The sequence below is a fragment of the Miscanthus floridulus genome, chromosome 14, assembly GCF_019320115.1.
Source record: "Miscanthus floridulus cultivar M001 chromosome 14, ASM1932011v1, whole genome shotgun sequence".
NCBI lineage: Eukaryota > Viridiplantae > Streptophyta > Magnoliopsida > Poales > Poaceae > Miscanthus > Miscanthus floridulus.
Genome location: NC_089593.1, coordinates 88770677 through 88913632, shown reverse-complemented (window position 1 = coordinate 88913632; position 142956 = coordinate 88770677). Strand labels below are relative to the sequence as shown.

The 142956-nt window shown below is 46.9% G+C and overlaps 8 protein-coding genes and 3 pseudogenes across 9 annotated transcripts; 9 read left to right on the top strand and 2 right to left on the bottom strand.

Moving 5' to 3' along the window:
• Nucleotides 1–13390: 13390 nt before the first annotated feature.
• LOC136502765 (uncharacterized) lies at nt 13391–14625 on the top strand. The gene is made up of 4 exons (XM_066498021.1): nt 13391–13527; nt 13711–13770; nt 13995–14263; nt 14365–14625. Exons 1-4 carry the CDS (start codon nt 13500–13502, stop codon nt 14470–14472), a joined length of 465 nt encoding a protein of 154 aa, XP_066354118.1. The 5' UTR covers nt 13391–13499; the 3' UTR covers nt 14473–14625.
• A 10712-nt stretch (nt 14626–25337) lies between these two features.
• LOC136503944 (uncharacterized) lies at nt 25338–26713 on the top strand (annotated as a pseudogene).
• A 2931-nt stretch (nt 26714–29644) lies between these two features.
• On the top strand, nt 29645–31336 carry LOC136503943 (protein NUCLEAR FUSION DEFECTIVE 4-like). The gene has a single exon (XM_066498859.1). The coding sequence runs from the start codon at nt 29645–29647 to the stop codon at nt 31334–31336; it is 1692 nt and encodes a 563-aa protein (XP_066354956.1).
• Nucleotides 31337–40205: 8869 nt separating this feature from the next.
• LOC136505739 (protein NUCLEAR FUSION DEFECTIVE 4-like) lies at nt 40206–42091 on the top strand. The gene has a single exon (XM_066500883.1). The coding sequence runs from the start codon at nt 40254–40256 to the stop codon at nt 41958–41960; it is 1707 nt and encodes a 568-aa protein (XP_066356980.1). The 5' UTR covers nt 40206–40253; the 3' UTR covers nt 41961–42091.
• A 5031-nt stretch (nt 42092–47122) lies between these two features.
• Nucleotides 47123–49127, bottom strand: LOC136505525 (protein NUCLEAR FUSION DEFECTIVE 4-like; annotated as a pseudogene).
• Nucleotides 49128–67898: 18771 nt separating this feature from the next.
• LOC136504515 (putative disease resistance protein RGA3) lies at nt 67899–75166 on the top strand. Of its 2 annotated transcripts, none has more exons than XM_066499452.1 (4): nt 67899–68397; nt 69135–70268; nt 70831–73388; nt 74304–75166. In XM_066499452.1, the coding sequence occupies exons 1-4, from the start codon at nt 68116–68118 to the stop codon at nt 74365–74367; spliced, it is 4038 nt and encodes a 1345-aa protein (XP_066355549.1). In that variant the 5' UTR covers nt 67899–68115; the 3' UTR covers nt 74368–75166. The 2 variants fall into 2 exon arrangements, with proteins under 2 accessions (XP_066355549.1, XP_066355548.1); XM_066499451.1 differs by having other exon boundaries at nt 74301–75166.
• A 12668-nt stretch (nt 75167–87834) lies between these two features.
• On the top strand, nt 87835–88981 carry LOC136503942 (ubiquitin-conjugating enzyme 15-like). Its single transcript, XM_066498858.1, has 4 exons — nt 87835–87972; nt 88089–88192; nt 88468–88570; nt 88748–88981. Exons 1-4 carry the CDS (start codon nt 87943–87945, stop codon nt 88979–88981), a joined length of 471 nt encoding a protein of 156 aa, XP_066354955.1. The 5' UTR covers nt 87835–87942.
• A 1067-nt stretch (nt 88982–90048) lies between these two features.
• LOC136502695 (ubiquitin-conjugating enzyme 15) lies at nt 90049–94633 on the top strand. Its single transcript, XM_066497935.1, has 6 exons — nt 90049–90203; nt 90320–90423; nt 90693–90795; nt 90974–91037; nt 94079–94167; nt 94259–94633. Exons 1-6 carry the CDS (start codon nt 90174–90176, stop codon nt 94352–94354), a joined length of 486 nt encoding a protein of 161 aa, XP_066354032.1. The 5' UTR covers nt 90049–90173; the 3' UTR covers nt 94355–94633.
• An 834-nt stretch (nt 94634–95467) lies between these two features.
• Nucleotides 95468–97541, top strand: LOC136502694 (uncharacterized). The gene is made up of 4 exons (XM_066497934.1): nt 95468–95840; nt 95947–96123; nt 96759–96997; nt 97083–97541. Exons 1-4 carry the CDS (start codon nt 95547–95549, stop codon nt 97342–97344), a joined length of 972 nt encoding a protein of 323 aa, XP_066354031.1. The 5' UTR covers nt 95468–95546; the 3' UTR covers nt 97345–97541.
• A 1715-nt stretch (nt 97542–99256) lies between these two features.
• On the top strand, nt 99257–130142 carry LOC136503940 (uncharacterized; annotated as a pseudogene).
• Nucleotides 130143–133272: 3130 nt separating this feature from the next.
• On the bottom strand, nt 133273–133854 carry LOC136503939 (cytochrome P450 78A6-like). Its single transcript, XM_066498857.1, has one exon. It carries the CDS (start codon nt 133852–133854, stop codon nt 133273–133275), a length of 582 nt encoding a protein of 193 aa, XP_066354954.1.
• Nucleotides 133855–142956: the final 9102 nt, after the last annotated feature.

The following is a 142956-nucleotide window of genomic DNA, read 5'->3' as shown; positions in this document are numbered from 1 at the left end:
CAAAGATGAAATCAGAGGGTAGTGCTGCTTTCATTTCTGAAGGCTTTCTAATCTTTGTAGAAACTTTTTTAAGTAGTAGCGGCCGAAGGCTTTAGGATTTCGGCTAAAAATTCTTCTTCTTTTCTTTGTTTTCTTCTTTTTTTTGTTTTTTAAGATCTCAGATAGTCTTTACGGAGGTGTAAGTATGGCGTACACTCATACCTTCGCCCAAAGGTTCTTACCGTCCCTTGAGGTTCACTGCCAGTCTGCTAATGAAGTCGTTGCAACAAAGGCTAAGCCAAAGAAGGTGCGTCGACGAAGGCAGGTCGGAGAAGGTCCTCTGATGAAGGTCTAGCCAGAGAATGTCGACGATGAAGGCCAGTGGCGACTGGCGAAGGACGGGCCGGAGAAGGCGTGCCGACGAGGTCTCCAACTTCTAGCTCTGCAAAAAAATTTGTGCCAAGCACGGTGGGCGCCACTGTTGAAACATCGGTTTCTAACAAGAGTGAGAAGTGGGCGGAGGCCTTCGTCTTAGGATGGGGTCTCCGCCTAAGATAGGCGGAGGCCGGCCTCCGCCTAAGACGAGCGGAGGTCCCTGAACGTGGCGCACTCCTGTCGGACAAGATCATCCGTCAGAGGCTCCGGGTAGAAGGTCGCTAAACGAGGGATTCAGTAGGCTTTGGCAAAGTGGGAGTAAGAAAGGGGCGGAGGCCTTCGACTTTGGCCGAGGCTCCGGACTCTAGCTTCGGCAGAGGCACTGCCTGAAAGAGAGAATGAGGATCAAATACAGACTCACAAGACTTAGGGTTTCATTAATTCATTCACCAAAGTGTTCCCTATTTATAGGGCTCAACTACCACTTTACAGAGTTTACAACAGTGCCCCTCAACTGCTACGGTACATTCCAGGAATATTCCAGCCCTAGTGTCTAACCTCAGGGGTGTTCTCATCACACCGTCTCGCGATGTCTTCACCTTGGGCCTAAACCGATGCCCACTGGAGGCCCACCAACTGTCATCACGTATGCCTTGCTGACTTGATCGTCCCGCACCTTGGTGGGCCTCCGAAGCCTCGGGGAACACCTTCGCCATGATCACTACACTAGGCATCCGCTGTCCCGGGGAGAGCCTCCGCCGTCCCAGGGAGAAACTCACCGTCATCCTTGTACTAGTCCTCCGCCATCTTGGGGAGAGCCTCTGCCATCTCGGGGAGAACCTCCGCCATTATCCTTGCGCTAGGCCTCCGCCGTCTTGGGGAGAGCCTCCGCCGTTTTGGATAGAGTCTCCGCCGTTTTAGGGACAGCCTCCACCATTATTCCTTCATCAGGCCTCTTCGAGGGGGAGTTGGCCCATACTCCGTATGGGCTCCCCCCAACAACATATTACTAAAAAAACACAATATATATCATTTTTCTAGTAATGAAAGAAGGTGGTTAGATGTAAATCGAAAAAGTTACATAGATTATCTATCATAATAGGAGGTGGGTACAAATTAAGGTTTACCTTGGATCATGTCTACTGAATGGCATCATGTTTACTTTAGTGGTAGTTGTGTATATGTGTAGCGATTAATAGTTACTGCACCAATGAAGCTTCTGACTCCAATACTGATACGAACTAATGGAAGGATCGAATTACCTCAATGTGGGTCTGGCAGAGAGCCAGAGATGCAGCTAGCTGAACCTGATCAACGACGGTGATCAACTGCGTCACTTGGCTTTGAATTACCTTAATGTGGGTCTCTGGAAGATCAAGCGCAATATATATAGAGCTTGTGCCAGATCCTGTTATCCTGGCCTTGTGTATGATTGGCATGCAGCTCCTTTACTTTGGACCCAAAAAAAAAAAAAAGGGACACGTGCCTAAAGTAAAAGCTGTATCCCTGCAAGTTGCTAACTGCAAGTTAGCACGTCTCCTGCAAATACTTTGCTTCTCATATGCTTCTTCATGCTAACCTTTATCTTTTAGAAAAGAAAAAGAGATGAAATCAGCATGCAGATGCAGGTGGAGCAGGATCTCAAATTTAAAGCGAGAGCTGCATCACATTCGTTCAACCACTGAATACAATATATATCGTATCTCCGTTAACAACAGATTCTTGCATTTTCTCCATACTGGCCATTATCAGTATCAGCATCCATTCAATCATGTCTCAGTTACCTGTGTTTTGAAAACGGCTTGGCAGTGGGCAGTGGCCCTGCGAAGTTGAACTGGCAGGAACAATGCTAGCTAGGTTCTGATATATAACAAAATAATAAAAGACGACGAGTGCTTTGAAGATTGCCGGTCGATGCATCCGTCGCACACGCCCGGCCGTGCTCAGGGGACTCACGCCGAAGGCCCCGACGCTGGGCGTCGATGTCTCCGAAGGTTATCACTCGTCATGCCAGCCGTGCTGATGCCGCAGCTGCCACCCCTACGCCCAATTCAACGCTAGCTGCCTGACATGCGCACTCGGAGGTTTGCCGAGGCCGTAAATGCCCGATGCAAGCTGTGTAGAAATGTAGTTTCTCTTTCTAACTATTCCTCCTAAATTTAAGCAACAAATTCAATTGTTGGATGCATGCGTACGAACACATCTGTGGCAAATCCATATATAGTGTGTGTCCATGTTGTTACTCCATGGGGGTGTCCTCACCAAATTTTTTCCGCCTTGGCACCTTACGGTGTGCCCTCGATGTTGCCTGCTACGATGGCAGCCGGGTGCGCACCCGCCGCCACTCGTGACCCCTGACGCAGATTCAAGTAGTTCTGGTTCATGCTCCAACTGGCCGTCATCATGTCCCTCGCCAGCGACCAGCAGCCAGCATGAAGAACCGCCCTCGCCCACCTGGTGCTAAATCAAGTTCCAACGGTCTCCGCTAGCTCCTGTGGTCAGATGCACCACCAATGGCAGCAGCCTTTACCTCTTCATTGGCCACCCCAACAAGCTTTGTGCAGCAGGGTAGCACCGCCGCCGTCCCCATCTTCTGAAACTCATGGGCGGAAAGCTCTGGATGAGGGTAGTGGTGAAGCCAGAGAGGGCTATGCTTGTCTTAATGTGCAGGTGTTTATATAGGGAGGGAGGAAAGGCGCGGCCTAGCTAACCTCACACTATGCATGCTATCCTCAAGGTATATCCGTACCTTATCATGTCACACTCCAATGAATAATCTTTACATATCCCCAATCATATATGTTTATTTTAAATTCTAGCTAATCAATGAAAATCTTCCACCTCCACCACAAACATATACCAACACCAGAGAGTATAAAAGCATGAGAGTTGGTGCAAAGTACAATTTCTACACATTCCACTTTCATGTAGGAGCACCACCACCTTTTTTTGTACCTTTACGAGATGAGAGGTCGCGTTGATAGAGAGGTTGTGTATTCATAGAGGTGAGTATGGGCATCTACGTTGTATAGTGTAATTCTCAAAAATAAAGTTTGAACTTTGAACTAGACATGATAATTTACTTTTCCCATTTAGACATACAAAGTTTCTGTTAGTCGCAAAATTTTAGAAAAAAACAAAGTTTCCGTAAACTTAGGGCCCATAATAGGCTTGGCCCAACATAGCCCATGTGGTCGATCGAGTTTGTTGGCGTACCTGCTGCTGATGGGCTTCAGAATCCCTCAAAACTCCAAAGAGTCTCGTCAACAATGGTAAAGACTGACCCATTCAGTTGCTGCTAAAGTCAACCAAAATGTTATTATTATTACTTTTTTTTTTTGCTTTTAGAGACAGTGAATAAGCCTTTTTTGTGACGAGGGATTCATTCACTATAAAGTGCCTTGATTACAATCAGAGATTAAGAGCAAAGAAACACATGCTGGGGTCTGCTGCCACCACCCGACTCGTGTCTCACTCGTAACCTGTTTTGCAAGAATATGAACTACCCTAGTAGTAAAAGACAAACTAAACTCCTGATAGCTGATTGTCTCCTGCTCATGTCCCGGATCTCCCTCAGAAGAGACAGAACGCTTGATAGTTGATTGTCTCCTGCTCACCATAGCTTGAGAAGTTCGTGGCAGTCGGATTCGAGCCAAACACGCCGTGCTCCCATCTGCCTTGCCATTACAAAGCCATCACGACAGGCCAGGGCCTCCATGCTCAGGGCACCAAGATAATGATCATACCATTTAGCACCGCCTCTAACAAAGCCACCTGAGTCATCACATAGCACCGACCCGGTAGCTCCTTGCCACTGTCGTTGGTAGAAGGCACCCGGTAGCTGCTACCACATCCGGTGACACTAACATATGCCAGAGATCAGAGGCCAAATCCATCGCCCACTGGACTGCATCTATGATCGGTAAGGTCATAGATGATTCGACTGGCCAACAGTACTCCGGCCCTCTAGTAAAAAAAAACAGTGTGGTTTAGAACATGCATGACTTAGTCAACCCTTAAATAGCGAGTGTAGCATGGAAAGTGTGTGAAGGTTGGAAGACCGGTTGGAGTGAGGTGTGTGTGTATATGGAGAGGCCGAATTAAGCAGTAAACTTGAAAAGACGCAAGCAAATTAAGCAGGCATGCACTTGTTGAATTCGTTGGATGCTGGGTCCGCAGGGCAGCTCACAGAAGCTGCTGCATGCGTGCAGAATAGTGAGTGTAGCATGGAGGACATCTAGCCAGTACACTCACTACTTCACTAGTTCAAAATCAAAGAGTTGAATAAATGAATAGTAGCATATCCAGTTGAATAAATAATTTGGCGTGTTGGCTCCCTGATCCGTACGTATAGTCTCGGTCATCTCTCTGTCGTGGCGTGGGTGGCTTAGAGTACCGAGGGATCAAATAAAGTGCATCACTATTACTGTATGAGTGTAGGTCCCACCCACTCTCGGTATCGTGTTGGCGTTGCCATGCATGCTTCATTCGATCGGTTCCTACGGAACGGAGGGTTCGAATTTGTGTAATTTGTATAACCATTGTTGAGCTGTAATGATTCCTAGGCTAAATCCACACTAACCAAATAAGGTCAACTAGAGCGCATGCATTTGCTCTACGTGCCGTGTTTCATTTGGTTGCTCTACGACTACGTGCCGTACGTGTTACCGGCAGTACGTTCTACGATCCGTCCCGTTTGGTACGGCGTTCTTACGTTGCTGCACACCGCAACACAACGAAGAACAGTAGGAGTAACGCGTCGCTGGTCAGGTTGGTGGTGGGTGAGATTATTCTTCCGCTTCCACTTTGCTGAACATCGGTTACTTTCTTCTCTGGCCGCATTGAAAAAGAGTTTTTTCCTGTCAAGTCAAATTTCTCTGTCTCTTGTGTGTTTGCGCGGCGGTGCGATGGGGAAAAACGATGCATATGCATAGGGTAGACGTTCCACCAATAAGATGACATCAAGTTGAGGTGGTTTGGATTAGTACCAATTATTGCTTAAACTAAAGTTTAAATACAGAATTATTTTCTTCAACCTCTAAAAAATTCGGTTTACTTTTTTGGTCAAATCGTCATTGCACCATTGACCTAAACCATTAAGTCCCCAAACTAGCGGAAGGGCCATATAAGTAACAAACGTTAGCTTTTTCGGCAAATAGGTAAGTTCAAAAATAAAAAAAAAGGTCAAGAAAGCAAGTCAACCCTCTTCAGGGCCAAGAAAATAGCTCTCAAGTTTAAACATGCATGGGGATAGACTACAAAGTGCAGCTACAAGCACTTATTTTACACTTCACGTTGTGCATGGTTCTGAAATAGAGTACATCTTTTGAGAGAATGATTTTTGCCGTCAGGAAATCATTCCTGTTGGCCAGCCGCCAGGGAAAACAACCCTTTCTTGTCGACCTGTTACTTTGTCATGGACCTCGGGCTAGCTATCAAGCAAGCAGTAGTCATCGCTAAGTGGAACGAGAGCGAGAGAGTACGTAGGTGCATCGAGAGCACCTGTTAGAATATGTGTCGTGTCGAATATTATGTACGAGTTTGGTTACGCTAGGACTCTGAGTTGTATTTGGCAGTATATGATAGAGTTGGTGTTGGACTCTATAACCCGGTCCTCTCATAAATATGAGAAGGGGGCTGCTGCGGTAACCATGACGACATAGCGATAGGTTCGCAGGACGGCGGCGGCACGTTGTCGGGGCCCTGGAGCGGCCGGTGTTGCTGGTATTGTGGAGGAGCGCCTGTAATCGTGCCCCAGGGACTAGGCTTCGGCTGAACCTCGTTAACAAATATCGTGCCTCTGGTGTCGTCTGTGATCTTGCAGGTTTGTCTCGGTGGATCTAATCGACGCTTCCGCGCGTGGAGATTAGCGAGCAGCTCATCACTGTGAGAGGCTAATTTCTAACAATTGGTGTTAGAGCTATAGTTGGATTGGATCTGAGGCTGTGCGGAAGATCACTCAGAGGTTCGATGATATTGTATCTACAAGGCCTCGTGCAAAGTACGGTTGGTGCCGAAGCGGATACGACGCAACGTGGAGCATGCATGGTTGTGGCTGGAGTACATGTGCGTCGTCGTAGGGTCACAACGGGTCGCCAGATGTGTTGTCGTCGAAGGGGACCAAGAAGTCGGCTATGGAGCGGATGCATCCTATGGTATTCGTGATAATTGGTCGCTGGAAGTAGGAGCCGTGCGAGATATACGCGCTCGAGAGGGTATTTGTGCTTGTGGCTGAGCTTGTGGCGCACAGAGTTGCAGATGCAAAGGTGTTGGGCGCAAAGGGCAACGCAAAGCACGGACCTGAGGGATTCATATTCATGACGGCGTGTAAGCGGCGGAAGTACATCTCGATTACCATGCGTAAGGAAGCTGCTCGGGATTTGGGATCTAAGAGTAGACCGGTTGTTGACTCGTGTTTGAGTTGGACACTAATCGGCGACAGGCACATGAACTAGCTAAGATGAGTTGCTGACGTGTTGGAGTTCCAGGGTCACGATGCATTAAACGTATGGCTAGAAATATATGCATGTTTGGTGTGGCACAGGAAGAGTCCGTGGTGCATGTGATGCAAACGGTATTGCAGGTGAACATGGGGACTCCACGCACGTAACCTTTTTTGTGCTTTTATTACGTGCATGATAGTTTGGCCGTGGTTCATTTTCGGTTGACCAGCAAAAGAGAGCAACGGGAATAGCTGGATTTGTGCAGAGATGCTTTTCAATGACAACATGTGGGTTCGGTGATGGACCCAGGACAGACAATCTATGGTGATAGTAGACGGTCTGGTGATCAACGAGTCTTGTTGACCGGATCGGCGTGCAAGACAACAAGATATGTTGCGAGAGTTGTGGCAAGACTGCGTAGGCTACAGGGCGCAGCAAGATGTTGTGGATGCTGATGAAATTTTGCAACAGGCGATGGAGGAGAGGTAGCGCGTCCGGTTGACCAGACCTCGGGGCCGGTGTTGCAGTGCTCGTTGGCGACGACGAGCGGAGACTGTTGACGGTGTTCAGTCGTGGTGCACATGGTGACTGATGGAAGTTCGACAGTGGTATTTTCAGTGGGTGTTCTCGGGAGCGACGGAGTCACGCGCAGGCTAACAAGGTCGAGAGGAAGAGCAGCTCGTTGGTGATTTGTCTGTGATTGATGGATCAGGGCCGAATAGTTCGCGGGGCGCAAGGCGAATAGTTCAGGATGGCTGGCGGACAGTTTGCTTGAAGGGCGAACAACATACCGTGGTGCATGACGGAGATGCTAGCGGCGACAGGCTAGTCATACCGTGGGGCAGAGACAGCGATAGGATCAGCGACAACGACATAGGAGCGTGGAGGCTGATGGGGTTCTTGTTCTCTGTGGCATGGTGACACGTGGCGCGAGCTCAATGCAGGTTTTGCATTGGAGGAGTTTGCGTGCTTCCAAATCAGCAAGGGTGTGGATCGATTCAAATTGCACGTGCAAGTTCTGAAGTGTGGATCGAATGGGCTGAACTGGAAGGAAGTATAGGCGGTGGATGTCTGTACTCTTGCAACTGGAGTAATCTGGTTGGTCGTACTGCAGTAGGCTACGATGTAAGATATAGACACTCGTTTCCATTACATCAGAGAGTGTATCAGCAGTGGGCCGGTTGAAGTTGATCATGTGAGAACTGACAACCAGTTAGCTGATATACTGACAAAAGCACTGGGCAGGATCAGGTTCGTGGAGCTGAGGCAAAAGCTGGGCATCGTCAAGTTACAACAGGATTAAGGGGGTGATTTGTTAGATATTAGCATGTTTACATTTCACTTTCTATTTTCATTCATGTAATCTAGTTGTAAGCACTGCATATTTGGCTTAGTTAGCGTGTAGAACCACGAGCCTGGACGGAGATGTGCCCAGTCCGGGGCGTGGCCGCGCAAGTCGGGTGGCGTGGTCACCGCCACTGCATGGTCGTCGTGCATGTCTCTCGGCGTGGCGCAAAAGCCGGATCGAGCAGCGATCGTGTGGTGGCGGGGGACCGGCTCTGGCCCATGTATTTGCATTGTACATAAGCAATGGAAAAAACGCTCCAAAAGGCTGCGTCGGTTGTGCAGCGAAATACTTGTGCTCAGTTCCAGTTCATCGTGCGAGTTGTGAGTGTGTCTGGTGACCGTGCTCAGGCGATCACCGGCGTTCCAGCAGCAGCAGGAGCTCGACGGCCACCGTCGGTTCCAACAAGAACTACATATATATATATATTATAACATTGTGCTATTGCATGCATGCATTCCGTTGCAGCGGCCAAGGGCGGCGGCGCTCCTGCTCCGGCAACTACTACCGGCGGCGGCTCTGTGTTGGGCAACGCCGCATCCGCCTTTGCTGAGGGATGGGTTTGGTCCACCAGTTGGGCCATGGCAAACAGGGCCATGGATGCTGTCCTTGGCCCCCGTACCTTTCGCATCGAACACGCTGCTGCTACTACCAGTGCCATTGCTAGTGGTGGTGGCGATGATGATGCGTCGTCGCCGTCTAACCCCTGCCAAATCCATGCCATGGCCTTCCAAGACGTATGTGATGCTTCGATCGATCTGGTTTATTATTTGCTAATTTGTGTGTTTTTTTTTTTACTTTTTCACGTACATATACATCTGAATGTTAATTTTGCATGCAGTGCATCAACCAGCATGGGAGCGACATCAGCAGGTGCCAGTTCTACGTCAACATTGTCAGTGATTGCAGCCGCAGAGGTCAAGTGGCCGCCGTAGAAACATCCGGATAGCTAGGAGTAGATAGGAATCCAACAAGTCACTCGAGGAGGATCCATGAATTCAATTGAATCCCATCGATCCTAAATCTGGCTGCATCGATCACTATACTCTATTTATCTGTTCAAGTTGATTTGCATGATTTCTCTTGTTTGTGGACGGTGGATCCTCTAGTTAGGATTATATAAATTAAATAAATCTCAGTTATTCTTAACTTGATTTATTTATTCTTTGGATTTCCGTGGTGCCAGAGTCCCATCATGATACATAATAATAATAATCTTAATCTGCTATTTCGGTCGCAAACATAACCGCCGCACACAAAGTTCTGATGAGACCCAAATATCAAAATTCTTATGCTAGGGACGGATGACACCGGCAACTTGGGGAGACCTGAAAAAAGTTTCCTTTTTAAAAAAAAATCCCGGTACAAAGTTCCTTTTTCAAAAAAGAAATGCCCGGCCGGCACGCACCCACTGCTATGCAATGACCGAGGACGACATTTAGCAAACAGCCTATGCAACAAGCCAAAAGACCAAACTAAAAAAATAAGTCATATTAACCAAACTAGCAATTCTGTCATGCTGTTTAGGTTGATTAGTGGGCAGGTCAGCAAGGTGGTCGTAGTAGCTTCCCAAATGCCATTGAAAAATTAATCACAGGTGGCAGTGTAGTGAGAGGTTGCTTAGGCTAATGCACGATTAAAGGAGTATGTGTAGATATAGTAGTGGACAAGCACGCACGGGTTTAAAAAATCATCTATAAAGAAAGTTACAATGGAAATTTGCATGGTTATGAAAAAATTATCTATAAAGAAGAAATTACAATGGAAATTTCAAGAAAAGGATGTAGTGCAGAATCCAAACCATGGTAAAAAGAAGAGACGCTTACGTGGCGTTAGCATGGTGGATGTCTGCCTCTAGGGCTTTGAGGGGGCCTCTCAGCAAGAGCTGTCGCCCTAGCTCGCTCGGTTGTGCCATGGATCGGCTCTCCAAGAACTCGATTTCTTGACCCTAGATGGAGTGAGGTCACTGCCACAGCATCCCTCGATCGTCACCAGCTGCTGCGCTGTGTCCACTGTCCCAGCTCCACTAACCCCACCAGCCGCCACCTTCTCCTCGTCCATCTTGGACATCTCCATCTTTCTCTAAGACGAAGTTGAGTCTAATAAGCAGGCACACAGGTCCACCTTGACAGGGATCGCTGAAAGGGTGGCGGTGACCAAAGTAGCGCGTCCTGCCAAATTGAGGAGGTTGCCTTTCCAGGTCGGTATTCTGTTGAAATCAAGTTGTTACATGTGATTGCCATCCGGCCAAGCTTTTTTTTTTATTGGAATGATGAAGGGGACGAAGGGTCCCCACCTGATATATATTACCATGGATACCGGATAGAGCCGGTGATGGTTACATAGCTAGTGGCGACGGGTCGCCAAGGTTACAAGGCCAGTGGAAAAAGTTAGCAGAGGGATCGGAGGAGAGAGTCGTTACATTGCACCAAAGGTCGGCTACCCAGCCTATGCAGTGCGGGAGGCGGCATCTCATGTGTGATAGCTAATTGAGTTAGAACTCTGGATAAACGCATTGCTCAGATGTATATGTCAAATCAATCAAACAAAAAACAATCTCCGGATATCTTAACCCGGATGAACTCGTTTGCAGATAGAGTCCGACCGTTATCCAAGATGTGATTGCAGATAGAGTCTGGCCGTTATCCAAGATGTGAAGGTCGACACGCATGGACCGGACATGCTTCCCAGCAACAACACACGAGGACTCCATGTCAACAGCTCGACTCTCCCTTAAAAAAAATATATACAAACACACACGAAATCCACATTATCAGGCTCCATGCTTAAACCCTTTTATGACAAATTGCAGAAACAAGAATGAGGAGACCTGAGGCCGGCCACGATCGATGGTCGGCCAAGCTCAATTGCTGATTCCCCAGGACGCCCACAGGGCTCGAAGGCGTGGTCGGCCATTGGTGAGAACTAGGTGAATATGGCCAGCGTCCCGTCGTTTGGCCTGTCACGTGTTATGGCTGAATCAGCTGCACGGTCACGTAGCCCATCATGTGCATCTCCCCAAGCTGCACCTCCGAGGCTCCGACAAGCCTCCTCTCTGAAATTCACAACAACACCAATAAGGATGCAAACCTACTCGCCAAGTAAATGCCCAAATTGCCACGCGCCATTTTTTTTCTTTTTTTTTTTGGCAAAAAAAATGGTCAGTTGGCGTGCGGTTTTTTTTGGGCAATACCATTGGTGTTTCTCTATGTGTAAATGTCTAGATCCACTCGGCATGTCAGTAGCAATCAACCACAACTATGTGCAAGTAATATGCTGCAACTTAGATCAGCAATAGCATGTTACATTTATTGTCAGAGTCATGGGTCACAAATTACAAGCAGCACTACAACAGGTCTTGAGTTGGAAGCAATGTGTTTCAATTATCTATTTATCCATGGCCTTGGTGTAGGTCTTGTAACTCTAAAATCAAAGTTGTGATGTGAATTTATGATCTGTGTTGAATTTTAAGTCTGAGCGAATTTGTTGAATTTTTCAAGGCTGAGTGATGCTCATCAGGCATTTTATGGGTTTTTTGGTGGCTATTACTCTCAACATTTTGTTTATTTAAGTGACCAATCTGCAGGACATGTACTTTCCATGTTATTTTCTTTTTTACGTGCAATTTTTAATGAACTTATTTACGTGTATTCCTATTTTTTTAGAGTTTGTCTATCCAACAACCATGTGTTTTATGCAGTTTCAACACATGAATTTTTTTGCACCATAGAATTAAGATCCAACAGCCTCCACCTTCTTTCTACCTCCAGTCTCTAACCTTCTTCTATCTCCAGACAATCACAAATCACAAGATCACAGATTCACAGATCCACATATCACCGGAAACAAATATTTTTCTATACAAGGACAAGAGGACAAATCTACGCGCGCGCTTCAAGAGCATGTACAGTAGCGCGGTATATATGCCTGCCCGGCTACGCAGCCTTTTTGCCCTTGTTTGCCCTTTTTGCCGGTGCATGCATCATCGTCCCGTCAAGATAGGGATAGCAGCCTAGCGGGTAACAGCTCACCCCGTCATCGTCAATTCGTCATCGGGCGCAGCACAACGACCACTCCCGCCGACAACCCGCCGTGCGCAACACCTGTGAAAAGAAAATTAACGTGTTTTTTCTACTAAAACACATATGTGTTATATAGCATTTCTGATTTTTTTATTATCACCATGACTGTTTATTTATTTGGTTTGTGGAAAAGCCGCTGCCTTTTCTTGTCCATTGTTTGTAACTGTGTGTGTGTCACGATCGAAAGCCAACAAACTGTGAGTTTGGAAAATGGTATCTAATGGATAGGACCCAAATAAATTGGGTTTGTTTGACTTGACCGGAGATCACGGATTGGAGTAGTTTGGCTCCCGCAATGTTTGGGTTGAGACAAAAGCGGAGACAAAAGCTGCATGCGGAGACCACTAGCAGGCAAGGAAGATGAATTGTTTCGGTGTCTTTTATAATAGTCCACACGGAATTCTCTCGAAAATCTTAGCCGGTCTGTTTTTATTTTTTTAGAGCAAGCTATTGGAAACTATTGTGATGGGGTTATTTTTTTCTTTTCTAATATTTATATTGAAATAGGTTACAAAACTAGATTTTTTGAATTATATTTTTTATAAGTTACTGCATGACTCCAAAAGTTTCCGAAACTCACCACCAATTTTGATTTTTTATATAAGATTGAAAAACCGCTCTCCAACAACTCATCATTAATTATTTAAGTCTCAACTCCCAGCAACACATTATCTCAACTCTCAATCTTTCTGCATTTGGGAAAATTGATCTAATCACACCGGAATATATGTGTATCAATGAGCCAATCCAGAGGTGGAAAGACGTGGGGAAGAATAAGAAATAAGGACATTGTTCAGAAAGAAAAATATATAAAAACTCTTAGGATAATTCAAAAAATAGTCCGAGATTAAGGATGCAAAATTGCCGTGTATCTTTTATAAGGTAGGTTTTCAAAATGGTTAGAAAAAAACCCAACAAATTTTTTAGCCACTTTGGAAACTCCAGTAAAATCGGGAGGGGCCATGTTTCATCCATATCCCTAGATTGATACGTACTACTTAGATTGTAATATCTTGCGGAAGAAGAAAAATGTATGGATGTATATATATATATATATATATATATATATATATATATATATATATATATATATATATATATATATATATATATATATATATAAATTAAAGGACAGCCATTAGCCATATATACATAGGCCACCAGCGCCCACCTCGATCGATCCAGAAACCCATCATCTATCTCCTTCCTCTAGCCGAGATCTAGTCGCCGGCGGCCTGCCAATCCCACCCACCACCGACGCGAGCCCCAGCCGCCATGCCTCGCGGCGGCCGCAGCTCTGGGGGTACGTGGACGTCGTCGTTCATGATCACTTATATATAATGCTGACGATCCTCGATCATGTCATTGTATCTTATACCATCATCATCTGCGTGAATATACATATAACGGATCGCGGATCATTTTATTTTTAACTTTATTGAGTGAAGGATATGATCGATTGATTGAATTTGGTTTGGTTTGCCAGGAGGACGTAGAAGATCTTATTCCAGTGCCAAAATAGCCAAAGCCCCTCCGCCTGCACCGGGTATGAATTAATCAATGCGTCCGATACAGCAGCATCTACCACCAATTCAATCTATTTATTAATCCAATTCAGTTTGATTCCTTGTCTATTTAACTAGCTAGTATACAGTATATATGATCAAATGAGTTGTTGACAATATGCATGCATGCATAACATTTTTTACAAGGAAGAACTATATATATATATATAACATTGTGCTATTGCATGCATGCATTCCGTTGCAGCGGCCAAGGGCGGCGGCGCTCCTGCTCCGGCAACTACTACCGGCGGCGGCTCTGTGTTGGGCAACATCGCATCCGCCTTTGCTGAGGGATGGGTTTGGTCCACCAGTTGGGCCATGGCAAACAGGGCCATGGATGCTGTCCTTGGCCCCCGTACCTTCCGCATCGAACACACTGCTGCTACTACCAGTGCCACTGCTAGTGGTGGTGGCGATGATGGTGCGTCGTCGCCGTCTAACCCCTGCCAAATCCATGCCATGGCCTTCCAAGACGTATGTGATGCTTCGATCGATCTGGTTTATTATTTGCTAATTTGTGTTTTTTTTTTACTTTTTCACGTACATATACATCTGAATGTTAATTTTGCATGCAGTGCATCAACCAGCATGGGAGCGACATCAGCAGGTGCCAGTTGTACGTCAACATTCTCAATGATTGCCGCCGCAGAGGTCAAGTGGCCGCCGTAGAAACATCCGGATAGCTAGGAGGATCCATGAATTCAATTGAATCCCATCGATCCTAAATCTGGCTGCATCGATCACTATACTATATTTATCTGTTCAAGTTGATTTGCATGATTTCTCTTGTTTGTGGACGGTGGATCCTCTAGTTAGGATTATATAAATTAAATAAATCTCAGTTATTCTTAACTTGATTTATTTATTCTTTGGATTTCCGTGGTGCCAGAGTCCCATCATGATACATAATAATCTTAATCTGCTATTTCGGTCGCAAACATATGGAAGTACTAGTCACACCGCCGCACACAAAGTACGTTCTGATGAGACCCAAATATCAAAATTCTTATGCTAGGGACGGACGGATAACACCGGCAACTTGGGGAGACCTGAAAAAAGTTTTCTTTTTTTTTTAAAAAAAATCCCGGTACAAAGTTCCTTTTTCAAAAAAGAAATGCCCGGCCGGCACGCACCCACTGCATATATGCCGGAATCAAGCTGCACGCAATGACCGAGGACGACACTTAGGAAACAGCCTGTGCAACAAGCCAAAAGACCAAACTAAAAAAAATAAGTCCTATTAACCAAACTAGCAATTCTGTCATGCTGTTTAGGTTGATTAGTGGGCAGGTCAGCAAGGTGGATGGTCGTAGTAGCTTCCCAAATGCCATTGAAAAATTAATCACAGGTGGCAGTGTAAGTGACAGGTTGCTTAGGCTAATGCACGATTAAAGGAGTATGTGTAGATATAGTAGTGGACAAGCACGCACGGGTTTAAAAAATCATCTATAAAGAACAAGTTACAATGGAAATTTGCATGGTTATGAAAAAATTATCTATAAAGAAGAAATTACAATGGAAATTTCAAGAAAAGGATGTAGTGCAGAATCCAAACCATGGTAAAAAGTAGAGACGCTTACGTGGCGTTAGCATGGTGGATGTCTGCCTCTAGGGCTTTGAGGGGGCCTCTCAGCAAGAGCTGTCGCCCTAGCTCGCTCGGTTGTGCCATGGATCGGCTCTCCAAGAACTCGATTTCTTGACCCTAGATGGAGTGAGGTCACTGCCACAGCATCCCTCGATCGTCACCAGCTGCTGCGCTGTGTCCACTGTCCCAGCTCCACTAACCCCACCAGCCGCCACCTTCTCCTCGTCCATCTTGGACATCTCCATCTTTATCTAAGACGAAGTTGAGTCTAATAAGCAGGCACACAGGTCCATCTTGACAGGGATCGCTGAAAGGGTGGCGGTGACCAAAGTAGCGCGTCCTGCCAAATTGAGGAGGTTGCCTTTCCAGGTCGGTATTCTGTTGGAAATCAAGTTGTTACATGTGATTACCATGGATGCCGGATAGAGCCGGTGATGGTTACATAGCTGATAGCTAGTGGCGACGGGTCGCCAAGGTTACAAGGCCAGTGCGTGGAAAAAGTTAGCAGAGGGATCGGAGGAGAGAGTTGTTACATTGCACCAAAGGTCGGCTACCCAGCCTATGCAGCGCGGGAGGCGGCATCTCATGTGTGATAGCTAATTGAGTTAGAACTCTGGATAAACGCATTGCTCAGATGTATATGTCAAATCAATCAAACAAAAAACAATCTCCGGATATCTTAACCTGGATGAACTCGTTTGCAGATAGAGTCCGACCGTTATCCAAGATGTGATTGCAGATAGAGTCTGGCCGTTATCCAAGATGTGAAGGTCGACACGCATGGACCGGACATGCTTCCCAGCAACAACACACAAGGACTCCATGTCAACAGCTCGACTCTCCCTGAAAAAAAATATACAAACACACACGAAATCCACATTATCAGGCTCCATGCTTAAACGACCCTTTTATGACAAATTGCAGAAACAAGAATGAGGAGACCTGAGGCCACGATCGATGGTCGGCCAAGCTCAATTGCTGATTATCCCCAGGACGCCCACAGGCTCGAAGGCGTGGTCGGCCATTGGTGAGAACTAGGTGAATATGGCCAGCGTCCCGTCGTTTGGCCTGTCACGTGTTATGGCTGAATCAGCTGCACGGTCACGTAGCCCATCATGTGCATCTCCCCAAGCTGCACCTCCGAGACTCCGACAAGCCTCCTCTCTGAAATTCACAACAACACCAATAAGGATGCAAACCTACTCGCCATGTAAATGCCCAAATTGCCACTCGGCAAAAAAAAAGGTGGGTTGGCGTGCGGTTTTTTTTGGGCAATACCATTGGTGTTTCTCTATGTGTAAATGTCTAGATCCACTCGACATGTCAGTAGCAATCAATCAAATGGTGTAAAATCCAAGGAAAAAAATTAGGTGGGTAGAAGAATTCAAGGTAAGCCATATTTTTCAATTCCTTCACGTTCTTATAGTTAAGATAAACAAGCAAAACAAAAGGCAAAATAACCATTTTCGTACCTAAACTATTGTGTGAGGCTCAGATTGGTCCCTCAACTTTTAAATTGTCCACTTTAGTCTTCAAACAATGGATTTGCAGGTCAATCTCATCCATCCCCCTTCATGGCTCGCCACGTGGCTAGTAGTAAATGTGAAATGACATTCCTGCCCCTAGCTCCCTCCTTTACCTGCCGACCAAGCTCATGGCGTTTCCCTCTCTCCCGTTTCCTCCTCTTAGTCCCCGTTTCCTCTCCTTGTCTTGTTCATCATCACCGTCGGGGAGGAAGAGCCGTGAGATTGGTCGGTGGGTCTCCCCAGTTTCCTCTCCCCCATCTACTTCCTCTGGTTCCTCACCCCCATCTCCACCATCTCGCCTATCCGTCTGGTTTGGACGTTCGGTCGCTCCTTTATAGAGGCCGCCACCGCCGTTCCTGTGTCCCCCATGGCGCATGGATCTAGTGAAGGGAGAGGGAGAGGGAGAAGGAGAAGGTCGACGCCAAGAAAAGGAAAAGGTGAAAGGAAAAGGAAAAGGTGAAGAAAAATTCCTTTTCAGTCCCCTAATTGTACTGTACTGTTACTACCTTTTTTCGTTTAATGCATTTTTATTAATGCTGTAGGGGCACCTTGCCCCTCCAGTTAACCTAAAAAAGGCGAAGAAAATTGGCTATATTTACCACGACAACAAGACATTTCATTTATTCTATTTCCTCAGTCCAAACAAATAATACAAATCAACCTCATTTTTTGATAAATCAATCAATTTCGAATTTAATCAAACATATACAAAAGAAATTAAATTTATTATGTGTAATAAGTATCTTTAGATTAATTCCGAAATATTTTCATAATAAACTTATTTGAATATAAAAATATTAATATTATTTTTCTATAGAACTAGTCAAAATTTAAAATGATGGGCTCCTTGAACAAAGAGATTTACATTGTTTTTAGGACAAAGGTAATAGTAGAAAAATGCTAACTCCCTTTGATCCAAGAAGGAGGAAACCAATTCTAGATTTTTGATCAGATTTAAATTGTTTTAGTAGTAGAAAACTGTATAAATTCACTAAAATCACTGTAACTAAATATGACGTCACTTGAATTTCCTTGGTTAGCAGACATAGCTGTGTGTATGTAGTATCCATAAGATTTTACCGATTTTTGTCAACTGCTCCTATATAAGAGGAGAATCCAGCACTTGTGACAATGCTCAATTCAGTAGCAATGTAACCGGATAAGCGACAACTCCGGCCTCTCCCCCCCCCCCCCCCTCGCGTCGTCCGTACAGGCGACCCAGGGGGCGACCCAGCCACCACCGCCGGGACCCTGCTCCGCGCCGACTCCTTGGCCGTCGCCGCCGCCGCTGCTCCCTAGCTAGCGATGGTGGCGGCCCGCTGTGGTGCTCAAAAAGCCCCCCCCCCGAAGCAGCTCCCTCCTTTCCCCTTCCTCTCCTCACATTCTCTTCCTCCTCCAAACTTTGAAGTCTTCGGCACAAGGACGATCGCCGGCAGGTGAGGAGCGTCGTATCCGGGTTGCCTAGGCACGGATCCGGTAACCCCCGCCTCGGATCTGGCAAGCGGGGCAGGTGGCCGGCGGGTGCGATGCGGAGCCAGCAATGGTCGGTAGGCCAGCAGGCGACCGGTGGGCGCGCTGTGGGCCAGCAGGCAGCCGGCGGGCGTGTTGGTGTCCAACAGGACCGCGGCCGGCTACTCGACCTCCCTGACGCTCGCGAAGACGTCATCCCGGCCGCAGATCTAGCGGCTGTCGTCCCAGATCTGGCGCCGGCGGGCGCGAGCCGCGCGAAGGCGGAGGCGGTGCCCCTAGACTCCATCCTGCTCATGCCCCGGACAACTGCGTTATGCCAGCACGAGCTCCGTCAGCGTACCTAGCACATGCGTGCCCTGGGTGCGCCAGTTGTGGGCCCATATGTCAGGGCATCATCAACCTCCACCTCTTGCTCTTCGGCCACACAGCGGGCTCCCAGGCATCGGCATGCTCAGCCTATGTAGCAGACGCAGCAGCTGCAGCAACCCTATGGGGCTAGCGAGCACGAGCAGGGCCACTGTCGGTGCCGGTGTGGGCGCTAGTGGCGGCGGTGACAAGGCTCTGGCTTCGCTGCTCCCCTCTAGATATTGCTCATCGTCGACAACATTGACTTTTGCCATGTTGTGCTCTGGGTCTACCTTCGCATGCTTATGGAATCTAGGTGAAAACCATGTCTGGCTGTTGCTCCAGGCCAGCGACGATGGCGCAATTGGTATCATTTTCCTTCCTGGTGGCGTCGCTGTAGATTTTAGTTCTGGCTATCGCGAAGGCAATTTCCGAGCTTCGTGCATCCGCTAGGCAGGTCTCGGGACGAAAGCCCTTACAACCCTAGTGCTCCGATCGTCGATGGTGGCGTCCGAGGACGTCATTTCCCTTCTTGAAGGCATCGACACAAGCACACCGGCTCCCGTCCGCGCCCTTCATGTCCTTGTGCTCTCCGTGGTTGCCCCACGCTGCTCCTGTTTGTGCTCGGCATGTCCTTGTGTAGCACCCGGATTTAAGGACAAAATCAGATACACACCATATGTGAGCCCAGGAAGTCAAATCTCACATATAGCTACAAATAAAGGCAATATCAATAGACAATGCTTAAATACATACCATATTAGTATAAAGAATATAACCTCAGAGTATAGACAGCGGAAAGATAACTCCGATCTTTAGGCAAAGACTCCAAATCCACAGGGACAACTGACTGGTTGATCACAAGCCTAATTTTTCCAAACTCTAGCAATCTGGTACCCATCCGGGATTTTTCTAAAGATTTAAAAAGTAAAGCAAGCGTAAGTACATGTCGTACTCAACAAATATAACATGGGATTCATGAGGCTCAAAAGGCTGACACTGGTTCATCTGCGATTAGCTTTTAATGAGTCATCTTTTAGCAATTGGGTGGCAACAAGTTTATTCACAAGCCCATATAAACACATGATCAGGTTAACATGAATAATGAATAGCATAAACAGTAATCATTAATGAGCATATTTATCATCAGTATCATCAGTGTTCATCATCTATTCCATAAATGTTCCAAGGCCGCTCGTGACCGTGAGCACGGCTGATATACCAGTTTTACACTCTACAGAGGTCGTACACTTTCACTGTGAGTTGTGATTTACCCTTTCGTCCGAGGTGATCAGCCTCTTGACCCACTACCAAGGAAGGTCGGCAGGGTTCACTATGAAGCTTTTTAAAGGTTCGTCTAACAAGTTAGGGCCATTAGATTCACTCGGCAAACAGATATAGGAACCCCCTGTCGAATGGCACGATTCCATCACGGCTATACACATAAGAGTAGAGGATGTCCTATACCCGATTCGGTAAGCCATTCTTATGCCAATAAAGGTAACCTCTAACAAGCTAGAAAAGGTCTTCATACTGAGCTAAAGCCAGAGCCATATAGCCCTCACAGTTATACTGTAAGTTCTCGGTGATCACTTACAGATAAGTCCTTAGGAAGAGAAATCTAGAGCACCATAAAAACAGCCCAATGCTCTAGCCCCCTTGTTCCATGTTGCTTAAAAGCATCTTTTAGTGTTTATTGCATATTACATTAGTCAAGTTACAAGATCATGGTTGTTGTTGAGCACTAGCAAAGCTACCCAATGCATTAACCCAAAGGTATCAAGGTACAAGTACAAAAGACTAGGATATCCTTAGTGGTAGACACATGCAGCATGAATTAAATGATATTAAGGTGAATAGGACAATAAGAAAGATCCCATGCTATACTTGCCTTATAACTCTGATCCTTCTTCAAGTCTAAAACTTCAAAGGAACTCCTTCTTTATCAACACGTAAAGCTCACCGACTGGACAAAATCATAAAGCACCACACAAGCATCCATGCAATCCTACATGAAGCAAACAATAGATCTAAATTAGAATAGTACACCAAACATAAAATCAAGATGAAAAGTTTGTAAAATAAATCTACGTCTCGCTATGAACACAAAGATGCGAAAATCACTCTAATCGGAGCTACGGTTGAAAAGATACAACTACCGAAAGATTTGCTTTATACATGGAAAAGAAAACTATAGGCTTCATTTATTTTAACTATATAAATTCATATATATAAGATATTTTATAAATAATATAAATTGAATCAAGTCAAATTTAGATTTAAATTATAAAACTAAAGTTAAACAAATTATATTTTATTTATAAAATCCAGTTGCATAATTATTATTCAAATTAGAGTTTAAACCATGAAATTTTAGAAATAGGGACATGATAAACATTGTTACTAATGTGTAGATCTCGTCGTAATGAACCCAACACAACTTGAACGGGTCAAATCAAAGCTAAAACGTAGAAGATATGATTTAGACAAGATTTCCTTTAATAAAATAATAGATTAAATCTAACCTCGAATTTTAAAAGTTGAAAATATATCTAACAGTAGTGTGAACACGTGGGCAACGTAAATACGAATCTAACGCAAATTGAACGGATCAAATCAGAGTTGAAACGGAGAAAATATAGACTACTGAAGATTGTGGCAATTTTGTAATTTGATGGAACTTAATTTTCAAATTAAAATAAATAAAATCTGAGTTTTAAATCTGGCCGAGGACCTCGGGCAGGATAAAGAAGAAAGACAGGGGCTATTTTGGAAGAAACTAAGGACAGCGGGTTCTAAATTAAAAACCCGAGGGGCTCTTATGCAATTAAGCCACGCGAAGGGGTATGAACTAATTGAGGTCGTTGGATCTTCACTGGTTGGCCTGGATTAGACAGAGAGAGGGATTGAGGAAAGATTTGGCCAGAACATGGTCTTCAAGGTGATGACTTCGCTGGCATCGTCGATTTCTCGTCGAAGAAATTGGGGAAAACTTCGACGGGACTTAATTAGACTCGATAATGGCACTGGGTGATGGATAAGGTCACTACGAACTTGAATCAGCGATCAATTGTAGCTATGGGTGAACAAAGACGGCAAGCGACGACCTATGGCGGTGGTGGAGCAACCGCTATGTGGAACAAAGCAACACAGAGGGAAACAGAGGTAGAAAAGGGGTTGTACAGGTTTAGAAACTTGACTAGAAGCTCTAGGATGTTCTTACCGTGACGAAGGAGCGGCTAACCAGCACGACAGCGTCGGCTTCTTCTCGGGGAGCTCGGATGGCGATGCTGGGGCACAGGCGGCGCTGCGACTTGCTCTAGGACTTGATCGAGGATGGCACGGGCTTGGAGGATCGCTATTTAAGGGTCGGTCTACGTAGGGCGCAAGGCAAGGGAGGAGTCGAGAGCAGCGCGGACACGGCCTTGGCAACGCACGAGTCCTGGTTAGGTACGACCGGAGGTAAGAGATAGAACTAACAGGGATGGCCCATCTGTCGGTGAGATGGGGTGCGAGGCCGATCCGGTCAGTGAGATAGAGCAAGGGAAGGAAGAGGCGTGGTGCATCGGTGCTGGGCTGCGGCTTGGGCCACGGGGATGGCTTGTTGGGCCGCGCGGGAGAATGGGTAGGAGTAGGCCATGGGGAAGATGGGAGCGGACCGAGAACGGAGGCGCGGGGGAAGGGAAAAAGGCCGACGAAGAAGAAAGCAGATAGACCAACCTGCTGGGCTACCTGCGGCCACGGGCTAGAAGAGAGAGGGAGAGTTTTTTTTTCCTTTTCTATTTTCAAACCGAATTCAAATATGAATCAAATCAAATTTGAATAGGGTTTTCAAATACACTTTTCAACTTAATTAAAAATGAGAAATTTTGGTAAGTTCTTAAAAATAAATTTTACAACCTTTTTAAATTCTTTTATTTTTCAATTTTCTTTTTCCCTCTTTTCTTTTACTTCAAAGCCATTTTCAAATTTATTTTTTTCAAAAGTTTTTTTTGAATGTTTTCAATTTGAATCAAATCCACACAATTCAAAGAAACAAATGCATCGGCATATATGCACAAACATGTTGCTACCTTATGATGAATTTTAATTTAATGAAAAAAATTATTTTCCTATATTTAATGAGCACAAAATTCAGAAATAAATCTTTTTAAACCTATTTTTAAAAGTAGCAAATTTTAGGGTGTTACACCTTGTGCTCTCCCTCCCCATCTTGTTACTGGTCTGACTACCCTCCTACCCCTTGGATTTTGCGCTCACTGCTTGCCGCCAGGTGCTCACCGTTAACGGCTTGCTCTATCGTCCTCTAGTTCACTTGAGTGCTTTGCCTCATCATATGCTGGCTGCGGGGACATTGATCTCTTCTCTGGATCTCCTCGTTCTCCTCCTAGCAGTCCTCCCCCTTTGAGGCTTCCTCCCCTCCAAATGGCGTTGGTGGGCGTCGGGTGGAACCCAGATGCTCTCATAGGCGATGCAACTCACGATTGTCGCCAGTTTGTTCTGACTCAATACCTTACAGTCGCTTGGCTGTCGTCTGTCGAACCCGACTCGCTTACAACTGCTTGCGAATTAGAGATCTTCAGAGTATGTCTTTGGTGGCAGCACAAGTCGGGAACGTGGTGCTCGCACTAGCTTCAAATGTAGGTTGAGCCTATAACTGAATCATGTCATTGTTGTTTGTTTTGTTTCTGTTGGTGTTGTATTCCTCCTATCTTCCTCTATGTCATGTATTTCTATGACCGTCAAGGGTGGTCCATGTACTAGGTACTTTGCACCTTCCATTACCAGCTTGCTAGAATCTGTGGAAAATATATTCAGGTGGAGCCTCTCAGCTCCCCCGGTGTTGACTTAAAAAAAGTAACAATGTAATAGCATCTGCTTCTCACGAATAATGAAGAGAAGGAAAACGGTGTGGTAGACCTTCAGTCTTCAGATGCTGAACTCATCTAGAGGTATGGTTGTGCAGATGCTTCACTTGTCATTTTAGTAGCTGCACCAATGTTGGACGAGATGATGAGGGAGAGAATGCCATTGATCCCTACAAAATATATATACCATGATGGACACATGCTTACCTGCATTGATTTTATCTCCTACAACTAAAAAGAACAAAGTGTGGATATTTTTTGGTATGACATTTGTTTTGATTCGTCCGTCTGCCCACGCATGCGATCCCCGCCTGCTTTGAAGGAAACAAATCGATCACCTGAGGCCACATGCATGGAAGGAAACAATAATCATACACCGCGCGATAGAAAAAGAAACTGCTATCCCTGCGATCCCCTCCTCCTTTGAAGGAAACAAATCGATCACCTGAGGCCACATGTATGGAAGGAAACGATAATCATGCATGGAAGGAAACAATCATGCGGTGCCCCTCTCTCGCTCGGTCAGATATCTTTCATCTCCACGTAAACCGGATCATATGGTATTGTCCATAATTTGGAGGGTATTAAATTTAGGCTGGGTGCATAGTAGGCCACCTAGCTTTATTCTTGCAACTTCTACCTCTTTATATGTTAGTCTTTGTCAATGGTATAATTTATTCGCAAAGCTCAAGCAAGACAATTGGCAAAGATTAAGCAAGACGACTCAATGAGGTTGGCCCTTAATTTTAGTGTTTCCAGCATGCAGACCTGAAATTAAAAAGTGGCTGCTCCTTGAGAACATAAGTGGTGCCAAATAAAAGATGTGCAAGTTATACACGGTGAGACTGGTGAACCTTCTGTAATTTCCTAAATGAATATTTTCACCATTAGTATATAGGTCCATTCCTCTGTGTTTCTTCGTGCTCCCATTAGCATATAATATGAAAGTATTATTGTGTTATCACGACTTCCAGTTGACTACTCCCATTAGCATATACTTCCTCTGCCCTAAAATATAAGTCGTTATGGGATGCGTGCAGGTCAAACTTTCTCAACTTTGACTAGGTTTGTAAAAAATACGTGCAACATTTATATCTCCAAATAAGTTTATTATAAAAATATATTTAATGGTCTATATAATGATACTAATTATGTATTATAAATATTAATATTCTTTTCTCCTACAACTAAAAAGAACAAAGTGTGGACATTTTTTGCTGTGACATTTGTTTTGGTTCGTCCGTCTGCCCACGCCTGCGACCCCACGACATCTCCAGCATGCTGCGACCTTTGGTCGTGCCATTCTCCTTGATTGAATATTGTCTGTCATATGATAGAGGAATCACGGCAAAATAGGAAGTAGAAAATTATTGTGCTATCCATATACACATTGCATGTTTGCATGCACCAGCATACATGGCAACGAGCAAAAGGAAAGAGAATTAACACAGAAAGAAAGAGAATTAAGACAAAAAGAACCTCTTTGCATTTCTGAGAACCTTACCAAATCTACCTACATTTAATTACTTCCCCTCTTTGCACTTGTGAAAGGGACAATTTTTTTCTCCTTTCATTTGGTTTCACGCTCACGTGTTCCATCACCCTCGCCTGCTGTTTCTTGCTGAAATTGCCCTTGGGTCTGTTCATTTTGAATCCTTTCCCTATATCCCCGTTCCCTAATCCATGGTCCATCGTGACAGTAGACACCGGGGACCATTTCTTGCGTGAACCATAGTTGATGTCATCTGTCTTCCATGGCTCAGTCTCCCAATCCCAAGAGAAGGTCCCTACCTCTCCCTGACTAGAGATCCGGCCTGCCAGAGGATCTCCTCAAGTCCATCGGGCAGCATCTCATGTCAGGCCACGACGCGGCATCCTTTCGATCCACTTGCTCCCCATGGCGTGCTGCCGTCCTGTTCACGACCTTTGGGCCGCTCCTACTGCTCCCATTCGACCCCGACTCGAACCGTGTCGGCTTCTACTGCGTCCCGGAGAAGAAGGTCTTCTCCAAGACGCTGCCCGACGTGCGCGGCAAGGTGGCGTGCGGCTCCTCATGTGGGTGGCTGGCGCTCATGGATGAGGCGGTGTCCGTGATGCTGCTGAATCCATTCGCCGGTGCCCGTGCCCCCCGCGTTGAGCTCCCGCTAGCAGGCGAACACGTCGCAGCGGCATCCTCATCAGAACGCGTGTCTAGGGTCCACGGCCGATGGGTCCTCCATCCCACCAACGGCTATGGGGACGCGGATGACGCAGGCAGAGCCATCAAGCTAGAAGACATGAGGGACGTGTTCTTCCATTAGATCATGCTCTCGGCGCCGCCTGACGCCGCCGGCCGTGAGTGCGTGGCCATGGCCATGCTTGGGTGCTCCACGGAGGTCGCGTTCTGCCGGGTTGGAGTCGACAACGCATGGACGCTGCTCGACACCAAACTAGAGTTCTCCGTGGGGTCCATCATCCACTGCCAAGACAAGTTCTTGGCGATCGACTGCACTAGAGAAATCTTCGTTTGCAGCAGCAACGCCACCGGCGCTACTCTAACCGCGACGCCGCTGCCATCACTGTCGCCACCTGCTGGGCTCTGCCACCGCAGCTAACTGGAATCAAACGGTGAGATGCACATTGTGGGTGCCATGGTGAGCACGTTCCACGAGACACAGAGCTTCACCTACAGTAGCGCGATCTATAAGTGCAACCTCCATGACTGTACGCCGAAGTGGTCTAGGGTGAGGGACATCGATGATCAGACAATGTTCGTGTCTAAACATTTCAATAAAAGTTTCAGTGGAACAAGTGTATCCAAGTACAAGGAGAACAAAATCTACATGTCTGAGCCATTGTATGGGGATCCATACAACTTGGTCCATCGATTGGAGATCGTTGATATTGCTACCGGCGCATCCGAAGTGAAGCCCGTCCAGGAAAAGATGCAGGGTTCCGAGGCTCTAGGTTGGATTCGACCCAATCTCTGGAAGGGAGGTACGTTGATGTTCTTCAAAGGTTTATTACTCCAAATACTCATATTAGGGCAAACGCGGTTGGGATGTTTTTCGCTTCTGCACACAAGCAGTGGCTAAAAGAATTCGATATATGCCACATTTAGTTATTACTATTAGTTCGTGAACTGAGTTAATTCAAACAAAACCTTAGCTGACGTACATTATATGTACGAATGCAGCCAGTTCTCTCCTTTTATATTCAACTAGGTAGCATGCCCGTGCGTTGCTATGGGGCAACTAAATCTTTTGTACTAAAAACACACGGATCGCACGATAAGATAACAATACTGTTAAATTAAATACCGACGTTAAAGTGACATTTAATTCAAAAAGCAAAGTTCGTGAAATTAACACAGTCACGGAGAGCGCGGCGTCGCAGGCTCACAAACTCTACTGTATAGACTTTTTCGTGATATGGCTAAGATAATATTTTATATCGGCAGAAAGAATTCTCCGATATCCATTTCTTTCATGCGCTAATAAATTCATGAATAAGTTTCGCTACATCTCCATATAATCCTGTACACACAGGTTCGAGTATATATGTAAATATTAGTGCCTGTCACATAGATAATACTGCGTGTCTTAAAAATCTCTCATAAAATTTTAAAACAAAGTATGTTATACTCACCGTATAAATATGTGTGGCTTTAGGACTATTCCACACAGACATATATTGTAGAATAAGGTATCAACTTGAGTGTCTGTTCCAAGATGTTGAATTAGGTGTTGTAATTCTTAATTTCGACATATTTTTTAGGTCAAGGCAACCAATAGTGACACTTTTCTTAGTGGTGCATAATTTTATGGTGCACCTCTTGACTATCTGAGTAAGAAAAAGTTAGCACTGCAAAGGCTCAGAAAAGCTACCGAGAAGGCCAAGGTCGAGTTTTCCTCCACTATGCATACTAAAACCTATATCCCCGTTTATCATTGCCGATGCTTTTGATGCAAAGCAATTCAACATTACCATGATCAGATATAAGTTTGAGTCTCTTATGAGCAATCTCATAGAGGGAATCTCATCATTTATGTGATCTGCCTCAAGAATATTGGCAGGACGATGGACCCATGTTGGAATGTCGCACCAAAAAGTGTCCACGTTTTGTCCACGATTTATTTTCCATGAATACATGCGGGTACTATGATAACACTAACTACACCAAATAAAAGATTAGAGAGAATTTACATTGCGTCCAGAATGATTTATTTATTAAGTTCTTTGGACTCTACATGTAGTTTTAAAATATCTATTTGCATGTCTTACCTCGTATCCTAATTCAAAATTTTGTAGTTTAATTAGAATATTTAGGTGATTGTATATATATAATATTCAATACAAGAATAATCTATGCATGATCTTCTTAAAGATTTCTATAGTGTAAAGACATCTTCATTTTTCATGCATGCCCGTGCTAACGCTACGATAAAAACAAATGGACAATATATCAATTAAAAAATAAAAACAAAACTCATGCTCAAAGTCAAAGAGATAAATTATGGATGCTTGAATTTTGTCATCCATTATCTACCGGCATGCCTATAAAATAGACTGAATAAACAATTAAACATAGATAGAAAACTAAATTAATGAAAGGATCATTGCAAGACATCAATCATCTCATAGCTTCGGACAATATCGCAAAGCTACTAAAAACTGTAACCGTGCCCTCACCTCAAACATTGTCCAGATAAATGGATTACAATGAAAGAAATGGATATCGGAGATTTCTTCCTGCCAATATAAAACATTATCTTAGCCGCATCACGGAAAGGTCTATAAAGTAGAGTTCGTGAGCCTGCGACGCCGCACACTCCGTGACTGTGTTAAATTCATAAACCTTGCTTTTTGGATTAAATATCACTTTAATGTTGGTATTTAATTTTTACAGTATTGTTATCTTATCGTGCGATCCGTGTATTTTTAGTATAAATTGTTAGTTATCCCGTAGCAACGCACGGGCACGCTACCTAGTTCAAACATAATTGAGTGGTGGTAGTATAGATCATATATGGACTGCACACTAGCAAAGGCCATTATGATAGAATTTTTCAGGCAATGGAATATTAAGGGAGTGTAAATCTCAGTTTTTGGACACGGCTGATAGGTACAGCTATTTCATGCCGTGCACGCTGACTCACTGGCCACTGCAATGCGCCTATGTGTTGATCAAATTAAACGTGCACCAACGGTAATCCAACGGTTTAGTTTACATCAAGATTCGTGCATGTCAAAAGTTGCGCATCCACCAAGAAAGTAGTCAGTATCTGTGAACACGTGTCAAACACAGAAACACTGGGAGCAACTTTAGGGATGATGGACGGCCACAGATAAGTGGAGTTGCAACCCATACGTTGTTAGATTGAGTTTTTGCATATAGTAAACTGCCAGCTGATATTTTGTTGTCTTGATCAAATTAAACGTGCACCAAGATCAAACTAAAAAAACAAAGCCCTATAGAACCAAACTAGCAATTCTGTCATGTTTCAATAGATTGTTAGTGGGCAGGTTAGCAAGGTACTGTACTAGGTAATATAGCAACATCAACTTATATACTAGTTGCAGCTTGTAGCCTCCCAAATGCCAATGGAAAAAAAAAATCACCCATGGCAGTGTTAAGTGACAGGTTGCTTAAGCTAATGCACCATTAAGGAGACTATTGTAAACAAGCAAACAAGACACATGTGCAACTTTTCTTGGTCTAAAGTTCAATTTTTTTTCACGATGTATCTAAGCATGTTTTTTATTAAGAGAAAGAGAGTTACACGACGTAGCAACGAGAAAACCCTGACAGCACATATTACAAACCACAAGCCAGTGGTAAGCAACCTGAAGCAAAAACAAAGCAACTAGAAAACGAAAAAAAAAGTTTCCCACTCACTATCCATGCATGCACTGTCACGCATCCATGATCCATGTATTTCCCACCAATTACAAACTTTTGAACTAACTGCAGCTTTTTTCCAATATAATTACGGTGCCATCCTTAGAAGAGAGCACGCACTCTGCTGCAAATGCGACGGACCCAGCTTGGCTACTCGACGACAACAGTCCGCAGCCAGCCATGGCCACAGCGAGGGCGTTCGCCGCGCAGGTGCTGCGAGGGCGGTGGTTCATGGCGTACGGCTCCTTCATCCTCTTGTCCACCGCCGGCGCCACCTACACCTTCGCCATCTACTCCAAGGACATCAAGTCGACGCTGGGGTACACGCAGGAGCAGCTCAACACCGTCGGCTTCTTCAAGGACGTGGGCGCCAACATCGGCATCCACGCAGGCCTCATCGCCGAGCTCGCCCCGCCCTGGCTCGTCCTCGCCGTCGGTGCCGCCATGAGCCTCGGCGGCTACCTCATGCTCTACCTCTCCGTAACAGGCCGCGTCCGCCCCGCCCCGCCGCTCTGGCTCGTCTGCCTCTACATCGCTGTCGGCGCCAACTCCCAGGCCTTCGCCAACACCGGCGCGCTCGTCACCTGCGTCAAGAACTTCCCCGAGAGCCGCGGCGTCATGCTCGGCCTCCTCAAGGGCTTCGTCGGCCTCAGCGGCGCCATCTTAACCCAGCTCTACCTCGCCTTCTACGGCTCCGGAGGCGGCGCCGGCGACAGCAGGCCCCTCATCCTCCTCGTCGGCTGGCTCCCTGCTGCCGTCTACGTCGCCTTCCTCGCCACCATACGGGTCATACGCGCGCCGCGGTCTCCCGTTGCTGCACGCCGGGAGTACCGCGCCTTCTGCGCCTTCCTCTACGTGTCGCTCGCGCTCGCCGCCTACCTCCTGGTCGCCATCGTCCTGCAGAAGCGGTTCCAGTTCACACGGGCAGAGTACGCCGCCAGCGCCGCTGTCGTGTTCCTCATGCTGCTGCTTCCGCTCGGAATCGTCCTGCGCGAGGAGGCCGCGCTGTTCAAGTCCAACATCACCAACGCGCCAGCTGAAGAGCAAGCTGCAGAAACGCCGGCTCTGCCCGCGGCGACCGCGGCCACGAAGCAGCAGCCACCACCAGCACCAGCGACGGCGGGCCAAAGGTTGCTGCTTTCGCTGCGGCCGCCGCCGCGCGGCGAGGACTACACTATCCTGCAGGCGCTGGTGAGCATGGACATGCTGCTGCTGTTCACGGCGTCGTTGTTCGGCATAGGCGGCATGGTGACGGCGATCGACAACATGGGCCAGATCGGCGAGTCGCTGGGGTACCCGCGGCGGAGCGCTGCCACCTTCGTCTCCCTCATCAGCATCTGGAACTACCTCGGCCGCGTCGCCGCAGGATTCGCATCGGAGGCCCTGCTGTCCCGGCACCGCCTCCCGCGGCCGCTCATCCTGGCTGGCGTGCTCCTGCTCAGCGTGCTGGGCCACCTGCTGATCGCGTTCGGCGTGCCCGGGTCGCTGAACGTGGCGTCGGTGGTGATCGGGTTCTGCTTGGGCGCCGCAAAGCCGCTCATCCTCGCCAGCGTGTCGGAGCTGTTCGGTCTCAGGTACTACTCCACCATGTGCAACTTCTGCGGCACGGCCACCCCCCTGGGGACGTACGTCCTCAACGTCCGCGTCGCCGGCCGCATGTACGACCGGGAGGCGGCACGGCAGCAGGTGGCCGCGCTGGCGGGGAAGGGGGTCACGTGCATTGGCGTCCGGTGCTACAGGGAGTCCTTTTTGGTCATCACCGCGGTCACCGTGGCTGCGGCGGTGGTGACGCTGGCGCTCGCATGGAGGACTCGGGAGTTCTACGCCAAGTTCAAGGCGGGAACAACTTACAGCAGTGGTGAAGACAAGTAGGGACCCAAACGGGCGGAAAAACTCCTCACCCGTTTCCGTGTCTATATTTCTAGCGAAAACGGAATCGAGTTCAGTAAAAAACGGAACTAAAAACGGATGGGATATACGAAAATACGAAAACAGACAAAACGGACAAAGAGCCGGAAAATTAAGTTAGAATAATATGATCAAATATTCTTAAGTATACATGAACAAAGTCACAAAATAATATACACGTATAAAATTATCGGTCCAATATTCACTAGCATGCCATGTATTAACATGTTAACATGCATAATTGGTGATTAATAGGTTTATGAGCATATCAATTTCTACACATATCTCATATAGATTGAAAACGGGCGAAAAACGGAATAAATGCAGGTCAATTCCAGATGAAAACGGTATCCCACGGAAACGGGCAGAAAAACTCCTCTCCCATTTCTCTAAATACGGAAACGGGATCACTCGAATACGGAAACGGGAGAAATAAAATAGAAAACGGAATGGGTCAGAATGGAATTTTTTTCCGTCCGTTTTCAACCTTAAAGACAAGGTAGAAGTAGAAGTAGAACCCAAGGAATAGTTGTCAGATTTTTTTAGCATAGGAATAGTTGTAAGGTTGAACAAGTTATTATTAGAATTCTTTTTTTTTTGCGAACATGTCATGACATATATTTTATTAAGAGGAAGTGCAGGTTACAAAACCCATAGAGGTAGCGGTTAGCAACCTAGACCAGCCCAAAGCAAAAGGAGAAGGAGAAGGCGTTGATACGAAGGACCCTACGCCTCAAAACCTAACCGACTTGACCTGCGGAAGGAAGATTACATCAATGCAACCCTTGCCAACACAGAGATGAAGCCGTGGTGGCAAAGCACCCACCGAGAATAGACGAGACGAACATTCGGCAGTACGGCGTCAAAGCTTCCACCAGAGATGATCAGGTGATGAAGCAGCAAAGTATCCACAAGTAGGGACCATCACACACTCAACAGCAAAGCATCTGCATGAGGGGGAAGCCCTAAGCGACGTTAGCGGCAAAGTATCCGCCCGAGCAGCAACGATGGCAAAGCATATGCCAAACAAGAGTGATAGCAGCAAAGTATCCGCTACGAAGTACCAAACGACTGCGCCAACACCAAGCAGGTTGGACAGACCATTGTGAAGAGGAGCTTGACGCACACGCAGGCACAACACAGTAAGGAGCAACTCCGGCGAGAGCAGCGGGAGATGGGTTTGTAGAAGTGCTCCAACGAAGCCTTCATGAAGGATATTGACATATGCAGATGCCAACAACGTTGGGAGAAGCACAAGAGTAGGACTTTCGTCCCAACGAACAGAGACTTCGATGATGCCTCCAACAAGATAGATGGCGCAGACTGCGCCACCACCGCCGGCCTAGAGCAAAAATCATGTAGGGTTTTCACCTGGAGACTATACATCCACAAACGCAGGCACTCAACACGACCACCCGAAGCACCTGGAGTGCCTGCACCACCGCCTCCGAGGACATAGACGACCACGAAGCTGCACCATGACTGCTGCAGCCGCCACACCATGACCGCTGCAGCCACCATGGAGCGAGGGGAGCCACCCCGCGGAAAGGTCCTAATGGCTAGAGGGGGGTGAATAGCCTATAAAAATTTCTACAACAACACCAAATAAAGTGGTTAGACAATTATGAGGCGAAACGAATGTTGCGCTAGCCTACTAAAATGCAAGCCACCTACCACAATTCTAGTTTCTATGATCTCTAGGTACACAAAAGCTATGTCACTACACTAAGTTAGTGAGCTCTCAATGACTAACTAAAGAGACTAACCACTAGATACGACACAAGCTAGCTCTCAAAACTAATTACACTAAAGAGCTTAGCTACACTATGAATGTAATATACAAGTGGTTGAGATGTTTATACCGCCGTGTAGTGAGGTGTGCTAATCACAAGATGAAGCCAATCAATCACAATAGAATCCCGGTGACAAGAGATGACACAATGATTTTTCACCGAGATTCACTTGCTTGCCGGCAAACTAGTCCCCGTTGTGGCGATACACTCACTTGGAGGTTCACACATTAATTGGCATTACACGCCAAACCCTCAATAGGGTGCCGCACAACCAACACAAGATGAGGATCACACAAGCCATGAGCAATCCACTAGGATACCTTTTGGCTCTCCGCTGGGGAAAGGTCAAGAACCCCTCATAATCACCATGATCGGAGCCGGAGACAATCACCAACCTCCGTTCGACGATCCTCGCTGCTCTAAGCCGTCTAGATGGCGGCAACCACCAAGAGTAACAAGCGAAAACCGCAGCGAAACACGAATACCAAGTGCCTCTAGATGCAATCACTCAAGCAATGTACTTGGATTCACTCCCAATCTCACAAAGATGATGAATCTATGATGGAGATGAGTGGGAGGGCTTTGGCTAAGCTCATAAGGTTGCTATGTCAATGCAAATGGCCAAGAGAGTGAGCTTGAGCAGCCAAACGCCTTATATAGGCGTCCCCTCAAAATAGAGACGTTAGGCTCTCACTGCAGCCCAACTCGGGGCGACCGGACGCGCCGGTCTGATCGACCAGACACACCAGCCCCAGCGTCTGGTCACCGATCGCCGTCCACGTGTCTCCCACGTTCAACAACATCCGCACGATCTCAACTGTCAAGTGACTCAGTGCAACGCCTAAGTCACGACCGGACGCGCAGGCAAACTGACCGGACGCACCATGCCCGCGTTAGGTCCTCACGTGCCTGCGCACCAACACCCAGCGACTGGACACACCGATGGAATGACCGGACGCTCCAATATATGGAGTTCAGTCACTTCCAGAGAGCATCGAGAGCCGCATTTTCTCGATCGAACGCGTCCGGTCTACCTCGACCAGACCCAGCTCAACGTCCAATTCAATACCCTAGGTTAAGTTGGCTCGGCTTCTTCTGACCGAACTCACCACTGTCGCGTCTGGTCACATTTTGATCTAGCGTCCAGTCACTTCAACAATAGAGCCCGAGCGCGCCAACTTCATCTATAATTGACCAGACGTTGCTCCCTTGAGTCCGGTCACTACGTGACCTGCGTCCGATCACTGTTTCACAGTGACAATCACCTCCTTTACTTTATCAACTTCTCCACCCTTGCTCAAATGTGCCAACCACCAAATGTATCACCTTTTGCACGTGTGTTAGCATATTTTCACAAACATTTTCAAGGGTGTTAGCTCTCCACTAGATCTAAATGCATGTGCAATGAGTTAGAACATCTAGTGGTACTTTGATAGCCGTATTTCGATACGAGTTTTACCCCTCTTAATAGTACGGCTATCGATCCTAAATGTGATCGCACTCGCTAAGTGTCTCGATCACTAAACTAAAAAGCTCCTATTAAATTTCACATTTGCCTTGAGCTTTTTGTTTTCTCTTTCTTCTTTTCCAAGTCCAAGCACTTGATCATCATGATCACCACACCATCATCATGATCTTCACCATTGCTCCACCACTTGGAATAGTGCTACCTATCTCATGATCATTTAGATGAACTAGGTTAGCACTTAGGGTTTTATTAATTTACCAAAACCAAACTAGAGCTTTCACCCGCGCTCATGATCTGCCGCTCGCACCAACCCACCGGCCACCATGCAAGGGGAGCTATGCACCACGCTGAAGGGCACCGCCGACCAATGCAAAGGTCGTCGCCGGTGTCAGCGCCAAAAGATCCAGCATAAGAGGACCCAGGTTCGCCCCGCCAGCCACCCACAATCGGAAGAGGAGGGAGCCAGCGGGTGAGCCAAGTGGCACCATGGGGCACCACACTGACCAGTGCCAAGGCCACCGTCACTGCGCCACCCTCCCATAACCGAGGCAGTACGCACAAGATCCAGCCCTAGAGGACCTGAATCCGCCCCATCGGCCACCACCCAATCAGAGGGGAGAAGGGTGGGCTGTCGCTGCACCGACCAGGGGCAAGGCCGCTACCGCACTAGCCTCCAGATCATGGGATGGGGCGCAAGATCTAGCACCAGAACTCTCGGATCCGCTTTGCTGGCCGCTCAATCCGCCGGAGCTGCAGGGGAAGAGGAGGGGTGGGGGGGAAGCGGAGGAGGAGGTGGGTGGTGGACTACGAATGGGAGCCTTCTTTTGGGCATTGCCGTGGGCCACCGTCGCCGCTCGCCGGAGGGCGACGATGGCAGCCAGAGGGGTGGCAGGAAGGGGGCTTCGGCTGCGCTGGCAGGTCACCCCCCGAGTCGCCCGTTGGGGAGCTCGAGGGGAGGTTAGAGCTATCCGGAAGGTTTTTCATCCTATGATATGACCTAAATCCAACCAATGCTCTACTGTGAATCTGCCATTGTACAGGAAGATATGAATCCTTACCTCCAAGTTCAAATCTGTTTTTTGTTTGTTTTGTTTCACAAACGTGTGCAACACCTAACTCGTGATTTAGGATTTGAGTTGAATTCTTCTGGTGGTTTCAAGCGGAAGAGCTAATGGTTTTAGGTTTCGATGGCAGTCTGGTAGTCCCAACACCAAGCTCAATAAATTTCTAAATGGTTTCATTTGGGTTTAACACAGGGCAAGAAGCTTTGCTAGTTCAAATCTCTGACTTTCGAGTTGAAAAGGCGTGTTTCCGGATAGGTGGTTAGACGCTAAAACCCCACTTTGAAAGTAGGTTGTTTAGGTCAATGAGCCCATACATAAAGTTAGTAAGCATGTTCTCCTCCTAAGAGCATCTCTGAGAGACTAGGTAAATCATTTTGTAAATGTAAATATGGCTATTATTAGGAAAAAGTTGTCTTCAACCGACTCCGTAGATGGCTCTCCAAATTTGGCAGCCCGTTATCCTTGAAATTCCGGTCTCCATGCATGGATGATAGCCTGTGCGGCTCGCCATCCGGCCTTTTTCTGCGCCAAGCAGCTCCTTCACGTGTTTTGCCCCTTCTTTCGCGCGAACACGATCCCGCCACAGGCCCTCGAGCACTTCTGAAGCCGTGCGGCCGGCTGGATGTCGCAGGCTCCCTGCGTGCCCTGATGGCTGGGCGACTGTGCCCCTTCCTCAAGCTGTGCCTAGCCAATCTCGTCGGCAGCAGACGCTCGCCAAGAGACTGGACGAGCAGAAGTCGAAGCCCACGCGTGAAAAAGAAGGTCTCGTCGATCAGAAAAATCCTGACAACGTGGCACTTTTAAATATGGAGGGTACAAGCAGTGGCGGAGCCACGTTGGGGCCATAGAGGGCTCTGGCCCCCCCTTGCCTCTGTGAATTTCTGAAGAAGCCCATATAATATTCAGTCCAAATTGTCCAGCACAGCAAATCAGCAGGCAGCAGCACCCAACGCTCGGAACCCGCAAGCCCCAATTCTCTGCGAGACCGTCATATCCGGCTGCCTTCTGCGTCCGCGAGCGGCGAGTCGTCGAGTCTGTGCCTCAGCCAGTGACCGGCGAGGCCTAGACGGCCGGCCGTCAATCAGCAGCTAGCGTCAGCTCCGTCTCCCACACAGCAGTCTTCTACTCCTCTGCATCAGCCCTTTGCTGCTCTACGTACAGGCTACAGGCTTACAGCCATACATACATGTATGTAGTATGTTTGATTTCTTATTGATTGTCCTTTTTTTTTTCTTCTAGACTAAAATCGATAGGATATATAAACTATAAGTGGCTGATTGAGTGATAAACTACACAGTCAACTGCATTTTGTTTACTGTAGCATGATTATAAGTAGTAACTAGTAAGACAAATTTCTCTACTTCCTATGTACTTATGGATTTTATTGGCAAATTAGCCCCCCCTATGTTTTGGTTCTAGCTCCGCCACTGGGTACAAGTAGCTCAATCAGTAAGGCCATGTTTAGTTCCTAAAAATTTTCACGCTAAAGTATCACATCGAATCTTGCGGCACATGCATGGAGTATTAAATATAGACGAAAAAAAAAACTAATTACACAGTTTGGTTGGAAATCGCGAGACGAATGTTTTAAGCCTAATTAGGCCATGATTAGCCATAAATGCTACATTAACCAACATGCGCTAATGATGGGTTAATTAGGCTTAATAAATTCGTCTCGCAGTTTCCAGGCGAGCTATGTAATTAGTTTTTTTTATTAGTATCCGAAAACCCCTTCCGACATCCCCGAAACACCTAATGTGACATCCAAAAATTTTCATTTCGCGAACTAAACACACCCTAAATCTAGCTAATCTCTCGAAGATGCTCTAGAGTCCACTCTCTAGCTGTGTGTATAAGAGGTGTATCCATAAGATTTTACCTATTTTTGTCAACTACTCCTATATATAAGAGGTGAATCCAGCACTTGTCACAATGTAGTAACAATGTAAGCATCTGCTTCTCACGAATACTGAAGAGAAGGAAAACGGTTTGGTAGACCTTCAGTCTTCAGATGCTGAACTCATTCAGGTTTCTGCAGATGCTTCACTTGTCATTTTTGCAGCTGATGCCATCACTACAAAATATACCTTAATGGTGCCAGATGCACCTGCATTAACATAACTGAGTCGTACTTAGTATAGATCGTGGACACTTGCTAACGCCATTATGAGAGAATTTTTTAGGCAACGGAATACAAAGGGAGTGATTGGAAAAAAAATCTGGCGCGCTCCCCCCAGCGCCTCCGCCAGCCTCGCCGCCGCTCGAGCGTGCTGCCCGGAGTCCGTGCGGCCGCAAGGACGGCGGCGGCGAGGCCCTTTCCGCGTTCCCCTTCTTTTCCCCCGCAGCCTTCCTCTCCTCTCCTCGGTGTTGGGCTCGCGACGGCTGAAGCTGCATGGTCGCAGGGGCTGCTCCCTCGCCCGGATCCGGCGGCCCCATGGCCGGATCTGCGGGTGCGGCAGCAGGGTGCGCCTGGGCGGCTCTAGGCGACGACGCATCGGGCGGCGGCGTCAAGGGCCTCTTGGCCGGTGGGTTTCGCGTTCTGGTGCGGCCAAGGTCGGCCGGCAGCGACCATCACACACCGGATCCCGTCCACATTGCACCGGATCCGTGTCCCCTGGCTCAGATCCGGCGGCCCCCGCCCCTGACTCGGCTCCGCCCGCCGGCGTGCACGCTGGTGGGGCCAGGTGGCGCGGCGGCTGGTGCTGGCGAGCGGCGCTGCTGCGGCCACGGCCTGCGGCGCGTGCGCCTCCCCCGGAGACTGCTGTTGGAGCCGCCGTTGGGTGGTTCCCGCGTCTACCGCCGGACGAGCAGCAAAGGCTCCGTCGGTCTTCTCCGGCTGCGTCAACACTCCTCCGACTCCGGTGCTCGTAGGGTGGGGTGTTTGGCAGTGCGGGGCGGACGGAGATGAGGGTGGTGTGGCCAGTAGCGTGCGCTGTCATACATCGTGGTGGTGTGGGCGGCTGCTCTGGCTGTGCGTCGTCGACGCCGTGGTGGCGTGGATGGCGTCGTCCTGCTCGTTTTCGCGTATCTGCAGCGTCATGGTGGCGAGGCTGATGTCGGTCGAGCGGGCACACTTGACTCTCACGGTTCGTCGGCATGGATGAGGTGCCATGGCGAAAGCTATACCCATTTGTTGGGTCGATAACGGCGACGCCTTTGGGCGTCGTTCTCTTCCTTGGAAGCGTTTATCGGAGGGCCCTCTCCCTCGGATTTGGAGGCGTCGCTTGGAGGGTGGTGCCCTGTCATGCTGTGGTGGTGTGGAGGCCGATTTGGTCTGTCGGAGCCGCTCTACCTTGTGTTGTGCCTGATGTGCTTCTCTCCTCTTCACTTTGGTCCGTCCAGCTCGGATGTTGGTGTCGTCGCACTTCGCAGTGGCTACCTGGTCACTGGCGGTTTGACCTCGCGACTACCTGGTCGCTTGAGGCTTTCTACGACGTCTCCCTCGCAGTGGCTACCTGGTCACCGGTACGACGTCTCCTTCGCAGTGGCTACCTGGTCACTGGCGGTTTGACCTCGCGACTACCTGGTCGCTGGAGGCTCTGGAGCTCGTTGTCTCCTTCGCAGTGGCTACCTGGTCACTGGCGGTTCTACCTCGCGACTTCCTGGTTGCTTGAGGTTTGCCACCGCGGCTGGACCCTCCTGGTTGGCGACCATTGTGCGGATGTATCTCTTGTAGCAGGCATAGCTTAGTTTCTGGCTTTTTTTCTCTTGTTTTCTTGCTGTGTTCCTCGTTGTCTTGGGTTCGCGTCGGTAATCTTGGGATTACTTGCGACTCCTCTGTGTCAACTATGTGTTGCTTCGTGGTTTGTAACCTGTGCTACGAGGGTTCTCTCGTAGCTGCGTCGTGTATTTGTTTGGATGTTCTCTGCTTCCTCTTAATGAAATACGTGCTACAGTGCACGTTCGAGAAAAAGGGAGTGATTGGTTGGTAAATCTCAGTTCTTGGAGACTCCTGACAGGTACAGCCATTTCATGCCCTGCACGCTGACCCACTGCTATGCGCCTATGCCGGAATCAAGCTGCACGCAATGATCGACGACGACGTCTAGTAAATTAAACGTGCATCAAGACCAAAACTGAAAAAACAGAGCCCTATAAAATCAAACTAGTAGCAATTCTGTCATGTTTCGATTGATCAGGGGCCAGGTTAGCAAGGGGTATACGACTACTTGTAGCTTGTAGCCTCCCAAATGCCAATGAAAAAATAATCACCCATGGCAGTGCTAAGTGACAGGTTGCTTAGGCTAATGCACGATTCAAGGAGACTATTGTAAACAGGCAAACAAGACAGGTGCCAACTTTTTTTGGTCTAAAATTCAATCTTATCTTTCTTAAGTTTTCCACTCACCTATCCATGCACTGTCACGCATGCATGCCCCGGTAAAAAAAGTTAATTAAACTAGAAAGAAGCACGCGCTAACTGCTGCATGCATCTCCCACCAAGTACAAACTTTGAACTAGCTGCTGCATTTTTTTTTCCCAATATAATTACGGTGCCATCCTTAGAACAAAGCACGCACTCTGCTGCGACTGCGACAGCCACCCCGCAGCCACCCATGGCCACAGCGACGGCGTTCGCGGCGCAGGTGCTGCGCGGGCGGTGGTTCATGGCGTACGGCTCCTTCCTCATCATGTCGGCCGCCGGCGCCACCTACATCTTCGCCATCTACTCCAAGGACATCAAGTCGACGCTGGGTTACACGCAGGAGCAACTCAACACCGTGGGATTCTTCAAGGACGTGGGCGCCAACGTCGGCATCCACGCCGGCCTCATCGCCGAGCTCGCCCCGCCCTGGCTCGTCCTCGCCGTCGGCGCCGCCATGAACCTCGGCGGCTACCTCATGCTCTACCTCTCCGTCACGGGCCGCGTCCGCCCGGCCCCGCCGCTCTGGCTCGTCTGCCTCTACATCGCTGTCGGTGCCAACTCCCAGGCCTTCGCCAACACCGGCGCGCTCGTCACCTGCGTCAAGAACTTCCCCGAGAGCCGGGGCGTCATGCTCGGCCTCCTCAAGGGCTTCGTCGGCCTCAGCGGCGCCGTCTTCACCCAGCTCTACCTCGCCTTCTACGGCCCCGGAGGCGGCGGCGACACCAGGCCGCTCATCCTCCTCGTCGGATGGCTCCCCGCCGCCGTCTCCGTCGCCTTCCTCGGCACCATCCGGATCATACGCGCGCCGCGCTCTCCCGTCGCGGTACGCCGGGAGTACCGCGCCTTCTGCGCCTTCCTCTACCTGTCGCTCGCGCTCGCCGCCTACCTCCTGGTCGCCATCGTCCTGCAGAAGCGGTTCCATTTCACGCGGGCAGAGTACGGCGTCAGCGCCGCCGTCGTGCTGTCCATGCTCCTCCTCCCTGGCTTCGCCACCGTCCTGCGCGAGGAGGCTGCTCTGTCCAAGAACACGCCCGACGAAGCGCAGGCAGAGTCATCGCCGGAGTTGTCCCCGGAGGTCACTGTAGACGCGAAGCAGCCGCCGGCACCCCCGCCCGCGACGTCGATGGCGGGTCAAAGGTTGCTGATTTCGCTTCGTCCGCCGCCGCGCGGCGAGGACTACACGATCCTGCAGGCGCTGGTGAGCGTGGACATGCTGCTGCTGTTCACGGCGACGGTGTTCGGCGTGGGCGGCACGCTGACGACCATCAACAACATGGGCCAGATCGGCGAGTCGCTGGGGTACCCGCGGCGGAGCGTCGCCACCTTCGTCTCCCTCATCAGCATCTGGAACTACCTCGGCCGCGTCACCGCTGGGTTCGCCTCGGAGGCCCTTCTGTCCCGGCACCGCCTCCCGCGGCCGCTCATCCTGGCCGGCGTGCTCCTGCTCACCGTGCCGGGCCACCTGCTCATCGCGTTCGGCGTGCCCGGGTCGCTGTACGTGGCGTCGGTGGTGATCGGGTTCTGCTTCGGCGGCGCGCAGCCGCTCATCCTCGCCTGCGTGTCGGAGCTATTCGGGCTCAGGTACTACTCCACCTTGTACAACTTCTGCGGCACGGCTAGCCCCCTGGCGTCGTACGTCCTCAACGTCCGCGTCGCCGGCCGCATGTACGACCGCGAGGCGGCGCGGCAGGGGAAGGGGGTCACGTGCATTGGCGTCCGGTGCTACAGGGAGTCCTTCTTGGTCATCACGGCGGTCACCGTGGCCGCGGCCGCGGTGACGCTGGCGCTCGCATGGAGGACTCGGGAGTTCTACGCGGGAGACATCTACGCCAAGTTCAAGGCGGGACGAACTTGTAGTGGTGGTGGTGGTGCTAATGCCATTGCTGGTGAAGACTAAGTACAAGTAGAAGTAGAACCCAAGGAATAGTTGAACAAGTTATTATTAGAATTCGAAATATGATACTCTGTATGATCCAAATCCAATCGATGCGTAGTCGATACTCTACTGCAAATCTGCCACTGTGCAGAAAGATATGAATCCTTACCTCCAAGTTCAAATCTTTTCTTTTTTTGGCTTCATAAACGCGTGCAACACCTAACTCGCGATTTAAGATTTGAGTTGAATTCTTCTCGTGGTTTCAAACGGAAGAGCGAATGCTTTTAGGTTTTGATGGGCAGTCCCCCCACAACACCAAGCTCAATGAACTTCTGAAACATTTCATTTGGGTTTAACGGGGCAAGAAATTTTGCTAGTTCAAATTCTCTGATTTTCGAGTAGAAAAGGCGTGTTTCTGAATAAGACGGCTAGACGCTAAAACCGCACTTTGAAAGTAGGTCAACGAGTGCATACATAAAGTCAGTAATCATCCCTTTTCTCCATGTCCTGCCATGTGTAACTCCGCCCTTTCGTGGTGATGGTTCAATGTCAGTTGTCATCACATTCATAGAATGATGATTTTTTGTACGATTTCATTTGAATCTTGGTGCTTGAACTGTTGAACATGGTCCATGCACAGCTAGTGCCTCTTGAAACTTTCCACTTGTTTTTAGCTCCACCATGTTGTTCATGCATCTCTACAACAGAAGGTCCTCATCGGGTTTTTTTTTTCTGTTCAGAGCCAACAGTGTGAGATGAACAGCTCATTATTTGAGTAAAGAATTGAGGAATCTGAACTGTAAGATCTAAAATTGAGACGAAACTTTGAGGTGAGTTAGAGTTGTAGATTTAGTCGGAAGTTTGGAATTGGATTTAGAATTTGAGTTTCTTTGCTTGTAAACAAAAATAGAGTTCTAGGCTTTGTTTAGCAGGTGTTCCTTTCACTCCAGCTTCATGCTACGGTACCATAGCCGGAGGAGCCACAAAACGTGGCTTCTTTGGGCTTCTAGTTCATTTTCGTTAGGAGTGAGAGAAACGGCTCTTGTGAATAGTATAGCTACAGTTGATGTTGCAGGAGGAGTTGGCTCTGCCAAAGAGCCTGAGTATTTCAGTTTAGAATCTAGGATCCATCATTGAATGTTTGAAAATTTGAGTATAATCTCATAACTACGTTCAAAGTTATAAAAAAACTCGACTTGAAAAGTTTTGCTAGTTCAAAAGGCTTGTTTCTTCATAGGATTAAGGGATGCTTAACACCAAGGTATTGTTTGGTTTGGATATTTTTGCCTGTCATCCAACGACGTGAACTGATAGCATAATCTTGTATTTGGTTAGGGCAGCCCGTATCCATTAACAGCGACATCCGATATGGCCCTATAGAACTTCGATACCGCTCTAGAACCAACATTTGTTCCCTTCCCATCCATTCGATTGCCCCTACGCGAGGTATCGCGATTCTCTCGCGGGCTCCCTCTGCTCATCCGCACCTCTCTCGCCCACGAGTCATCGCGATTCCTTCATGGCTCCGGTGTCTACAGTCCATGTCGATGATGTTGTTGTTCCTTTCCTCTTCGACTACCTGATTACATGAGCTAACCAAACAAATTTCGTTGTCCCTTGAACTGCAACGAACAGGTCGCAACGCTATCTGATTACATTGGAGTTCCTGTTTCCAAGGCATAAACCAAACATCACCCAGTTTACATACAACATAATTGATGCATATCCCGCAAGTAGTTTTAATAGATCTATTCACTCTATACCCGTACCTAATGTGAACCATCATGTATACTCTCTTTCATCCGGGAAAAGACACAATTCTCTAATATAGTACTAAGCTAAAGTATCTTAAGTTTGAGAAAACTAGAATTGCATTATTTATCGTTATCTGTCTCTAGTCTTCTTCCCTTCGGTGATGTTATGGTGGTCAACTGGTCACACAACGCCCCCATAGAATCATATCAAATCAAATCAAATCTTTAGTTTTCCATCCAACTTTACTATTCCACTGTTCAAAGTTACTGTTTCACTATTTCCCAACAAATCAAATCTTTAGTTTTCCATCTAGCTTTACTGTTCCCCTATTTAAAGTTGGTATCTAGCAGCAGGCAGGTGTGAGCAGGCAGGTGTGCACGCATTGTTGTCTCCAGAGGCTTCTTGGACCCAGACCTCAACCTGACTTCTTCACGACCGCTGTTGTCTCCAAAGACCACAGCTCCGCATCGGTGCCGCAGCTTCGCCTTCGACTCCGCCGCCTGCGACCCCTGCTTCCTCACCTCTGTCTTCCTCTCCCTGACCGACGGCGCTTCCTCTCCCCCGGTGGCAACACGGGTGGATGCGGCACCTGGCCCTGCATGTGGCTGCACGAACGAGTCGCATTTTTTTCTCTTCCTTTCCCCAGGCGGCCACGGGGGCAGATGCGGCGGCCAGACCTGCCGGCACCTATGATGGCTGATGCGACGACGGTGGCGGCTGCCCGGGTCAGTGGGCCTTGCCGGCGGCTGACCACGCGGATCAGGACGGAGAGGTGGCCACAGTGACGGCACTTGGGGCGTGGGCGGGCCCGGTGTGGAAGCGACGTCCAGATGTCGCCCTCATCCTCATCTCCTCCGCCAAGCTTGGGGATCTAGCAGTTCTACCTCGCCGCCGTCCTCGAATACCTCACCGACCTCCTGACACTAAGGTTCGTGTCCCCTCCTTCTCGATCTTGGTCTCAATCTGGTTCATGGGTCTTACTGTTCTTTTACTACATACAGGATGCACGCAGTGAGAAACATGTTTTCGGGTTCTTGGTAGGTTACTCAGTGTCCATGTCTGTTAGAGCATGTCCAAGAGTGTCCCATATCCCTTCCTCATCTATGTTTTTTGGAGAAAAAGAGAGAAAAACTCATTTCCAAGAGTACCGCATATCCCTTCGGCACTTGACAAACCGGCCTCCATCGTTCGTAAAAATGCGCCCTCCTCGCGATTCCCCACGCCGTCTCCTCCTCCCTGTCGCGATTTTTTTTTTGCCGCGGTTCGTCTTTGGGCCATCGCACGCCGTCTCCTACCGCCCAGCGCCACCAGGATTGCCGTCGCTCGCTCGCGAGAAGATCTCCGACGCCTGTGCCCGCCGGGATTGCCGTGCCCGGCGGGATTGGCGTCGCTCGCAGTGCTATGCTCGCTCGTGGTGCCGGGATTGCCGTCGGTGAACTCCGACGATATAGTTCCTCCCGTGTATATGTGTATTGAAGTAATGCTCTTGGCCGGCTGCTCTACTGCATGCATGGTACTGTCTGCTGGTGCTGGCGCACGGTGAAACAGCTACTGGCCGCGTGGCGAACCTGCTTGCCTGATAGCCGGCTGCATGCTACTGTGATGATGGCCGTCGCCGCCTGAGACCTACAAGGGATCGGCACGCCGAAGGATTTATGCTGCCAGTACAAAGTGCTCCTGCCTCAGATACATGTATATGTGTTAGTTATGTGTTGCATCCTTATGTTTGGACAGAGAACTGATACCGCAGCTATAGCTGTGCTCGCTATATTTGTAGCGTCTTCTTAGTCATATACATGTTCGCATCTTTATTTTGTTTACAGCTTTGGCTTTTTACACAGAATTAATGCCTTAGCTTTTACTTTCTCCTTGCATTTTTTTGGTCCACTACAGTTTTTTTTTTATTTTTTTTTTCCTTCAGTTCTACTAATTTGGTGTATTTGTGCTTTCTTTGTCACGCTAGCTCCTTCTAAGTTTGTGATCAGTCTGGTTGATCTCACATGAGTTTTACTGGTCTCGAATGATTAATATCTGTTCTACGTTTCATACTATCCCTGTCATCACACAGGATCTTCGGTTTGCCTGCTCCTCGGGTAATCTGCCTATGCTCTAGCCTCTCTTTCTATTTTTTTTATACCTTCGGTTCTCCTAATTTGGTGTATTTGGTCACGCCAGCTCTTGCTACGGGGCTGTTTGGCACAGCTCCTTGTAGCTCTGGCTCCTCCAGTGTCAAACAGTGATGCTACAGGAAATGAGAGGAGGAGCCGGAGCCACCCGGAGCTGTGCTGCTACATCTGTGTTCCGTGTGGTTGATCTCAAAGGAGTTCTACTGATTCCGAAGGATTACTCTGTTCTACGCTTCATAGTATCCCGGTCATTACACAAGATTCTCTATTTGCCCTGCTACTCAGTTAATCTGCCTATGCTCTAACCTTTCTTTTTGTTTTTGTTTTCTCCATACCTGGTGCCTATTGTATAAGACTCCATCTTCCTCAGGTTATTTTTATCACTCTTCTGGGTACTAATTGTTAACGAAACAGAAAGAACATTCTCGCAGGCCAAAGTTGAAAGTTACGGTCATAGAAGTACATATTCTTTTTACATTCTCTGAGGCTTTGTTCGCTTCTCTTATAATCCGTTTTTTCAGTTTATTTTTTCAGCCGAAACAGTGTTTTTCTCTCCCAACAAATCAGTTATAACAGTGTTTCGCCTTTTTTCAGCGAAGCGAACATGCCTAATTTTGGTTCTAATTGGCACAATGGTATGATGCTGCCTGTAGCTGCAGACAAGTGTCCGGGCTACAAAGTGCAAGGGCCTTTTCAGATTATTCTGGTCACCTTCCAATTTATTTTGTGCCTATCCTGAAGTAGCTCTTTTACTTCCAATTAATTGATTGGATTGTGAGTGCCATGTCAATATGCTAAAAAGAACAGCTCTTCTGTGACCATGGTTTGTGCACAGTTTTAGCGCTGACAAAATAGCTAGCAGTAAGAAAATTTCATGGTAAACTTTTGCAGGCTAGGATGAAAAGAGAGGTGACTAAAATATATCAGTTATCAGGTCCAGTTGTTCTGCAGCTGACACAACGCAGATCGACCCCTCCAAGGTTTGGACCCTTGATAGATGCACTAATGATAAGTGTATGCTATTGTTCCCAACATTTTCAGCCTTCCATTGGGTCATGCTTATGTTGAATTTCAGATTGAGTATATGCATGCTCTTATTTATGGAGCCATCGAATTCAAAACAAAAAATTTTGCTCAGCTATTAGCATATTATCAAAAAAATTGTTCCTTAGACTTTGTGTTTATATGTTTATTAATTTTGTTGATTTGCATGTTCTAATTTATTTAACGAACTTCTTCTGCTCTGTTCTGCATACTGCAGTAGAAGTGTAGACCAGAACAGTGTCAAACTGTCAATGGTAAAGCTACCAGATTCTCAATCCAACATCAACCATCGGTGTCAATCAAACAACCTAAATGCCAAGCAATAACTAAAAATCCAATCTTTAGGCTTTAGCCAGCTCCCAGTCGAAAGACTCGAATCCCGAACTACCACTGTCACTGTGGATTCAGTCTGCAGTTAACTAGTGTGTGTCGCGTAGCTTGCTTTGATCATCTGACACCTCCAATCTCCATCCATATCAGTCTCGCTCAACTCGAAGTGTCACGGGCGTCGCGTGCGTCCACCTTGGCCTGCTCCTTGGACACGGACTCCGCCGCCGAGGCATCCTCGTCCTCTCCGACGCGGACGCGGTTACCACTCGCTCCCGTGCCAGTGGCCCCCTCCTTGAACCTCGCGTAGATGTCCCCCGCGTAGAACGCCCGCGTCCTCCACGCCAGCGCCAGCGCGACCGCCGCGACGACCAGGAACGACTCCCTGTAGCAGCGCTTGCCGACGCACGTGACGCCGCCGGCGTTCCCGGTCACGACGATGGCGCCCTGCCGCGCGGCCTCCCGGTCGTACATCCGGCCGGCGACGCGGACGTTGAGGATGTAGGAGCCCACGGGGCTGGCCACGTTGCCGACGTTGTAGAGCGTGGAGTAGTACCTGAGCCCGAAGAGCTCGGAGATGATGGCCAGGATCATCGGGTACGCGGCGCCGAAGCAGAACCCCACCAGCACCGACGCCGCGTACAGCGACCCCGGCACGCCGAACGCGATGAGCAGGTGGCCTGGGACCGTGAGGAGCAGCACGCCGGCCACCAGCAGCGGCCGCGGGATGCGGTGCCGGGACAGCAGCCCTCCGAGGCGAACCCCGCGGTGACGCGGCCCAGGTAGTTCCAGATGCTGATGAGGGAGACGAAGGTGGCCACGCTGCGCTGCGGGTAACCCAGCGACTCCCCGATCTAGCCCATGTTGTCGATGGCCGTCAGCGTGCCGCCCACCCCGAACACCGTCGCCGTGAACAGCAGCAGCATGTCGACGCTCACCAGCGCCTGCAGGATCGTGTAGTCCTCGCCGCGCGGCGGCGGACGCAGCGAAAGCAGCAGCCTTTGGCCTGCCGTCGTCGCTGGTGGTGGTACTGGTGCTGCAGGTGTCTGTTTCGTGGCCACGGCAGAGCCGCCGTGGGTGCAGCACGCGCTTGGGATTCAGGCGTGTTGGTGATGTTGGCCTTGAACAGCACGGCCTCCTCGCTCAGGACGATTCCGAGCGGAAGCAGCAGCATCAGGAACACGACGGCGGCGCTGGCGGCGTACTCTGCCCGTGTGAAGCGGGACCGCTTCTGGAGGACGATGGCGACCAGGAGGTAGGCAGCGAGCGCGAGCGACACGTAGAGGAAGGCGCAGAATGCGCGGTACTCCCGGCGTGCAGTAACGGGAGACCGCGGCGGCGCGCGTACGATCCGGATGGTTGCGAGGAAGGCGACGGAGACGGCAGCGGGGAGCCATCCGACGAGGAGGATGAGCGGCCTAGTGTCACCGCCGCCGCCGGGGCCGTAGAAGGCGAGGTAGAGCTGGGTGAAGATGGCGCCGCTGAGGCCGACGAAGCCCTTGAGGAGTCCAAGCATGACGCCGCGGCTCTCGGGGAAGTTCTTGACGCAGGTGACGAGCGCGCCGGTGTTGGCGAACGCCTGGGAGTTGGCGCCGACGGCGATGTAGAGGCACACGAGCCAGAGCGGCGGGGTCCGGTGGACACGGCCCGTGACGGAGAGGTAGAGCATGAGGTATCCGCCGAGGGCGAGGACGAGCCAGGGCGGGGCGAGCTCGGCGACGAGGCCCGCGTGGATGCCGACGTTGGCGCCCACGTCCTTGAAGAAGCCCACGGTGTTGAGCTGCTCCTGCGTGTACCCGAGCGTCGACTTGATGTCCTTGGAGTAGATGGCGAAGATGTAGGTGGCGCCCGCGGCCGACATGATGAGGAAGGACCCATACGCCATGAACCACCGCCCCCGCACCACCTGCGCCGCGAACGCCGCGGCCGGCGCCAAGATGAGTGGGCGATGTGGATGGGGATGGATAAAGATGAGCAACGGGCCAGCACGGCCCGAGCCCGGGCCAGGCACGGCCCGATCGGGCTCGGGCCCTTTTGGCCCGCCGGGCCACCGGGCCGTGCCTGAACAGTCCACCGTGCCTGGTGGACGGCCCAGGCACGGTCCGTGGGCCGAATATCGGGCCGTGCTAGCCCGTTGAGCCCACGGCCCACTGGTCCATCGGGCCAGCCCATAGCCCGTTACACAGTAAACACCATATTTCAAACAGCACAATCACATGTTCACATATTCATATTCAACAATCACAGAAACACCAGATGACAAAAGATTTAAGCTGTTTATGCAATGTCGTCTCATTAAAAACCTTTCCAGGTAAAACTCACACCTCGTGAGATAAAACCCTAGAAAGGAAAAGAGTACGACCAGCTCAATAAATTAAAATGTTTAAATCGTTCAAAGTTATTACAAACCAGCTAGCTCAAATGTTACAACTCTCACAACTAAAGTCGCACTCACAGCCTCTCAGGCTCTCAGCTCTCAGCAGTCAACCATCACCAGCAGTAGATGATCCACCAGCTTCATCATCAATGTACTGCTCTTTGAAGTACTATTATAGCTATTTGTCCTCCACAGTGTGCTGTCCACCGGATTCACCTAGCTCCTAGTCTTTGACACATATTAGCATCTCCACGCTGTCCGCGGCCAATTGCCGTCGCCGCTCCTCAATGATCCTGCCAGTAAGACTAAAGGTAGACTCCGAAGAAGTAGTTGATACAGGAACCGTCATAATATCTTTAGTCAAGGTACGGAGAACTGGATAGGTTAGTTTATGCTCATGCCACCAATTGAGGATATCAAAGTCATCATCATATGCCACAACATTGTTACTGTCAAGGTAAACAGTGAGCTTAGAGAGACCAGGAGGCACAATAGATCCTGCAGATGCACTTGAAGGACCAGAAGAAACTGATCCTCCAAAAATTTTGTCCCATACCTGCTTTCTCTTACCTGTCAGTCCAGATGGATGGGTGGTTCTAGCTGGCCTAGCAGCACCAAACTTAGATTCATACTTGTCATAGAGTTTATGCAACTTAGATTTAACTTCAGCAAAGTAATCAATGTAACTCATATTGTTACTTAGAGCAAGCAAGTCAAGCACATTTCCCAGACCTTTCAACTTAGCCCTTGGGTCCAGAATAAATGCAAAAGAGTATAACAGTGGTATATTCTTTCAATACTTAAGAAATTTATTCTTCATTGGCACAACTACAGCAGCAAGAGTATTATCATGTTCAAATTCATGCAGATGGGATGCAATCTCAAGTATGTGATGCAGTACCAAAGGACTAGTGGGGTAATAAACACCAGAAAGTACAACAGTTGAATCATAGAACAACTCAAGGAACTGTAATACCTTGTCAGCAATGTACCAATGTTGTTCATTCAATAGAGGACAGCCAGACTGAGAATTGATGAACACAGAAAACACAGATCTATATGGCATGAGATGTTTTAGCATAAGGTAGGTTGAGTTCCATCTAACATCCATATCCAAAGCAAATTTACGAGGCCTCATACCCTTAGCAATGCAGTAGTTTTTGAATTATGCAATGCGATGATTAGATGAATTCAGAAAGTTAATTGCAGTCCTAAAAACCTCTATGTGTGGTTTAAGCCTTTTCAAACTAGATTTAACAATCAAATTAATTATATGGCAAGCACATCTCTGATGCACAACATGATAGATCTTTTTACTAGGATTCAATGGATCAATATCATAACCCAAGTAACCAGCAAGCAGAGGACTCAAAGTAAGCATAGCAGATGTATTAGCAGATGCATTATCAAGGCTAACAGAGAAAACTTTGTCAAGTAGGCCCCAATCTCCAAGCACACCAGCAATAATTTTAGCAATGTTAATACCACTATGAGTCACTTCAATTAGTTTAAAGCCAATAACAGCTTTCTTAAGTTCCCACTCAGAAGTAATGTAGTGAGCAACAACAGTGATATAATCTTCCTTAGCATTGCTAGACCAGATATCAGATGTCAAACAAACAAAAGACACATCAAGAATTACTTCATTTTTTAGGTGATGCAGTTTTTCATTGAAAAGCTTAGAAAGATCTCTAGATGTGGTGAATCTAGACACTCTCTTGTATCTAGGATTATGAGCACGCTAAATGTAATCATCCCAAGCATCATTGTCAGCAATAGATAAAGGCAGATCTAATCTAGCAATCAAACGCCAAAGCTCAGCTCTAGCAACATCAGGCCTATATTCCCAGTTCCTATAAGACCCATCAGGATTCAAACCAAGCCTAGTTTGAACCAAATTAGCCTGTTCTATTTTCTTCTTGCATGAGAGCATATGTCTTTTCAAATGACCAGTGCCATTAGCAGATTTACCAGACAAACGAGACTTACAGAGCTTACAAATAGCAACAACATGTACCTCACCGTCCACTGTCACTATGATTTCATCAAAGTTAGCCTAGACAGGGGATCGATGCTTACTAGTGGTGGACGAAGCCAAAGATGCTGCATCGCTGGTGGGCGCAACACTAGTCGCTGCATCGTCTCGGTTGGTCGGAGCAGCACTCCTACCGAACAAGAGATGAGCAGCATCTCCCATGTCGTCTTCGTCATCGGGGATCTGCCCTATGGCCCTGAGCTCGTCGTTGATGGTTGGACCATCGTCACCATCAGCGGACTCAGAGCTGGCCATGGCAGATGGCACCCACCCAACCGGCACCGTCCCTCAACGCCTCATGCGGCACCAGCTACACACCGATGACCTGCGAACCAAAAACACCGAGAAATGGATTAGGGTTCATGTGATTGCCTACTAGATCTAGGGTTAGGGTTAGGGTTAGAGGTACTTGCCTGCATGGAGACGGAGCCCGGCGTCGGAGAAATGGAAAAGAAGACGAAGACGAGATGGAGAAGAGGGGGGAGACAAAAGGAGATCCCAAGATCCAGTCAGAGAGAGACAGAGAGTCAAACTAGTCATAGAGGTAGGGAGGAAGAAGTGAGACGAGGAGGGGGGAGAGATCAGAGAAGAGGAGATCTCAACATCCGGCGTCGGCAGCGGTAGCCTGGGAGGTGGACGACGGCAGCGGTAGCCTAGGAGGTGGTCAACGATGGGCGGCGGGCGACGACCGGCGGCGAGAGGCGAGGCGAGGTGGGGATTAGGGTTAGGGTTTCAGAGCTCAGAGGCGAGGGTGGCGGGCGAACGAAAGCGGACGCGGGCGAAGTGAGGGGGAATGGCCGAAGGTGGGGGTCCACGGGGCGGGGGGGGGCTTATATAGCCCCTCCAGCTGCCGGGCCTCCACCGGGCCGGGCCGGGCCGCCCGGCGGGCCGAGGCCTCAGTCCAAGCCCAAGCCCAAGCCCAAGCCTCAGCCCAAGCTGACCGTGCTTTGGGCCAGGCCTTTGGCCCACGGGCTGCATGCACATCTTTAGGGATGGAGATGGGAGTGGAGTGGCCCCGCTCTCGCTCTGTCTCATTTTGCTTTGGGGGCCGGGCCGAGCTGCTGCTAGCTGCCAGCTGCCTGCCGGTATGGACCGTGGGCGTTAGTGGTGATAACGCGTATTGGTTGGCGAGATCGCACCTGCACGAAAATAAAGGTTGCTACTAATAACTGGGTATTTGGAGTTTATTAGGACCGGTAATCGGGTAGGGATAAAAACGACAGGAAACGATGGATAGGAGGTGAAATCACTTTCATTTTCTTATTTTTTCTCGAAAATGAGATCGATATGGTATTGTCGGAAACGAATACGGCGTCGATATTCCGGTAATTTAAAAAACGATATAAATCGATAACGATCAGAATCCATGAGAACGATATCCTCATAAACGATAAACACGTCAAACCGTAGAACATGAGAAGATCCATATAACTGGACCTATCTCACATGACAATAATAAATAAAGCCACAATTGACAAGATCACAAGCTGAAACCATTTCACATGATCTTAGGTCTCAAACAGTGGCAAACCACGCAACATTACGACAATTCTTGACAAAGACACAAATAAACGATCAAGTATTTACCTTATGTTCTTGCATGTGTAGATGGATGGACATGCTTGGATGTGGGCCAGCTAGACCTAAAGTTTGCACTGTATCAGTAATCACCGACGGTAAATTACAGGTTAAATACGGCAATCTTCGAAAACGATTGGAAGAGGGCAAGATTTATTTCCACTTTCATTTCTGATTATTTTTACCGTTATCATTTTTATTTTTCCGATTACCGCTACTGTTTCTGTTTAGGCCTAAAAATCTGAAAAAAAACTCGAAAACGATTTCTGAAAATCAGAAATTGTCATTTTCGTTTTTATCCCTATAACTGGGTACTACATGGTTTGACTGATGACAGCAACAGCAGTCAACATTACAGTACTCCTAGTAGGAGTACGTACATGGTCATCCTGATCCATTGGAGATGCAGAGTGCAAACTGAACTGTCCCATCCGCATCAGCAGGATAGCCATCATCCTCTCCGGAGCCCTGATTTGGAACGCATGAACGACGATCCTCTTCGATATGTGTTTGTCCGCTCTCGTTTCGGTGTACTACGCTGTGCCCTTTATTTCCATTGACCGACTCGTCTCCATGTTTGCTGTCAATTTTGGCTCCATTTGTTGTCTCACTGCTAGCGCTAGCCGCTGCATGTGCAGCTGACAGATAACTGAAGCCTCAAGTTACGACGTACTTACTCCAGCTTAAAACCAAGAATCAACCGTGAAATTAACTCTATGGTACTTGACAGACAACCATGTGATCCCGGATGTGATGCGATGTGGAGTGAGCTGAGCTCTGGTGGGATGGATGGCGCCGCCGTGCATGCTCCCGGATGCGTGGGAATTCAGGTCGAAGCCCATGCGCGGTGCCACGTCGGCCTGCTACTCAGCCCACTCACAACTGTGCTCGGCTGGGCTAGCTTCAAGGCTTGCCCGGCCGGACACAAGCATGCACATCGCACACAAGCTAGCCAATGAATGAATCAGGATTCAGGAATTCAGGATTGCTACTCCTGCTTGCTAGAGCACCATATCTGCTCATGGTTTGACTGATGAAACCAAACAGGCAACAGCAACATATGAGACAAGACAATGAATGAAGTGGCCTGCTGGTGATCCAAAACTCAACTGACTCAGCCCCGCTCTCATGAGCTGAGGATAATCATCATCTCTATGTATATACGTATACTCCATATAACAGTAGGTTCGGTTTGTCTGGAGTTTGATCAATGAGCGAATTCATTATTCATTATTCATCATCGAAGCAAATGGAAGCCACTGTCCAATTGCGCTGGTAATTCTAGGATTATCGACCAGTCCTTTGTAAAAAAAACTCTGCTTCTGCTTAATGAAATCCGTGCCTGAGGCACGTTTGAAAAAAAAAAGATGCTGGGCCGAATAGTTTGTACGGGCCAGGGCCCAAGGAAGATGGGGATCCATCACCAGGGGAGAGAGAGAGAGCACCCAGAGTGCAGGCAAAAGGTTGTCAAAATTGTCGAATCGGAGGCCTTTCAAAGTATGGTGTGGCTAGCGCGCGGACGTCCAGACAGCTCGCGCCGGCACCGTGTCGAGCGCCGTGCCTGCTAGGACTCCCGCATTTCGTTTCCCACGCTACACCTCGATTTGTGCACCCAAGCAGCCCCACGCGCTAGGGCCGCACGCCCGCACGCGAGGACCATATGTGCCCGCTCGGTGGCGCCCTAGCAGCTGTAGGAGGCGGCTGCGGCAGGTGGATTCTATTGTAACTTGTGCAACATCATATCTACAGGCGGCTGATCGATGCCTAATGTTGACGAAAAAGCAACTGCTATGCTGAAGCCACCACTGGTAGAGAACCGAGCTTTACTCCTGGTGGGGAACCCCCTCTAGTCCCGGGTCAGGAACCGGGACTAAATGAGGACCTTTAGTCCCGGTAGGTAACACCAACCGGGACTAAAGGTGCCTCCTGACATGCCATGATGGCCGGCACCTTTAGTCCCGGTTGGTAATACGAACCGGGACTAAAGGTTTTTTTCTTTTTTTTTTCTTTTCATTTTTTTGTTTTCTTTTCAAAATAGGTTTTCGAAGTCGTATTGTACGCTGCTAATTATACATTTATACGCGCATATAGTATGTTTCGGTTCAAGCACAATGAACGTATTAAATCACACAATTCAAGCATAGAAATATATATATATATATATATATATATATATATATATATATATATATATATATGCATGCATGCATCATATATATATTTACATGCATGCATGCATATGTGTATTTTACATTATATTATTTCATGTGCATATATTATAAAAGATTGCATTATAGTTGTTGTGACATAACAAGTTTCCTCTCATCCTCTAGCTTGGCTTCAATGGCAGTGTTGGGCCGAAGTAGAACTCGCCCTTGGAATCGATGACCTGCTCATTAAAAAATTCGGCTATAGACTCTTGAATTGCTTTGATTTGGTCTTGCCGTATGACCTTTTCCTCCAACCATCGAGTCTACAGGTTTGAATTAAAGGAAAATAAATTAATATATGTACATATATATATATAAAGACATAGTAACACAATCAATAATAATAATTAAATGAATATATAGTGTATTTTTAACGTACTTTGAGTCTTTTTGTAGGAGTTCTTTGGGAGAGCATCCTGATAAACTTGTAAACATAGTAACCACAGTAGTTGTTTCCCTGTTCCTGCCTCAGACACCACTTTATGAGAAAAAGATTTGTCATCCAATCTGGTGATCCGGTGAAAGCTATATGTTTAATTAATAAAGATGATGCGATTCAGTGGACTTACTTTCAAAGGGATTACATTCAGTGGCGCTTTGCATTTTTTCATGTGTTGCTTCTCAATAAAGGTTTTCCAAACACTGCCCAATAAAAAATTTGCCACGTCATCAGATATAGTTAATCATCATGTTTGTGTGTATATATAGTTGCTAGAGATCCTAAAATTACCTCTGGATAATATCTATCATATCTTGGTAGTCTTGTTGTGGTTTTCTCATCGAGTCATAGATTATCAAGTGACTTTTCACCAGATCGATGTCCATCAATATCCAGTGATTGCTGCATGTGTTTATAGGATATAACGCATAACACTCATTAATTAACTAGAATCAACATATGAGCCATTAAGGATATGATCGACATGATTAACACTCACTTGAAGTTATAGGGAAAGAGTATATCCTTCTTGTGGCGTTGGTTCACTAAGAAGTTCATGAGGTTACTCTCTGACTTAGACTTCCAATTAGTCTTTGGAGTAATTGGGTCTTTGAATACTATATGGGGATCAACAAAACCAATTTCATTGCAGCCTTCCTTTCTGAGCTCTGTCATTGTAAATCTGCATATATATAGTACTTGTTAGGATAATTTATATGCATATACACACATATGATGAGTTTAATAATAGATCGAAAGAATTATTACTTACAGGCAATAGCAGCTAATGATAACTTTGTCCAGAGAGGTCAGGTGGCATAGTTGATGAAATTCTGCAAAGTCAACATACATAACATCATCGCCACGGAACCAATGTTCGTCTCTAATTCTGACACCAACGCAGAAGTCTCCACTGGTAGACGCCTGCATGTACCACTTGTTTAGCAGGTACATTTGCGTCCCCAGATCAGATAAGGCTTGAGGGTTGTATAGACTCTGGCCTAGTATAAATTTTTTCTTCCAAATATCAACCTCCGCCGCACTCTCAATGTTTCCATCACCAAATATCTGGTAAAGGTCGAGACCAGTCTCATCAAGAAATTCACCAAGGTGATCCAAATCGACATCCGAAGGTATGTTTGCCTGATGCATTAATCCTAAATTCGAACCATATTCATTACCAACAACTAGCGGGGGGATTAATTGGTGCGCTTGTTGTCCGAGTTGGGCAACTCCTTTCCCCGCCCGCTTCTTTTTCTGTGCCGCCTCAATTGACTTGGTGAGAGTGCGGTCATAGTCTGATAACGTTGATTTGGACGGCTTACGAGATTCCCGCTATTGTTGCTGGTAAGAAGTCACCTTTTTTCTTAGAATATCTAGAGCTACGAAGAAGTACGGTTTCTCCGAATTTCTCCTTGCTTCTTGATTCATTTTAAGTTTGTCATAGAATCTAGACATGTCTTTTTTATATGCATCAGTTCCTTCTTCCTTCTCTTCAGATATTATTTTGGGAATAGCCCTTGATTTCACGGTGGCTTTCTTTGCAGGCGGGGACTGGTTCTTCGTTTGAGGGGCTGGCCTCTTGCTAGGCTTCTTGGTAGGCGGGGGCGGGGGAGGCGTTGGAGACCTCCTTGGAGGTGTTGGCAGCGGCGTTGGAGACCTTCTTGGAGGTGGCGGCTACGGCGTTGGAGACCTCCTTGGAGATGGTGTGGATGCAGCCTCGTCTTCCAACACAATGTCATCGTACAGAGCACTATGATGATCTGGCGATTGAATAATTGGATTTAGGTTGGGGGAGGATCTGCTAAAAAAAGGAATGGCATATTATTATGAGCAGATTATTAATTATTTAAGCCAATACAAATTAATGATGTAGTGTTTTCATCCGCACGTACCTATGGTGAGGTAGTTCAGGAGGAGGTGGAGCCGACATCCCTGGAATGATGATGTAGCGCTTGTGCCATAGAATGAATGTCTTCTCCGCTTCTCCTAGAGTCTTCTCGCCATCACCTCCAGGAATGTCAAGAGGTAAATCACTAAAACCTTTTTCAGCTTTATCTACCGAGATGGTAGCATATCCTTCTTGGATTATATTCCCATGAATCCTTGGTGTCTTGGTTCGATCGATAGGATTAACAAGACCGATAGCCACCTTGATTGTGGAATTCTCCTTCGGAATGTGTAGCTCACACGTTGTACAAGGTTCAGTGATGTCATCCATAAGGAAGCGCAGTCCTGTGTCCCCTTGATTTGGTATCTCCGTTGAAGCGCAGCTGCTTTTCAACTGAACAGATTGGCTAATGTTGATTCCTGGCTCTGATGCCTGCTTGCTTGCACTCACTGCTATTTGCACTTGCCTTCTGATTTCCTCCTGCATTCTCGCTTCAAGGTTTTTTTCCCGCTCCTGTGCTTCACGCACCGCTTCCTCCAACCTCTGGAGCTGTTGTGCCTCTTCTTCCTTCTTTCTCTGGCGACTTCTGTAGGAAGGTCTGTCCTGAGGGAATCCATGCTCCCATGAGACACTTCCTTTGCCTCTAGTTCGGCCACCATGTTCAATAGTCCCGATGGCGTATGTCAGCTCATCCTTCTCTCTATTGGGCCTGAACGCACCACTAGCAGTAGCTCTCTGAGCATAAAACAATCTTTCTGCTGCTTCTTGCAGTCTTGCGCCATAAACGCACTTCCCTATCTCTTGGTCTAGTGTTCCCCCATGAGCAAAAAACCAATTCTTTGCACGTTCTCCCCACTCGAGTGATTCTGGTCTGATACCCTTGGCAAGAAGGTCTGCTTCCATTTTGTTCCACTTCTTAATGGCAGTCGGGTAGCCACCTGATCCCAAGGTATGGTGGTATGTCTTCTGTTGGGCATTATGTTGGTTCTTTATCACCCGACTCACACCCTCTTCCGAAGTCTTGTACTATACAAACTCATCCCAATAGGGCCTCTGCTTTGAGATCAGGCCTGGGACAGTAAAATCTGATGCTATGTTCTTCTTGACATACATCGTGTATAGGTGTTTCTTCCAAGTCTGAAACTGGGTGGCCATCTTCTTCATTGCCCAATCCATAACTCGCTCCTTCAATTCATCATCATCTATTATATCATCATAACCATCTATTTGGAGCGTGAAATGTACCAAGACATCATTCCAAATTAACGCCTTGTCATGATTGGAGACAAAACTGATATGAGGAGCATTGGTCTTCTTCTTCCATTCACGGGTACTAATTAGGAGCCGGTCCCGTACAAGGTAACCACAGTGGTGCACAAATTTCATTTTATTCGCCCCCCCCCCCCCCGGTTCTCCTGTATCCACATTGAACTCCGAGATGATGAAGCAACCCTCCAATGGCCTTTTGGGACCTCGAACATTTTTACTCTTCGTTGTAGTTGTTGATGTCGATCCAGAGGGCTACAAAACATAAACATTATTTTTAATGTCATGAGCACACATAAGACATATGATAATATATATAGCTAATAATAAAAAATATATACTTGGCCAATATGTTGTTGCTCATTTTGTTCAAGAGCTAAGTACTGACTTCCGTCATCTGCATCCTCTTGCACGTTATTTTTAGCACCATCATCGCCGGCAACTTGAGTGCCAGTGTTGATCAAATTCATCATCAACTCCTCCTCATCCATGTTTCTCGGGTCGGCCATCTAGCTTCAAAAAACAAAACCAATATATAGTACGTCAAATCTTTGCTTACATGCGTAAAATCTATGAACAATATGCATTATTAAATCTTGCCCCTCGGTCACGGACGCAATTCGCCATACTAGGACGAACTACGTCGGTACTAGGGCGAATTAGGGCTATACATAAACGGCCGAGGGCAAATTGCGTCGGTGACTAGGGCGAACCATGTCGGTGACATCAACAGCGCGGTTCGCCCTGGTGTGATTGTTTAGCATTAATGATAACGATAATACGAATGTTGATCAACTAGGCCACGAGAAAGGGCGATGTGACAAGAGTGGCGGTGCTCCACTCCGCCGTATATATGTCTGTACACATGGGTGAACGAGGGCGGCGGTGCTCCGCCGTATACATAGAAACGCATGGACGAACGATGGCGGCGGTGCTCCGCGACGTATATATATACATGCATATGAATACAAATGACGTATATATACATGTCGGCGCGGTGGCCGGTGTGCTGACGACGATGACGTGAGGCAGGCTGGCGTGCTGACGACGACGACGACGTGAGGTGGGCCGGGGCGGTGTCGGTGTGTGATGTTGTGATCCTATGTACCATGTGAACCATGTAGTCATTCATCATATGAGAAAATTCTATGTTAATAATGTAAGTATAAGTCATTATGAAATGTAAGTATATGTGTCTTATTGCTAATATAACCATTACTATTTCTGAAATGATAAGAATTTATTTTCTTCTTCTACAGGCGATCTCTGATGCTATGATATAAAGTTTGAAGATAGTCTTCTCGGAAAAAATATGTAATGCTCATATTACTTTAGCAACATTAATATATTATATCTGTATATTCAAAGTTCACAAATAAAGAAATGTTGAAGTTTTCCTTCATTTGTCTGTAGCCATGCATGCAAGTCCAACCAAAACTGCTTACATCATCACATGTGATATTTTTTATAAACTAAAAAACGCTTAGTTTACAAACTGGGTATCAAAATTGAGTTCCTATTTGACCATTATATATCCTACAACGACAATATCATATAGTGATGAATATATGGCGGTTGATGGGCTGGATCATTTTCAGCTTTAGTGACAACGACAATGGTTGCCATCCTGAGGAGTTTGTACGAAAGTTCATTAGCGGATGGTTCGTAGCGTTGTTTCCAAATAATATATAGCGTGTTTATTATACAAGCCATGGATTTACATTGATCTAATTAATTTCTAAAGTAATTTCATTGGTGGTCCTTAATTAAACTTGTCATGAGTTTAGGTCCCAGTGATCTTAAAATGTATTTTAGTACCATAAAATGCAGTTTTTGACACTCTAATTAAACTTGCTAATTTATCCATATAATATCCAAATATTCAAAACTTACGTTAAGATATGTTTTTTATTTAAAATCATTTAGAGTTCCAAATATTCATTTTCAGTTCCTAAATTTTGTGATTCAAAATTTAGAATTTTCAATCGACCTCGAGCGTTGACATGGCTTACACCAAAGTTGTAGTTTTTGACGTGATCTATAACTCGGCAGTGGAGGGCTCGGGCGAATGTACAAAGAGATCGACGAACATATCACCTCAAGCTCGGCAGTGGAGGGCCTTGGGCGCGGTGGGGCAACACGCGCGGTGGAGGGCCTCGGCGCGGAGGAGGGCGCGGTGGAGGGCGCGGTGGAGGGCCACGGGCGCGCGCGGAGGAGGGGCACGGGCGCACGTGGTGGAGGCCGCACGAGGAAGAAGAGGGTGGCGCCGGTGTCACGGAAGGCGAACGGACGCGGCGCGAGGATGAAGAGGGCGGCGGTGTTCGACGAGGAAGAAGACGAGCGGATCGATCTGCGCCAGGCGCTGGAGGTTATATACCAGAGAGAATTACTCCCGGTGCCAGCCACCAACCGGGAGTAAAAACCCTTTACTCCCGGTGCGTATTACCAATCGGGAGTAAAGGTACCTTTACTCCCGGTGTGTGTTACCAACCGGGAGTAAAGGTACCTTTACTCCCGGTTGGTAACACGCACCGGGAGTAAAGGATTTTTTTAGCGGGCCATGAAACTGCAGCCCACCTTTACTCTCGGGTGGGCTTCCCACCCGGGAGTAAAGGTGGCCTGCAGTTTCGTTTCCCGCCTGTTTTAAGCAATAGTCTTGTTAAATACAATAGAAATGCAATAGTTTTTGTTAAATACATAGTAAAATAAATAAAAGGCATAAAATTATTTTGTTAAAAATATGAATTTTTTTTGTTTATTGCACATAGGAAAAATCTATAACCTAACTTTTTTTATTTTTTGTTAGAATTATAAAACATAATGTAACTAATATTTATTATTTTGTTAATGCAAAAATGTAGTGTTTAATTAAAATTATTAAAACTATTGGTTTTGGACAGGAAATTTGTTTTCACATCATTTTAACGTTAATATTTTAATTTTTCATCACTCAGTATCCTAATTTACCTTTTTGAGAGAGAAATCCCACCAAATCAAACATTGATTTAATTTGAAACATGACATAATAAATATCTGAATTCACAATTATTACATAATATCTCAAACACACACTATATTAAATCACTATATCATCAAGTGGGCACAGCAGTGAACTTCTTCTTTACGTATGTCCCTTGGTTATGATGGCTTCGTAACCATGGAGTGTCCTCATCATTTACCAAGATGCTAGGGTCTTTGTTCACTTTGAAGGGCGGAATTCGGTCATCCTTTTCATATTCTTCTGACATGTCCGACTTGTCCTCAATTCCCACGATGACTCTTTTCCCTAAAAGAACTATGTGGCGCTTTGGCTCTTTGGTTGAGTCATTAACGTTTTTCCCTCTTTTTGGTTTGGTAGACATATCATTGACATAGAACACCTGATTCACATCCTTGGCAAGGACGAATGGTTCATCTTTGTACCCAATATTACTAAGGTCTACTGTTGTCATTCCATACTCGTTGTCTACTGTTACCCCGCCTTCGGTCACCTTGACCCATTGGCACTTGAACAATGGGATCTTCAAAGTAGGTGCATATTCTAGTTCTCATATTTCATCTATGCGTCCATAATATGTCTGTTTATTCCTATTTGGGTCTGTGGCATCTATACGGACACCACTGTTTTGGTTGGTACTCCTTTTATCTTGGGCTACTGTGTAGAATATGTTCCCATTTATCTCGTACCCTTTGTATGTGACGATATGCCATGATGGTTGCATAGCCAATAAATACAGTTGCTCATGGATGCTCTCATCACCTTGACATTTTTTTCGCAACCAACCGCCGAAAGTTTCCATGTGCTTATGCGTAATCCAAGCTTCAGTCTTCCCTAGAAACTCGGATCGTAAGAGATCCTTGTGTGTCTCAATATACGGATCTACCAAAGAGGAGTTATGTAGAACTGTGTAGTGCACTTTATTGAAATAATCATCATCCATACCAATATATGTTTTCCTCCCTAGTGTCCCCTTTCCGCTTAGTCTCCCCTCATGTCTCGATTCAGGAACACCAATCGAGTCAAAGTCAGGAATAAAGTCAACACAGAACTCAATGACCTCTTCTGTTCCATAGCCCTTGGCGATGCTTCCTTCTGGGCGAGCACGGTTGTGAACATATTTCTTCAGGACTCCCATGAATCTCTCTAAGGGGAACATGTTGTGTAGGAACATAGGACCGAGAGTGAAAATCTCCTTGACTAGGTGAACTAGGAGGTGTGTCATAATATCAAAGAAGGAAGGAGAGAACACCAACTCAAAGCTGACAAGACATTGAACCACATCATTCTGTAGTTTAGCTAGATCAGTTGGATCAATTGCCTTCTGAGAAATTGCATTGAGGAATGCACATAGCTTCACGGTGGCTAGACGTACATTTGGAGGTAGAATTCCTCTTAATGCAACTGAAAGTAATTGCGTCATGAGAACATGACAGTCATGGGACTTTAAGTTATAGAATTTCTTCTCTGGCACATTTATAATACCCTTTATATTCGAGGAGAATCCAGATGGTACCTTGATGTTGTTTAAGCATTCAAACATGATTTCTTTCTCCTCTTTGCTTAGAGTGTAGCTAGCAGGACGTAAGTAATGGCGTCCATCATCTGTCTTCTCTAGATGCAGGTTGTCCCTTTCTCTCAAACAACGCAGGTCCTGTCGTGCTTCAAATGTGTCCTTAGGCTTTCCATACACACCCATAAAGCCTAGCAGGTTCACACAAAGATTCTTCGTCAGGTGCATCACGTCGATCGAGCTACGGACCTCCAGGACTTGCCAATAGGGTAGGTCCCAAAATATAGACTTCTTCCACATGGGTGCATGACCGTTAGCGTCTTTCGGAATATGTTGGCTTCCATGTCCTTTTCCAAAGATGACTTTCACATCATTGACCATATCGAGTACATCCTCACTGATTCGGTTGTGAGGCTTGGTCAGGTGGTCTGCCTTCCCTTTAAAATGCTTGCCTTTCTTTCTTACGAGATGATTTGCAGGAAGAAATCGACGATGGCCAAGGTACACGACCTTTTGATATTTTTTCAAGAATACACCTCTAATATCACCGAAGCAGTGTGTGCATGCATTATATCCCTTGTTTGATTGTCCTAAAAGATTACTTAGAGCAGGCCAATCATTGATTGTTACGAACAACAATGCTCGCAGATCAAAGTGTTCCTGTTTGTACTCATCCCACACACGTACACCTTCTTTATTCCACAAAATGAGAAGTTCGTCAATAAGTGGTCTCAGGTATACATCGATGTCATTGCCAGGTTGCTTCGGGCCTTGGATGAGCACAGGCATCACAATGAATTTCCGCTTCATGCATAACCAAGGAGGAATGTTGTAGATACTTAGAGTAACAGGCTAAGTGCTATGACTACTGTTCTGCTCTCCAAAAGGATTGATACCATCTGTACTTAAAGCAAACCTTAAGTTTCTTGCGTCATTTGCAAACTCCAGGAATTCTCTGTCGATTGCTCTCCACTGGGACCCATCAGCAGGGTGTCTCAACATATTGTCTACCTTACGGTCTTCTTTGTGCCATCGTAACAATTTTGCATGTTCTTTGTTTCTGAATAGACATTTCAAGCGTGGTATTATAGGAGCATACCACATAACCTTGGCAGGGATTTTCTTACGCGGACGTTCGCCCTCAACATCACTAGGGTCATCTCGCCTGATCTTATACCGCGACACATGGCATACCGGGCATGCATCCAATTTCTTGTACTATTTGCCACGGTACAGGATGCAGTCATTAGGACATGCATGTATCTTCTCTATTTCTAGCCCCATAGGACAGACAACTTGTTTTGCTTCGTAGGTAGTGGCGGGCAATTCATTGTACTTCGGAATCATCTTCTTTTGGATTTTTAGTAACTCTCCAAATCCCTTGTCAGATACACCATTCTTTGCCTTCCATTGCAGCAATTCTAGTGTGGTTCCCAACTTTTTCTGTCCTGCATCACAAGTTGGGTACAACAATTTCTTGTGATCTTCTAGCATCCGCTCGAACTTGATCTTCTCCTTTTCACTTTCACATTCTCTTTGTGCGTCACGAATGACCTGACAAAGATCATCAGCCGGCTCATCTTCTGTGGCTACCTCTTCTTTAGCTTCTCCCATTGCAGTATCATTGAAGCACGCACCATCAGGAATAATATCATTGTCGTCCCATTGTTCTTCTTCACCTTCTTCCATTACAACACCGGTTTCTCCGTGCTTTGTCCAACAAATATAGTTTGGCATGAAACCCGACTTGAACAAGTGTGAATGAAGAGTCCTTAAGCAAGGATATTCCACCGTATTCTTACATATGGCACATGGGCAGCACATGAAACCGTCGCGTTTGTTTGCTTCGGCCGCACGTAACAAAGAATGCACGCCGTCAATGAACTCTTGGGAGCGGCGATCAGCATTATACATCCAATGACGGCTCATCTGCATTACATGACATAAAATATCATATTAAAACCTAGATCATAATTAATTATTTATACAACATGCGTGCCACCACAAAAGATACAAATTTATGAAAGCATCGCTACAATGTAGACAATCCCAACTACCACTAAAAGAACTAAAGCTAAAATACATTTCAGGAGCACAAGGATTTCGCGACCAATCTCAACTAAAACAGACAGATCCCCCAATTGTGCAACATCTTTGGGCTTCTTCGGCTGGATCACTGCCTCATTAGCCGCCGTATCTGCCTGTTGTGCAAGATATTTTTGCACGAGTTCAACATACTCTTCCTTCCAGTAGAAGCCTGAACATCGTCTACTGCCATCCCACTAAAATTAAAACAAAAAATTAGAACTTTAATCACAACCATCATGAAAATAGGTATAAACTAACCATAATCATTAAATACGATAAAATAACTCACATTGCGATCCGAACACTTGTAGAAGATACGATCCTTGTTGGGACCCTCCTTCTTCACTCGGTACTCCATCATAATCTTCGTCTCATCACGACACTTGCCGCATGGAATGAGAGGAAGGCCTGGCCTAAGTCGCTTTGGAAACCCATGAGAGGCCGAGGACCCGGAAGCAGTTGCCATCTACTCTCTATACTCATTTTTTAATACACTATAAATTTCTCCTTTTATAAACAAATAAAATTAACAAACTATAAAATTATCTAGATCTCTAAACAATGATATTTTTAATGGTCATTGTGTTCTCGTCTTTTACTGCGGCAGGTAAGTAATTCACATGATATTTCCGCAAATTAACAGAAGAATGGGAGTGTACACACATAACAGACTACTACGACGATATCGGGACGTGTGAATAAATAACCATCCATACTAGTTGACCTTGCTTACGTAATCATCTCGGCGAGCATTTCTCCACCGGACGGCACCGTACTTGGCCACGGAAGAGCTCCAATTCTACGAGGAAGGAAACACGGTCTTCCACGACCGTTGCCGCTCTCCCTCGTAGAATCAAAGCTCCTCCTTGACGTCCGTTACCGCTCGGCAGAGAACATGCTCGCCGAAATGAACACGGTCTGCTAGTTCAACTAGTACGGATTTTCTATAATTTTCTAACTATTTTCTAAGTTTTTATTTATATATACTACGTTTAGGTACGGTGATTGACAGACTACTGCGACGATATCGGGACATGTGAATAAATAACCATCCGTACTAGTTGACCTTTCTTACGTGATCATCTCGGCGAGCATTTCTCCACCGGACGGCACCGTACTTGGTCAAGGAAGAGCTCCGATTCTACGAGGAAGGGAACACGGTCTTCCACGACCGTTGTCGCTCTCCCTCGTAGAATCAAAGCTCCTCCTTGACGTCCGTTACCGCTCGGCAGAGAATATGCTCGCCGAGCTGAACACGGTCCGCAAGTTCAACTAGTACGGATTTGCTATAATTTTCTAACTATTTTCTAAGTTTATATTTATATATACTTTAACCTTCTTTCATGTAAATATGCAAGCTTGAAGTGATTTTGAGCTCAAATTGCTTACAAATGAAAAAAACCACAATAAAGAACCATAAATATATATAGTGAACAAAATGGCATAAGAAAATGGTGAGAAATGAGAGTATGAGATTGGTAACCTTTACAACTGAAGAATCGATGGAGGAATCGAAGAAATCGATGGAGGAATCGAAGAATGGATGGAGGAACAATGGAGGGAGGGAGGAAGCAAGAACACTACTGCAGTGAGCTTCAAAATGTGCTGAGCTCGGGCTCGGGGAGGAAGGAGGAGATAGCCGATTTATAAAGGGAGAACATTTAGTCCCGGTTGATGGATCCAACCAGGACTAAAGGTAACTTTCCAACCCCGGGCACAGCCACGGCCCGGGAGTAGACCTTTACTCCCGGTTGGAGCCACCAACCGGGAGTAAAAGTATACCTTTAGTCTCGGTTGGTGGCTCCAACCGGGACTAAAGGTCCCTGCTACCTCTGTCTGACGCAGTAGCCGTTGGGCAGGGACCTTTAGTCCCGGTTGAAGCCACCAACCAGGACTAAAGGCATCTCTAGTCCCGAGCACAAAAAATTCCAGAACTAGAGCTTATTTTAGCCAAGGATCAAAGGTCTATTCTCTACTAGTGCACTGATTACGTGTTCTGAAGTTTCATCCTATAACCCGCAAACTTCACAGACAGGGGATTGAACAGTGTGCTTCCAAAAAGATTTGTTTGACACTGGATTTAATTAAACAGCCTGTAGATACCCCGTAGTCAAGCTTCACCTGTCCCAAAGAGAAAGAGGACTGCCTCTTATCCATCGATTCATTGAGGACCACAAGTACAACAACTAATTTTTTGAGAAGTTTAATGTGCGTTTCTTTTGGAGTGAGAGAGTATTAATCTGTCACAAATTTTGTACAGAGAAAGACGAGGGAAGCTTTATATCATCGTAGAGACCGTCGGAAGTTTCCGCGTAATGAAACGGAAGCTGCCTCATCGCCGCCACGTCGAATAGAAAGCGCTCGGACGCGTGCCGTCCGCGGCAGCTTTCCCCCCTACGCGCACTCAGCGCGGACGGACGACCTGCTGTTGACCTGGCCTGCTACTAGTCTACTACTGCGGTGTGCCGTGAGCAGTCTGCGGAGTCGTTCGCATCGCATCCGGCATATTCCGGCGCCCGGCGTCCCTCCATGGCTTTGGCTGGAGTCGGGGAGGCGCTCGCGTCCGTAGTGCTCAAGGTGGTGTCGCGCAAGCTGGGATCCGCTGTCGGGCAGCAGATCAAGGCGCGATGGAATCTGGAGCGAGATATGGAGGAAATCAAGAGCACGCTGCGGATAGTGCAAGCCGTACTGAGGGATGCCGAGAGGCGATCCGTCAGGGAGGAAGCGGTCAACCTTTGGCTTAAGATGCTCAAGGACGCCGCCTACGAAATCTCCGACATGTTCGATGAATTTGAAGTCAAATTGACAAAGGTAAATCTTCTTCTCGCTTGTGCTATAAATGAAAAAAAAGCCCATTTCCCCCCACATAATAGTATCCTGTTTAGTGTCTTGATGAACTGCTGCAGCAATAATCCTGATAGATCCCAGCCATAATAAGTAGTACTTGGAATCTAGTATCAATCTATATATACGCACACACATCACTAAACATCTTTATCTAAAGTTATAAGGCACAGATTTTGTAATTTGGATCCCATACTAGTCCACCATCGCCCCTCGCCGGCAAGATCTAGGATGGCTTTCACTGGATCCTTCGTCAACTGCGGCAAGTGGGCAGAGAGGACGCATATTGGAAGAACTTCCACCCGTTCACTGTCATGTACCAAGAGTCCCTTTTATGGGTTCAATGGCGGTGAAAATTTATTTTATACCCATTGCTCTACGGAAGAAGAGAATATTAACTGTCATGATACCTCAACAAAGGAGGCCCAACGATAGCAATACCAATTGGAATGCTAGTATTGCGTACCAATGAACTAACTTGGGGCGCGTTTGATCGGGTGCATAGGTGATAGTCCTACCACAAAGGAGGCCCAACACAGATGCTAGGAATAGGATGCTGTTTGTTTGTCTACATTCTTTTAAACCCCTACATGCGTCCTATATTTTTTATTCATCTGCTAACAAGCTGTTGCATCAGTTATTTAGGTAATTTGTCTGTTTTCCCCCCTTTTAAAACTGGGTTTGAATGATTTCATATTGAACAGGGGAAGATCTCTAGCTCTGTTGCCAAGCTTACTATGGGTAAAAAGCTGAAGAATATGAGAGAAAAGTTAACAAAGATAGCCGCACAGCGGACACAGTTTGCATTCAACCTAGATGCCTCTTCAACAGACCACGAAGAAATCAAGAAGAGACAAACAACATCAAAGATCAATAGAGCAACTATCGTTGGAAGGCAGAAAGAGAAGGATGACATTGTAACATTACTAAAATCAGATGAGGAACAAGAAACACTAGTAATCCCTATCTTTGGGTTCGGGGGTATTGGTAAGACCACACTAGCTAAATTGGTTTTCAATGATGATCAGATGCAAGATTTCGATCTGCGAGTATGGGTTTATGTGTCTCCTCATTTTGATTTGGAAATGATTGGCAAAAGTATAATATCACAATTCAAACAACCTGTTGAGGGTTTGGATGGTCTACAGTCTGTAAGTAATTGTCTAGAGGAGACATTGGGTGGCAGAAGTTGCTTGATTGTTTTGGATGATGTATGGGAGAGCAACTTCTTTCAGTTGGATAATTTAAGGCTGATGTTAAGTAACATCAAGGAGAAAAGCAAGATTAGGATCATTGTAACAACACGAACTGAAGAAGTTGCAAGGAACATAGGCACTGTTACACCATACAAGCTGAAGCCATTGTCTGATGATCATTGCTGGACATTGTTCAAACATATGGCTTTTCAATCTGGTTTCTCCTGCAGAGAAGATAAAAATGCGTTGGACAAAATTGGGTGGGATATTGCAAAGAAGTGCCAAGGAGTGCCAATGGCAGTTCAAGCTGTTGGGTTTATGCTGCGCAACAAAAGTGTCGAGGAGTGGAGAAATGTGAGGGATAGTGATATTTGGGATGGCTCCTCAACCACCGATATGCTACCATCGCTGAAGCTTAGTTACTACCAGATGACTGATTACTTGAAGCTTTGCTTTTCCTATTGCTCAGTGTTTCCTAAAGGCTGTGAAATACATAGGGGTGATCTAATTCAGCAGTGGATATCTCTTGGATTCATTCCATCCAGCCCTGGAGAACAATTGACACTTGAGAAGATTGGGGAAAACTATGTGAACGAGCTACTAGGAATGTCCTTTCTCCAATACTCAAGGCCAACATCCTTGGTGAGTGATTAATAGTAGTATATACCTCACTACTCTTGGCATCCAAATCCTAACCATCCTTGGTGTGATTTCCTATTTTAAGTTATTTTTTAAAACATGCATACTACTTCCTCTAATTAATCATAAATATAAGTTTATTTGTACATCGACCCAGTCTCCAATGACTTTTTGGCTAGCAGTATCCATAAAAATAAATAATCTTAAATGGAGATAGTTATATACTACGAAAATATTTTTCATGATGAGTTTATGAGCCTCAACCTTGTGTTATCAATCAATGTGAAACTTTACAAATTGGTGAAAATTCAGAAAAAAAAAAGGAAAAACTAAAATAGACTTACATTTGCCGTCACAGGCAGTGCCAAGTAAAACTGTCCCGAGCATGGAGAGCAAAAATCAAACCTAAGCAAAAGTTCAGGTGGATATTTGCTAAAAAAAGGGCTTATAGGAGAGATAATCGAACCTGGGTCTCTTGACCTTGGAAATTTAACTGGTATATGGACTAAAAATGCAGGGTGGCACTTTTTGGATTAGTTTAATTAATATAATCTATTTATTGCAGGTAACCAAGGAGGACACAAATAACTCTATGCTGCTTAGCATGCACGATTTAATTCATGATCTTGCTAGATCTGTTCTTGGAGATGAACTGCTTTTCGTGGATGGTAAAAAGGGATACACTTCTAGAAATGGCAATCACCGGTATGCATTAGTAGTCAATGGTACAAGACAAATAGATTTATGTGATTATGTTCCTACCAAATTAAGATCTCTGCATATTTTTTACTCTGCGGAAATTCATCCGTCCTTATATAGTAAATCCTTGCGTGTCTTGGATTTAAGCATGTTTTCCAGTGGAAGCTTTCCAGCATCTATTGGTAAATTGAAGCAATTGAGGTACCTTGGTGCTCGTGGGATGCAACATGAATCAGTTCCTGAGGATGTCACTAGCCTTTCAAAACTAATGTATTTGAACATAAGTGGTTCCTCCAAAATTTCAATGCTGCCCGACTCAGTTAAGGCACTTAGAAGCTTACTGCATCTAGACCTATCTGGGTCTTGTAACCTTTCTTCACTACCAGAATCATTCGGAGACCTGATAAACCTATCACATTTAAACCTTGCGAATTGTTCTTTACTCAAAGCTTTGCCCGAGTCCGTAAACAAACTCAGAAGCTTGCTACATCTAGACCTATCTGGGTGTTGTAACTTATGTTCATTACCAGAATCATTCGGTGACCTGGAAAACCTCTCACATTTAAACCTTGCAAATTGTTCTCTATTCAAAGCTTTGCCCAAGTCAGTAAACAAACTCAGAAGCTTGGTACATCTAGACCTATCTGGGTGTTGTAACCTCTGTTCATTACCAGAATCATTCGGCGACCTGACAAACCTCACAGATTTGAACCTGGGGAATTGTATTCATCTCAATACTTTGCCAGATTCAGTAAACAAACTCAGAAACTTGTTTCGGCTGGACCTGTCAGGGTGCTGTAACCTGTGTTCACTGCCAGAATCATCAGGTGACCTGATGGACCTCTCACATTTATACCTGGCGAATTGCTCACTACTCAAAACTTTGCCTGAGTCAGTGGACAAACTCAAAAGCTTGCTACATTTAGACCTAAGTGGTTGTAGTAGCCTCTGTTCGTTACCAGAGTCTTTTGGTGAGCTGATAAATCTATCACATTTGAATCTGGCAAAATGTACTGATCTTTGTTCTTTGCCCAAGTCTTTTGGAAGGCTATGTGAACTTCAGTATTTGAACCTGTCAGATTGCTTAAGACTTGGTCTATGGTTTGATATTGTCACTCTCTGTTGTCTTACTAAGCTACAGTATCTAAACCTGTCCCGTTGTCCAAGTCTCATGCATATACCTGAATCTATCAACAATCTAAAAAATCTCCATACTTTAGATCTCTCGAGATGTCACTGGATCGAGAGATTTCCAGAAAGTCTATGCGGAATGGCCAGCCTCAAGTTTCTGCTAATACATGAGTGCGGACCATGGTTGCAACAGCGTCTCAGGGAGTCTCAGCTTAAGAATCATGTGCTAATGTTGCCCAAGTTTATTGTTCAAAGAACAGATTCAGGCACTTCCAGCAATATTTCACGCCTGCAATCTGTATATCCTGCAGAGCTTGAAATTGTATGCCTTGAAAATGTGACAAGTATCGAAGAAGTGGATGCAGTAAATTTGGCAGGTAAGTCAATACTTTCCAAATTGGCATTGGCATGGACACCAGCAGCTGAACGCTTTCTGGAGGATGAGGCTTTGCTCCAAGGACTCCAGCCTCCTGAAAATCTCATGTTTATAAAAGTACAAGGCTACATGGCAACTTCCTTTTCTGGATGGATGATGTGTATGGAATCATGTCTACTGCATCTTGTTTGCATTGAGATGGTAGATTTACCGAGATGTGAACAACTACCGGTGTTTGGCCAATTACCAAATCTAGAGCGGTTGATTCTAAAGAGGATGCCAATCTTCAGGAAACTGGGAACTGAAATTTGTGGGGGAAGTGGAGCATTTAAGAAACTAAAAGAGTTCACACTAGTAGATCTTGACACCTTAGAAGAGTGGATTACCAAGGTTCCACTGAATGGTGAGTTCATGTTCCCCAGTCTTAACAAGTTGGAAATCTGTGGCTGCCCTAAGTTAAGGTTGACACCATGCCTGCCTAGAGCAATTGAATGGAGAATCCAAGCGAGTGATGAAATTATAGCAAGTCAATATGATGCAGGATCACCATCCTCTTTGACACTATCAAAACTGCATGTTACAAGCTGCCAGCTGCAACCCAACCAGTGGGCACTGCTCGGATTTCTCCCTGCTCTTGAGGTATTGGAAATTTCAAACTATGGACTGGGAAAATTGCCAGACGGCATCAGTTTCCTGGTATCACTGCGATCACTGAAAATAGATATGTGCTTTGATGGTCCAAAAGAACAATTCGATTGGTCACCATTTCTTTCTGCAATTTCTGGTGACGGGGAGGTTGTGATGTTCCCGTTAACTCAACTTACTGCATTGGAGAATTATGAAATAAGTTTTAATAATGAATTGCAAACATGGTGCAAGAAGCATGATAGGTGGACCTTGCAGCCGCCAAAAACGAGGTAACTTTTAGAGCAGTTTTTAGTATGCCCTCTTGCATTATCGTCCAGTTGCCACCGCACATTGCTTTAAAGTTCATGTTAATGTGGAATGTGTCAAGTATAAATGAATCGTCCACCCTTCTTCGTCATTTTAAGCTTTTCGGTTGAACTAGTCAGTTTGTCGTGAATCTTGAAGTGTTAAGAACAGCGAAACACATATATAGAACATGCAGCTACGCGCAATCATGCCCACTAGCATTTTTGCACACTAGAAATACTGGGTTAGCACATAAAAGGCTAGTCCCTGTGTACCAAAAAAACACATTTTAGACATGAACACATTCTCCAAAGTACAACTTTGATACTTTTTGTTACGATATATTTACAAACATAGAAACATTATATTATTTATGAAACTGTATTACGAGATAAATATGCCTTTTCAGATATTGGAACTCAACTCATAGCAATTTCCAAACCATTGACATAGCAATTGACCAAATTGGCATAGGCATTGTCAAGCACGAATAAATTTTACATAGGCATTGTCAGACTAGATGAATAAAATTTACATAGCCATTGTCAGACCATCGACAACAAATTGACATAGTATTCACAACAAATTAATATAGCATCAAATTCATTTGAAATGCATTTGTCAATCAAAATGACAATCACTTTCACAACAAATTTACATAGCAATTTTGTTTTCATTTACCTTGTACTAGAGGAGAGGAATTTGGTAAGGGGTCAGGGCTCGTGGTAGGGGCGGCCATCCAAAGGTGCTCGAGGCTGAGCTACCCACTACCTCCGATTGGTGTCACCACTGGCATCCCTATATATCCCTATTAGACGTTTTTGTTATTATTTATAGGTTTATTTAGATAAGAAACATATACTGATTTTTCTACTCCTATTGCTTATTTTTTTTAGCAGTGGGCAACTTTCTTTGAACGACACTTGGTCAGGATCGAACAGAAGGAAGAAGCGCGGCCCCTGAGCAGGTAGTACATCCTTCGGCTCAAGCAGCAAGCTGAGGCGCTCAGTGCCGTCGGGCAGACTCTTCGTGATAACGAAATCATCAGGTGCATCCTCCAGTGCAGCAGCAACAACATCAGCTTTGATGATAAGAAAGCAATCATGGACATCCTCTACCCCAATATGGAATATAGGAAAATCGACTTGGACGACTACGTCTTCGTTGGGTCACTCCCCCCAATTAACGGCCTAACGCTGAATGGTCTCTATGCTCGTCTTGTGGTTGGCAACGTTCGGCTGCATCCGCTCCTCGTCCTACTACTGCAGTTAGTCATAGCTGCCGTCTGTCTCCTCTGCTACCGCCGTCTGTCTAGCTCACCGCCCTAGGCAAATGCTGCTTCAGCGCCATGTGAGGGACATGGCCATGCTGGGGCGATTGCAGCGATTTCTTAGCTCAGCGCGATGTAGCAGTAGCAGCTAGCGAGCCATGGTTGCTGTAAAATATATGCAGGAAGAGATCCCTCCTAAGGGTCCTCGGTGTTTCATTATATAGGAGTACAAGAGTACAACACAATTACAACAGGGAGTTGTTATGGTAACCAACTCCAACTATAAACATAGAATAGCTACGGGATAGGATCCACGTGATCAACTATTCCTAAATATACCAACTCCTAAATATAGCATATTCTAACATCCTCCCGCAATCTCAGCCATTGGCAAGGTTGAGATTGAACTTAAACTCTCTCAATTTGGATGCCGAGATAGGTTTAGTAAAACCGTCTGCTACTTGATCACCTGTGCTGACAAATCTGATATCCAGTAACTTCTGTGCCACCCTTTCACGAACAAAGTGAAAATCAATCTCAATATGTTTCGTCCTGGCATGAAAAACTGGATTTGCGTTGTATCCACATCATTTTAGCTGTCGCATTAGCCAATGCTTTGTACTCGGCCTCAGTGCTAGAGCGAGACACCGTAGGCTGTTTTCGAGCACTCCAAGAAACAAGATTAGGTCCAAAGAATACTGCAAATCCTCCCGTGGACCGCCTATCATCAACACATCCTGCCCAATCAGCATCAGAGAAGGCGCTGACAAGAGTAGAGTTTGACTTCCTCATTTGCAATCCTATAGACAGAGTGCCTTTTACATATCGCAAAATTCTTTTAACAGCACTCCAATGTGTCGTGGTTGGAGAATGAAGAAATTGACACACCTTATTAACGGCAAAGGAAATATCAGACCGGGTGAGAGTTAAATATTGAAGTGCCCCAACCACACTTCTATAATTTGTGCAATCATCATCACCAAGACGATCTCCAGTAGCAAGACGGAGCTTCTCGGTGACAGAGATGGGAGTATCAACCGGTTTACAGTTCCACATATTGGCACGCTTGACCACATCCGTAGCATAACGCTGCTGTGTCAACACCAGACCATCAGAAACACGGTTCACTTCAATGCCAAGGAAAAAATGAAGATCACCGAGATCCTTTAGAGCAAAGTCGGTCTCAAGAGCAGTGACCAACGCCTTTGAAGCAGCCAAGGATGAGCTGGCAACAATGATGTCGTCAACATAGACTAAGACAAAGATAGTGACCTGTCCATTCCGATAGAAGAATAGTGATGTGTCCCCTTTTGATGGTGTGAATCCCAGCTGAATGAGTTTGCCACAGAGACGTGCATACCAAGCCCGAGGGGCCTGCTTAAGGCCATACAAGGCCTTATCCAATTTGCAAACAAAATTGGGACACCATTTGTCTTCATATCCCGGAGGCTGACGCATATAAACCTCTTCTTCCAACACACCATGAAGAAAAGCATTCTGAACATCGAGCTGCCGCAACGACCACCCATTTGAGACTGCAACTGCCAAAACAAGACGAACTGTGGCCGCCTTCACTACCGGACTGAAGGTATCCTCATAATCAATACCATACTGCTGTTTGTATCCCTTAGCAACAAGTCGTGCCTTATAGCGATCCACAGAACCATCAGCCTTACGCTTTATCTTGTAGACCCATTTGCAACCGATGACATTTTTGTGCTTGGGAGCAGGAACCAAATGCCAAGTTCGGTTTTTCATCAAGGCATCATATTCCTTGTCCATGGCCGTGACCCAACGATCATCGCGAAGAGCGGCCTTCACAGTTGTCGGTTTGTCAGGTTCAACAGTGCTAGTTAGCCCCCAACGAACCGTGCCATCCGTGTACTGCTTGGCCTTTGTAATTCCTCTTTGAAGTCGAGTGCCATGATGATGTGTTGACGGGGGCATAGGATGCACCATAGGATCTACAGGCGCACCGGAACCAGCAACGGGATCCTGAATGCCAGCCTGCTCCTGAATCGGCAGCAAGGGGAGCACGGGATCCACTGCAGCACCTAGCGAAGGCGGCGGAGAGCCAGATGCAGCTGGAGTCGATGTAGAGGATCCCGGGCACGCAGCCGGGAACAAGCCTGACACGTCAGTCGGAGCGTCCGGATCGAATGGCAGAGACTCCGAGCCTGGATTCCGGAGCAGAACCAAGCGCTGCTGTCTCCAATCCCAAAGAGGATTGCGCCGCCGGTCCCGTACGAGGTACGGACGTATCATCTCCGTGTGCCGCACCAGCGTTGTCGTGACGCGGTACGCCGGACGGCTGCATGAAATAATGCCCGGGACGCGTCGTTTCTTCACCAAATTGCTCCAAATTTTGCCCTGCATCAGCCACAGCACTAGGGACACTAGAAACAACATTAGTAGGACAATTAATCAGATGGTGATCATGCATATTTGCACTCCCAAATTCAAGTGATGGATCTGGATTCTTAAGAATATCCGACAAAAGGTCAAGTTCGGCACGAAGACGTGCTCCAGCATTGGAATGAAGCTCAAAGAAAGGATAGATGGTCTCGTCAAAAACCACATCACATGAAACATAGATACGATCGGTAGATGGCTCAAGACATTTGAAACCTTTGTGAAGATTGCTATATCCGAGGAAGACACACCGTTTTGACCGGAACTGGAGTTTCTTGGTGTTGTATGGCCGGAGATTAGGCCAAATAGCACACCCAAAGGTCCTAAAGAAGGAATAGTCCGGTGAAGATCCAAGGAGTAGATCATGTGGGGTGTTGTTGTGAATGGTTTTTGAGGGAAGACGATTGATGATGAATACTGCAGTTAAAAAGGCTTGATCCCAATACTTGAGTGGCATGGACGCATGAGCAAGAAGTGAGAGGCCAACTTCTATAATATGGCGATGCTTGCGTTCTGCAGATCCATTTTGCTGGTGAGCATGAGGGCAGGAAACATGGTGAGCAATGCCTAAGCGCTTGAAGAAGGCATTAAGAGATTGATATTCTCCTCCCTAGTCCGACTGGACTGCAAGGATCTTATGGCTAAACTGGCGCTCAACCATGTTCTGGAAATCACGAAAGCATTAGGAAAACCTCAGACTTAAAATGCAGCAAATAGATCCAGGTGAACTTGCTAAAATCATCGATAAAACTGATATAATAAGAATGCCGACCCATAGAAGTTGGTGTAGGTCCCCCATACATCAGTAAACACAAGCTCAAAAGGTTTAGAGGAAACACTATTGGACTTTGGATAAGGTAACTGATGGCTCTTGGCCATTTGACAAGCATCGCAAATCACACCACTATTGTTTGACTCACTAGAAAAAGATAACTTATGACGACTAAGAACACTCTTGACGACAGGCGACGAAGCATGACCTAGACGACTATGCCATAAGGAGATGGACACCTTAGCAACTCCAAGGACTTGTTTATTTGATGAAGGCTGGTTTTGTGGATGATGAGGCTTCAATGGATAGAGACCACCCTCACATTCCCCTTCGAGGAGTGTCTTCCTCGTCACCTGTTCCTTAAGAGAAAAATATTTTGGATGAAGTTCAAGAAAGGCATTGTTATCTTTGACTAGACGATGTGCTGAAATAAGATTTTTAGTGGCGCTAGGAACATGAAGAACATTGTTTAGATGAATGTTACGAACTGGGGATTGCAAAACACTATGACCAACGTGATTAATTGTCATACCTGCCCCATTCGCTGAAAGCACTTGTTCCCCTCCACGATACTTTGCCACGGAATGACGGAATATTTCAAAAGGACCTGCAGATCGATACTGCGATTGATTGCCAGGGTTGAGGAGCTGGACTGTGCCATGTGTGGCGTTTCGATTGGTAGAGGTGGTGGCTGTATTATTTCTTGTTTTACTCGGTATCTACTATATCAACATATATGTAGAATTGTAGACACATGACCCTTTGGGTATTCACTTCTAGACTAGAAAGCACTGATGATACTTTCCTAATTTTATTTTCATTTATTTCCATCGGCACAACATCTTGACGTATCTTATTTGCAATGCATTGGTTCCGTGGTTAGCAATTTCATCTTTCCTTCCGTAACGAGACACAGTTTCGAAGTTAATCAACTAACCAACGCACCAGCAATGCATCAGCTATTCATCAACACATACGTTCTTTCATTAGGCGGGTATATGGAAATTTCGAGTGGGAGTTGTCATGACCCGATCATCACTTGTTCATAATCATCATCATCATGAGCATCATTTGCATTTGAATTCTAATTGGAAAACTAAGTGCTGAAGAAACTGAACAATTCTAGGCACCACATGTCCCAGCAGATCATCCGCCGCACCCACGAAACGTACCCGCTGGAACATCTACACAGACTTATAGTTTGTTAGACTAATCGTGCTCTGATGGATCATCCCGTGCTCACGCGGACCGTCCGCCAGAACATGACATGCACAGATTTGAGGTGTCACTTGTGGAGCTCTCCTTGTTAGGTTGATCTCCACCAATGGTCAATTGGACCATTGATCTGTGCCCTGATCGGGGGCGCTCAGCCTTTCTACTGGCTGATAGGCCCCTGTTCGCGCAGCGTAATAAATAGGAGGTGGGGGCTGGGGCTCGAGACACGAGGTTCACCGTAGCCGCGAGCGTCCCACCGATGTCCTAGCCCTAGTCCTATCTAGAAGGGCGCGCTGTAAGCGACGGGAAGCGCCATCGCCTTCGTCGTCGCCACTGGATCGCCCTCCACGTCGATGCTACCTCGGCGGCGGCGCCATGGCCATGACTGCCCTTTGGTGAGGTACATCATCAAGTTCCCCCATCTAAGTCAATTTTTTCTCCACTGATCTACACTTAGAGGTTCTAGAATTTCTATCAATGGTATCGGAGCCGTGCTAGGCATAGATCTGGTAGGGGTAGTAGCAGTTTAGAAGGAGATGAGAAAGATCTGATTCGGATCGAAGTAGTGGGTCCCTAACCCTAACCCTAGAAGGGGAGGAACAACAGAAGAAAGAGGGTTCGATTCGGCCCGATCCAGGATCGACTCAAACCCGAACCCTAACCCGCGTAAATCGATTCGGGGAAGAAAAACAGCAGCAGAGGGTTCGTGTCGAACCCTAACCCTAACCCGACTCGACCCAAACCCTAACCCTAGACCGAACTTGCTCTGAGAAGAAGAGAAAAGAAGATCCAAACAGAGAGGAGAAGAGGGGGAAAGGGGAAGGGCTAGGGAGGCGGCTTATCTCGCCAGGCCTCCACTCACCGAAGCACTCCGGGAAGGACCTCGCGCCTCTGCACCACAACCGTGCTAGGGCGCCACCGCTAGGCCACTCGACAACTGGCGCGCTTACCCATAGGGGAGCGCACGCGTCGGCGAGGGGGCCGGCGATGGCGCCACCATCTCTCTGCCATCTTCGGTGGCTCTCTGCGCTCACTCACTCAGTGGCTGCCGCTGAGAGAGAGAATGGGGAGAGAAGAGTGAGCTAGGGTTTGGGGGAGCGTCGTCGACGCTGGGTTTTGATCCGGCGAGATCAATGCGCTGCCGTCGATCTCCATCCAACGGCTCAGAGCAATCGGACTAGATTGAGCCCAGGCGGGCGCGCAGAGGACCACTGTGCCGGCCCAGGCCCAGGTTGCGGCCTTAGGTAAGCACAGCGGGCTGCGGGCGCGTAGTTGGGCCAGGCCGAGCCGAATGAATAGTAAACACAAAGTTTTTGTTTTATTATTTTCAGAAGCAGTTTTGATGGATTTTGTAAAGTTTTGGAATCTCTGTCAAAATTTGAACCAACGGGATAATTTTTTCAGAAAGTAGATGAGTAAAGTAAAATGCTTCTGAAAATAGATAAAGAATTTTTTCATATTTCCGCTGCAAAGTTTAATGTTGATTATCTTTTAATTAAATTCGAACCAACGAGAGAATTTAATTTGAAGTGTAGTTATATTTAGTAAATTATGATTATGTTTATCCTCTAATTAAATTATAACCAACGTAAAAATTTAAATTAGAGGAGTAGTCCATTTGTTTAAGTCATATTATGGTATTGTTATTTTTTGACCAACGTTGATGACGACAATATTATAATGAGTTCAAGTTTGAGGTTTAAATCTCTGATAAATTTACACTAACATGATCAATTTTTCAAGAGAGTAGATAAGGATCGAAAAATGCTCCTAAACTAAAAGAATGTATTTTATTATCAAGTTTTCGCTGCAATGATGTTGATTATCTTCTAATTAAATTCGAACCAACAGGATAATTTAATTTTGAAGAGTAGTTATATGTATTTCAAGTTGATTTATGAGTTTTATGCATTAATTCTATTTTCTGCCCAAGGGTGATTTAGAATTGATGCAGAAGCACCTGGTTTATTTAACCGACGAAATCACTCGGCTGCATGCCAATGGGCTGCAATGCTAGGGGTATGTGAATGAAAAGACTTGAGTTAAGCCAGTTCAGGATAATTTTTTGTTAGTTTACTAATTTTCTGATTAAATTAGAACCAACAGGAAGATTTAATTGGAAAATGAAGTATAAGTGAATGTTTTAGTCATCATGACTAAATTTTTCGTTACGGTAATTTATATATGGATTTATCCCGCATGGAGAGAAGTTTGGCATAGTACTTATGCTAGTCAATCATGCATGACGGAAGAAGTTTTGTGATGACTCATATGTTTCTGTATCTCGCATAGCGAGAGAAGTTTGGGTAGTTTTTATGCTATCATAGTATTAACCATGACACAATAGAAATGCATCGTCATAGTCAATACTAATCAAAAGACAAGAAAAGGATGCAAGTGTGCCTTGCAAAACTATAGTTAATAAAAGACCTCGATGAGTTCTTGAAGTGGAATGAAGAAAGTGTACTCCTATACGGATCAAGAAATAACTTTGTTTACATGACGTAATCATGTGAATGAAGTAAGTTATAAGTGTCTCCTCGTTCACAGGTTTTCTGAATAGTTTTCGAAATTATAGCAGTATAGTTTATGCCATATTTCGAGAGGGAGAATTGTGAGATGAATTAAGAGTAAGAATTCAGATCAATTAAGAAACTACTCTTCATTAAGAGTGAGATAAAGAGAGAGAATGTTAGGTTGATCTCCACCAATTGGCCCAACGCCCTTGATCCGTGCCCTGATCAGGGGGGCGCTCAGCCTTTCTAGTTTCTACTGGCCGATGGGCCCCTGTTGCGCAGTGCAATAAATATGAGGTGGGGGCTGAGGCTCGAGACACGAGATTCACCGCAGCCGCCAGCGCTCCACCGACGTCCTAGCCCTAGTCCGATCTAGAAGGGCGCGTTGTAAGCGACGGGAAGCGCCATCGCCTTCGCCGCCGCCACTGGACCGCACCTCCACGTCGATACTACCTTGTCGGCGGCGCCATAGCCGCGACTGCCCTTTGGTGAGGTACAGCACCAAGTTCCCCCATCTAAGTCAAGTTTTTCCCCACTGATCTACGCCTAGAGGTTCCATAATTTCTATCACTCCTGACCCCAAAAGTCAGGCCACCTATTGCCACTTTGTGAGAGAGCCAATCCAGGCACCAGAACACACACTCTCTTTCACTCTCCACTCACTCTTACACTCCCACTCTCTCTAGTCCATCTCCCTCTGTACACTCTTACACACCAAGGAGGAGCAAGGGGGGAGGGAAGGGGAAGGAGAAGGGATTAGAGACCATCACCAGCAGCAAGGAGGCATGGATTTCGTCTAGGGGCACCTAAACATAAGAGGTTGGGAGGTGAGATTGGAAGTATTTTAGGAACTCTTGGAGATATGCTCAATAACATTTTATTTGGCAGTCAGTCCCATTAATTCGAAAACCCCACATATTAAGTTTTTTGTAATTTTTTTAAGAAAAGCGGCAAACCTTTCTTCAAGGGGTGAACCTCTTTTGTGATTTATGGCTTAGCGCGTAACATATGGCCTACTTATCTCGGATGTTGAGAAATTTTAGCTAGCCCACTGAAAGCTACACAGATAAATTATTCCTATGAAAGCCTGTGAAAGAGTATATTTTTTATGATCGACAAGGACAGCACATACGCCTCGTTTTCTTGAAACATGTCATGTAACCATGCATGGGAAAACAATTAGCCAAAAATATGTAAGTCCTCATGCTTAGTCCCGGACTTAAATTTAGTAACAAGTTTCACAGCAAAGACTTTTTTTTTCAAATTGAATCATTATTTGATCAGTCGATTGGGATAAACAAAAAAAAAACCTTTCACTTATACAAATCAGGTCCCGTAGTTATCCGATCTAAGGTTTGGTGATGAAGGAGGTATTGGTTAGAGTGCCCGAAGGATTGGAGCCCGGGAGAAATAAACCATGTTATATTAGCCTGCTGGTCGAACTTGGTGGCTGCTTCGGCGTCGACGACCTCAATAAGTTCGCAACTGAAACGGATTTGCTAGCGTCCGGACGTTCGATCCGAACGCTAGTATCAGGATGCTGCCTCACATAGGGAGCGAACGAGCTCATAGCGCGTCGGGGTCACGAGCGAGCACACCAGTAGGGGGCCCACGCTGCTCCGGATGTCGTCTGCGCAGCCGGCCGTTTCCCACGCACATTCCATGTGCAACACCCGATCTATTTTTGAAAGCATCCAGATGCAACATACAAAAAGAAGACATATGAAACACTTAAAACAAATGTCTGAAACACTTACGAAAACGTCTGAAAAATATTTAAAAACCATTGTAAACATATGCAATATTCATATGAAACACTTGTAAACATACGCATGAAACACCTGAAAACACTTGAAACATATGCTTGCAACATGCATGTATATGCAACATCCAGATCTACTTTTGTAACATCCAGACAAAACACTTACAACATTCGTCTGAAACAAATGAAATATTTGCAACATACACTTGAAACATATGTGTATAGCCATTACAACATGAGTAACATCCCAATCTACTTTTGCAACATCGATATACAACACTTGCAACATACCTTTGAAACATATGAAACACTTGAAACATACTATTGCAACATGCACTTTCAGCTGCTTGCTGCTTGGAGGCTTGTTAACGCGGAGCTCGAAGCCGCGGAGTGGCGCGGAGGTCGCTGGTGTGGAGCTCGGCGGCGGCACGGACCTTGGTAGGGGCAGGGGCAGGCGGATGGAGCACGGTCGTGACAGGAGGTGCGAGTCCAGGAGCGAGCTAGAGAGTGCCTAGCGCGTCGAGCTCGTTGTGCGTAGCGCGGGCGGGCGACAAAGGCGTAAGCGGGGGTGGCGCGGGCGAGTGCGGGTCCGTCCCGCGAGCAAAGCAATCGGGCGACACGGGCGGGGGCGAGTGCGGGGTCCGTCTATCCGGACAGACAACTGAAAACATGGCTCTAGCTAGCATCACAGCGGGCTTTATGGCGATGCTGCGCGAAACTGAAACTTGCATTGGCAACCCACCTCTTCAATATAGGGCGCGTTTAGATGCAAAAAATTTTGGGTTTTCGCTACTGTAGCACTTTCGTTTGTATTTGGCAATTAGTGTCTAATTATAGACTAATTAGGTTCGAAAGTTTCGTCTCACGATTTCTCATCCAACTGTGCAATTAGTTTTTTTTCGTCTATATTTAGTACTCCATGCATGTGCCGCAAGATTCGATGTGATGGGTACTGCGCAAAAATTTTTTGGAAACTAAACATCCCATAATATGTTCCTTGCACAGAACGGGTAGACCGTCAGCATAAGAGAGTTTACAAGAGCGAATGAACAACAGAATACCTACGTGACCAAGATCATGCATGCAAGACAACCACCACCCCGTATATACTGAGGATCCCATCTCCCTCTGGTACCTATGCCAAAAAGTGAATAAAAAATCAATAAAAAAGGAAGAGGACCTAGAGCAAGTGAGGTGGCTTGACTCGTTGATGTAGTTATTAGGACCAGTCAAGCCACCTCAATTTTATTGTAATCGAAAAAACTAATAGAAAAAGGCCAATGTAAGACCTTGTAACATAGAACTGAGACCTTGAAACGGTGACCCTGATATTACGGCTAATAATATCGTTAATTGTTACTCTCATGCTAATAATATCGATATTATTAGCATGAGAGTACTTTTTTATCCCCCAAACTTTAAACGGGTCTTCAAACTCTCTTCTATATCAATGAAATAGGCACTAGGTCATGCCCGTTCGTTAAAAAAAATATGAGATATTGGCTTTTGCAAAGAAATTAATGAAAGCAACGGGCATGACATCTGGTCCTCCTCATATTTTTTTTATTTCTTAGTAATCGAAAATTAAAAAAAGCATAAGTTTTTTTTTTCTGAACTGAACACTCACAAGCATATTCAGATGCATTGTTTATTTGATTAGCCATATATACTTAGTTTCAGTTTCCACCCATCACATGTTTTTTTTGTCACATCACTGTTCGATTGGAAACTGACGCTTTCTGCAATCACATCGTCCACGAATTCTGCATATGTCATGATCGAAACATATTGAATTGGTAGGTCGTTGAATATATAGAGCACATGCCAATAGACAGAACAAAGAAGAATGCATATCAAGTGGCATTTGCATCGGATCATCAAAAAATAATTGAGAGGAAAGGTGATGCCGTTCTGCCCCCTTGGCATGCAATTGGGCCGTCAATACACAGTACCTACTTGACGTTGACTCTATGGCCCATTTCTCTGTTAATGTTTTGCACTGTTCCTGAAGATCTTTTAGAGGGGCCTTGAATACCATGGCATCATGATAAAGGTTTAGGCTAACAGTTTGTTCCCTTCTCCTTTTCGTATGATATGGACTAAAACAGAATCATCACGGTACACCGCCCCCGCGTCGCTCCCCCACGCGGGCGACATGGGCGGCCGCTCCCTCCCAAACCCTAGCAGCCGCCCCTTCCCTCCCCTCCCCCTGCCACACCGCCGCCGGAGCCGGCCGCCGGCATGGCCACGCGGCTCGCCGGGATGGCGGTGGCGGGGCTCCTCCTCTCCTTGCGATTTGGTGGCGCTGGTGACAGCGAGCCGACGGCTCTCCTCCTACACGGGCTGCGTGGAGCCCGACGGTGGCGTCCGCCGCGGCTGTTGGCGGCGCTGGCTGGTGTCCGACTGGCGCATGGGGACGGCCACGGATCCCCTTCTCCCTCGCCCGTTCCTTCCTCCAGACTTGGCGCGCGGCGGCGGCGTTGGCCCGGATTGTTGGATAAAGTCCTGGGCGGCTGGATCCGGTGTCCACGCGGTAGGATTTGGAGCTCCAGCGCCTAGATCCGGCACTCTCTCGAAGGGCTGGCGAGGCCGGTGGCTGGCCAAGGCGGAGGCGGGGCACAACAGCAAAGGGTGTCGGCATCGGTGCTCTACTGCCGGTTCTGATGCCACTGGGCAGGGGCGGCGCCCACGGGGGTGGGGCATATGTCTGGTGGTGGCTGACGTCCGGTCGCAGCGTCGGCAGCACGTGCCAAGAGCCGACGACAACGATCGGCTGAGGCGTTGGTCGTGCGGCGGTGTTTCACGAGCAGCGGAGTCAGGTCTGGCTTCGCGTTGCCCGGCCGGAGAGGGTGATAGCCGACGCAGCTGTGCGGCTGCTGCGTGCAGCCCGCGCGTCGAGGCCCCTCTGAAGGGTTTACTGTGGAGCGGCAGGACAACAGCGAAGGCAGTGATGGATGGCAAGGGGCCTTGCTTCTTGGCCCAACGTTCGTGCTAGAGGACTCCTGGGCGAAAGCCTAGCGATGACGGCACCTGTGGGTGCCGCTTTCCCTGTTGGGGGCGTCGTGTATCCCCTCTAGCACTATCATCCAAGGGTGAAAGTCCGGTCCACTTTGGACGTGCGACGGTGACGCCATCGGCGTCGCTACCTCCCTGAAGGCGTCGTGTTTGGATTTCATCGTGGCCTCGATGTCTCCTCGGTGATTGTTCTTCGCTTCTTGGCGCCTCGATGACGCGTGGAGGCGGGTCTTGCTGTGAGAAGTCGAAGCTGCTGCATCAGGGACGTGGCTCGGCAACGATGACACACGACGAGCCCCCACCTTCATCGTAGGCTAGGGTCTGCTAGGGGTCGGCAAGCGCTGGAGGTGCTCGTGGCTTGTGTGTGGACTGCCATGAGAAGTCGAAGCTGCTGGCGTCTTCAGCCATGCTCGGTAACGATAACCCATGGTAGTGTGCCGTGTTAGTGCTCAGCTGCGTCGTGTGGGTTGGTTAGCCTATCGGGTGCTCTTTTTGAAATCCCGTTGGCTAGCCCTATTGTACGTAAATTCTTTCGTCTTAATTGAGCGGTAGAGCTCCTGCCTTTATTTAAAAAAAAAGATATGGACTAAAACCTAGCTTGCTCCACAGCTGTTGATAGGTTCACAAATAGTAATACCGGGCTCTCATTTAATCAATAAACAAAAACCTAGAACCATATGGATGGTGATAATATAATTAAGGGCAGTGTATTCCTATGCCCAAGGTGATGTGTTCCAAGATTGAGAAATATAATATTTCAAAATAACACTCCTGGATCTGGATGTTAGCAAAACAATCTCTACTTTACCTCGTTTATTCATCTCGTGTGCCAGGATTAGTAAATAAAATCTTTCCACTCATTTTTTAGATAAGAGTAAATAAAATCTTTCCACTCATACTTATAAACTTTAATTAGTAGAATAGACCATATATCATTGTCCTACTTTATACTAGGAGAACAACTCCACTTTTCGTATGATATGAAAGGATTTACAAATACATGGTGTATAAGTTGTCGACAGTGTACATGTTTCCATGTACAGTAGGACAATAGGAGGAAGTGATAAAGTTCTATACTGCCTTTGTTCTAAAATAGCTACATATTTTTAGGTCCGAGGAGTCAAACATATTAAAATTTAACTAAACGTATAGAAATATTCTAATATACTTATTACACGTAATAAATTTCATTAATTAATAGTACAATATATTTTTATAAATATACCAGATATACAAATGTTGATAATATTTCTACAATAAAAAATAAAAAGTCTAATTTTTCTCAGAAAGAGATTTGCAGTTATTCTAGATTGGAGTGAATATATAATGATGGAGAAAAACCCAACCGGCTATGATGCTAGGCTGTTATTCTTTCATCAATAGGGGAAAAAAAGAGGATAATAAAGAAAAGGAAAAAAACCGGAAGCATCCAAGTCTGAAACCGAAATAAAAAAAGGGTGAATAGCGGACTGCGCTGCGGTTTCTCTCCCTCCCCCTCCCCCTCCCCTGGCCTTCGTCTCCGCCTCCCGTCTTCCTCCAGAATTCGATTCCCTTCCCGAAGAACCTAGCCCGCAACATGACGAGCTCCTCCTCTCCTTCCCGAAAGGTACCGGGCTCTCCTCCCCCCAATCCACCGGATTCGCCGCACGTGGAGCGCCCCGGCGGCGGGTTTTCCGTCTCGATTCAGCTAACAATTCGATCGATCCCTTTTCGCCTGTGCAGGCGCTGAGCAAGATCGCTTGCAATCGGCTGCAGAAGGAGCTCGCCGAGTGGCAGCTCAACCCTCCCGCCGGATTCAAGCACAAGGTCTCCGATAACCTCCAAAGGTTCCGCCTTTCTCACCGCATCCATCCCTCCCTGCAATTCCTCACTTGTTGTGTTTGCCACTTTTTTTTCCCGTATATTTTATTTATGCTGGGGATTTTTTTTTCTTTCGCCTTCTTGCCGTCTTCTAGATGGATGGGTTCAACCGTTCAAGAACCCTCTCCTGTTGTTGATATTTGCTCTTGATATCTAGGGCTTTTCTTTGATCTCAGTCGTTCTCTGTGGTGGATTTGGACTACCCGACTGATAGGATAATTCTCTCTGGATAACTGAACAGGTGGGTAATTGAGGTCACCGGAGCCGCGGGCACTCTTTACGCCGGCGAGACCTACCAGTTGCAGGTTGACTTTCCTGAGCATTACCCTATGGAGGCACCTCAGGTCTGGTTTTCTCGACAAAGATCACACCTTTAGTCAATTAGTATATGTCTTCTCATTCCCCCTGTTCCTCCATTTCATTTGATTGGATGATACATAGTATATGTCTTCTCATTCCCCCTGTTCCTTCCATTTCATTTGATTGGATGATACATAAATATTCTCATCTTTTGCTTCCAGGTCATTTTTCTCAATCCAGCGCCAATGCATCCACACATTTACAGCAACGGGCAAGGCGAGTGGCCGCGATTGGAAGTCGGAGCTGCTCTTTGCGTGGTGCTTGAGCTTGGCAACGATGACCGGTTGCGGCCGCTTGCTTCGGGCTCGTTGGTGGGTGGCTTGTGTGTGGACTGCCATGAGAAGTCGGAGCTGCTGGCGTCTTCAGCCATGCTCGGCAACGATGACCCATGGTAGTGTGCCGTGTTAGTGCTCAGCTGCGTCGTGTGGGTTGGTTAGCCTATCGGGTGCTCTTTTTGAAATCCCGTTGGCTAGCCCTCTTGTACATAAATTGTTTCGTCTTAATTGAGCGGCAGAGCTCCTGCCTTTGTTTAAAAAAAAGATATGGACTAAAACCTAGTTTGCTCCACAGCTGAGCTCTGCCTTTGTTTAAAAAAAAGATATGGACTAAAACCTAGTTTGCTCCACAGCTGTTGATAGGTTCAAAATAGTAGTACCGGGCTCTCATTTAATCAATGAACTAAAACCTAGAACCATATGGATGGTGATAATATAATTAAGGGCAGTGTATTCCTATGCCCAAGGTGATGTGTTTCAAGATTGAGAAATATAATATTTCAAAATAACACTCCTGGATGTTAGCAAAACAATCTCTACTTTACCTCGTTCATTCATCTCGCGTGCCAGGATTTTTAGTAAATAAAATCATTCCACTCATTTTTTAGATAAGAGTAAATAAAATCTTTCCACTCATACTTATAAACTTTAATTAGTAGAATAGACCATATATCATTGTCCTACTTTATACTAGGAGAACAACTCCACTTTTCGTATGATATGAAAGGATTTACAAATACATGGTGTATAAGTTGTCGACAGTGTACATGTTTCCATGTACAGTAGGACAATAGGAGGAAGTGATAAAGTTCTATACTGCCTTTGTTCTAAAATAGCTACATATTTTTAGGTCCGAGGAGTCAAACATATTAAAATTTAACTAAACGTATAGAAATATTCTAATATACTTATTACACGTAATAAATTTCATTAATTAATAGTACAATATATTTTTATAAATATACCAGATATACAAATGTTGATAATATTTCTACAATAAAAAATAAAAAGTCTAATTTTTCTCAGAAAGAGATTTGCAGTTATTCTAGATTGGAGTGAATATATAATGATGGAGAAAAACCCAACCGGCTATGATGCTAGGCTGTTATTCTTTCATCAATAGGGGAAAAAAAGAGGATAATAAAGAAAAGGAAAAAAACCGGAAGCATCCAAGTCTGAAACCGAAATAAAAAAAAAGGGTGAATAGCGGACTGCGCTGCGGTTTCTCTCCCTCCCCCTCCCCTGGCCTTCGTCTCCGCCTCCCGTCTTCCTCCAGAATTCGATTCCCTTCCCGAAGAACCCAGCCCGCAACATGACTAGCTCCTCCTCTCCTTCCCGAAAGGTACCGGGCTCTCCTCCCCCCAATCCACCGGATTCGCCGCCCGTGGAGCGCCCCGGCGGCGGGTTTTCCGTCTCGATTCGGCTAACAATTCGATCGATCCCTTTTCGCCTGTGCAGGCGCTGAGCAAGATCGCTTGCAATCGGCTGCAGAAGGAGCTCGCCGAGTGGCAGCTCAACCCCCCCGCCGGATTCAAGCACAAGGTCTCCGATAACCTCCAAAGGTGCCGCCTTTCTCACCGCATCCATCCCTCCCTGCAATTCCTCACTTGTTGTGTTTGCCTCTTTTTTTTCCGTATATTTTATTTATGTAGGGGATTTTTTTTTCTTTCGCCTTCGTCTTCTAGATGGATGGGTTCAACCGTTCAAGAACCCTCTCCTGTTGTTGATATTTGCTCTTGATATCTAGGGCTTTTCTTTGATCTCAGTCGTTCTCTGTGGTGGATTTGGACTACCCGACTGATAGGATAATTCTCTCTGGATAACTGAACAGGTGGGTAATTGAGGTCACCGGAGCCGCGGGCACTCTTTACGCCGGCGAGACCTACCAGTTGCAGGTTGACTTTCCTGAGCATTACCCTATGGAGGCACCTCAGGTCTGGTTTTCTCGACAAAGATCACACCTTTAGTCAATTAGTATATGTCTTCTCATTCCCACTGTTCCTTCCATTTCATTTGATTGGATGATACATAGTATATGTCTTCTCATTCCCCCTGTTCATTCCATTTCATTTGATTGGATGATACATAAATATTCTCATCTTTTGCTTCCAGGTCATTTTTCTCAATCCAGCGCCAATGCATCCACACATTTACAGCAACGGGCACATCTGCTTAGGTAAAACTGCTCCCTAGGCATCTTGTCTGATGGAGAACATTTGGGTGTGACTCCATGTTTAATGATGCTTTTCATTATCTTCATGGCTGCAGCCCAATGGGAATGTTCTTTGCCTGACCTAATAATGTTCTGTCTAGCTGTCAGTTAGGTGCTAAGATTCTATTTGTTAGAAGAAAGTTGCCAACTTAACCAATTGTGCTTTTATAGTGCTATATAATAGGTTCATGACTGAGATGCCCCAACACACATTCCCTTTTGTTACTAGAGGGTCTTGATTGGATTGCCATATGCGTGTGAAATTGCTATGTGCAGGAGTTTTGTATTTGGCCTTCTAAAGTTATCTTAATGCCTGGATGCTGGTGGCTTTTCTGGTTGTCCCTTTATCTTGCTCATATTAAAGGGTACCGCCAATGCATCTGTACCAGCTAGTCATTAGCACAATAGTGGCTTAAAGTCTTGTTTTGTATTTATCCTTGCATCATGTTATAACTTCTTTTCTTCTTTAACGACCTTGTGATCTTTCTTGCCTCTAAAATTGATTACTTGAGCTGTCTTGATGCTACTCCTGTTTATGACTTCACGCATTGTTGTTTGTTAGATTTGTGAGTTGTGACAATTGTGTATTATAGGAAACTCATTGCTAAACCTCCTTTTTTATTCCCTTTTCTTGGTTATTTATTGGAGAGGATATTCCATCCTATCTGCTGGACAGTGCTATAGTACTATGCAAGTGTGCATAATAAAAACAGCCTTTTTATTTTCCGCCAAATGTTTTTTTGTCATATTCCTTGATGGCGGTGAAGAGTTCTAAACATGAAGAAAAAGTAAAGTTAGAATTGTCGGTACCTTTTTAAAAAAAAATCATTTGAGCATCCAGTTATGTCTATGAGTTATGAGCCTGGATATGAATGCCTATCTTATCGTACCGATATAGGAAGAATATAGCAGGGAATAATGTGTTAGGCAGGGAAGCATGTTAGGTTGGTTGGCAATTGCAGATGTCTTCAGCAAATTAATCTATTGGAAAGTTGGTGATAGACTAACATGTTAATGTGAAGATATAGTTTGACAATTAATGGCAGAACACTTCTTTAATTTGCTTCTAACTATTCTACGGCTTGAATGCTTGTTCTTCGGGTTTCATCATTACTTACATTCTATGAAAGCAGATGAGTACATTGGGGAATAAATCAACAATTGTTCATATAAAACCTGTCAAGTAGCTTTGTGAAAAGGTTGTTTTTGGCATTATTCTTCACATTTAACTATAATGTATCCACATGGGTTGTGTCCTTGGCTTCTTGCTCTAAATATATATTATTTCAAATAATAGCAAGTCAAAGGGAACAAGATATCTTATATGCATAATTGCATATACTATTTCAAACCATCACATGCAAAGTGACTAGGCTGCATGTGAGATCAGATAGAGGAGTGGCTCATTGATGGACTTGTTTATTTGTTGGTAGGCGATTCTCATTCATTTGTTTCTGTGCTAAATGTGTCATCTACTGTCTCATTTCTTATACAGATTGTACCTACTACCAGATTCTTCAAAAAAAGATTGTAGCTACTACCAGATTCTTCAAAAAAAAGATTGTAGCTACTAAATCTTAACTATAGCTGTTGGTAATTGTAATTACAATCTTGAATATCAGTTCTCCTCCATAATGGCTTTAGATAACTGTTTTCCCTCTCGTGCCCTAATTGCCGCCACAATACAATAGTATGCGATGAAGCCATGTACTTTCTCCACCTTTCATACTTATTAGTAGTTCCCTTGCCATGCATGTAAGTCATGTGGTAGCATTGCTATTGTAGAAATTGAGAATTATGAGCTTTGTCATTGGAGCCATCTCTCTCTATAACACCTCTAAACCCCAATACCTAGATGTGAATGGAATCTGTGCCTCTCATGCAGTGATTGCAAGTGATCTCTTGTACAGTTTTCCTTAGTTACCTGCTCTGCTGATAACGTAGGCAACTTTGCAAAATGCTGTAAAGCTCCAGTTCAGTTGTTTGTTAAAGCTGTACCTAGTAATCTAGTATCCTGTCTGAAGTGAAGTGACTAGGTGAGAAACTTAAATACTCCCTCTGATCACAAATATAAGTACTTTAGGACATAGGCAAGGCATACAAGGTGAAACTTTGACCATTAATTGCTGTAAAAATTATTTATTTTAAATAGGAAAATATATGTTATGAAATTAATTTTCATGATATATCTAGTAGCATTAACCTTATGTTGTTTTTACATTTTTAGTTATTATTAATTGTTAAAGCTAGAAGAAATTGACTTAGGACAAACCTAAAACTATGAACTTATATTTCTGATCAGAGGGAGTAGTTTTTTATGAACATACAACTTATGGAGGGGACTTGATTAAGATAATATTGAGCATCAGACATCAAAATAATGTTTCACCAGGATTTAAATATATTGGTTGCCATATATCTCATGATTTATGATATTGATGAATCTAGTCTGCCAGAGACCAATTTTATGTTGATGTGGCCAATGGATCTGAAATTCATGTAGCTGAAAGTGGTTCATGCAGTGGCACCAACTATTAGATATTTGCATTCGCATTTTTAGTAATTACCCTGTTGGTCTTGTTTTCAGTTCTTTGTCGACCCCTGGTAGATTTTGGTTCATACAGCGGCACCAATTATTAGATATTTGCATTCATGTTTTGGGAATTAACCCTGTTGGTCTTGTTTTCAGAAGTCCTTGTCAACGCTAGTTAGAATTTTCTCAGATTGTGAATGTGATGAAAATAATGACCTTGGAGCCCTGATGGCCATGGCCTATAATTCCCTTGTAGCTAAGCCTAAATGGAAGTATTTAGACCCTCTACATTTGCATTTTGAGAATTTACTCTATTCTGTTTCCATGAATCCTTTGTCCCCTTGTTCCATGAGTTTTCTGAGATATTGAATAAAAAGGAGAAAACAGTGTTGGTGGAGCCTTGATGGCCATGAACTACAGTTTACTGTATGGTCTGTGATTGACAACTTCCTGCTGCTACTCTTTTCTGCAGATATTTTGTATGACTCATGGTCACCAGCGATGACCGTGAGCTCTGTCTGTATCAGTATCCTGTCTATGTTGTCTAGTTCTCCAGCAAAGGTGACACTTAGTCACACTACTTGATCTATTAAAACTTCGGTGCCCTCACTCCACAGTCAGACTCTAACTAGCTACAATGTATTGGTTGCAGCAACGCCCAGCGGACAATGACCGCTATGTTAGGAACTGCCGCAACGGGAGGTCTCCGAAGGAGACCAGATGGTGGTTCCATGACGACACGGTGTAATGGGCTCCGTGGCATCGCCTGTCAGCCTTCCTTACCGTGATATATCTCTTCAAGGGGAGATGAGATGATTTAGGCCTATTTACAAGCACCCCTCTATTGGATTTGCGAAGCTTACCTTGTGGTGGTATGTAAATGAGTTGCACACATGTGTCGAGCCTGAGAATATATATTATCACCATCAATGATATAATATAGAATAAGCAAGAATGTACCCTGCCTGAATCACAGAAACGAGCTCAAAAGGAATATGCAGGTTTAACTATGATTTGCTTTGCTCAATGTGCCTTTGTATCAGTCTGCAGTCCTTGTGGATTTTCCTATTTGTTCGTTGTAGTGCTGCGATGCTGCTACGGTGATAGTTCTAACTCAGTCACCGTTATCTGTGTGCTCATGGATTTGGTATTCCAGTTTTCTTTCTCTGCTTATGGACGTGCTGAAATCAGAGTGAAATAGGTAACCTGACGCTGAGTGAGCTGCAATGGTGTCCTATTCTCAAGATCTCCCATGTAGAATGCTGCCAATGTAAGTTTTGGTAGCAGAATTCATGGCTGGCTGGGAGTTTTGTTTGCAGAATTCATCGGCTGCGGGTCATGTAGAATGCTGCCAATGGAAGTTTTGGTTGCAGAATTCATGGCTGGCGGCGGCCGTCGTTGAGGCCTGCTCGTTTTTTCAACGCGTAAATGAAATTATTCTAATTCATTCATAGATTGCTTCTAGAGGAAAAATAGGGCTACAGTTCTGTGGAGATTGAAGTCAGTCTTCAGACTGTTTGCTAGCGCCAACAGTTCCATATGAGCTCGGTCGGATGTCCGGTGAACAGTGTTTTTTTTAATGGTTTCGGATGATTAAATAGTATTCTGTGAGAGAGAATAAGTGAGAGAGAATAAGCTGAGCTGGAACTATATCAGCCGAACGCCCCCAAAAGTCTACGCGCACCTTGTCCAACAAGAAAGCTCCATCTTGCAAATGCATAGCGGACTTGTATGGATGACATGGTATCACGTGGTGCAGAAGAACGAATTTCACATAATAACCTAAAAACTTATATATTATTTGCTTGGTAAAGGATTTAGACCTTAGGCCATTTCTTAACAATGAAACGTGGACAGTGTGCACATGTGACTGACTGACATAGCAACCAGAGGAAACAAAGAGGCGACCGGCGACCGGCGAGTCCAGCAAGCAGCAGAGCATGGACGCGGGCGAGGTGCGGCACTGGAACGCGGACGTCAACGGCGTCTCGATCCACGTCGCTGAGCGGGGCCCCGAGGATGGGCCGGCGGTGCTCCTCCTCCACGGCTTCCCGGAGCTCTGGCTCTCGTGGCGCCACCAGATGGCCGCGCTCGCAGCCCGCGGGTTCCGCTCCCTGGCCCCCGACCTCCGCGGCTACGGCGACTCCTCCGCGCCGTCCGACCCCGCCGCCTACTCCATCTTCCACATCGTCGGCGACGTCATCGCGCTCCTTGACCACCTCCAACTCACAAAGGTGCCGCTTTTTTTTTCCCTGCCGTGCTCTTGTTTCTCACCTCACCATCGTGAGTGACTGAACCTCTTGAGCTGTGCGCGCCGCCATCTGCCCTGGATGGATGCAGGTGTTCGTGGTGGGGCACGACTGGGGCGCGCAGGTGGCGTGGCACCTCTGCCTGTTCCGGCCGGACCGGGTGCGCGCCGCCGTCGTTCTGGGGGTACCGTACTTCGCTCGTCACGCTCGCCCGATCACGGAGGCCTTCGCGGCGTTTGGCGATGGCTTTTACATAAATCAGTTCCAGGTGCTGCCTAATTTTGTACTAGCATTAGCAATTTTTGCATCCATCAATAAATTGGAGTAATCTTTTTGTCGTTGCTGGATTGCGCAGAACCGAATTGTTCTAATACATTAGTTCATAGAAAATACATACAATTTGAAGCAGCTGAAGATTTGAGTAGCAGTTTACCCCATGCCAGTTGAACAGTAACTGTAGAGATTTGTAAGATGATTTTTAGCAAAGTGCGGTGATTTGATTGATCGTATGATTATATTTGATGTGTGATGCCTTCAAACTTCTTTTGCAGAACATTTTAACAAACCCTCGTAAGATCACGTGCGCATGTGTGTTTGCTTAGATATGATTGTGCTATGTATCAGACCTGCATATGGTTGAGAGCTTTTCTCTAAGCTCAGCCATTGGGGGCATTGCAAAATTTCAGTTAGCATTTTCAGTTTGAATCTTTGTTTTACCTTATATTCTCAAAATTGAAGCAGCAGCTCACCTTCTTATTTAGGAAATAAAATAGGTCCAGATATTTCAATAGTAATTTTTTCAAACACCAAGTTGGTCTGCAGTCTGCACCAGTAGCTTCAAACCTTTCAACTACAGTCTGGCTTCTGGTGCTCTGTTTGAAAATTCAAGATTCATATTTGCAGGAGCCTGGAAGAGCTGAAAGCGCATTTGCTCGTTATGATGTTGCGATTGTCCTAAAAAAGTTCTATTCCATTCAAATAGATGATCTCAGTGCTCCTCCTGGAGTGGAGATCATAGACTTTCTCGAGGCATCTCCATCACCACTTCCTTGGATCAGTGAGGAAGATCTGGGCCAGTATGCTGAAAAGTTTCAGAAGTCTGGGTTCACTGGACCCCTCAACTACTACCGCATGGCGGAGACGTAATTTCCTTACCTTGTTTCCTATTTTTGTCTTATTAATTATTGCCTTATTACACTATATGTGATTAAGGTGTGGTAACTGCAGGAATTGGAGACTTCTTGCACCCTGGAACGAAGCCAAGATTACAGTGCCTGTGAAGTTCATAGCTGGTGATAAGGACATCGGTGTCCAGTCCTTTGGGATTGAGAACTACATCAAGAGCGGGACATTCAAGTCCATTGTTCCAGATCTTGAAGTCACTATCATTGAAGGTCACCATTTTCTCCAGCAAGAGCAGGCCGAGAGGGTGAATTCGGAGATAATTTCCTACCTCGTCAAGTTTACTAGCCAGGAGCCATCATCTTGATGTTTTGTTGCTCAGTTGAGCCTGACACAAAAAAAAAGGTGTACGATGGGCCTCCATTTCTTTCTGAACTGAAAAAGTCTTGAAGAGCCGAATACATGTGAGCTAGTCAGCTAGCCATTTGCTGGCTTGCTTGTATGAATATGAATAAAAAGAGCATGTGACAAAAACACTTGGTGCTGAAAGCTTGCGTGGTTGTGTTGCTTCTGGTAGCCATTGCAGGCTTGTAGGCAGAAGGTGTAATCAACGCGTGCACGTATGGGTATGGAACATGTGATCCAAGACGCGCCAGGAGGATATTTAACTTTTTACTATTATAGTGGACGGCGCCTCCTGAGATAGCATTCTTAGGAACGACAATACGGATTTAACAGCACGGAGAGAAATTCGATATGTATTTGCCACGTTTGCTCGCGTGGCACGCCAGCTCCTAATGTGTCAGTGGACCCATGTCAAATGACCGCCCTTGCCTCCGGCGTCTTTCTTCTCCACCGCGCTGGGCAGGGAGCTCATCGCTGCGTGGTTTCCGTTGGCGGCCTCGGACGGCGCTTGGGCGAGGTGACGCTCTGCGGGAACCCACACGCGCCGGCGGCCACCATTTGCTTCTGGCACCGCCTGGACTACACCACAGCGAGCAGCATCGACGCAGGGAACCGCCACCGCGTTCACCACGCCGCGCTCGTCCTTGCGGAACGCCTTTGGGCACCCGCTCGACGCAGTGAGGAGCGCTGCAGCGCCGTGCTCGGGCGCGGGCTTGGCCTCCAGCATCCACACCAGTCGCGGGACGGCGTCCGCGACGACCTTAGTGCGGACTCAGCGTTCACGGCGTGGTCCGTGTCCTCCGTCGATGGCACCACCGCCGTGTTCGCGGACTGGAGTCCCACGTCGGAGCTGCAGGCGGTGGCGAACCTCTCGTCAGGGTCGCTAGCTCCGAGCCTCCTGTCTCTCCGCAGCACGCCGACCACGGCGAGCTCTGCTATGCCACTCTCCTCGTTTCCCTCGCCGGCCTCTCGCTCCGCGCTGTCGAGGGGACGCGAACCGGCGTCGGCGTCCCCGTCGACCTCGGCCTTGGCCTTGGCCTCCCTCGCAGCCTTCACCTCGCGCTGCAGCTCCCGGAGCTCCCTCTTGACGCGGTTCAGCTCCCGCATCACCTCGACGAGCATTGTGTTGCTCTGATCCTGAGGCTGGTTAGCGCCGGGTGCCTCGGCGTCCACCACCAGTCCCGGCATCTTCCTCCTGCTGCTACCGCTGCCGCTGGGCACGTGCTCTTTGGAGTTCCGACCTGTGACTCTGTGAGAAGACCTCGCCGTGGGGTTGGCCTGCTCTATCTGCCGCTCCAGCTGCTGGGCCATGCTAGTTGCCCTTGACAGCTGGGACTCGGCTCGGCCGCGCTCTCGCTCCACGATGGCCCTGCGCTGGTGCAGCCTCTCTAGGGCTGCGTCTCGTCAAGCGTCCGTGCCGATCCGCCGATGCCCCAGGTTCCAGCTGCGGTCGTCGTCCGTGGCCAAGTCGTGGCTCGTACGAGCGTGCCGAAGGCCGGACCTGAACCCTACGTCATGGTCTGCTCTTGAGCCATGACGTCATGATGACGTCATATACACTATTTTTCCTATGAAATTTAAAGAAGAAATGTCTTAAAAATACAAGTATACGTGCAGGCTGTCCTGAGCCGTCCATCATTTAATCAGTGATCTAAGCAAAAGAAAAAGAAGAAGGACACGATGATCCTTTTGCATGTAGCTGATGACTCGTTATGGCTTGTGGCACGGCCACGTAAGCAGATCCGGTATAATAGTAAAAAGTTAAATATGTCCGAGCCAGGAGGTTTAGATAATTTGTATTTATGCAAGTCACCGTGATCCAGGACGAGCCAGGACTCATTGAGCAGCTAGCGCGTCAAGCAGAGCAGCAAAGCATGGAGGCCGAAGCCGCCGCCGAGGTGCGGCACTGGACCGCGGATGTCAACGGCATTTCGCTCCACGTCGCCGAGCGCGGCACCGCCGACGGGCCGGCGGTCCTCCTCATCCGCGGCTTCCCGGAGCTCTGGCTCTCCTGGCACCACCAGATGGCCGCGCTAGCCGCCCGCGGCTTCCGCGCTCTGGCCTCCGACCTCCGTGTCCGTGGTTACGGCGACTCGTCCGTGCCCACCGACCCCGCCGCTTACTCCATCCTCCACATCGTCGGCGACTTGGTCGCGCTCCTTGACCACCTCCAACTCACAAAGGTGCCGCCTTTTTTTTCCCGGCCGTCATCTTACCTTTTCTCACCTCATGATCGTGAGTGACTGAACCTCTTCCTCTTGGGCTGTGCGCGCCGCAATCTCCCACGGATGGATGATGGATCTGTAGGTGTTCGTGGTTGGGCACGACTGGGGCGCGCAGGTGGCGTGGCACCTCTGCCTGTTCCGGCCGGACCGGGTGCGCGCCGCCGTTGTCCTGGGGATTCCCTACTTCCCCCGCGGTCCTCGCCCGATGACGGACTCATTTGCCGCGCTCGGCGGTGGCTTTTACATCAATCAGTTCCAGGTGGAGATTTCTTACGCAGTTACGCTGGCTCCGTTATTTAATCCTTTTCATTTTTGCATCCGCTAGCCTTTCATCTTATTATTATAGTGTATATCCTAGTCACAGGATTACGGGGAATGGGATTCTTGTACATTAGTTCAAGCAAACCACATATATTTTGGAGCAAATGAAGATTGGAGCGGCATTGGCTTAGCTTGTTAGTTATAACTGGAACTTCTTGTAATAAATGCGTTAGTTCAAGTGAATTGCCGGCAGAATTAGCTGTTAATGTTGATGTTTGCATCATGACCTTGACACCTTGTCTTGTTATTTCACGAATTAGCTGTTAGTGCTAAGTGGGATACAATGCCTACAAACTTTCCTCAAGAAAAGCAATGGTATAAACTAAGTTGAAGCTATTTTGTAAAACTTGATAGGATTTATAGGACCTCTAGGTATAGATCTAGCGGGTGAAACTTAACTTAGACAAAGAACTTGTCGATGTACCTCCCAAAGCGCAGTTGCGGCCATGGCGCCGCAGCGACGTGGCCTCAAGTGTCGAAGTAAAGGTAGATGTGCAGTGGAGGCGCGATCCAGTGGCGGCGGCGAAAGCGGTGGCGCTTCCCATCGCTCACAGCGCGCCCTCTCGATCGGACTAGGGTTAGAACGTCGGTGGGGCGCTGGCAGCTGCGGTGAACCTCGTATCTCGAGCCCCAGCCTCCACCTCCTATTCATAGCGCTGTGCGACGAGGGTCCACTAGCCAGGAGAACGGCTGAGGGGCCCCGATCAGGGCCCGAGTCAGGATCCGACTCAGTCGTTGGACTGAGCCGGGTGGAGATCAATCTAACATTCTCCCCTTTGATCTCACCTTATGACTTAAAACTTAGTTCGCTTTGTCCTTTTTCCCATTCCATCACAGATTAGTGCATAGAGCATGCCTCGTCATAACAGTTAGTACTGTTAGACAAATAGCTACAATACACATCTCTATTTTAAAATAGATTCTCAACTAGGTCCTTAGTATCCAGAAATTATAGGTTTTTCCATAAACCCATGTCGATTGTGTGTTCTCTGAACGCACTGGGTGGTAAGCCTTTGGTAAGGGGATCCGCAAGTACTTACTCAGTACTTATATGCTCAATGCTTTTAAAATGATTCTGGATTTTCTCCTTTACAACATGTAACTTAATGTCAATGTGTTTGGCAGCACACTTGACCTGTTGTCATAGGAGTGATTTGCTTTAAATGGTTATTTCTGTTGTCTACCATTGTTAATTCCGGGTACAAAATTTCCTTAACCACTTTTGCGTGTACCTGAAGCCTCATACCAAGCTATACTATGGTATGCGTCATTGATGATACCACAACCGTTTCTTTGGAGCTTTTTCACAATAATACTCTAACTGCGAGTGTTAGCAACTACTGTGGATTTCACTACACATCTCGCCAAGGTTTAACATTTGTACCCACAACTATTTGAGAGTACTTGTTCTTTCTTACTCAGCATGAGACCTATAATACTTTATAAAATTACAAGACATTCTTAACTCCATTCCAGTAATCTATATCTGGACTGGAATTCTACCAAAACATCCTGGATACGTGAGCTATGTTAGGATAAGTTCTTACTTGTACACTCATTAAGCTTCCAACAGTTGAAGCATATGGAACCATGTTCATTTGATCGATCTCATATTGGTTCCTGGAACACTGAAGGTTACCAAATCTATTACCCTTGACTTTAGGAGCAGGCGTAGGTTTATTCGCATGCATATTTTATTTCTTTAGAATTTTTTCTAAGTATGCCTTTGCGATAGTCCTAATACCATTTTTCTTCTATCTCGGTGAATTTCAATTCCTAGAACCAATGACGTTTTACCAAGATCATTCATATTCAAACTTGAGGACAAAAACTTCTTCTTCAATGGCAGATTAACATCACTACTAGTGAGTAGGATGTCATCTAAACACAGGATGTAGAAAATGAATTTTTCATTCTTGAACTTCACATAAATGCTATTGTCCTTCTCATTTTCTTTAAACCCAAACTTTCTTATTGTTTCATCAACTTCAAATACTACTGTCTAGAGACTTATTTTAACCCATAAATGGATTTCTACAGGTGGCATCCCATATGTTCTTTTGCTTCCACGACAAAACCTTTGGGTTATGCCATATAAACGTTTTTATATAAATCCCCGTTGAGGAATGCCGTCTTCACATTCATCTGATGTAACTCTAAATCATAATGTGCCACTAATACCATTGTGATTCTAAAAGAATCCTTGTATGAGACTAGAGAGAAAACTCTCATTGTAATCTATTCATTCTCTTTGCGTAAAGCCTTTTACTATAAGTCGTGCTTTATATCTTTCCACATTCTCTTTGGAGTCACGTTTTATTTTATAGATCCATTTACAACCTACTGTTTTGGCTCTATTGGGAATTTCTTCTAAGTTCCAAATATCATTGCTATTCATCAAATTTATTTCAGCTTCCATAGCTTCTTACCATTTAGACGAGTAAACGCTTCTCATGGCTTTTTCAAATGAGGTGGGATCCCCCCTATTTAAATTTCTTCATTAACATAGACTTCATAGTCATCAGAAAAAACTAATTTTCTAATTCTTTGAGACCTTCTGGGGCCTCAGCTACTGGCACTTTCATATGGGGCTGTTGTTGCTCTTCATTGCCAAGAGACAATTGATTCTACAGGCTTCTGTATTACAAGATCCTTTTTTTACATTATTTATCTTTTTTGAAGAGCTAACAACAAGTGTTGTATAAGTCATACAACATCAATAGGTATTGAGAAATTCATTGTTTTTGAATCACTGAAGTGAGTACGCAGTCCTGCTTCTCTTCAAGTCATAGGTCTCTACATACCATACTCCCCCAGATCATCCCATCTTCTATAAAGATAGTGTATCTTCAAATTTCTTGTTTGAGTTTAATATGTTAAAACCTCATATGGCGCTTTAAGAACCACCTTAACATCTTTAAGGCTCGTCCATTATGAATTTTGGCTGACTACGCTATCTTCCTATCAGAACTGTAAAAGGTCCAGGAATTTAGCTATTTCTCTGCTTAGGGGTATCGTTACTATGATCGACGGTCACATTCATCAACATCTTTATTTTATCTTTCTTAATTATATCTTTGCTCTTACTCTTAATTGATCTCACAATTCTTCCCCTCGAAATATGGCATGAGCTTTACTACCATAATTTTGAGAACTATTCAAAAAACCTGTGAACGAGGAGACACTTATATCTTACTTCATTCACATGATTATGTCATGCAAATAAAGTTATTTCTTGATCCGTATAGGAGTACACTTTCCTCATTCCACTTCAAGAACTCAACAAGGTCTTTTATTAGCAATACTTTTGCAAGTCACGCTTGCATCTTTTTCTTATCTTTTGGTTAGTATTGACCATGACGGTGCATTTCTATTGTGCCATGGTCAATACTAGGATGGCATAAGAGCTACTCAAACTTCTCTTGCTATGCGGGATATAAAAACATATGAGTCATCACAAAACTTCTTCCGCCATGCATGATTGACTAGCATAAGTACTATGCCAAACTTCTCCCCATGCGGGATAAATCTATATACAAACATGCATGCTTAATTCAACGTTGGTCAAATTAGACATGCATGTTACTTATTGCAACTCTTATCATAATGATGGAAAAAATATATACTATTTACTATAACGAAAACTTAGTCACGACGACTAAAACATTCACTTATACTTTATTTTCCAATTAAATCTTTCCATTTGTTCCAATTTAATCAGAAAATTAGCAAACTAAAAAAATAGTCCTGAACTGACTTAACTCAAGCCTTTTCATTCACATAGCCTAACATTGCAGCCCGTTGACTTGCAACCGAGTGATCTTGTCGGTTAAAATTAAAACATACAAGGTGCTTCTGCATCAATTCTACATCACCATTGGGCAGAAAATAGAATTAATGTATAAAATTTATAAATTAACTTGAAGGACATATAACTACTCTTTAAAATTAAATTTTCTCGTTAGTTCGAATTTAATTAAAGATAATCAATATCATTGCAGCGGAAACATGATAATAAAATACATTCTATTAGTTCAGGAGCATTTCTTGGTCCTTATCTACTCTCTGAAAAATTGACCACGTTGGTATAAAATTTATCAGAGATTTACACTTCAAACTTAAACTCATTATAATATTGTTATCATCAACGTTGCATAGAAAAATAACAATATCATAATTAAACTTAAACAAATCGGACTATTCCACCAATTTAAATTTTTTCGTTGGTTCCAATTTAATTAGAGGATAAATATAATCATAATTTACTGAATAAATATAACTGCTCTTCAAATTAAATTCTCTCATTGGTTCAAATTTAATGAGAAGATAATAATCATTACCTTTACAACAGAAACATGAAAAATATAATTTATCTACTTTTCAGAAGTATTTCAATATACTCATCTACTCTCTGAATAATTTATCCTGTTGGTTCAAAATTGAATAGAGATGAAAAACTAATCTAAATTCATCAAAATTTGCTTCTAAAAATAATAAACCTTGAAACAGGCTCTTCTGTTCATTTTGGCCCAATCGAGAAAAAACCAGCCCGTGGCCCATCTCGCCCGCGCGCCCGCTTACATGGTCCAGCGCGCTGCCCATACTGGAAATCGGCCCATGGCCTATTCGCGCGCTGCGCGTTTCCGCGTCCTAGGCCACAACCTAGGCCTGGGCTGGAATTCTTCTCTCCCGCCTGGGCCATATTCGGTCCGAGCGCTGCGAGCCGTCGATCGTGATCTGACGATCGTGCACGAGACTCGGAGGAACAAAACCCCGACGCCTACCTCCTCCCCTGAAACGTAAACTCATTTTCACCCTCCCCTCCTCTCTCTTCGCCATAGAGGCGACATCAGCGGTGGTCACGTTGGCCGTCTGTGCCGGTGAGGAAAAGCGCCGCCGGAGTAGTTCCGGCTATCCTTCCTCTTCTTCTTTCTCGTTCCCTGTCAGTGTTTCGAACAAAGACTAACTAGTAAATTTATATTTATTGTGCGTTAGGCCCGGATGCTGCGCTAAAGGACACAAGGTTTATAATGGTTCGGGTAGAATGTCCCTATGTCCAGTCTACTACTGCTGCTCGTGTTATTAGCACCGAAAAAGGTTCGTAGTAGGCGGTACAAACGGTCGAGAGAGGGACAGGTCCCAAGTCTCTGATGAAAAGATCAAAAGGATGCCAAGAGCTCGGTTGCTGCTTGGTTGTATGTTGTCTGTGGAATTGATCCATTGTGTTGTGTATGAAATCGATCGGTCTCTCTAGTGGGGTGCCCTGCCCTCGCTTTTATAGACCAAGGGAGGAGCAGGGGTTACAGATGGGAGAAAGCGGAAAAAACCAAACGTAGAGAAGGTCCTTCGAGGGTGTCGGGTCTTCCTTTTCCCTTGAGCCTACCCTGCTAACATGGCAGATCACGCCAGGGATAGCATGTTTTGCTGATCTTGATAGGACCGGGCTCTGACTTTGTTTCAGTGAGTGGTCATGTCCCATCCTCCCCCAGCGAACGGTGCGGTGTGTTAGGGCGCCGAGCCATGACTCTACGGGGAGTAGGCGGGAAAATGACTATACGCCTGTTACTGTAGATGATGTGAGTTCTTCCTTGGATTGTAGCGGTTGTCGTATGCCTGTGTTAGTATCCATGCCCGAGGGCTGATGGCGGCGCCCACAACACTGTAAGCCAAAAGTCGGTGCCTACAACACTGTTCGGGCTCTGTCACGCCTGGAAGGGCCTAAAGCACCCGTCCTGTCATATCTTGATGGTACCTTTCTGCATGCGTGCAGGGCATTGTCCTCGGTATTGCGGTTGACTCGAATATCCTGTCGTACCCTGTGTTAGTCATTATGAAGGAGCAGGGTGAAGTTATCGGGCGAGGCGAAGCCAGCCCTCAGCCATCGGGTGAGGCGGAGCTTGCCCTCGGACGTCGGGTGAGGCAGAGCCAGCCCTCAGCCATTGGGTGAGGCGGAGCCTGCCCTCGGACATCGAGCGAGGCGGAGCTAGCCCTCAGCCATCGGGCGAGGCGGAGTCTAGCCCTTGGGGGTTGGGTGAGGCGAAACTAATCTTCTGTCGGTTGGGCAAGAAGTGTAGTAGCGTTCTTGTCTGACAAGAAGCGTCAACGTTCGATGGTTATTAGCTCCATCTCATTGGGTACCCTGTTATTAGGTCCCCGACAGTAGCCCCCGAGCCCTCGGGTGATTCAGATAGAATCGCCCGGGGGGTATTTCGATTCGCCAGAGGGTGCGCGCGAGCGCACCCGACGGGTGTAGCCCTCGAGCTCTCGGGTGATTCAGGTAGAATCGCCCGGGGGGTATTTCGATTCGCCAGAGGGTACGCGCGAGCGCACCCGTCGGGTGTAGCCCCCAGGTGATTCGGATAGAATCGCCCGGGGGGTAATTTCGGACCCTTCGCGGGTATGGCTGTGAGATTTGGTTTTTGTCAACTGGACAGTTTAAAGGAGACCCTGGTATCCCGTTCGCGGGGATTCATCCAGGGTTAGCCTAGTTGGGACTTGATTGCGGATCGAGGTTCCCTTGAGGCTTGTGTGCCTGAGTTCTGGCCACTCGTGGGCCCATCCCTCGTTGGGACGATCATCGAGACTGTTGGACCAGCCCTCGAACTCCTAGGCCTAGGTGAGCCAGAGAAAAGCTTTTTGACCCATATCCTCTCTACGGGAAAAGAGTCCTGGTCTGCTTGGGAAGGTGAAACGCCTGGCGTGATTTTGGTGGGAAAGGATAGGGATCGCGGGCGCATATCCCGCGACGTGACGTGGTGGTGTATTGTGGCAGGCTCAGAGACCAAGGCGAGCGGTTGCTTTTCTCGCATTCGTCGTCCCTATAAAACCATGGGGTTTGCCCTTGGGGTTCCTGAAAGGTCCTTGTTGGTTTTGGTAATTGAGTGACAACCTAGGTGGACTAATTGTGTTTATGTGAGATACATAGGTGATTAGTCCACAGGTACATGTGTGTGAGCAACATATGCCATGAAGGTGAAAATGGCTTGGAGATGTTGCAAAGCTCACACATGTGATGATGAAGGAGCTTAAATGCACATGAGACATGACATTGAGTCATGTGATCAAGGTGGAGAAGATCAAGACAAGACTTGGCTTGATGGACCGGTTGCAAGCGTGAAGGGCAAGTCGAAGGCTTTGGAGTGATGGACCGCGTGGCGGTGAAGCTTGAGCAAGACTTGGCGCCGATGGACGATGGCAACGGTGAAGAGCAAGTAAAGTCAAGATCGATGAACCAATATGATCATGTGATGATATGAAGTGGATCATATCATTGTTGATCGTGTTGGTGCATGTGTTGCATCGACATTGAAGGAGATGGAATGGAATGCGCAAGGCAAAGGTATAACCTAGGGCATTTCATTTCACCGGTCATAGGTGAGTAGAGAAGTTTATGACCGGGTTTAGGATAGATGGCCGTACTATCAAGAGGGGCAAACTTGTTTGCATATCGGTCATCTAGTGCCACTCGAGTGATCTAACTTTGCATTGTCGCTAGGATCGAGTGGCGTGGCAAGTTGAGTGGCTAACATCCTTTGGGAAATGATTGTGAAAATGCTAACACACATACACATGATGGTGTACACTTGGTGGTGTTGGCACATTTACAAAGGAGGTGGTGTTTGTAGGGGTGAGATGGGTTTTGGGTCCCTTTCGGGAAAATGGAATGTCTATTTTCTATTGCGCCGGATGCAAACTCTTGGTGGTTGGCACATTGGAGCAAGGGTGAAGAAGTTAGAGGAGAAAGGGATTCGGTCTAACTGTTTAACAGTGACCGGACGCTGAGTCCGAAACGACCGGACGCTGAAGTAGTGCGTCCGGTCAGGCTGTCGGTCGGCACAGTGCTTAGGGTTAAGCACCGGACGCTGGATCTGAATGCACCAGACGCTGGCAGGCTGCGTCCGGTCGCACTGACGTATGATGACGCAGAAGCTGGAGAGTGACCGGACGCTGGTGCTGCGTCCGATCACGTTCGACCGGACGCGTCCGGTCATGCTCAGGAGCTTACTGGAAACGACCGGACGCTGAGGTCCAGCGTCCGGTCAGTTGAAGCTGCTGCGTCCGGTCAGGTCAAGTGACCGTTGGAATCAGGACACGTGGTCGTCTGCGAGCGACCGGACGCTGAGGTCCAGCGTCCGGTCAACACGACCGGAGCGTCCGGTCGGCCCGACCGTTGCCCAGTGAAGGGGTAACGGCTAGTTTAGCCCTTGGGGCTATAAATAGAAGTGGCCCTCGGCCATGGCTGGTGTGGAGCACCTCAAGGGACTTAGTGTCCATGCTTGTGAGTGCTTGGGAGCCCTCCATCACACATATACTTGATAGTGATCATTCGATTGTGTGAGTGAGCGATTCTAGTGCGATTGCATCGTGAGGTTGCATCGAGTGGCACTAGGTGATCGAGTTGCAAGCCGGTGGTGCTTGTTACTCTTGGAGGTTGCCACCTCCTAGATGGCTTGGTGGTGGTCTCCGTCGAAGCACGCAAGAAGCTTGTGCGGCGCTCCGGAGAAGTGCTTGTGAGGGGCATTGTGCTCGCCCCGCGGGAGCCACGAAGAGCAACTCTAGTAAAGCGAGACGCGAAGGGAGACAAGTGGTCCGGCCGGGTCAAGTGCTAGAGCTTGTGGTAAGCACTCCACGTGGGAGAGTGTGACTTGCGAGTCACCACTAGCAAGAGGACCGGCGGCAACCTTGAAGCTTGTCTCAACGGGGACTAGCGTGTTGGCAAACACGCGAACCTCGGGAGAAAAATCATCGTGTCAACTTTGCTCTTCCCGTTGGTTTGCAACCCCCTTACACAAGCTTGTAATTACTTTCACATACATTGTGCTTGTGTAGTTGCTCTTGTAATTAGTTAGCTTGTGTAGCTCACTAGTTACCTTCTAGCTTGTGTAGCATAGAAGTAGCTCCCTTGAGTGGCTAATTTGGTTTTAGTAACCTTGTTAGTCACATTGCTTAGTTTGTGTAGCTAAGTATTTGCGCTCTCTAATTAGGCATTGGTTGCCTTGTTATTGAGCTTTGCTAGTGAGCTTAGTTGGCTTTGTGCTTTTGCTTACTAGCATGTGTAGGAGCTCCCTTGTTGCTTAAAGTACTAGTGGCATAGGTTTGTGTGACCTTGCTCCTAGAATTGGTTAGGAGAGCTCTAGCTAGCCCGGCACCTTAGTTGCATAATTAGTATCTTTGCAAGGTGCTAGTGAACATATATAGAGGGGTGTAGTCTTGGCTAGACCGATTGTTTTTATTCCGCACTTATATCGGTTAGCCGACGCGATTAATTTTAGAAAAGACTATTCACCCCCCCTCTAGTCCGCCATATCGACCCTTCAGTTCCGTACTTTGCCTCTTCGCCTTCGCATATAGAACCTCTGCCGCCAATTGCCTGATCCTCCCACACCCGTATCGCAGCCGTCATCAAGCTCGCATCGACCCCCCTCCTAATCATTTCAATGGAGTCATGGTGCAGATCCGACGTCACCCCTCAGCGCCTGGAGGGCCTCGTTCGCCGTGGCCTCCTTTGCCCACTGACCATCGCCGAGGAGTGGTGGCTACCCAGCAATGAGGATGAGCCATCGCCGCCCGAAGGGTATGTCGTGTCCTTCGCTCACTTCCACGAGCGGGGATTCGCCATACCTACTCACAAGTTCCTTCGAGGGCTGTTGGATTACTACCAGGTGGAGTTGCAGCACCTTACTCCCAATGGGGTCTAGCACATTGCGGCGTTCGTCGCCCTGTGTGAGGGGTTCCTAGGGATTAGTCCTCACTTCGACCTATGGCAGTATCTCTTTGCCGTCAACCTATCGAAGAAGTGGGTTGGGAAGCAAGAGCTGAGCGTGCCGATGGGATGTGCCAGCATTTATCTCCGCAACAACCAGGTGAATGAATACCTATCGATGCGTCTGTCGACCTCCAACAAGGGGTGGCATTCGCATTGGTTTTACATCAAGGACGACATTGTCGCCCCCTTGCTAGTGTTCTCCGGGCGCATCATCGAAGAGGTCCCAGGGCCGTGGAAGTGGGGTGTCCCAGACAAAGACAAGAAGAAGATCAAGGACCATCTCGCCGCCCTCCAAATTCTGAAGGAGAGGGGCGTGAAGGGATCAGGGATCATCGGCGCCTATCATACACAGAGGGTGGCGCCACTGATGAGCCGCGCGCTTCCCCTATACCTGATGGCGCCTAGGGCATCGCTCAAAGGGACGGCGCTTGTCGACGAAGCGCTTCGCCCCACCAAAGTGGCGCGGCGCATCAAGGAGGAGATGGAGCCTTTGAAGGACAACGTCGGTGTTGTCCTTGATTTCGTGTATCCGGTGCCGGGGCATCCCCCAATGTGGCCAGAACTGGGGTTCATCGATTTTGTAAGTTCTTTTTCCTCGTGCCTCCCTTTTTTCTTGAATTCCCGACCCCTTGATGCTGACCTCGGGATAGCGGGACCAGCTGAAGAGACTCGTCTTTGGGAATAGCCCGGCTCCGCTGCCGAAGGACCAGATTGTGACGACGACAAATCGCACCCCGGTCGAGTGGGATAGGAAGATGAGGGAGCTCAAGAGTTAGAGGATGCTATAGAAGCAGCAAGAATGGGAGCAAGGAGAGGAGACATGCAGTGACGATGATGACGGCGACGAGGAGTTTGACGAGGTAGTTGTCGACATTGAGTGGGGCGTCCTGGAGAGCGAGGATATACTGACAGGTACCCCCTCATCCACGCGGGGACCCTTCCCATTCCATGAGGAGGGAAATGAGTCTGTGAGGCCAATAGAGGCGGGCCAAACCATTAGCCCATCCTCTGGACCGGTGGGAGCAGGCAGATCTACCGCCACACCTGGGGTGCCGGTGGAGGACTGGTGGATGGGGAGAGGCGGATCTGCTGCTGCGCCCGAGGTGCCGATAGAGAGGGGTGGCTCCACCGCCATGCCCTCAGAGGCAAGGGAGACGAGCCCCTCTATCGGGGAGCAGGGGGCAGACTCGAAACGGTCCCGCCCATCCCCAAAACGTTCCTATCGCCCAACAGCGCCAGCATAAGTCACCGATTCCTCTATTTTTCATGTTTCTCTATTTTTTGGCGTGACCTTATGCCTTTTAACTATTGCAGAGTCTTGCGACGGGGCCATTCTTTGGTGCTGGTGCCCAAGAAGAGTGTTGCCCTTCAGGCGGAATAGGTGTCGTCGCCTAACGTCGCTCCTATTTTGGGTAGGAGCAGGGCCGATGTTGCGGCCTCGTTGGCCGGTTAGGCGACACCTGCGGTGGTGCCCGTGCCCTCGATGGGTCAAGCAGGTGCTGGGGCTAAAGAAGCGCCCTCGGGGGTCGCCGAGCAGACGACGGCGGAGGTGACTCCGCCGCCTACATCGGAGCGGACGGAGCTACCGCCCGTGCTTGTGACACCCTCCATGGTGGGCGCGGCGCCGCAAGCCAAGGGCCCGGCGTCGCAAGTGGAGGTGGCTGCGACCACGCCAAGCCAGGAGCAGCCAGACGTAGCCACGGTGGTGTCCGAGGGGGCGGCGCAATCCACGCCTCCAGCGGCCCAGGTGACGGCGCCCGAGGCAGGCTGGACAGAGGGGGACACGACCGGAGGGTCCTCGGGCACCGTGGCAGTGGTGGAGAGGACCAGCAGGAGGTCACCCTTAGCCCTGATGTCGGGTGGCAGCCGCTCGCCCACGCGGGGTGAGCCGCCGTTCCAATGGAGGGATCCTCGAGACCCAACGTCGACTCTCTTCTCGCTCGATGATGCTACCGAGAGCATAGAGCGGGGGAGTCTCGAAGAAGGGATTTTGGCGATGATGGATGTCCTGGATCAGGCCAGGGTTGTCCTGCGTGATGTCATCATTCCCAATGGCCAGGTATCCGCCTGATCTTCCCTCTCGCTTTCTTCTTTCTTCATGTATTTTTGTATTTTTGACACTGGTCTTCTTTTTAGTCCCTTATTACTCGTAGCCGGGAGAAATCCTGGTTCCTCTACGAGCAGAAGGTGGAATGGGACCATCTCACTGAGGAGGCCTGGCTGCGTGGAGATTTGAGCACCCAGCTTACCGCCGCCCAGCAGCGAGAAGCCGAGGCATGTCGAGACACGGAGGAGGTCCATGGGATGTTCTAGGATCTGTCGGCGAGGGTGCAACAGGACGAGGAGGCGGCCGCTAGGATCCAAAAGGAGCAGAACGAGCTGCTCTAGGACATCGAGGCCAGCCAGCGGGCCGTCGAGCTCCTAGAAGAGCTGGAGAGGGAGCGGGACCTCAAGCTAGGAGCCGAGGAAAGGTCCGTGGCCCTACAACAGAGGGCGAATCTAGACGCCGAGGTGATTGCCCAGCTACGTAGGGAGCGAGATGAGCTGCGCCAGACTGTAGAAAGACTTTGCTCGGAGTGCGGCATGGTCCATGAGGAGTGCTACTAGGCCATTCGAGAGCGTGACGAGGTGCGTCAGGTGATCAACTCCCTCTAGATGGATCTTGGAGCCGCGGTGACCTAAAGGCTGGAGGCCGAGAGCATCTCTGTCGGGCTAGGCATGGAGCTTGCCGAGGTGCGGGGATTCTTCAGGCCGAGAGTGACAAGCATGATCCTTTGCGCGCCACCGTCGGGGTGGTCTTCGATGACCTGGGGCAGCGCGGCCGGAGGAAACCGGCTCACTTGCGGCCCGTGCCGTGGATATCACGGCGCGGGTGCGCCAGCTTGAGGAGAACGTCTTTCACACCAGGATCACCCAAGCCTTTGCTATTGCCCGCTCTCATTATGATCAGGAGATCAACTTGGAGGCAATGAGCCTTGGCTTCGTGCCTGGCTATGCAAACTCTGAGTTGGATGAGATTGAGAAGGCAGTTACTCCTAATGCGCGGAACCTGGCAAACAGGCTGAAAGACATAGTTCTCCCTCTGAGGAAGTAGTTAGTTGAATAAGTTTGAAAAACATTTATTTGTAATATGTGGACAAGTGTTGGTATGATCACATCCGAGAACAGATTCATGATTTCATTTTGCAATTTTGTTTCGTTCGTTCGAGCTTACTTTCTTCCCTTTTGCAATCGAGAAAAAAGGTTTATGCGATCCGACCCTTCCGTTCGTTAAGACCATAGGGCCTGAGGTGTATAAGGGGGAAATTTCGATTATGCTGGTGAGCAAAGTTACCGTAGCCGTCGGGGCATGGGCTTTTTGCAGTCTTACCAGGCATGCTCATTTATCTGCTCCCACAAACATTGCCACTAACCTTAACATGAGGAAGAGGTCTGCTGCAATGACTATTTTGAAAAAGGAGGTATTTATACCTTTATCAGCCCCCGAGTGAGATCTGACCCCTTGCGGTCGCTGGGGCCAGATGTTACTGGAGACCGAAGCAAAGGTGGCAAACTTACTCTTGTATTTGCACGTACCCCTTACTTAGGATTTTGGCAATCATTTCATGACCATGCGTTTGGTCTCATTGCTGGCCCGACCTTCCCTGAGCCCCTGAGCATGGCGGGGATTCGGTCAAGGGTCGGCTCGTTTTGCGACTATCGCCCCGTTCATGGTTTCCGTAACTAGAGGGGTTGAGGCGATGTCACTTGCCTCGATGGCTCTAGTGACGTGCTTGATGAGCTCACTAATGGGGATGTTCGAACGGAATCCGATCCCGTTGCTTTGTGATAGGGTCGGCAAAGCCCCCGGGTGGCATTCTGTTGCTCCTTAACCCACCTTCCAACAGATTCCCCTCAATGGGGATTCTATGGGCTCGGCAAGAGGCTGGATTGAACTAGAAGGTTGAGATGACCCTTCCCACCTCAATGCGGGTTGGGCAAAGGCCACTGAGGCTCATCTACGTTTTCTCCCCTAGCTCTTGTTGGATGCGAGGCAGCCTTGGACCCTTTGTGGGTCAGCCTTCGAACCTCGGTCTCTCGATCTCGGATCGAGCGGCTCGAGCCCTCGAGCCCCTTGGGGTGTGATAGGGGTTGGCCATGTTTTGCGCGTGACCCCATCCTCAGTTTCCGCAACCAGAGGGGCTGAGTTGACGACATTTGCCTCGATGGCTCGAGTGTCACGCTCAATGAGATCGCTAATGGCTATGTTCGTGTGGAATTCGGGTTCATCATTTGCTGACGGGGTCGACAGAGCCCTCATGTGGCATTCCACTACTTCTTAACCCACCTTCCGATAGATGCCCGAGCCGTTCGATAGGCTCAGGTGGCTCGTTGGCCTCTCCTCGACGGAGATTTTGTGGGTTTGGCTCGAGGTTAGAATCGAATGAGAAAGGTCAGGATGTCCCTGTCCACTTTTGAGCGGGGTCGAGCAAGGCCACTGGGGCTCATCTCGGTTTTTCTCCCCTAGCTCTATTTGACGCGAGGCGGCCTCGAGCCCTTTGCGGGCCGACCTTCGAACGTTGGTTAGTTGCCGCTCATATCGAATGAGGCGACTACCGCTTCATGACGTGACATGAAGCATTGAGATGTAGCGATTGCATATGCAACGTTTGGATGTATGAGTTTAATGTACGATTTAATTGAAATGAAAGCGGGGGTCAGTAATGTTACCTTGGTGGCATGAGCGACGAGAAACTCTTACTGGACATGTCCGTGCGGGGTTTGGGTCTGCCATTTGTGACGGGGCCGGCGTGACCTGCACGAGCATCATAATTTTCCGTTTCTGTCTCTCGGCGGTGATCCGAGCCGTTCGATTGACTTAGGCAACCTGACAGCTTCTCCTTGGAGGAGATTCTATGGGCGGACCCCTCTAAACCCTTCTCGAGAAGGCAGATGCTAACGCTTGGGGTACGAGGAACTATGAATTCGATTATGCTAGTGAACAAAAAACACCATAGCCACGGAGGCGTAGGGTCTAGCGGTTCGTCTAGTTTTACTCAAAGTTTTACATCCGCACACCATGTCTCCGGTTTTAAACGTAAGGAGGGGTCGGGCGAAGAGGATGTCTAGACAAGTAGACACTCTCGGCAGCCCCCAAGCTATGTCCGTGCCCCTGCCGTTGCTGGGGTCGGAAGCTCGGTAATGAAATTAACACGCAGAGTAAGTAAATAGAGGTGCTTATGTTTCAATGGTCGTTCGTTCATTGTTTTACCTAGGCCATCTGATCGACCCAGGAGGCCCGTTGGGGCCCCCTTGATGGAGGTTCCGTCGTCAGGTTGTTCCATGGTCCTGCCTACGAAAGCAGAGAGTCGCCTACATGCGGGTGCGCCCTGATTCTCGTGCCCGACGTGCGGTAGTCATTGGCCATGCCTAGGCAATGTCCTGTTTGACTGGGCGACATCTTGTCGACCAGAGCGTGTCCCGTCGGTCCAGGCGCGTCCCCTCAAATTCCCGTCAGCATCGATTTCCCATATGCATTGAATTGGGGAAGGGAGAGGGTTTTCTGTCCCAACCTTTCGTCTTTCCTCAGCTGCTGTGCCTCTTCCTTAAATAGGGAGGGGGAGGGGAGTTCTCATCCCATTCCTTCTCCTGTTCCTGAGCCGCTACCTTCTCTCCTTCCTTTTCGCCAAATGCGTTCGTGCGTCGTAGCGGTTCCTAAGTGAGAGAGGGTAATGCCAGGGAGAGGAGAACTCATAGATCCGTTCATGAATCCAGAGTGCGATGTTGAGCTGGAGGTCATCCAACGTAGATGAGATGGTGCTGGCTGCCTTTACCGAGAAGGGGCCGCTTCTGCTGAAGGAGGAGACGCATTGGAGGGTGTTGAGCGTCGTTGGCTTCGCCGTCGTCCGCGAGGCCTCCGTCGGGATGGAGCCGTACGGGAGAGTCTTGTCGATGGGGAAGCTATGCAGGACCGTGTCGATGGGAGGTTGCGCCCTTGCTGCTACTCAAATCGGCCAGTTCATGAAGCTTGATGAGATGTTAGAGACATCCATCAGCCATGGCGGCCTTTCTTCGGCGGGGAGCACCCCCTGTCTCGGTGCCGTTGTCAGGGTTGCGGCTGATCACGATGGCATAGTCCCTGGACACCCTGGCGAAGGCACCACAGTCACCGATGTGGTGCTCGACGTTGCAGATGATGGTGCCCTCGAGGATCCCGCGGGGCAGTAGGATGTCACCGATGGAGAGCGTGGCGCGGCGACCGTAGTAGTGCTCATAGTAGAACTGATCGGAAACTGTAATTGAATAAGTTGTGGGGGAGCCCCCAAGTGAACAGTCTTTTGTATTTATGAATACATTAGTGCTTTTTGTGATGAAATCACTTTGTAAGCGATGAATTTGTGCAAAAAAACAAGTTTTTCAACTTTCGTTATGGCAAACAGCTTTTCAGCTCTTCTCCCTCTTTTTGTAAAAGAGGTTTGGTGCCTTCCGACCCTTCCCATAGTTAAGGTCACAAAAAACTCGAAGTGCGGGCGAGCCAATTCTGATCATGCTGGTGAGCAAGGAGGCCGTAGCTGCTAGGGCGTGGGTTTCTCGTAGTCCTACCAGTTATACTCAGATTTTGTTCCCAAAATCCTAGCCCTTAGGACTTGCCATGAGAAAAGAAGGAAAACTCAGAGAATGTTTGCAAAGATAACATATAGAGTGTTTGCAAGATAAACGTACTGATATCAGTCCCCGAGTGAGGTCCGATCCCTAGCACTTCGCAGGGGTCGGATGTCACTGAAGATCGGGAATTTTTGAAGACAAAAACTGATAAGAAAAAGTATGTGTTTATTTAAGGGTAAAAACGACATAGCTGCTCAATGTTCGAGGCGTTGGTGAAGACCTCACTGTCGATGGTTTTCAACTTGTAGGCGCCTGGCCGGAGTACTTCTGCGATGACGTATGGCCACTCCCAGGGCAGGGAGAGCTTGTGACAGTCCTTGTTGTGGTACCGACGCAGCGCCTGCTGGTACTTGGCCGAACGGAGGAGGGCGATGTCCCGAGCTTCATCTAGCTGGTCCATGGTGTCTTCATGGGATGCCTCGGCTCCCTATTCATCGTTTGCTCTGATTCTTGGCGCTCCATAGTCGAGGTCGGTTGGGAGGACAGCCTCAGAACCGTAGACCATGAAGAAAGCCATGTAGCCAGTGGCCCGACTAGGAGTTGTCTTCAGGCTCCAGAGCACCGCATGGAGCTCGACGACCCAGCGTGCGCTGAACTTGTTCACTCGGTTGAAGATCCTAGGCTTAAGGCCCTGTAGGAGCATGTCGTTTGAGCTCCCGACCTGCCCATTCGTTCGGGGGTGCGCGACGGCAGCCCAATCGACTTGGATGTGTTGGTCATTGTAGAATCAAAGGAATTTCTTGCCGATGAACTATGTGCCATTGTCCGTGATGATGGAATTCGGTACTCCAAAGCGATGGATGATATCAAGGAAGAACAGCACTGCTTGCTCAGACTTGATCACAGAGATCGCCCGAGCTTCGATCCATTTTGTGAACTTGTCTATGGTGACAAGCAAGTGGGTGTAGCCCTCGGGTGCCTTTTTGAGAGGCCCAACCAGATCGAGCCCCTAGACTACGAAGGGCCACGTGATGGGGATCATCTAGAGCGCCTGGGCTAGGAGGTGAGTTTGCCAAGCGTAGTACTGGCACCCTTCGTAGGTGTGTACGATCTGCTCGGTGTCGGCTACTGCAGTGGGCCAATAGAAGCCCTATCGGAATGCGTTTCCAACTAAGGTTCTAGGCGTGGCGTGGTGACCACAGACCCACCATGGATATCGCTCAGCAAAAGCTTCCCTTGTTCGGCGGGGATACAGAGCTGCAGGATCCTGGTGTGGCTTCATTTGTAGAGTTTGCCTTCTACAAGAATGAAGGACTTGGCACGACGTGTGAGCCGTCAAGCTTCTATCTTGTCCGTTGGCAGCGTGTCATGGAGGAGGTAGTCGAGGTAGAGTGTTCTCCAGTCGATCAGAGGGTTGGGCTCTATCACTGGATCCTCTTCAAGCTCCATGACCTTGGGGCCGGACGGAGCCGTCGGTTGGTTAGCCCTCGGGGCTGGATCAGACAGGCTATCATCGGCCCACTCTGACCCTTCATAGAGCACCAAGGGTTTGTGTTGGACACTGGCGAAGACACCCGTTGGCATCGGCTCTCGATCGGACGCTGCTTTTGCAAGTGCGTCGGTCACTTCGTTGAGGCACCTTGGGATGTGATTGAGTTCGATGCCATCGAACTTGTCCTCCAGCCATCGGACTTCTTGGTAGTACGTAGCCATCTTGGTGTCGTAGCAGCTTGACTCCTTCATGACTTGGTTGTCGACCAGCTGAGAGTTGCCCCAGATGTCGAGGCGTTAGATGCCAAACTCGATGGCGATGCGTAGGCCGTTGATGAGTGCTTCATACTTGGCCACATTATTGGATGAGGGGAAATGGAGACAAACCATGTACCTCATGCAGACCCCGAGGGGTGATACGAAGACCAGCCCCATGCTGGCGCCCTTCTTCATCAGGGATCCATCGAAGTACATTGTCTAGTACTCTTGATCGACGATCACCGGTGGTGTCTAGACCTCGGTCCATTCTACGATGAAGTCAACCAACACCTGGGACTTGATCACCATTCGGGAGGCATATGTGATGCCTTGATCCATCAACTCGAGTGCCCACTTTGCGGTTCTTCCCGTGGTGTCCTGGCTCTGGACGACCTCGCCGAGGGGGAATGACGTCACAGCCGTCACGGGATGTGACTTGAAGTAGTGGCGTAGCTTCCTCTTGGTGATGAGGACGACGTATAGGAGCTTTTAGATTTGGGAGTAGCGGGTTTTAGAGTCAGATAGTACCTCGCTGATGAAGTACATAGGGCGCTGCACCTTGAGGGCGTGCCCCTCTTCCTCCCGCTCTACTATCAGGGCAGCGCTGACCACTTGTGTGGTGGCCGCTATGTATAGTAGGAGGGAATCTCCGTCGCTTGGAGGAACTAAGATCGGGGGACTTGTCAGAAGCAGTTTGACCATGTCAAGTGCCTCCTGGGCCTTGGACGTCCACTCGAAGCGGTCGACATTCTTCAAGAGTCGATAAAGGGGGAGACCTCGTTCGTTGAGGCGCGAGATGAATCGGCTGAGGGCGGTGAGGCACCTAGTGATTCGCTGAACCCCCTTTATATTCTAAATCGGGCCCATCCTTGTGATGGCTGAGATCTTCTCTGGGTTGGCTTCGATGCCATGCTCGGAGATGATGAAGCCGAGCAGCATGCCCCTTAGGACCCCAAAAACACACTTCTCGGGGTTGAGTTTGATGCCATTCGCTCAGAGTTTTGCAAAGGTCTGCTCAAGATCGGCAACGAGGTGGTCAGCCCGTTTAGAATTAACTATGATGTCATCGACATAGGCCTCAACGGTCCACCCAATGAGGTCCCTGAAGCATCTGAGCATATAGCACTGGTACATAGCCCCAGTGTTCTTCAGTCCGAACGGCATTGAGACATAGCAGAACAATTCGAAGGGGGTGATGAAAGACGTCGTGAGCTGGTCGGACTCTTTCATCATGATTTGATGGTAGCCGGAGTACGCATCAAGGAAGCAGAGGGTTTCGCACCCCGAGGTAGAGTCGACTATTTGGTCTATGCGTGGCAAAGGAAATGGATCCTTTGGGCATGCTTTGTTGAGACCCGTATAGTCTACACACACCCTCCATTTTCCGCTCTTCTTTCGTACAAGAACGGGATTGGCTAACCACTCTGGGTGGTATACTTCCATGATGAATCCGGCAGTGTCGACAGTTTTGCTATCTCTTCACCGATGGCCCTGCGCTTCTCCTCGTCGAAGCGACACAGGCGTTGTTTCACTGGCTTGGAGCCTAGATGGATTTTCAAGGTATGCTCGGTGACCTCCCTCGGAATGCTTGGCATATCCGAGGGTTTCCACGCAAAGATGTCTTTGTTGCCGCAGAGGAAGTCGATGAGCGCGCTTTCCTATTTGGAGGAAAGTGTGGTACCAATGCGTACTGTTTTGCCCTCGGAGCTACTAGGATCTATGAGGACTTCCTTGAAGCCCTTCGCCGATTCGAATGACCTGATTGATTTCTTCGCATCGGGCGCTTCTTTGGAGACCTCCTCCTTGAGGGCCGCGAGTTCCCCGAAGGCGACGATTGTTGTGGCGTGGCCGCAGCACTCGACCTTGCACTCATACGCCCGCTGGAAGGAGGTGCCAACAGTGATGACCCCGTGGGGGCCTAGCATCTTCAGCTTGAGGTATGTATAGTTGGGGACGGCCATGAACTTCGCATAGCATGGACGTCCTAGGATGACGTGGAAAGTTTTGGGGAACCCAACCACCTCGAAGGTGAGGGTCTCAGTCCTGTAATTGAACTGATCCCTGAAGGTAATGGGTAGATCGATCTGCCCGAGTGGCATGGCCTGCTTCCCGAGCACGATGTCAAGGAAAGGTGCTCAGGTTGGGCGGAGGCACGTCCGGTTCACGCCCATCTCATCAAGCGTCTTGGCGTACATGATGTTGAGGCCACTGCCTCCGTCCATCAGTACTTTGGTGAGTCACTTTAGGCCGATGATCGGGTCGACTACAAGCGGATACCTCCCCGGGTGTGGGACGGTATCCGGATGGTTGGTTCGATCGAAAGTTATGGCGGACTCCGACCACTGGAGGAAGGGAGGTGTGGCTGGTTGGGCCATGTAGACTTCACGGCGTGTGACCTTCTGACGACGTTTGGAGTCATAGGCCACTGATCCTCTGAAGATCATAAGGCAGCCGTCCAGTGTTGGAAAGCCATCGTCCTTCTCCTCGGCGTCATCCGCAGTGGGGGCAGGTTCCTTCCCTAGCTCCCCTTTGTTGGAGCCTCCAGACAAGAACCACCGCATAAGGCTATAGGCCTTGAGTAGGTGCTTAACAGGAAAAGGCGTGGTTCGGGCATGGCCCCTCAAGTAATTTTTCGAAGTGGTTTGGAGTGCCCTCTACGGGCTTTCGACCACCCTTGCGGTCAGTAGCGGCCATGAGCGAGTCCTCGCGCTGTTGCTTCTTATTCTTCCTTTTGGCAGAATGATTAGAGGTGCCTTCACCAATGCCCTCATCCTGCCTTGCCTTGCCCTCGAGGCGATCGAAGATCGCTCCAACCGCCTCTTCTCCTGAGGCATGGCTGGTGATGATGTCTAGGAGTTCCTTGGTGGTTTGTGGGCCCTTGCGTCCTAGCTTATGGACCAAGGACTCGTAGGTCGTCCTAGACAGGAAGGCTCCTATCACATCGGCGTCGACGACGTTAGGGAGCTCATTGCACTGTCGGGAGAAGCGCCGGATGTACCCGCAGAGGGTCTCTCTGGCCTTCTAATGATAGTTCTTGGGGTCCCATGGGCTCCTAGGTTACTTGTACGTGCCCTAGAAGTTTTATACAAAGATCTCCTTCAGATCCACCCAACTATGGATTGCGTTGGATGGCAGGTGTTCCAACCACGCTCGTGCTGAATCGGCCAAGAATAGTGGAAGGTTACGAATAATGAAGTCGTCATTATCCGCACCACCGGCTTGATAGGCAAGCCGATAGTCTTCAAGCCAAATTCCAGGGTTTGTCTCCCTAGAGTACTTGGGGATATTGGTAGGTGGTCGGTACCTTGGCGGGAATGCAGCGTTGAGGATGTGCTGGCCGAAGGCCTGAGGGCCTGGCAGACCGGGGCTCGGGCTCCGGTCCTCGCCGCTGTCATAGCATCCACCACGATGAGGGTGATAGCCACGATAGGCTCCTTCTCTCGGGTCACTATACGTGCATCTGTAGGCGTCGAGGGTGCTACGCGCGTCATGGTTGTGGCCGAGATGTTGATGTATCGGGATCATAGTGCGCTGCCTACTGCCTTATGGTGCCTGGTGGACTGATGCGTCCCTGGCGGGATGCACCGAGGGCGTGCGCTGGCTAGTGTCGAGCTCACGTCGTTGAGACAATGAGCTTTCCGCCTGCTGCGCCGCTGCATGCTCGAGCAGCGTGCGAATTTCGTGGTGGGTTCGACGATCCTCGGGCGTTGCGGCCTCTGGAAGGCCATGGAGCAAGGCCGTTGTGGCGGCGATGTTCTGGCTTGCCCGAGCGAAGTGAGGAAGGGTTTCATCATCGGTGATGATCCTTCAGTTTATGTCACGGGCCATGGCACGTGCGCGCCCACCGTCTCTACGGCGTTCGATCTCCCGATCGACCTCCGCATATTCCCAAACAAGCTGTTGTTCGGCTTCGTTGATCTCCCGCTTTTTGGGCTCTTAGCTGCTCCACCCCTACATGAGGTGGGGTCGCTATCCCCCCTTCAGTTCTATCACCGAGGTTGCCTGCCGGGGTAGCCTCATCTGCGGAGATGCTTTCGACGTGTCCCTCAGGGGTACCCGCCATGAAACATTCCCGGGAGGGGTGGTGGCTCCCCTTGCTGGAGTCAGAGCCAGAGTCTGACCTAGCTCCTTCGCAAGGAGACCGTGGAGGGATTCTGTGACGCTTTCGATCATCCCCACGAACTCGTTGTTCACAGGGGACAGGATCGTGCACTGTGCCACAAGGTGGCTAATGGTCACCGCGGCATTGCGGAGACCGAACGTAAGCACCATCGGGGCGCTCCATGTGGAATGTTCTGGAGAGAGGGTGAGGTGGCGCAGGTCCTCCCTGGATGGCCGTGGTCCAGGGGAGACACTGGGCTGGTGCTCAAGCCTCCCGTAGTTGAAGCCGATGGAGGGGAGAGATTGGATGGCGGCTTGGGCCAACGCCAACTCTCCTCCCACCGTGACAATGAAGTCTAGGTCACCAAAATGCACATGTGCGCCTAGGACTTAGCTGATTATGTGGCTAGCCATCCGAGGCCTAATTTGGAACGCGCAAAGGCCCATATCTGGCGTGCCAACTGTCGGTGTTTCGAACAAACACCAACTAGTAAATTTATATTTGTTGCGTGTTAGGCCTGGATGGTGCACTAAAGGACACAAGATTTATACTGGTTTGGGTAGAATATCCCTACATCCAGTCTGCTGCTGCTCATATTATTAGCACCAAAAAAGGTTCATAGTAGGGGGTACAAACGGTCGAGAGAGGGACAGGTCCCAAGTCTCTGATGGAAAGGTCAAAATGATGCCAAGAGCTCAGTTGCTGCTTGGTTGTATGTTGTTTGTGGAATTGATCCATTGTGTTGTGTATGAAATCGATCGGTCTCTCTAGTGGGGTGCCCTGCCCTCCCTTTTATAGACCAAGGGGTGAGCAGGGGTTACAGATGGGAGAAAGAGGAAAAACCAAAGGTAGACAAGATCTTTCGAGGGTGTCGGGTCTTCCTTTTTCCTTGAGCCTGCCCTACTGACATGGCAGACCACGCCAGGGATAGCATGTTTCGCTGATCCTGATAGGGCCAGGCTCTGACTTCATTTCAGCGAGTGGTCATGTCCCATCCTCCCCCGGCGGACGGTGCGGTGTGTCAGGGTGCCGAGCCATGACTCTACGGGGAGTAGGCGGGGAAATGACTATACGCCTGTACTATAGATGATGTGAGTTCTACCTTGGATTGTAGCGGTTGTCATATGCCTGTGTTAGTATCCGCGCCCAAGGACTGATGGCGGCGCCCGCAACACTATAAGCCAAAAGTCGGTGCCTACAACACTGTTTGGGCTCTGTCACGCCTGGAAGGGCCTAAAGCACCCATCCCGTCATATCCTGATGGTACCTTTCTACAGGCGTGCAGGGCATGGTCCTCGGTACTGCGGTTGACTCAAATGTCCTGTCGTACCCTATGTTCATCATTATGAAGGAGCAGGGTGAAGTTATCGGGCGAGGCGGAGCCAGCCCTCAGCCATCAGGCAAGGCGGAGCCTGCCCTTAGCCGTTGGGCGAGGCGGAGCCTGCCCTCGGACATCGGGCGAGGCGGAGCCTGCCCTCAGACATCGGGCGAGGCGGAGCCTGCCCTCAGACATCGGGCGAGGCAGAGCCAGCCCTCAGCCGTCGAGCAAGGCGGAGCCCGCCCTCGGACATCGAGCGAGGCAGAGCCTACCCTCGGACGTCGGGCGAGGCGGAGCCAGCCCTCAGCCGTCGGGCGAGGCAGAGTCTAGCCCTTGGAGGTCGGGCGAGGTGAAACTAATCTTCCGTTGTTCGGGCAAGAAGTGTAGTAGCGTTCTTGTCTGACCGGAAGCGTCAATGTTCGATGGTTATTAGCTCCACCTCATTGGGTACCCCGTTATTAGGTCCCCGACACTCCCCTTCTCTTCTGTTCTAGCCCCGCAGCCATAGCGAGTAGATCTAGGGGAACTGATATGACTGCTCATGGTGACTGAATAGGCCTTGTGCCGACGCCCTTGACTCCCGAGCCCGATGCGGAGGCCACGCGGTGGCGTGACCGACCGGCGCCGGTGATTCAGGTGCTCTTCCCGCACAACGTCGGAGCGACGCCGGTGGTGACAACTACGATAGGTATGCCCCTCGGTAGGCCCCTGTCCTCTCCGTCCGTCTTCTAGGGTTAGGGTTTAACTCGACTGGATTTGTTCGTTCTGATTCATCTCCTTCTAAATGCTAAAACTTAGACTACCCCGAACTAGATCCGCACACCAACCTGGCTCTGATACCATTGATAGCATTTATAGAACCTCTAGGTGTATATCTAGCGGGTGAAACTTAACTTAGACAAAGAACTTGTCGATGTACCTCCCAAAGTGCAGTTGCAGCCATGGCGCCGCAGCGACGTGGCCTCGAGTGTCGGAGTAGAGGTAGCTGTGCAGTGGAGGCGCGATCCAGTGGCGGCGGCAAAAGCGGTGGTGCTTCCCGTCGCTCATAGTGCGCCCTCTCGATCGGACTAGGGTTAGGACGTCGGTGGGGCACTAGCAGCTGTGGTGAACCTCGTATCTCGAGCCCCAGCCTCCCCCTCCTATTCATAGCACTGCGCAATGGGGGCCCACTAGCTAGGAGAACGGCTGAGCGCCCCCGATCAGAGCGCGAGTCAGGGTCCGACTCGGTCGTTGGACTGAGCCGGGTGGAGATCAATCTAACAAATCATACTAACAGCTCACAGCATATAATAGTTTGCAGACATGAGACATCCATTTTCTTACTGAAGCAGGTTTGCCATATAAATTGCTGCTTACTATAAATGTTTTCATGAATCTTCCTTTTCTCTAAACTCAGTCACTAGTGGGAAGAAAAAAAATCAGTTGACATTTTTTATTGGGATCACAGACTAGCTTGTGTCCTTAAAACTAAATCATTTATTCATCTTCTCTGCATCATAGGTACAAAAATTAGGAGCAGTGCTTTGATCTAAATTCAAGTTAGCCTATTTCGCTTCAAATTTGTAATTTTAGTTCCGGTGTGCAGGGTTCCATGGAAATGAATATGCAACTACTACGCGCTAAAGCAGTACAGCTTGTAGTGGTGATCTATGTTTGCTATTCACCGCAACATCTTATTCCATGGATAATACATGCTTTGCAGGCACTACAGGAAATAGTAGCTTTGCCGTGTGCCACAGGTACATGGCAAAGCCTAAAAAACACTCGGCAAACAGCACACGACATCTATAGTGTCGGTAAACGTCTCTTTGCCGAGTGTTTTTTTTATCGAGCACTCGACAAATACTTTGCCGAGAGCTGAAACCGACGCTCGGCAAAAAAAAGTAACGCGACGGCGCTGAGACGGTCACGGCGCGTTTGCCGAGTGTCCGGGATTTGACACTCGGCAAAGCAGCCATGTTTTTCGAGTGCCCAAGCCCAGACACTTGGCAAATATGCCCTAGTTTGTCGAGTGTCCAGGCACTGACACTCGGCAAACATGGCTGATTTGCCGAGTGTAAAATCCCAGACACTCGGCAAACATGGCTGCTTTGCCGAGTGTCAAAGACTGGCCTAGAATGTACAGATTTTGGCTACGTGTCCTCTTTGCCGAGTGTTTTTATCTTGGCACTCGGCAAACAGCCTCTTTACCGAGTGTAACACTCGGCAAAGCGACCATATATTTCTAGTTTTTATGGTTCGGTCATGTATAACATACCCCACTCAAATAAACATTACAGTCATCACACATAGTTCATAATAAGCATCACAGGCAGTTCATATAGATATATTGACAACACATAAATGCAAATAAACTTTAGAATCACAAGTAGGTTCATTCACAACCACAAATGCAAATAAAATTCACTTAGTGCAATGGTGTCCACTGAGTAGTCACTAAGTAGTCACAAGTAATCCACAAATACAAATACAAATAAAATCACAAGTAGTCACTGAGGAGGCCACAGTGTCCACTGTGACCACGCTGGGTCATGAGGCTCATTCGATGCCGCTGATTGATTCTGCACAAAGAAAAAGAGATAAATCATTCTAGTTTCTAATATTTCTAGTTTGTAAACTATAAATCATTCTAGTTTATAGTTTCTAATTTATTTCTAGTTTCTAGTTTATTTCTAGTTTTTAGTTTCTAGTATCTGGGCATCTTTGTAAGATTGATTCTGCATAAACTAGAAACGGTGATTATAAGGTTGTGAAGTGACTCACAGTGACTGGAACAGTATTTGGAGCAGGTTGAGGAGGAGGGACTGGCATCGGTGGCGGAGGTCGACCAATTGCAGCATAAACACCCCTCATATATTTAAACATCTAGAGCCGCTCTGCCTCCATCCTCTGCCGCTCTGCCTCCATCTTCGCCTCTAGCTCCTCCCGGCGCCTCGTTTCTTGTTCCAGCTGAGCCTACAATATTTCATCCTAATGTTACAATTCAATGCAAAAGTATGTAAAAATCAATGAACGATGAATAAAATAGAAATAACCTAGAGTGTGTTCATCTGGAACCGTGTAGAGTCCGGCCATGGGCGTATCGCCGGGCTAGAACTCGTGCTCCGTGCTCGAATCTAGGAGAGAGTGGGGGTACTGGCCGTGTCGATTGTGCGGTCGCCAATCCAGAACCGGCCATGCTTCTTGCCTCCTCCCGCCCTCATGACCCCTTCTCCATCAAGGTCATGGGCGCTCGGATCGTACTCTAGCCCATGGACCGCCCTTGCCATCGATGTGTATCCATCGAGGTGGCTGTGGACGGACTCATTGCTGTACGCCGAGGGCGGGTCCTCCGGGTTGTAGGCGACGTCGGCCGTCGCCTTGCCCTTGTGGGCCAAAGCATATGCCATGAACTAGGAGCAAGGCTCGCCACCATGTGCCGCCGACTGCAAAAAAAAACAATATGATTAGAAATTATGCAGAATTGATCATTAGAATAAAGAAATGAATTCGCGTACCCATCTAGCCGTGTATTCTGAGAGGTTGAGGTTGCCTTGATGGTGTGGTGCACCCGGCATCAGCAAACGCCGCTCCCGGCAAGCGTTATGATTCTCCTCCCACGCGGGGTCTCACCACATGTCCACCATCCGGGCCCAACACTGCAGATCGTAGGCGCACCACCACAGAGGCACCTACGTCATCAAGTATATGACATATAAGAAGATGAAATTAAGCGTAATTAATCTCAGAATAAATAAGTATTAATGTCTCTTTCTAACGGGAGATGCCTAGCTAGGTTACGTGATATATGAACATCCTATGTTTCACATCATATGGAAAGAGGGGTGTAAGATGCCTCCCCTTGCTGTCCTGCAAAGTGACAAGTCGAGGACGGTGGGGAATGATAGTCTCTCCTGCAACAAAGGAACATAATAGTGTCAATTGTAAATTTCAGTAGCGCCTCCCCTGCACGGTGAGGTAACCAAAACCTGCAACAAACCAACGGTACGATGGCCAACAACCATATACACAAATACTTTCACATGTATTCTAACAGACACTGTGAACATACACTTTGTTGTTCCTATGAATCACAATATAAAATATGGTACAAAGCATAGCTGGCTGAAAAATAGCAGCCCTAATAATACCACGGTACAAAGCAAAGCATAGCTTCGATTTACATTTCCTGCAACCAATCCACAAAAATGAGACACGCCATATTGTCAATGTAGTACTCACATGCATGTGCATCAGTAAACACTAATCTATTTCTAAACTAGAAATACTAATCAGCATTTCAGTAATATAATTTACTCAAATTTCAATTCCATGATTGCCAAGATATATACTCATAAGTCTTGGTAATTTAACAGTGATCGGAAATGATAAAAACATAATCAAGTAATTTGTAACTAGCTGGTAAAGTTCAGATATATATACATGTACTAACATTGTGTTTTTTATCTTATCAAATATCAAGTGATGAGACGGTACCGGGGGAGGGCGCCGGCCGCTGGGCAGGGGGCCGGGGGGAGGGCGCTGGCCGCCGAGGGGCAGGGTGCCGGGGGGAGGGCGCCGGCCTCCGGGGGGGGGGGGGGCAGGGGCTGACGCAGGGAGCCGACAGCGGGTGCCGGCGGCGCTGGCACGCAAGCGGGGCCGACGGCGGGCGCGGAGCAGGCGGCGGGGGCCGGGCACCGGCGGCGGCAGGCCTAGGGCAAGGGGCGGCGACGGGTGTGTGTGTGTGTGCGCGGCGGGGGCAGGGGGCATGTGTGCGGGTGACTGTGTGTGTGCGTGCGTGTGTGTGTGCGGCCGAGAGGGGTGGATATGAGGGGGGTTTACCGAGTGCACCTGATCTGACACTCGGCAAATCCCAGCTTTGCCGAGTGCCAGATCAGGGGCACTCGGCAAACCCATTTTTTTCATTTTCACACTGTGCGTGTGTGCGGCTGGTGGGGGGTTTGCCGAGTGTCCCAGGTTTGCCGAGTGCCAGATTAGGGGCACTCGGCAAACCCAGTTTTTTTTATTTTTCTTATTTTCCTTCTTTTCCATAACATGTTTTCCTAAATTTGTTCCGATATACTTTGAAAATACCTTGTCAAATTCACTCAACAGTATATATTTGATTTTTCTACGAATATTATTCCATTATTTCATGTAGTTATAACTCAATCAATTTATATCAATTAAAATTCTATAATTACACTTAATAAATTAAAATTATCAAACGGATCCAAAAAAATTACCAAAATTTCACATGAAACAATCTATGTTCTCTATTGCCTATACAAAAAGTTTTGAAGCCAAACTCTAATTTGACCGTCACTTTGACTTCAAATCTTACCGAATCCTTCTCAACGCTACGATTCGTCTTCTGAGATGCTTCGGTTTGTAAACATCGTACGTGACAAATTCTGTGAAACCTTCTCAATTTTTTACCACGGCCTCCACGTATGATATCATCACATCATGACAAATGTCATAATTTTTAGACTTCGTTTGCTTTTTTAGAATTTAAAAATTATTCGGCCACATGTTCGTGGTCGTGTTTCCTGAACAAGATGTTTGAAATTTCTTTTCATTTCGCGGGTAAAGCCTCACAATGGACTTAATAACATGAATATCATTTTTACTCATTTTATTCTATTATTTGAATCACTTGCAGTTCAAATTTGACTTATACCAAAAAATTTCTTGAAATACAATAAATTAATTAAATATAACAAACTGGTCTAAAAATATACCAAATCTTAACATGGAGTACCACATGTTGTATGTGGAGAGCAAAAAAAGTTTCAAGGTCAGAAGAGAAAAAAAACTTCTTTCTTTGCCAAGTGCCAAACAAATACACTCGGCAAACATATTTCTTTGCCGAGTGCCAAATAATTATACTCGGCAAACATATTTCATTGCTGAGTGCATTTGTTTGCCGAGTGTTTCCACTAACGGACACTCGGCAAACGTACTAACTGACGGCACACAGACTAACGGTTCTCCACGTGGCGGTTCTTTGCCGGGTGCCTAGTTTTTGCCGAATGTTTTTTTTTTTTCTAGTTTGCCGAGTGCCAAAATTTGCCGAATGTTTTTTGCCTTTTTTGCCGAGTACAATTATTTTGCCGAATGTTTTTTTAAAACACTCGGCAAAGAGCTTCTTTGCCCAGTGCCTGATATAATGTACTTGGCAAACATTCTTACACTCGGCAAACACCCAGTTCCGGTAGTGAGGAGCCAGGAAGAGCTGAAAGGGCATTTGCTCACTATGTTGTTGCGACAGTCCTAAAGAAGTTCTACGCCTTGGAAATCGATGAGTTAATTGCTCCTCCTGGAGTAGAGATCATAGACTTTCTTCAGGCACCTTCGTCGCCAATTCCCTGGCTGACAGAGGAAGAATTGGGACAGTATGCCGAAAAGTTTGAGAAGACTGGCTTCACAGGACCCCTCAACTACTACCGCATGCTCGTAACGTAATTTCCATACGGTCTGTCCTCCTCTTGCATCGATGCCTTCTGTTTGATTTCCATACCTGATCATACCCCTCTGTTACTGAAGTGATGTATACATGGCCTTTGCAGAAACTGGAGACTCACTGCACCTTGGAGTGGATCGAAAATCATAGTGCCTGCAAAATTCATACTAAGCAAGAACGCTGCAGTCCTTCGGAACTGAGAAGTACGTCAAGAGTGGTGGTTTAAAGGAGAATGTTTTTCCAAACTGAAAATGGTGAAGCTGACATCTTGATGATGTAAAACTGTTTATGATTGAATAAAGTGAGAGCTGAATTAATGATGTTGGCTTGCATTTAGAGATAAAATAAAGAGCATGCATGTAAAACAGTTTATGATTAAATAAACTTCCGTCGATGATTGATGTTATATCAGGTCCTATAATTTTCCAATCTGTGTGCTATATTTGTTTGTATCCGAGCAATGCAGAAAACTCGCCTTTTTTTTTTTTTGGGTTAGCATTATACTCACCTCGATTAGGATTTAGGAACACTTGCAGGTGTCATGTATACTCTCACCTCAACATGGTTTACATGCTTTGATTACAGTCAACAGCTAACCAGAACATATCATCAACATCACACTTACGTTTTCTCTTATACTGTAACGGGGAAAAGCACAGAAACTGCACAAGATGAACCAATTCATCCACAGTTCATACAGGCGAACGGTACAGTTCAGCGTCGTCAGCATACAGGTGCAGTGTTCTCCGGCGATGCACGCTTGGGCTTGATGGACCGGACCTTCACGTAGCGGCGCATGATTCCCATCACCCTCCTTCCGGGCACCTGTCCAGGACGCTTTGCCTCACCTGCTGCAGCTCCTTCTGCAACTTCACGAACAGGGACAGCAGCATTCTCTTCCGTGCCTCCGGTGGCGGCGTCCTTCACGCCGTCGACGGCCTCGTCCTCTATCAGCTCCTGCAGCGAGAATGTGCCTCGCTCTCGTCGTCCTTCACGCCGTCGACGACGGGAGTTATCCTGGCACTCCTCCTGCTGCTGCTGTGCCCGGAAGGGAAATGGCAATAAAGCATGGTACAGCTATAGGCTCAGCCTACATCTGGAGCTGGTGCGAGCACCACAATCCTGATCTGTGCCACCACCACTGACGGACTCTGAAGATCTCTAATCCACAAGCAGCTGAAGTTAGTCGGTTCCGACGGATGACAGCCATGTAGCTGTAAGGCATGTACATTTGGTGTATAATTTGGAAAGCTCACACTGAGGACAAGTGTAGTTTGTTTGCTTGGACACTCATACAGAGCGAAATTGTCACGGCAGATAATTTGACTTCAAGAAGATGGAGATGGCCACATCGGGACTTGTTGCATTTTGTGCGATGGGCCACTTAAGACTGGCCTACGCACGTGCCTCCTTTGCCCTGAAACTTTGTTTGGCATCAAGTGTTGGCCCGGGAACACTTTGATGCCAACATGTGGATGATTCATCGTCCATCGGCTCTTGGTGAGAAGGAACAACCTAAAAGCTTGGAAAAGAGCAACGAAGATTTGTTTCAACGACTTGGGCGTTTACATCGTGTGGAGTATTTGAAAAGATCAAAACCAAAGAATTTTTAAGAACAACTTTCCAAATAGCATTGCAGGTTGATTTGAAATTAAAGGAAGACATCGAGAAGGATGCTTGTTTTGGTGTAATCTATCTTTGATTTGTTTGTTGTTTTCTTAAGTGTGGTGCCTCATGTGATTTTTTTTTTTTTGGGGGGGGGGCGTCCTCTTTTGGTAGCCCAGTTTATCTTGTTTCTCGACTCTCTTTTGTCTCTTATATACTATACTGTATTATTATTGAATTTAGAAGAAAACTAGAACAAGTTTCATGTTTTTTATGATTTGAAATAAATTAGTCGTGAATTTTTTGAAAGATCAAACTAGATTTTTATTAGTTTAGGAAATAGAAAACCACCTTTGAAACTAGATTTTTATTATTTTATTTAAGAAAATAGAAAAACACTTTTGAAGCCAGCCAAAGTACGAAATTTGCCCGGTTTCGACAGTTGGGGGTGTATATTATCTAGTTTTTATAGTTCAAGGATGAGAGTTGGATTAAGCTATGAGTTGGGGTTGAAAAATATACTTTACCCTTCTCTCATTTTTCTTAAAAAAGAAACCGGATATCACCAGACGGCAAAACTTTTTCACGAGCCGGAGCGCTGGCGATCGGCGGCGGCGGCGGGCGGGCGGGGAAGGGAGGAGATGGGGCTCGAGCGATCGCCGGATATCATCAGACCCTTGGCGATCGAAGGCCCGTCCGAGGTGAGGGCGCCCGCCAGGTCTCTTTCGTCCCTCGCTCGGTCCTTTGGTTCGCTTCGCCGTTAGGTTAGGCCTCCGTGGCCGTGCTGCAGAAAGTAATAATGTCAAGGGAAATACAGGGCGATGCTAATCTGAAACCCGGTCAAGATCGAGTTCGTGTCCAATGGAACTGTTTTTTTTTTCCAGCAAGCACGTCGGTGGATTGATCGATACGACGATGCTGCTTTGATCCAGTTGAATGCCAGCACTCCGTGCATGGCCGATCTCCTGGACTGGATCATAACTGTTTCAATCTAATCTGCACGCGTCCCAGAGTTCAGATGGTAGTGATGGATTCTGAACAAACAACTGCAACTGTTGACTCTATCATATGCCTCCTCCCTGGTCCCTTGACGTGTTCTCATTTTTTTAATTCAAAAGAATTGCGTTTAATAACAAGCAGAAACAGGTGGTTGTGACCGATTCGGTGATTTAGCAGAAGCATCTCTCATTCTCTCGTCTGAACTGCAGCTAGGTGGACAGACAGAAGCAAGCACGGTGGAAAGCATTTCGCGTGGAAACCTGCTCGAGGCCGGGCCTACCGCTACGCTCTCTTGTGGCGCTCATCACTCAAGGCGTCGCGTCACTGTTCGTTGTTGCAAGCGTGCAATTCCACGTCAAGAATTACTGCTCTTCTCTCCTGTTTCTTGTCCATGCACGAGACGAGACGAGAATTCTTGGCCTTTGGCAGCTACCGCAGGTCTCGGTATGCATGCCCCTGCTGGGTGCTGGCCACGGTGAAACGATGAGATTTTTATCAGATGAAGGTACATTGACACGAAATGGCAGCTTCAGTTTTTTGTCAGATGTCCCTGTAACTGACCCGACTTTTTGTTCTGTTCTGTTCAGCGATATTTTGTGGTGTCTGTGACGTAGACAAAACCACAAATGCAGATGGAACACCATCTCTCAAATGCAGATTGAACACCATCTCTCGACCAGAAAAACAAATTATGCGGCGTAATGAAACACTAATAATATAATTATGCATGGAACTCGATCGCGCACCAGCCATGCGTAGTTTGTGCTTTCAGCGATCACCACCTGGGCGTGGGCTTGCACACGAGGGGCTTCTCCATCTCCAGCGACATCCCAAGGCGCTCCGTCAGGTCGACGCCGCCGTCCGCCGGCGCCCATTGGAAGCGGTGCAGCAGTTGCGCGAGCCAGAGGTGGACGGTGGCGAGCGCCAGCGTCTTGCCGGGGCACACGCGCCGCCCGGCCCCGAACGGCGCGAGCCGGAGGTCCCCGCCTAGCACGCTCACGTCCTCCTCCTCAAACCGCTCGGGCCAGAACGTGGAGGGGTCCGCCCACACCGCCGGGTCGTGCTCGACGGCCCACATGTTGACCATGGCCGTGGTGCCCGCGGGGATGAGGCGCGCCCACGAGAGCAGCGGGGCGGGCGGGTGCACGCGGAGCGTCTCCTTCACGACACGCTGCAGGTAGGGCAGCCGGGCCACGTCGGCGTTGGAGATGGCGTGGCCGCGGCCCATGACGGCGTCCAGCTCCGCCTGCATCTTGGACTGGATCCCTGGGTGCAGCACTATCTGCGCCATCACCCACTCCAGCAGGATCGCCACTGTGTCGGTCAGGCAGGCCAGGCGAGAGGCCAGCAGCCCCATCCCACGTCAAATGAAGCCCTGAGGGTAATACAGTCACATCATGACAAAATACATGTATCTTAGTTGAGAAAAGTGATTACAAAGTTTAAATGTTATGTATAACAAAGTGTCAATATTTCAAGGGTCGTTTTAGCGAAGTCGATGTTTGGAGTCCTATAATAGCGAAGCGCATTATTTCGCGTTCTAGAATTGCAATTTTCTCCATCATAGGACCCTGACTACTGCTAGGGGTGCTGAATACAAGACGTCCTGTTTCATCACATCACAACGTACATACAGCGTGCCATTGTCATGGCATGCTGCTACTCCTGCAAGGTTTCAGGTTTCGGGGGAGAAGAACACCAAGAACTGGCCTGCAGTCAACACGGATTGCTATGGAAACTGAAGCAGGATTTCAGCTAAGATGCTTTGCAATGATCCGGACTGCATGCTTTATCTTGGATTTTGCATGTCCCTGGAACTGAATCACTTCACTCCCCGCGATGCTAAGGTTTCAGGCTTTGCTGCCAAAGCTATGTGCGTTCAGCATTCTACATGGATTCCTCAATCTTGTCTTGTACTAATCCGCAGTGACGAACAGAAGAAACAACCTGTCCACATGGATTCCTCTTTTCACTCTGCTGATAGCCTGATACAACACAACTCAGCAAGGTACTGCTACCTCATTCTTGAACCTTCATTACTTTAATTTTGAGCAAAATTTTGAATCCTTATTTACTGCATTAGGATGGTAATTAGCCTTTTGTCTCTGTAATACCTGCAAACAGAACCAAACGTGAGACAATTAACCCGCCAACGCAACTAAAATTAGAACAAAATAATAACTAGTATAGTAAATGACACAGAAATGGGAATAAAGGGAGGATAATGAAATGTGATCATTCCAGGGTTGGTGGGCCAGATGGGCTTAACTGTAAGGCTTGAATTGGCCATCCCATGATGATTTTAGCTTGACCAATGCCTCTTCTTTCACTTTCCCTTCTCCTTTTTTGCTTGAGAAAGAAGACGGATGAGGCTTATATGTTCTGGTGCAGCTAGATTCTTGTCAATAATTGAGACAACCACGGACCACACAGTATTTTCCACGCTCTAGGCAGCTAATGGTGACCGGTTCCCTCACGCAAAGTTAAGGGTAAGGGGCCGGCCGGCCAGCAGGCTATGGTCCATCATGCCTAGCTGCGGCAATAATGTCATCATCATATATAAACGCATTCATAATAACCTCCTAGACGGCTTAACAGGCACCTGTCGTCGTAATAATAATCTTTGTTTCTCTCAAACTAACTGAAGTTTTCAATCAGGATCAATTGGTTCATTCGTTCAAGAAAAAGCAGTCAGGATCATATTATATTGGCTAATATAATATAATCTTCCTGGTGTCTAGACTGATATGGGATGATGGAGCTGTTTGCATGGCCTTTTCCATCTCTTAACTGTATCCTGTAGTAGTGGTTTTCTATTAGGTGTACTCATCGTCATCGGTCGTTGTGATTGGGCTCCTACTACTGATTTCCTCACGATTGCTAGACAAGAGACAACACTGTACTCTGTCCTAGAAAAAGCACAAGAGCCTAGCTCCATCATCTTTTTGTGACCCATGCTTGCATATTCTCTAGCATACTTAAAGCCCAACGAATTTCTGTACGATATATAAGAAATTTGCAGCACTTCGCAACTGTTCTAGTTTCCCTGTGAATTAAAGAAAATCTGAAAAGGTGTATATAAGACTAGACTAGAAGCACTGAAAAATGAGCCTGTTTTTTTCCCCACACAACGAAAGGATAAAGACCCAGCTGGGTCTCTAACTTCTAACTATACCTATCTGAGAAAAAGAGCAATGCAGTGATGCCTTTTGCATTGGAAGCTTGGAACGAAAATGCCAGTAGCACCACTTTACAATAAGTGAGAGGTCATTATCCTGCAGTCCACGGTGCTACATATGCGCTTGTTAATTAGTCACCAAGGCTGACGACCACACAGTACTATAGTACTCCTAACTGCTGCTTATCCTGAAATTAAAGGTCGTCGTCTGAGTTAGCTGCTTATCCGATCCTCTCAAGTCATACAGCCACACAGTTTACACAATTAGGAGAGCACACTTTCAATCCTCAAAAAATGTACACATGTTGCGTGCAGAATATATCACAATACTAATTTCCTTGAGATTCTTCCAAATATTGATGAAATTGATGATATATTTCTTTTTGGTGATTGTATATGAGATCTTCAGATCACAGGACCGGTCAACTTTTGGTACACATCCATGGTTACGCATTCAAAACTGTAGACATTTAAAAAGCCCTGGAAGCTGTAAGATGTTTAATTACCAGAATATATATACACGGTGGTTGCCTCTCTCGGCGAACACATATGTGAAGAACATATACATGCATCTTTGATATGTTAAAAGATGACGCGGGGCTGGCAACTGTTCTAATAATAATCAATGCAAAGGTCTTGTGCAAGCTCATTCACATACTTTTGGTCAAAACCAAACCCTACACATACACACTTGATTATAGTTCCTAGCAAAGTTGCAAAAAGAACATTAGCTACACCCGTCATCGACAAATGGGCAATTAATATAAACTCTTAGCTCTAGCTAGCTGGCTAATATAGCATGATCAGAGCCATGCCCAATAGATGCTCCATCTGGTTGTAGCACTGGACAGTTTAGCAGTTACCTAATCATGCAAGAGATAATTAATTCATGGCCGGCTTTTGGTAATTCTTCTCACCTGCCTCCCCATAATCATGTATTTGGAAGAATGTGTGGCTAGAAAAGACATGTTTTTCCATTCTAGCTAGCCTTGTAGAGAAGAGATTTGGTGATACTGGCCTGTCCATTTCTCTGCCTATGCATGCATGCAGTGAACCTACCTACTATCATGCTAGTGCCTGGCCTTGCTGAAGGCTGAACCTACACATGGCATGGCATGCCTGGCCTCTGCCTCTGCGTGCCTACTCCTATGTGGTTAGCTGCCTACAGTATTTGTAGCTAGCTGGGTACGTGCTCAGACTAGTCCGGACGGGCCCATTGATTGTGTCAATTGGGACCCGTGAACCAGTCAGGATCTCTGTATCAATGCACCTTTTTTTCTCTGCATTGTCTGCCAGTACCAGGTCTTGGAGGCACCCAAGCTGCAGCTGCAGTGCGTCAGTTTTTGCAATGGATCATACTGTAGCTTACCTGCTGCGACTCCTTTTCCTCCTTCGCTGCGATACATAACAGAATGTTGCCATGAACACAGCAAAAAGCTGTCCATTAGTGTGCCTTTACATCCTCTTCTCTGATCAGCTAAACTGACTTCTGCAAAAGGTCTGGTGGGTACATAAATAACACCCAAGGTTTTCTGTTACCCTGTTACCCTGCACTTGAACAACCCTCATGTTTGTTTTATGGCTTATAATCCATGGCTTAAACAGTGTTTTTCTCTCGCACCAAACCAGCCAGCGGTACTTTCAGCCATAACTTATAAGCCAATTCAGCCGAAACGAACAGGCTGCCTGTTTCTGGTTTCTTCTTCCAAATATTTTTTCCCTGGTGAACTGATATATGCACAAATTGCAAAGCCAGGTTATTTATGCATTGTTCCTTTCAGAGGTAAATGCAACCTAATTAGTAGGTTTCTATCAACAAACAGACCAAATAGTGGTTTCTGAATAGACAATACTATATTTTAATTAGACCAACTGAAAACAGTGGCGTTTAAATGCCCGTTGGATCCCCATAGGCGCCCCATTATCCAGATACCCAGCGGATCAAAGCTGAACTTGGATGCCCTCAACTTTTTCCTTGGTTTTTTTTAACATGTCCTTGTCCTATACTCCATATGTCTTGGACAAAGAGTCGTCGGTTTTGTTCTCATCAGAACTTGAAATGTCTGGTGACCAACTTGTTTCACACCACACCTAGAAACTTGAAAATGTCTGGTGAACAATTTCACACGTAGAAATGGAACTACGGTAGGTGCCAAATGTGTGCAATAACCAAGAAACCAATTGCTCCACTCCAACCAAAAGGCTATGGCTATGAGGATTAATGATGACTGTAAACACTAGCCACGGATAGGGGATGGATAGATGACCAGTCATGCTAATGGGCCCTCGTTTAGTTGCCCAAACTTGCGCCGCCGAAATTCATATAGCGCACTGTAGTGTAACGTAGCATTTCGTTTGTATTTGGTAATAATTGTCTAATCGTTGACTAATTAGGCTCAAAACGTTCGTTTCGCAAAGTACAACCAAACTATGTAATTAGTTTTTGATTTCGTCAATATTTAGTACTCTATGCATGTATCACAAGTTTGATGTGATGGAGAATCTTCTTTTTGTATAGTGTCAAAGTTTGGATTCTGAGGTAACTAAACACACCTGGATGGGGCAAATAAAGGCAAGGCAATCTTGTTGAGCAGTAAATGCTGACAGAGCACAACAACAGTGTCACCATATCCTCCTTGGTGTATATGCGCACCACTGTAGTACTTGCCTAGGTTCCTGCCTTCCTGGCTCTGCACAAAGAGGGAAGCTTTGACCAATGTAAAAGTGCAAAGCGCCTAGAGTTCCTCCTTGTCCTGTCTCCTTTGCAAGGCAGCGCGTGTTTGTGATAGACTCGTTTAGTTTCTTGTTGTAAAGTTTTAAGATATCATATCAGATATCACAAGAGGGTGTCGTATATAGACTCGTTTAGTTTCTTGTTGTAAAGTTTTGAGATATCATATCAGATATCACAAGAGGGTGTCGTATAGGATATTCGGATACTAATAAAAAAAAATTACAGCGAGACAAATTTATTAAGCTTAATCAATTCGTCATTAGCACATGTATTACTGTAGCACTTTATTGTCAAATTATGGACTAATTAGGCTTAAAAGATTCGTCTTGTAAAGTAGTTGCAATCTGTGCAATTAGTTATTTTTTTAGTTTATATTTAATACTCTATGCATGTGTCCGAATATTTGATAGGATATGATGTAAACTTGTAGGGAGGAACTTAAACAAGGCCTGAGTGTGATGGCAATGGAATGCATGTTCTATCTTGCTGGTGTAGTGTACTGACCACAGGCTCACATGCTTACACAAATGCTTCTGTTACAATTAAATAAGAAAAAAATATTGTGGTTCCATGAGTTGCATACAAATAGTTCTAGTCCATGAGTAGCATACATATATTTATAGTTAAGGACTTAAAGTGATGTGCTTGTTGCAAAAAAGAAAAATAAGCAAGATAGATAGAGATCGATGGAGAGGGATGTCTGGTCTGGGTCTGAAAACCTTCGTCATGGGTCATGCATTGTGCTGCATTTCTTGGCTTACTGTAGTGCTGACTGATATAGTGATATGAACAAGGATAGCTCTGCACCCTGCTGTCGGGTTGATGGTTCAGTCGTTTGCCATGAGAGCGTTCACATGCTTACATGCATCATATCTATCACCGTCGGTGCAACGAAAAAGCTAGCTGTTTTGTTTTTGTCTAATAAGCCTAAGAACTGCCGGAACTTGTCATCTTGGTCTCTATCCAGACACAAGCAACAACTTTTCCACGTTTTTTTTTTATCTTGTGCCCAAAATGCATGCATCCCCATCCGTGCCGGCGACCGACGTACAGAGACGCCGAATTGTTAGGTCCATTTCGTCCATGATTATTGACATGTACACGCACCATGATATATACTGCTTTCTGGTAGCTGTTCTAACACCTGAAACTTAACACTTGACAGCTTATGGATATATAGGTGGATCGATGGACGGGAATGTATAGTAGCTGGCACCAATCATGATGGAGTCATCAAAAGGACCTTCATCCGGCCGGCCGGCTTCCTGCTTCCATGCATCTCCCTTTCAAAAATATATATTTTTAAGGTGAGCAAAGTAGATAGTGACAATGCCTAAGTATGGCAATTCACTTTGCGAAAAGCTAAAAACAATTCCAATTCATTGCAATATTGCCAAGTACATTTTTTGGATCGTAGTTAATTTATTTATAGTACGTGGATGATGCTAAAAGTTGGTGAAACTAATATAATTAGCCGATGAAAGCCGGCCTGCTGCCATCCATGTGTTTTGGGAAATCAAAGTAGTTATTAGCTTATTCAGTTTTTATGGATCATTTAATTTGTTCACATCCTAGGTAAAATCAAACTCGAATGGAATAAAGGAGTATGGTGCCATTGGGGGAAGGATCGGATGCCAAAAAAGAAAAAGTTTAAACCACAGCTAGGATCATTGGCCTTTGATTACTCTTATTTTAGTAAAATATTTCCCACAATGTTGTTTAGTTTGGACATAAGTGTTTGACACAGTCTAAGATCCTTAATTGCTCTCTGCATATTCAGGGATGGATAATAATTGGATATACCCTCACCTAGAGCTGCCAAGCTGAATTAAACAAGACAAATAATTCCATGGGAAGAAATTTCCATTGTAGCTAATAGCAGGCAAATAAAGAAGTGGATCTTGCTTGTGTGGCACAAACACTAAGGCCCCGTTTAGTTGCGAAAATTTTTGGCTTTTGGCTACGGTAGCACTTTCGTTTGTATTTAGTAAAAATTGTCCAATTATGGATTATTTAGGCTTAAAAGATTCGTCTCGCCAATTACAGGCAAACTGTGCAATTAGTTATTCTTTTTACCTACATTTAATAGTCCATGCATGTGCCGCAAGATTTGATGTGACGGAGAATCTTGAAAAATTTTGGATTTTGGGTGGGATCTAAACAGGGCCTAAAGCATTTGTTTAGCCAGCATTTGACAAGACCTGTTTGTCCAGGCGTGCCCTAAAATAAGAGCACAATCAGTGCATTCTTTATAGAGCCTTCTGATCCTCCGGCCTACAAGCCATTTTATTTTATGTCAGTATATAACTGCTGGCAGTTTGGGTGATTGCATATGGTTAAGATGGTGACCCAGTTGGTTAGGTCAATTTAAGTTATTCATATGTGGACTTTTGATTTTTATTGCGGGTTTTTTTAGTGTCCGTTGTCTATACCGTGTGTTACACATCACCGGAACCATTCACAAACTTACACAGCATGAATCAAACGAGATATTTGTATGTAGCATACTGCGTGCCGTGCTTTCTCGCTCTTCTCTCAATTCAAACACTAGAGTAGTAAAAATGACGAGGAAAAAGGAGCAAATTGCTTGCACAATTTAATTAATAAATTCGTTTTCTGTTCATTGTCCAGTTCTCTTCACATTAAACATTTATATAGCAAGCCGGTAGATATGTATAAGGTGAACGAAATAATAAGTTAATTACCATGGATAAGAAAAGAAAGCATATCCCCAAGACAATTAAGTATTCATGCATGTGTAGGCTCTGTGATTCTTATGTGAGGATCTGTCTGGGGCATATCATGGAACAAGATTTGCTTCGCACATGGGAAACCAAACCAACAAGGAGGTCTAGATCAGCTGGTAAGTTTGTATTAATTTAATTAAATCACTGATTACGGAGACTAACAATAGTACTAAAAGCGGACAAAGGTTGGTTTGTCCGGTAAGCAACGGACACGTGGCGTTCCCTAGGCACCTAATTCAAAGAGAAGCTTCTGTGGTTGAAAGCAATCAAAGAGGAAGACACATATAATATGGAGACAAATACAAATGGGTTAGGAATAAAGAAATGGTTGAGGGAAGAAGGCTGAGTAAGCAAGCAGGAACAGATCAAGAGCCCCCACACACTAAATTCAAGGACCATGACAGCAACTCCTACTCTCCTACCATTGTGTGGTGTGGCTAATAATAATAATTGAGCAGCAACGTCACCGCGATATTAGCAACAGCTTAGCTAATCAAAGAGCTGTATATATAATGTGCTCATTGCAAATTTTGAAGCCCCCCTTATATATTCTGCACCTTCTTTTTATTTGATTGACGACAGATCCAGCTTGTCACTGAAAGTACACAACAATGCAATCTCGAAACATAGATCAATAGTACCTACTATAAGTTTGAAACATATATAGATCAATAGTAGAATAGTGCCTACCATAAGGTATACAAAACTCTTTGACAACTAGATTATATCGCCGTGTCTTATAATCCGAGGGAATTTATTTTTCTCTATGGTGTAATTTAGTCTATAATTTACCACCGGTGGAAACTATTTGGCAGTTTCATGGATGTTCTTGGGTATGTATAGCCTGTATAAGAAACCCTCATAAGCAGCCATTAGTTACACCAAAAGGAGAGCTTACCAAGGCATCCAAAGAACAAGTTAGTGATCAAACTAACCATGCTGATAATTTTATCTAAAACCCACTCCTTTGAATAAGATACCAATGGCGGATGGTTGCTGGAACTGGCTTCAACTTGTAAGAGAGGACCATTGGTTTTTCTTGAAAAACAAAACATCCAATCAAAGTGTTTCTCTGGTCTAACAAGGCACCATAGATATATAAGATTTGTCATCCATATTGCATATTATTCAGTTATTTGCTTATTATTTACTCGCCGTGTTTTAATAATGTGCTGTTTTTTTATGCAGTCCAGTACTGAAAATAATAATATTATCTTCTTCATCCTAACAAGTAAATACCATAGAAACAATTGAGTATTTTTTCTTTATTTTGATGACTTTGGTGACCTGATTGTTCAGGTGATGGTGGGGTAATTGAGAGCGAGGCTTTTACTAGAGTCACTCAAAAAATGTTATATAATTCCTGTATCAAATCTGGGATCGCTCATCCACTCAAAAAAATGATATATAATTCATGTAACAAATCTGGGATCGCTCATCTTCACCAGATATTTGTCAGGTTTAGAATATGCTACATACATACCCTCCTCACAAGGAAGCAAACTAAAAAGTGGAAAAGAGGTTAATTAGTGGGTGGTTACAGGAAAGTAAAAAAGATGGGGTAGTAGATTGTAGAAGTAGCCAGTAGGATAAAAAGGAGGCATGCACTCACTCACTACAGACTACAGGTAGAGGTAGGGGGTGGATGGATGGATTTGTAATTTAAAGTCTAAGACAAGGCTGGATAGATTGTTTTTATATTAGGTCCACCCACTGGTTGTTAGCTTGGGAGATGAGATGAAGAGCATCCATCCATCCGTCCGTCCATCTGACCATCCCTAACCACAACACCCACTCCCA

Excerpts from the sequence above, each read along its gene's own strand:
- LOC136502765 (XM_066498021.1), top strand. The coding sequence starts at position 13,500 with ATGCCTCGCGGCGGCCGCAGCTCTGGGG. Across the intron at positions 13,771-13,994 it reads AGCCCCTCCGCCTGCACCGG|CGGCCAAGGGCGGCGGCGCT; the intron begins GTATGAATTAAT and ends ATTCCGTTGCAG. Across the intron at positions 14,264-14,364 it reads ATGCCATGGCCTTCCAAGAC|TGCATCAACCAGCATGGGAG; the intron begins GTATGTGATGCT and ends TTTTGCATGCAG.
- LOC136503943 (XM_066498859.1), top strand. The coding sequence starts at position 29,645 with ATGGCCACAGCGAGGGCGTTCGCCGCGCAGGTGCTGCGAGGGCGGTGG.
- LOC136505739 (XM_066500883.1), top strand. The coding sequence starts at position 40,254 with ATGGCCACAGCGACGGCGTTCGCGGCGCAGGTGCTGCGCGGGCGGTGG.
- LOC136504515 (XM_066499451.1), top strand. The coding sequence starts at position 68,116 with ATGGCTTTGGCTGGAGTCGGGGAGGCGCTCGCGTCCGTAGTGCTCAAG. Across the intron at positions 68,398-69,134 it reads TTGAAGTCAAATTGACAAAG|GGGAAGATCTCTAGCTCTGT; the intron begins GTAAATCTTCTT and ends CATATTGAACAG. Across the intron at positions 70,269-70,830 it reads ACTCAAGGCCAACATCCTTG|GTAACCAAGGAGGACACAAA; the intron begins GTGAGTGATTAA and ends TATTTATTGCAG.
- LOC136503942 (XM_066498858.1), top strand. The coding sequence starts at position 87,943 with ATGACGAGCTCCTCCTCTCCTTCCCGAAAG. Across the intron at positions 87,973-88,088 it reads CCTCCTCTCCTTCCCGAAAG|GCGCTGAGCAAGATCGCTTG; the intron begins GTACCGGGCTCT and ends TCGCCTGTGCAG. Across the intron at positions 88,571-88,747 it reads ACCCTATGGAGGCACCTCAG|GTCATTTTTCTCAATCCAGC; the intron begins GTCTGGTTTTCT and ends TTTTGCTTCCAG.
- LOC136502695 (XM_066497935.1), top strand. The coding sequence starts at position 90,174 with ATGACTAGCTCCTCCTCTCCTTCCCGAAAG. Across the intron at positions 90,204-90,319 it reads CCTCCTCTCCTTCCCGAAAG|GCGCTGAGCAAGATCGCTTG; the intron begins GTACCGGGCTCT and ends TCGCCTGTGCAG. Across the intron at positions 94,168-94,258 it reads TGTCTAGTTCTCCAGCAAAG|CAACGCCCAGCGGACAATGA; the intron begins GTGACACTTAGT and ends TATTGGTTGCAG.
- LOC136502694 (XM_066497934.1), top strand. The coding sequence starts at position 95,547 with ATGGACGCGGGCGAGGTGCGGCACTGGAACGCGGACGTCAACGGCGTC. Across the intron at positions 95,841-95,946 it reads ACCACCTCCAACTCACAAAG|GTGTTCGTGGTGGGGCACGA; the intron begins GTGCCGCTTTTT and ends GGATGGATGCAG. Across the intron at positions 96,124-96,758 it reads TTTACATAAATCAGTTCCAG|GAGCCTGGAAGAGCTGAAAG; the intron begins GTGCTGCCTAAT and ends TCATATTTGCAG.
- LOC136503939 (XM_066498857.1), bottom strand. The coding sequence starts at position 133,854 with ATGGGGCTGCTGGCCTCTCGCCTGGCCTGCCTGACCGACACAGTGGCG.